Source organism: Dermacentor andersoni, chromosome 7 (genome assembly GCF_023375885.2).
Source record: "Dermacentor andersoni chromosome 7, qqDerAnde1_hic_scaffold, whole genome shotgun sequence".
NCBI lineage: Eukaryota > Metazoa > Arthropoda > Arachnida > Ixodida > Ixodidae > Dermacentor > Dermacentor andersoni.
The window spans coordinates 27,999,103-28,143,281 of record NC_092820.1 but is presented as its reverse complement, the minus strand read 5'-3'; the positions used below and the strand labels follow the sequence as shown (position 1 = coordinate 28,143,281).

Below are 144,179 nucleotides of genomic sequence, written 5' to 3'. Positions count from 1 at the left end.
TTATTTATTCTGGAGAGCAATAAGTAGCACTTGCACAGGGAAGGTTCACTTTCTAAAAACATAGTAAATAGCCTTGCCTTGTTTGCGATAGTTGGGCATAAGTCACTCATAGGTTGTGGCAAGTATTCATCGAATCCAGTCATGGCCAAAGTCAGGGAGCCAGTGTCTCTTCCGCAGAGAGAGATACTTTCCTTAACTTTAAAGTCTGGGGAAGGGCAGTACGCATTGCGAGAGTGACAGGGAAACCAGAAGACGAGTGTATTACGCAATTGTCATGCTGCCTGCTGGATCTCGACGCGGGAGGAAATGGGCAGAGAGGCAGCACTTCTTGCCCAAACCTATGGCATGGCCTAGTGTATGGCATCAAGGCAGAAGCCTTATTCCAAAAACACGTTTTTTTACCCCGCTGCACCTGTTCAATGCTGGCGCACATAGTCGTGGTCTCTGTCTCCCGTTACTTTTCAGATTGCTGCTGAAAAGTGCACCTGTATTCAGAGGATATTAACAATTAAAAGGTGTAGTCTCATCTGAGGCTACTATTTTACTGTTGCAGCACAGCATTAAAGATGTCTATCTGTGTGACTTATTTATGTCTTGCATAAGGGTGTGTTCAGATAACTTAAGCCAGCCACATATGGCGACAATTTTTAATTTTGATTTCAAAAAGTGTATTTTACCACCCTAGTGTTCAGGACAACGAAAAGAATCTTAGTTCTGCAAGAAAAAGAATTTATTTCACAAACAAATAGATGAACTTCTGGTGGAGAATGGGCAAGTCTTTAAACAGGCACTGGGAGGATGAAATCTCATTTCCATTAGTGTCTTTTTACTTCACTTCGGTGCCGCAAGTTCCACTGCGCTCTCATTCATAAAGTGATAGCTCTGCATTCAACAGAGTAAACTGTTCTTGGATGCTCTCCACATGCAAGAGATGCACTTTATTGCTTGATATCAGGAGCAGGCCCTCTAAAACCCCGTGACAATGCCCCACCATTCTTCTCTCACTGCACCCATGCACTGTTTTGCGACCCCTGCCCAGGAATGTTCCAAAAGCTCTCAATCATAAATTTTCTGTTTAGGCGATCGTCGAGCCATCATGAAGTGTTCTGGTGTCTTAAAGGAAAAGAACCTGCATCAAGCACCTACAAACACTGTATGTCACAGCAGTGGTGGCATTTATTCAGTCACACTACTTGCTTTGTAAATGCACTAGCAAACAAATATAGGAACATGTTTTTCCAGATTGCGTAATTATGTCAATACACGTAATTTTGTAAAATTAAGGAAAGCTTTTCTTTTTGAAAAAGGGTATTTAACATAGCACTAATTCAAACATGCTGAACATGGAGCACTTGTGAATTTTCAGCTCCGACAAGAGCAAATGTATTTTCCTCAAACTTGGCTCTTATCGCAACAGGCTGGAAAAAGTTTAAGGCATCTTCCTTGTACATGTGGAAGCAAAAATCTGAACTTTCGTCAATCTTTTTCAATGTTTCCTTTTTGTGATTATTTTATTCTTCATGTGGTAATCAGTTAATATTCTTAAAACTCTAGCGACAGCACTTCTTTCTTTAGGGGCTAATAAAATGCACGTTCAGCAAAATTTGCAAAAAGCACTTGTGACTGACTGGGCACTCCTGCTTTCTTTTCTACTTTATTTTGTGAAGACATTATTGTTTTTCATAAAACTATTATTATGCAAGTTTTCTCGGTTATGAGGCACAAAAAATTCATTTTAATCATCAAAATTAAGAATGCTCCTAGGACAAGTCCGGCCAAACTTGTCAACACACCCATAATCATTCTCAAGGCAAAAACAAGTCACTGTCAGGCCAATGTTCAGCTGTTTGCCTTGCCCAGCAGATATATGTGGTAATCTGTGTGTATGTTCCTGTACACTGTCCATTTGACAAACCTGTAAAAAGATATGTAATGTGCAGTTCACACAAAAGCCCATTCTGGTCTAATTCCACTGAATGAAATGCATAGCATGGTTAGAAAGAAGGAAGGAACTGTGCCACCCGGTACTGTTTAATATTTGAGTTTTGCAGTTTTTCTCTACCAGATGACAGTGAGCCCTAGACGTGATCCACGCACCTACTCAACAAGGCAGGTGTGACGTAGTTGCATGACTTGTACGACTTGCATGACTCTCCTTTAAAATGTGCAATACACTGTGCAACCTGTATGCGGCCGTACTTGTTATGCTTGGTTTGAAAAACATTGAGCAGACACAGACACACCAGAGTGGCGAGTTTAGGTCATGTGATCAGACTCCAGTGAACAATTACGGTGGCTCATGCATACAGCCATTCTTACAAAGGCAGCTTTTGCCTGTGGCAAGCAGTCACCTGTGGCTCCTTTGCTCATGTCCATATAGCTTTCAAAATGTCCCTCTTGCCACACTACCTGCTGTTTAATGGACATCTTGTCAACTACAAGGCTCCACATATTTTGATGGTCTCGCTTGCTATTCTTTGAGCAACTTAAGCGCACTTACACCCTCCTTGGAAAATCCTGCTTTTCTATTACTGCTATTGTCCAATTGCCTAAAGTTCAAGGATGTGGCAAACATGCATCAAACACTTTCCTCGTGTACCTGTATGCCTGTTCAGAGTAAAGTTTAAAGTAAGAGCAAAATATCTCGACTTAAGCAAGCAGTCTGTTGGTGTTTGTTCTCTTGTCTGCTTACCCATTCGTTGTTGCAAAAACAACTGATTTGCAGCACCAAGAATATCAAGCACAAAAACCTGCTCTCTGAATAAAATATATTGTGTGTTTTGTCTTTTCAGAACGGATTTCAGTTTAGCATTCTCTTTTTGAAAATGCCACCTTGACTGCTGCAGGCTTTTCATCTCCTTTCTTTGCTTTTGCTGCTTAGAGGCAAGTCTTGCTGCACGAGCTTGCAAGGAAGCCTTCTCAGGGGTGTCGACCTACGATGTAAAACCAAGTGAAAAAAGAAATGCTAACGTGTCAGTCAGTATGCTTTCATATCTGTGCAAATTTAAACTTCTGTTAATGCTATAAATAAGCCAGGGGACATATTGGGCTGCATTCTTCTCTCTTTCCTGTCGATATCCATGTTAATCAAACCTCCCAACTTTGGGACCTCGAAAGAAAATTCGCCAACCAAAGGTGGGGAGGGGGGCCACCGACAGTAAAATGATGAAATCACTCTTTTTTTTGGCTCACAGAAATGTGAGACTGAATGGCTGCCAGTACAGCTATTAGCCGTCTCAATGTTTGTACTGTGACCGGAGACTCCGCGTGTGCGCATGTATATTTAAGGACCGCATGCTAGGTTCCGTTACAGTGGCCCCTTTCGACTCTTGATATGCTTCACCATCATTTGTGTATTCTATCAAGTGCTGCAAAGCTGACCTAAAAGACCCGGCTGTTATGCAACACCTATTACACCTTTGTCTCACGCACATGCTCTTCAATGAATGTCTCCATCTGAAACGAATTTGGCTACTTAGGCCTACACACAAATGTTTTGAATTTAAATGGCACTTCAGCTAGCTAGCTTTCTAGTGCACAATGGCAATTATGACACGGCTGTGCTGCATGATACTCCTTCTTGCATTGGGGTCGGGGCAGATATTTGGGAAATTTGTGGCCGTGTTTGTACAACTGGAGAATTGGTTGGAATTCAGGAGTCCCCCAGGCACATTGGGAGAGTTGGCAGGTATGATGTTAATTGGTACTTCAAACTTTTCCAGCTATGACAATTCCCTACAATTATATCATAATCCTGCTTAAAAGAACACCGCACTATCCCAGTTACCACTTCATCCACATCAAAGCACAGCCCGTTTAAGCTTTTAATATTCCATGTTCATGCGGATAAATACACCACGTCTAGTTAGTATGCATTATTTGAAATAAAACTATTTTTTTTTTCATACAGATCACTGTCTTCTGTTAGTGTACTATACTGAACTAACGTAATAGTTCTGCAAAAACCCGCAAGGTGGAGAGAAGTAATTCATTAAGGGAAAAATGACACATCCACCCACTCATAGCAACTGCTACAAAGGAAACCCATACGGGTTCCTCCAAAGAAAAGCCTCGTAGTTGAAGAAAATTCGACCTGGTTCGTGACTCGGACCCGGGACCACCGCCTTTCTGAAGCAGCCACTCTACCATCTGGGCTAACCAGGCAGCTAGCAGATGGCAGGGCGAAGTCGAATTTGTTGACAACTCGATGCAAAGGCAATTTGACTTTGCCCTGCCATCAGCTAGCTGCCTGGTTAGCTCAGATGTTAGAGTGGCTGCCCCGGAAAGGCGGTGATCCCGGGTTCGAGTTCTGGACCAGGACGAGCTTTGTAGCGAATTGCCTCACAGTAAATATTCCCATGTTGCGTGCTGGCACATTGTAAGAAAATACTCAAGACTAGCATGTCATATCATAACAGGTTACACTACTTGCACTAACACAATAAATGCACTACACTAGTCATCATGTGGGCCACGCACCTCAAGGTAGCACCGTGGCTGAAAATGAGGAAGTTTGCTGGAAACACCAGTACTTTACAGTATTTTACCTATTATTAATCTCCAAAAGCATGATCGTACTATGAAAACTTCATCCTAAGTTTAGTTCTTGAAAAAGAAAAGAAAGAAAATTGAAATGCCAGTAAAACATCAGAAAGCAGTCGTGTATTTAAAACAGTTCTGTAAGCTTGTTTACATGACCTTGCCAGAATACCAACCACACTTACTCGTGCCTGCTAACTATAATTGGTAACAGCGACCTATAGATTTAGTAAGATGGACTGAACACCAGTTTTTGTGGAACTCATTTTTTAAAAATGCAATGGAAAGCTTACCGGTCAGTGTATCCAACCATACAGAGGTAATGTGGAAAATGCTGTGGAAAATTCTTGATATAAATTTTTTTTATCTGGGAACCTGTCAGAAATAGTGATAGGTGGGCATAATAGAACTTATACGCTGGCATTGGTGGAAAGCAGACAAGTGCAGCCCTAGATCTAAGGAGGAGGAGGAATAAACTATTTTAGGACAGCAGATTTCAGACCTAGGCCTCTCTACCTAGATGATGGCCTCGAGCCCCTGGACCATGGCGGCATCTTCGGCCTGCTGGATTCGCTTAAGTTGGTCTTCCGGTGCACAACTGAGCTACGCGGTCTTCCACTGCTTTCTGGTCTTGTGTATTTTATTCTGCGTGGGCATCTGAGTATAAGCCTAAACCATATGGTGTAGGTCTGCCCTTTCTTGACAGAATCTACATCAATTCGTGTTAAGGTCCGGGTAGTAGCAGTGGTAGGCCATTGGGTTTGAATATGTATCCGTTTTAAGAGGCGCCATGCCGTTGCTTGCCGTCTACTTAGCGAGGATTGTGCTGGGAGGAAATGGGCCCTTCCCAATTTATAGTGTTTATAGCTGTAAGAAAGTAATCTTTGTGTAGAGCCAATGCTCTTGCTGTTCATGTTTTCAGAAGTGTTGAAGTATTTCTACAATAATAGGTACATCCTTTTATGGTTTCCCATCCAACTGCTTTCATCATGTACAAGTGAAAGCTTTTTCATTTTATTTAATCAAGCTAACCTGAGTAGTATGCCAGTAGTGCTATTACTGTAGTGCTGCCAGCCATCTGTGGCACAGTACTCAGGGTATTCAGCTGCAAACTCCTGCTCATACAAAAACACTCACCTTCGCCACCATGCAGTGAGGAACATCACCACTCTGCCCTTCCACTCGTTGCCCTGAAGGCAGCGCCGCTTGTTAGTATGAACTTTTTATTTACTTCCTAATATGCATACAATAAAGCAGGAACATATATGTAATACAAAGGCTGCAATATTAAGCAATAAGTACGCGGCTCTTCATAACAGGTGACTTACACAGTGACCTCATGGACTAAATCTCAAGTAAAAAGCTTTCATGGCCAGTTTTTTGCAACTTTCTGTGCCAATTCAAAACTATCATTCCTACTTGAACTACAAACAGCATGCTTGATTCTATCACTATAAATGGCGGTCTTTTCATTTCCACTAACATCTTGTGACATGTTAAGTAGACGTTAGGAACTTAGGTTGAATAAGCTCATGGTCACCTTAAGCATTGGATTTATCAAAAATTACTTGCACCTTTGGTGCACAATTCTGCTGCCTTCAGTTCTGTTGTGATTCTGACCAAGCTAAAAAAATCGCAGAACAACTGCAGTGTTACTAAACCATTGTATTCTGGCTATAATACTGTAAGCTGGGTTCGCTTCATACATGACTTCTGATCACAACATTGAAACCACAGACATAACTAGAAAGTCCTGGGTATGTTTGCACAGTCTTCTTTTACAGACGAGGTGCGTTTACCTCCTAGTGTCAGCTCCCATTGAAGACCAGCAGTTAGGACACATGGACCTGTGACAGAGAAGCTGCCGGATGGATCTTGGATAGCGATGCTAGCCTGTACTTCCCTATCTTCTCTATTATCCATGGCACCCTGGTATGAAGACCATGTGTTAGCCATTTATGCTTGAACTATTTTTTCCTGAAAACAGTTAACAAAATGTTTTGCATGGAACAAAGAAGGTATGTTCACCTGCACAAGTAGTGGCTCATAGGGAAGGCTGGCACATAGGCTGGAGGGATCAAGGTAGGACATGTTGATCTGGACTGCACTATTAACTCGAAGTCTATGGCAGCCTGAAAGCAAGAGTGCTTATGCTAATTTTCTGTTTGCCCTACGACATAGAATACACTGCCTACTTAAAGTACTCGGTAAAGCTGTTGAACAAGTCCAACTTAGGAGGAATTGTAGAAGCCAGGTAACCTGGGAAAGTTGGTATGATTTCACTGAGAGGGAAAATTAATTTGCACCCATTCAAATCTGAACCACTGGAGGCACCACCACCTAAGCCAGAGAACCAGGGGTAGAGAGGCTGGCCAACACTGCTTTCATCAAAACTCGTAGTAACATGATGGGAAGACGTCTGCCAGCCAATAACCGCTTCAACCAAAACTGTGCAGCATAATGTGGACAAAGCAAGACATAAAAGCTATAGAGACAAGCCCACGATAACTATGCTCCTCCCTGTAATGTTGTTTTCCTTTTTCGACGATGCATGGCACAGTTTTACTTCAAACTCATGTTTACAAAATGGCCTGATACTGTTTTATTGTGGAGTAACTGTTTATTCTATCACATAGTCAGCAAGATCATTACAACAGTCAAGTGAAATGTTTACCTCTGCAAGCAGCAGCAAGCTTTCAGCACAAGCTTGCATGGGCTGTGAATATGCACAGAGTAAGTGTACGACATGGCTTGTTGCGTCAGGTGTGCTGTCACATTGGCCAACTGTATGAGGAAGCTGGGAGGTTCCAAGCTTGAGAGTATTAGTTATAGTAATGGAAAGAATGTCATATAGCAATAATTCATTACAATTGAACCTTGTTATATGAAACAATGATAAATGGAATTATTGCTTAAATAACAGGTGGTGAATCACCAAGAGAATGACATGTATATGAAACTTCATACATCAAACTTGTTCTGACATTAAATGGATATATTGAACTCCGCAGCATCGGACATTGGGACACATATTAAAGGCTTCACTGCAGTACATCAGCAGAACCTAGGACCTACAAACATAGGACCTACAAATTCTGCATGGGCTAAAGGGTAGAAGGCGCTGCTCTGAATGTATCTATGTAGTCAAACGCATTTTTAACAAAGTGCTCGCACCTTCAAAATCCTTCGTTACGCAGGTCACGTTGTGGAAAAGGTTGCACAGCTCACTGTTCACAATAGCTAAGCACTTTCAACAAAAGAAAATCTTTAACAAGAATTCAAGAACGACTTAACGAGATAGGCTGATAATTTTTCTCCGCACAATATCCCTGACAGCATGTTCTACTGTAGCCACCCTATGCTCCATTGAGGTTCCCAGCTTGCTATTCAACCAAATGCAGGAGCCATGCAAAGCAAAGCCCCCGATTGTCTAGTGTCACTAAGCCTCCCTTGCTGTCAAAATTTTTGGTCGCCTTCATTGACATTCGTGGCCTTTCCATGCATTCGTCAGCCGTTGATGCGTTACAACAAGTAGCATACGAGTTGAGTGAATCCTGGAGCAGGGCAACAGGACTAGTAATATCAGCACGCTCTTCAAATACGCTGCTGTTAGCACTAGCGCACAGCCTACCCTGGTGAAATCTTCACAGGGAAGTGGCGGCGCTGGTGTGGCATTCGTTTTATAAACATAAATCAGCCGCCAGGGACGCATAAGTTTCTTTGTTGTACAGGCAAATTCATTGTGATCTTCATTGTAGAGCTGTTAGACTGTAATCTAGTGCTTATGCTGATGCTACTTGCTGCATGCAGCGGTTCGTTTTCCTCACATGATAGTGTGTGACGCTGTTGTATCTCAGCTTTTGGACTTTAAAACTAGCAAGCATCTAAAACATGCTGCATAATAGACACTTTTAGTTTAGTGTACGCTATAAAATAGTGGGTCATCACTGCGCATGCGCAGAACGCTAAACGACCTATCGCGTATAGTGTACGCACTCTATTTCTCAGATTTAGCGTTAGCGTCTTTGCGTGGTTTGCGGAGTTTGCGTGAAACATGGCGGCGGCCCGGCTGCCCACTTCGAATTGAATTTGGCGTTGCTTTTGTAAAATGCACTTTGTTCTTAGCAAATGACTGTGTAAATGGCTTTCGCTTAGTCTCAGGCTGCTTCGACGACAGAGTATTCTGGATAAGCGTGTGGTGTTTTTGAGATCGCTTCTCATTTCGAACGAGTCGAAGCCTAATGAAAGAAACATTCGACATGTTAGCACCACCTATAGCTACAGTCGGGAGATAGCCGCAATGACGGCACATGGCCTCTGAGATCCGAACATCTCACAGGCCAACTAAACTAAAAAAAATGTGCGCTGCTTAGCATACGCTATACTATAGCATATAGCGTACGCCAAATTAAAACTCTCTAATGTGAGACCCATAAGTTAGCTTCATCCCAATACAGTAGTGTTACACATTCAACTACGCACTTAGCATTGTGATGAAGTATGCCAACAGTGGGAAAGGGTCAGAGACACTGGACATAGCAATGTTACGCAGTCAAGCATACCATAGCGGTGAAGCATACTGAAAGTGGAAAAAGATAATATTACATGCAGAATATCCTGTGGGATTTATCTAAATGATGCATAAGCATTTGCTACTGATCACCTACTGTTTTGTCGTCATATGCTGCTGTGTTTTATATAATTGCGAGAAATGCCACGAAAAAATCATAAAATGGAGAAGCGCAGTTGCAACACTGAAATGTTAAACTGAGACCATCATGAGTATGAAGCAGAGGCCAGTAGTAGCACTGTTCACTCCTTTTATATCATGGTGCGTATGGATGATGTTGCTGCCTCGTGGAAGATGAGCATTGGCCAATGCTTGCTGTTCTACGTGACCTAATTGAACAGTGTCAAGTTAGGTAGACGTCATACGTAGATGTGGTCGATGACGCTGCCTCCTCTCAATGCAAACCATTATCAACTGTACACCAGCCGCCGCTGCGTATGGCGCGGCTGCGCAGGCCCGATCTTACAATTCACTCGCTCATGTGGGCCTTATCTTCAAAGCAACCATCTTACGTGACGGACGGGTTTCCTCATTGGGTAAGCATAGAAACCTCTACGCATTTTGTTTTAAAGCGAAGCTTTCTTTGTCTCTTCCTTTGACTTTCCCACTCCAGCAGCTGCTGTGGGCTGCTGCTGTCACACACACCACGTCGGGGGGGGAGGGTGTTCAGTGTGTGTATATACATGACAGGCACAAGTAAAAGAGGAAAGGACATGGGAGAAACTTGTTTTCACCCCACCGCATCGAGTGTGCACAATGCCCTCTGGAGCTCCCTGGCCGTTGTCACATTAGCCACTTGACAGCTGCAATTATCCGTGACTCCCCTCAGAAGCACTGCAGAAACTGCAGTGAAGCTTACGTGTGAGGCGAGAGGGGATGCAGATAGAACTGTAGAGAGGAGACGAAGAGGGAGAAGAGGCAGTTCCCATATAAGACCGGGGCAGCGACTTGAGAAGGCAAGGAAACTCCACTACTAATCAACAGCGGTTGCAGGGTGCTTAAGTTCAAGGCACGATACAATACGTTGCTGCTATTTATGAAAAATAAATGCCATGCAAGTATGTCAAGCGGGCAACTCACACAGGGCGTGCAGAAGCAGAGCTGCATTAATTAACGTGCACCGCAGCGTCCAGGAAACACTACAGAAGTGGTTGACTGTGAAATCAACACTTCTGTGCCCGCCGCATTAGCTCTGCGGCTATGGCATTACTAGAGGTCATGGATTTGATCCCAATCGCGGGAGCCACATTTCGACGGGGGAAAATAGAAAACCCATGTGCACTTAGATTTGGGACACATTAAAGAACATCACGGTGTCACGGTGTCAAAATTAATCTGGAGTCTGCCACTATGCCGTGCTTCATAATCTGAGTGTCGTTTTGGCACGTACAGCCCCATAATCCAATTCGTTTAATACTTCTGCCATAATGTGATGTGCGATGTGAGGAAATGACAACGCTCAACCATCTCAGAGGTTATAAGATATGGTGCACAATAACGCCTCATGCAAACACCTCTCCCTTTGTGTTCTGCCTATTACGCAGACAAACAGCAGTGGTGCACGCAAGGTAACGTTTAACATCAATTCGCCAATCTCGTGTTAGCCTAAACGTTGCAAGAAATTAAGCTTTATCCGTCAACACTGCTAAATATCATCAGTCAGAGCATCCAGCATGGAAAGCTTCACTTACATCGATTCCCACAGTGTGTGGGATCTGCACAATTTTTTTCTTATTCCTCGTTTTTGTGTGCGTAGCACGAACAGGAAGATGTTCCAATGAGCTATTTTGAAAATATAATATTATATGTGCAATCTCCGATCACTGTAAAAGCACCGAGACCCCTAAGAAGTGTACAGGCAGGGATTTAGAGCTACTTCCGGCAGGGTTGTGGTGATTTGGGCCTTGCTTCGCCCATCTTGCAAGCTCCATATACGAGACTGCAACGCAGCCTTGCACATGTTCCCGACTATACATGCGCACACGTGCCGTCATCTGTCACAGTATGCGCACCGAGACATCTAATAACTCATCTGGCACCCATTCAAAGCTGGTTCTGGCGTTGCTGCAGTGATGGACCGCAATACATTACGGAAGCTCCAGTGCATAACACAACTGCATTGCGGTGAAGCTCAGTCTAGGGTATTGGCATTGAAACTTGTTTAAGAAATTGCATCTTCTCAAGCCACAACCAGCATGCGTATCCTTGCTCTTAAACTGCACAAGGGCCAGCCATGTCTACATGTCGGAATGTTAAGTCAGGTATAGTTCCAACCAGAATGCGCATATTGTTTGGCACGTCTAGAAAGTGTTCCTAAAGTCACTTCTGCCGCATTACAGTTGAGTTAAGCAGGGAAGCTTATGCAGTGTATTGCGTTGAAGCATATTTAAAAGCGAAAAATTGCAATTATGTTGCAGTGGTGATTTAAGCCCCTTGTTTGGGGGGCCATGACCGTGCCCCTCTGGAGGGCACAAAGGAGCGAGGAATCATGGTTGGAGCGTGGCACGAACCCTGGCGATGGCGAAACAGCTTTGATGACCTGCTCCACCGAAACTGCACTGCTTGTTCAGCAGGTGTTAATCAAGAAGCTGCAAAAATGAAACCTAGTAGTCTGGATATTTATTGACTACAGCAAGGCTTTTGACCGTCTGCGACACAAGATTCTATTAACAGAGTTGACTGCCAACGGTGTACACGGAATGGCATATTCTTTTGTTGTGTTCGTATCTGCTTGATTGCAGGCAATGCGTCGTCATCGGAAATAGTATTTCCTCCAACAGGGCAATATTGTTAGGTGTCCTACAGGGCAGCATTTTAGGTCACCTTCGACATTTACATTAATGACATGATGGATGGACATACGAGGGTTGATCCAGAAATAAGGTTCCCATCAATTTTAGAAAGAGACAACACTGTTTATTCTCATAGCAATTTACATTATTGGAAAGATGAAACTTACATAATCGCCATCTTTTTCTACGCATTTTTGTATACAGTGCTCCAATTTCTGTATCCCAGCGTCGTAGAAGTCTGCCGCCGACCCATTGATTAAGCGTTTCACCTCTTCGACTTCATCGCTCCGGAAGCGTTGGCCACTCAAATGTTCCTTGAGCTTGGGGAACAAGTGATAATCACTAGGCGCGAGGTCCGGACTGTACGGTGGGTGGGACGTGACAGTCGAGCCAAAGTTTGTCAAACGTTCCCGGGTTTGACGGGAGACGTCAGGTCGGGCGTTGTCGTGAAGCAGTGTAACAGTGGCTGCCAGTCGTCCTCGCCGGCGGTTCTGGATAGCTTGCCTGAGTTTTCATAGTGTTGCACAATAACTCGCAGAGTTGATTGTTGTCCCAGGTTCCATTAAATCGATCAGCAGTACTCCCTTACGATCCCAAAAAACAGTGGCCATGACTTTGCCAGCAGGAGTTTGAACTTCTTTGCGACTGGTGACTCTGGGTGACGCCACTCTTTGGATTTTTGTTTCATATCAGGATTTTTGTTTCATTTGTCTCCCATAAAAATGGAGCCCAACAATCCTTCCTTATCTTCTTAACAATTTTGAAGAAACTGGCCAGCACAGTCAAGGCGTTTCTCCTTGTAGTCTGATGTCAATAGCCGCGGCATCCATTGAGCACAACACTTATGATACTCCAATTTTTCAGTCAAAGCTCTTTCTACTGTACCGTAAGAACTCCCAGGAATCTGAGCAACAAGTTCACAGATGTTGATCCTCCTCTTCTGAAGCACTTTGCATTGGGCCATCTTGATAACCGAAACTGACGGTCTTCCACTCCGTTCATCATCGTGGACTTTCTTTCAACTGGCACTAAACTCCCTGAACCACTTTCGGACGTGTTGAACGGACATGCACGTGTCGCCATACACCTCTGTCAACTGACCATGAATATCCATGGGTGGAGTCACTTTGGCGTGCAAAAAGTGAATTACGGAACGAATCTCGTACTTGGCGGGATCAACAATGGGAACCTCCATATCGGACGGGTGCTGGGCCAAGAATGAGCGGTGCAGCGAGGCAAAGTGCGGCTGGGGGGAATAGAGAGGGGGGGAACAGCCGCGTGCATCAGTGTTGCCGAATTTCACCTCACACCTTCCAGTGTGGCTGGAGCTCTTTGGGAACCTTATTGCTCGATGAACCCTCGCAGAAAGCGAGGCAACAACCATTCTATATGCAGATGATACCAACCTCTTTGTCTCTGGTCTGGAGGCTTGCAATGTCATTCCTAAAGCGAACGCGCTCCTTTCCACTTCATTGGGATGGTCCAGCCACAACGGCCTTAAAATCATTATTTCTTTCCAGAAAAGTTGAAATTACAAATTTACCAGGCACTATTTGCGTCTCACATTAACTACTGCATGCGTGTGTGGGGCACCACTGTGAACACTAACACACACAAGCTTTTTCTTCAGAAGCGTGCACGTCAAATTATTGCCAACGTTCCATACCTCCACGCAACATCACCACTTTTTACCAAATTTAACGCTATCAAACTGCCAGATGTATATGGCCTTCCTTTACTGCATTCATATATTTTTTTCCTCTAACAAATTCTCTTCACTTGTAAAGTCACTGTCGGGACTACAGCCAGGATAGATGGATACTTTGTTTAGCGCAAAACAACAGACACAAGAAAGACGACAGGACAAGGTGCTGCGCCTTGTCCTGTGTATGTGTATATAACTCATTGTATAAGATGCATCTATTTTAACTTGGGTCAGCATCGTGAAATGCGATTGTGCATGTTTATACACTTATCCTAAATGTTCCAGCAGACAAAATAAACTGCAAGTACATTGCTGGAGAAAAAGAATGTCTCATGTTGGTCTTGCATATATAAGTTGCACTGTTGTACAATATGCTTGGACGAAAATTAAGGCGGCACCTATGGTTTGGAAAATATGGTACCTAAATATTTTAAATGCTCATGAATCAGCTACGTGAATGAAACATGATTGGAATGATAACGATAATTAGGCTTAGACATGAACCCGTAAAACAGCTTCAAGTGTCCAGTCAGTACTCTACTTGACTGAATTTAACCTTTAACTCAAAAACCCACATGACTGCATAGCCTTCAAAGCATACGTTCACAGGTGTGTCTCCTCCTTGTAAATATTGTCACGTGGTAGTGACGGTGAAGAAAAGCAGCAATACGGTGGAATACAAAACTAGCTTTTATTGGGCGAACCTGTGCCCACAAAAACAGGCTACACTTATAGCACAACAATAGCGGCGAACACGGTCGGCGATCGTCGGAAATCTGATCAGCGGGTCAGGTGCGTCGGCTTTTATACAGCAGTCATCGAATGTTCCAGACTAATCGTTGGGACCCGCACGCCTTCCACAAAGTTCTACAACATTCGAGTCACGCGATGAAATCAGATAAGACAAGGCTCGGCGACAACAGACAGCGGATAGAAGCATCGATAACTTTCTAGAAACTTCGGATACATGCAGACGCGTCCCGCGCTGTGCGATAAGATTTGTTAGGCGGCGAAACGTGGTCGCCCGATCAATATAAGTACACGTGTCAATACCCCCCTCTTAAAAAGCATCGTCCCGATGCTACAAATATAAGAGAGCGAAACACAAAAGGACGCTTATTAAACATAAGTAACAAAACAACGAAAAGTAATCAAGTCCGAAGGTCAGTTACGCGAAGTCCCAAAGTTCGTCAACGCTGGTGGTACGGCTTGAGTCGCACAACGTGGACAATTTCAGGCCGTGAGCGGCGCCGCTGTGACAGCGACATGCCGTCTGGCAAGACCTCATAGTCCAGTGCGCCAATACGTCGGATGATCTTGTACGGTCCGAAATAGCGACGCAAGAGCTTCTCGCTCAGTCCTCGTCGGCGTATAGGGGTCCAAACCCAAACACGGTCACCGGGCTGGTACACGACAAAGCGTCGTCGGAGGTTGTAATGTGGGCTGTCGGTCCTCTGCTGGTTCTTGATCCGCAGACGGGCGAGCTGTCGGGCTTCTTCGGCGCGCTGGAGATAGCTAGCGACGTCAAGATTTTCCTCGTCAGTGACGTGCGGCAGCATGGCGTCGAGCGCCGTCGTCGGATTCCTGCCGTAAACCAGCTTAAACGGCGTGATCTGTGTTGTTTCTTGCACCGCCGTGTTGTAAGCGAATGTTGCGTACGGCAGGACGGCATCCCAGGTCTTGTGTTCGACGTCGACGTACATTGCTAGCATGTCGGCGAGGGTCTTGTTCAGGCGCTCCGTGAGGCCATTCGTCTGCGGATGGTAGGCAGTCGTCCTCCTGTGACTTGTCTGGCTGTACAGCAGAATGGCTTGGGTGAGCTCTGCTGTAAAAGCCGTTCCTCTGTCGGTGATGAGGATTTCTGGGGCACCATGTCGCAGCAGGATGTTCTCGACGAAAAATTTCGCCACTTCGGCTGCGCTGCCTTTTGGTAGAGCTTTAGTTTCAGCAAAGCGGGTGAGATAGTCCGTTGCCACGACGATCCACTTATTCCCAGATGTTGACGTCGGAAACGGCGCCAACAAATCCATCCCAATCTGCTGGAATGGTCGGCGAGGAGGTTCGATCGGCTGTAGTAATCCTGCTGGCCTTGTCGGTGGTGTCTTGCGTCGTTGACAGTCTCGGCATGTCTTGACGTAACGGGCGACTTCAGCGGTCAGACGCGGCCAGTAATACCTTTCCTGTATTCGCGACAGCGTCCGGGAGAACCCGAGGTGCCCAGCGGTTGGATCGTCGTGTAGGGCGTGCAGTATTACTGGACGCAGCGCTGACGGTACAACAAGAAGGTAGCTGGCGCGGACTGGTGAGAAGTTCTTCTTCACGAGCAGGTTGTTTTGTAGCGTAAACGAAGACAACCCGCGCTTAAATGCCCTAGGGACAACGTCGGTGTTCCCTTCCAAATACTCCACGAGGCCTTTTAGCTCCGGGTCTGCTCGTTGCTGTTTAGTGAAGTCTTCCGCGCTGATTATCCCAAGGAAGGCGTCGTCGTCCTCGTCGTCTTGCGGCGGGGGATCGATGGGGGCGCGTGATAAGCAGTCGGCGTCGGAGTGTTTCCTTCCGGACTTGTATATTACCGTGACGTCATATTCTTGTAGTCTGAGGCTCCACCGCGCCAGCCGTCCTGAAGGGTCCTTTAAGTTAGCTAGCCAACACAACGCGTGGTGGTCGCTGACGACTTTGAATGGCCTGCCATAGAGGTAAGGGCGGAATTTAGCTGTAGCCCAAATGATGGCGAGGCATTCCTTTTCAGTCGTAGAATAATTGCTTTCCGCTTTTGACAGCGACCGGCTAGCATACGATATCACCCGTTCAAGTCCTTCTTTCCTCTGGACTAGGACGGCACCGACGCCTAGGCTACTGGCGTCAGTGTGGATTTCGGTATCGGCGTCCTCGTCGAAGTGTGCAAGTACCGGCGGCGACTGCATGCGTCGTTTGAGTTCTTGAAATGCCTTGGCCTGCGGCGTTTCCCATTTGAACTCGACATCACATTTGGTTAGATGTGTTAGCGGCTCCGCGATGCGTGAAAAGTCCTTGACAAAGCGCCTATAGTAGGCACACATGCCAAGGAATCTGCGCACTGCCTTCTTATCGGTGGGCTGCGGGAACTTTGCGATGGCAGCTGTCTTCTGTGGGTCGGGGCGTACTCCTGATTTGCTGATGACGTGGCCTAGGAACAAAAGCTCATCGTAAGCGAATCGACACTTTTCCGGCTTCAGAGTGAGCCCTGATGACTTGATGGCCTCTAGTACTGTTGCAAGCCGCCTCAGGTGGTCGTCGAAATTTTCGGCGAAGACGACGACGTCATCCAAGTAAACGAGACAGGTCTGCCACTTCAATCCTGCTAAAACTGTGTCCATCACGCGCTGGAACGTTGCAAGAGCCGAGCACAGTCCGAATGGCATAACCTTGAACTCGTAGAGGCCGTCTGGGGTGACGAAGGCCGTCTTTTCGCGATCTCTTTCGTCGACTTCTATTTGCCAATAGCCAGACTTGAGGTCCATTGACGAGAAGTATTTAGCGTTGCAGAGCCGATCCAGTGCGTCGTCTATCCGTGGGAGGGGGTATAGGTCCTTCTTCGTGATCTTGTTCAGACGACGATAATCGACGCAGAAACGCAGGGTTCCGTCCTTTTTTTTCACCAAGACTACAGGAGATGCCCACGGGCTTTTGGACGGCTGGATGATGTCGTCGCGCAGCATTTCGTCGACTTGGTGCCTTATAGCTTCACGTTCTCGCATCGAAACTCGGTATGGGCTCTGGCGGAGAGGTCGAGCGCCCTCTTCGGTTATAATGCGATGCTTTGCGACTGGGGTTTGTCGAATCCTTGATGACGTCGAAAAGCACTCTTTGTATCGTCGAAGTAGACTTCTGAGCTGCTGTTGCTTAATCGTGGGGAGACTTGGATTTATGTCGAAGTCTGGCTCGGGAACTACGGTCGTCGGGGTAGATGCGGCAGAATCCAAGAGGACAAACGCATTGCTCTTTTCCAGAATTTCCTCGATGTATGCGATCGTCGTGCCCTTGTTGATGTGCTTGAACTCCTGGCTGAAGTTTGTCAGCAACACTTTCGTGTGTCCTCCGTGCAGTCGAGCGATCCCTCTTGCGACGCAAATTTCACGGTCTAGCAGTAGACGTTGGTCGCCTTCGATGACGCCTTCTACGTCAGCGGGTGTTTCGGTGCCGACCGAAATAAAAATGCTGGAGCGAGGCGGGATGCTCACTTGATGTTCGAGCACACTCAAGGCGTGGTGACTACGAGGGCTCTCCGGCGGTATCGCATTATCTTCCGACAGCGTTATTGACTTCGACTTCAGGTCGATGACTGCGCCGTGTTGGTTGAGGAAGTCCATGCCGAGAATGACGTCTCGTGAACACTGTTGGAGGATAACGAAGGTGACAGGGTAAGTCCGGTCGTGGATGGTAATTCTTGCCGTGCACATTCCTGTCGGCGTAATCAGGTGTCCTCCAGCGGTCCGAATTTGAGGGCCTTCCCATGCAGTCTTAACCTTCTTCAACTGGACGGCGATGTGTCCACTCATGACTGAGTAATCAGCGCCTGTGTCGACTAAGGCGGTGACTGCGTGGCCATCTAGAAGCACGTCGAGTTCGGTGGTTCTTTGTCTTGCGTTGCAGTTGGGTCTTGGCGTCGGATCACGGCTGCGTCGTGTTGAACTGAAGCTGGTACGTCGCGTCGTCAAGTCGTCTTTCGTCGGTGTAGTCTTGGCTTCCTGACTTCCTTGGGACGGCGGCGTGTCGTTGTTATGTCGTCGAGATGGTTTCTTCGGCGTCTTCGTCGGCGGCGGAGGATCTTCGTCAGTTCGACGAAGAGCAACCGCACCTCCATCGGTTGCTGCTTTTAGTTTTCCGGACATGGGCTCGCTGACCGGCCCCGGGCTGGGCCAGTGTATGGTCGGCGCTGCGGCGAGAGGTAGCGGCCTGGTGATGGCGAACGCGACGGTCGTCGAGAGCTCCACTGAGTAGCGGCGAGGTAGTCGGCGATATCGCGAGGACGTTCACCTTGCTGCGGGCGCGGAGCGTTGACGGCGAAACCTCGCAGTCCCATCTCCCGGTATGGGCATCGGCGATAAACATGGCCGGCTTCTCCGCAGTGATAGCAGAGCGGGCGGTGGTCGGGGGCTCGCCAAATGTCCGTCTTCCTCGCGTAGGTGCGCTGGGCGACGGGTGGGCGTGCTGGCGGCGGCGGCGGCGAACGACGGAATTGCGTCGTTGCAGGGCCCTGGCGTGGTCGCGGAGGGGGACCGTGACGGCGTGCGACGGCGGCGTATGTCATCGCGTCTGGCTGCGGCTGCGGTAATTGTGGTTGCAGCTCGGGAACTCCAAGCGATCGGTGCACCTCTTCTTTCACAATGTCGGCGATCGAAACCACTTGGGGCTGCGACGAAGGCAGGACCTTGCGCAGTTCTTCACGCACAATGGCCCTGATTGTCTCCTGAAGGTCGCCGGAATCCAGTCCTTGGATGGCGTACTGCGGCGTGAGCCCCTGGCGGTTATATTGCCGGGTGCGCATCTCCAGAGTTTTCTCGATCGTCGATGCTTCTGCAGAAAACTCAGCTACGGTCTTCGGCGGGTTACGAATAAGTCCTGCGAAAAGTTCTTGTTTAACGCCCCGCATCAGGAAGCGGACTTTTTTCTCCTCTGACATTTCCGGGTCGGCGTGCCGGAAAAGGCGGGCCATCTCCTCCGTGAAGATCGTGATCGTCTCGTTTGGCAGCTGCACTCTGGTTTCTAGTAGTGCTTGGGCTCGCTCTTTTCGCACGACGCTTGTAAACGTTTGCAAGAAGCCGCTTCGGAACAGGTCCCACGTCGTTAAGGTGGCTTCTCGATTCTCGAACCAGGTCCTGGCGGCGTCTTCCAGTGCGAAATAGACATGCCGCAGCTTGTCGTCGCTGTCCCAACCGTTAAACGTAGCGACCCTCTCATACGTCTCGAGCCAGGTTTCCGGGTCCTCGAATGTTGATCCGCGGAACGTCGGAGGTTCCCTGGGCTGCTGCAGCACGATGGGGGACGCTGGGGCTGCCACTGGGGTTGCCTTGTCCACAATCTTCTTGGTCTTCTCAGGTAGAAGTCCGTGCTCCGGGGGCAGCTGTTGAAGATGGCGGCTTGCTCGATGCTCCGGGACTACGTTGGTGTTCTCTTTGCTGTCCGGGCTTGGATCACGGCTTGTCGGGGGCGTCCGGTACATGAAAGGAAAAGCACCTCCACCAGATGTCACGTGGTAGTAACGGTGAAGAAAAGCAGCAATACGGTGGAATACAAAACTAGCTTTTATTGGGCGAACCTGTGCCCACAAAAACAGGCTACACTTATAGCACAACGATAGCGGCGAACACGGTCGGCGATCGTCGGAAATCTGATCAGCGGGTCAGGTGCGTCGGCTTTTATACAGCAGTCATCGAATGTTCCAGACTAATCGTTGGGACGCGCACGCCTTCCACAAAGTTCTACAACATTCGAGTCACGCGATGAAATCAGATAAGACAAGGCTCGGCGACAACAGACAGCGGATAGAAGCATCGATAACTTTCTAGAAACTTCGGATACATGCAGACGCGTCCCGCGCTGTGCGATAAGATTTGTTAGGCGGCGAAACGTGGTCGCCCGATCAATATAAGTACACGTGTCAATATGGATGAATGACTGATAAATCAACTATATAAATAATTGCTGAAAGCTTTAATTCATTATATATATATATATATATATATATATATATATATATATATATATATATGTATATATATATATATTGACATTAATAAAATTATGTGCATCAATGCAATCAGTAACAGTGATGTTTATGTTTAAGTTAATCTGGAAATGCTACACGTTTTCGATTGCCGACCCTGTTTTGCCCTTCTATGGTGGCATGCCACTATGGAAGTGGCAATAACTTATGCTATGGAATGTAATTGGAAAATAAAGTTCTAACTGAAGAATAGAAATTGTAAATAATGGCAATATTTAGCAAAGGAAATAAAAGTTGGAAGACATTTTTGCCCTGGGTAGGATCTGAACCACAATCTTCACATGTCCAGTCCAGTGCAATGCTTTCACAATGGTTCAGTAATGTCTTTTGTTCGAACAAGGTTACTAACAGTGAAGGATGAAATTGGCAGCCTAGTTGTAAACTTGGTACACACAATAAATTTCTTCGCTTACGTACCTGATAACACTGGTGCAGACGATCCCTATGACCGTTTATCAATGACACCAAACATTGAAACACTTAAATATGTAATCTTGCCTCTTCAGCAGCTGAAGGCTGCATAGCACCATGTCCTTGCAAAGAGTTGACGTAAAAAGAACAAAAATTGCGACAGCTTGAACTATTTACTACACACCATTGCAAAAGGTTTTTGTAAGTGAATGTAACTCATTATTCAATTAAAGGAATTCTAAATAATGATATTAAAAATGTTCATCAGTGCCCATTTCACTTCCTTGCGTGCTCGGTAATATTTACTTATGTTTCAACTAATACACACTTTCTCTTTACTCTCTCAAGACAAGCTGCGAGAAGGCGTGTCCATGGATGCAGTACTGGATAATGTGCGGTCCAACGTGGATGAGACGTTCCACTGCATTAACCTGTTAAGCAAGCAGGATCCACCAAGGACAACCTTACAAAAGTGAAATTTTTGAGAGAAAAAATAAGGACCTTTTGGATGAGAGATTTTATGCTAGTCATTATGACCACACCACAACTGATTGTGTATGTGTCGATGGAACACATGGAACAGCAGGTGAGCATTACTATATAAATGCATTAATAATAAAAGCAAAAAAGAGGGAATGCTGTTTGAGAATAATTGCAATAGATATGATGAGTAGTATTCCTTCACACTTAGGACTTTTCTCTTAATTTTTCTCGCGTTTTTTATTTCATGCAGTTCTCAGTTATCAGTAAACAGAGCAAGAATGAATTCAGCGCTCTGTACACTGGTGATATTCTATTGCTACTGTCCTCATCGCTGCATGCCCTGCATATCCTGTCTGTATTGTCACCACGCAGTTATAATAGGTAACATGATACAGCTCTTATCACCGTTGTCCAGAGTGCAGAAACAGTGCATTTCACTGTGTATTAGTGCCTTCTATCAGAGGTACAGCTGTCTCGAGGCTGTTTGGCATCCTGAACTGTTTGCCAATTAGGCAAACCACTGATTACTGCTACAGTCAAAGGTGCTTTTTCTTGGGGGTGGTTTCCTGAGGACTGCGAAAATAAAACATTTAAAAAATCAGGCAGTCCAAAAAAACAATTTATGCATGCCTTTTACTGCCATTTAAAGGGACGTGCTAGTCGAAAACATAAGAATCTAGAACTATGAAACCCCAGCTGTTTGCACACTTTTTTATGGTAATTTCAAATACTATATAAGTCAGTTTTATAGCAAGTTGCATAGGTTTTGTTCTGTACAACGACAATGTGTAAAACGTAGGCATTCTTGCCCCCAATTTTTTTATCTCTACACTTCAATAATTGCAGACCAGTGATGGCACATAATCCTCCAAATCGACTGTAGAATACTGAAATATGTTACCGAAATCGTTATGCACTGTTATGTTTGTTATGTTACACTGTATAAGAAGTGTTAAATTAGTACCTGTGAAACCATTTCAAAATGTTTAGACAACCAGTAAGTGTTACTCGAGATTTTATCTTAAGTATATAAGTGATGTTGAAGATCAACCCCTCAGTGGTGGTCAAGACAGTTTAGGATTTCAAGCAGAAAGTTGTCATTCTGGAGCAGTCTAGGAGCAGAAAATTTTTTTTCTACTTCGTGTTCGAAAAGTCTTTTTGGAACACTTGGAGTAGTGCAGAAGTAATCTGTAGCCATTTGGTAGAGCTTGTTATTACTGTGCAGTCAGTAAGTGCTGCTCAAGAGTGAAGCAAGACACAAAGCCAACAGCAACCAATTAAGCTTGTCTTCCCAAGGACGGTATACCATGCACATCATGTTGCAAACATCTTTATTTGGGTAGGCAAGGAACTTAATTTTGTACCCGCCCTAGTTACTTAGTGGCTGTGGTGTTGGGCTGCTAAGCACGAGGTCGCAGGATTGAATCTCGGCCACGGCCGCTGCATTTCGATGGGGGCAAAAGGCGAAAACACCCATGTACTTAGATTTAGGTGCACGTTAAAGACCCCAGTTGGTCGAAATTTCCGGAGTCCCACACTACTGCATGCCTCATAATCAGAAAGTGGTTTTGGCACGTAAGACCCCATAATTTAATTTTTCTTAATTTTGTAAACAAACCACAACATTTATTAGGCTTCTTGGTGCTTGTGCTGTAACAGGAGAGAGTATGTATGTGTGTAAATAAAGAAATACATATCATGCCATGTTACAGTGGCCCCTTTCCACTGCTGGTATGCTTCACCACAGTACATTGCATAAGCTTCTTCCTGTAGCAAGCTATATTGCAGCAAAGTTGACGCTTGAAAACCGGCATTATACAACATTTTTGACAATGGTCGTGCCTTCCGCACTTTGAAGGCAAAGCATTTCAGCATCCGAAATTTCAGCTGTCCTTATAATTAATTGTCTCTATGGGGTACGTGGCGGTGTTGCAAAGATACCCGAATTCTCATGCATGCCCGAAAAATAGTTTGTTGGTTGTATTTCTGCTTGGTAATGAAGACGGCTAGGACAGTGCACATTAGTGACACAACAGTGGCCAAATGCTCAGATTCTTTTAAGTAGAGTGCCGTGTGCTTTTATGATTTCGGTGAAGTTAGCATCTCAATTTGCCATACACACACCTGCAAATTATCTATTTATTAAACTCACGCACACAAAATAGCACTATAATGAGAAATGCATAGTGTTTTAGCTGTTCCCTGCAGAATGTTTTCTGACAACTGCTGTGATAATGGATGGATGGATAACTTTCTTGAGGTCGGTCGGTACGCGCGATTACTATGCAGCGGGCCGCTCCCACGTCGGGACAGAGAGGCCATGCACAGCTCTGGCCTGATGGACAGCCCAGAGCTGTGCTTCAAGGTCCGAGCTGTGTAGAGCTCGGTTCCACTCACCCCTGTGGTTCCGGCGCCAGGGGGATAAGCCCAGAGCATGTGATCAAGGCTAGCTATATCCTTACAGTAGCGACTCGCATTGTGAGGGTGCGCATCAGGAAAGATTTTGTGCAGGTAGGTCAGGCATGGGTAGGTACCCGTCTGGAGCCACCTGTACGTGACTTCTTGTGCTTTATTGAGTGCTTTGTGCGGTAGCGGCACGGTTCTCTTGACTAACTTATAATGCTGGGTGAGATCGTTCTGAGTGACGAGGGGATCGCGCTCCCTTGCCCATCCTGCCGAGAGGGAGTCCGGGCTCGCACGGTGAGTTAGAGCTCGTGCGGTCTCGTGTGCTGTCTCGTTGAGGTTAGGGAGCAGCCATTGGAAGAATGGTCCCATGTGTGCCGGGAACCAGTTGACATAGTGTGGGGTGAGTTGATGAGTACCAAGTATTGTGCCGACGGTCCAGGATATGCTCCCTGTTTCGAAGGACAGAATTCTAGGAGTGCAAGGCTGATGGCCGCCTGCTTGGCCACCTTAGGACTATCAGTGCAGACCGTGCACGAGTTGATGACCATGCCATCTTTGTTGACCACCGCTGCTACATAGGCTCGTTTGCCAGGATATTTAGCTGCGTCCGTAAAGCAGCATGCTTTCCCGGAGGCGGCTGCCTGTCAGAGTGCTTTGGCTTGACCAAGTCTGTCGGTATTGTGCTCTGGGTTCATATTCCTGGGCAGAGGGGCTGCCCTGATCTTTTTCCTCTTGTCGGGTGTTAGCCCATGGCTGTTACACTCGATCTCCCGAAGCGCAACACCAATTTCTCGTAGGATCCACCTGCCCGCAAGTGTGCTGGACAGCCTGGTGATCTGTGCCCGTTCCTGTGCCTCCGCTATGTCGCTCGGCGTGTTGTACATGCTTAATGCGTCCAGTGCTTGTGTGCATGGGTAGACCCATGGCTCTCTTGGCGACCTTACGCAGGAGCGTTTCAAGCTTGTCTCTCTCCACTTTGGACCAATAGTGCATGGCCACGATGTACATGAAGTGACTGATTACAAAGGCCTGTGCAAGTCTAAGCAGGCTGTCCTCCTTGAGCCCGTGATGCCGGTTGGCTACTCGTCTCAGAAGGCGTGTGGCGTTCTCAGCCTTCGTGGCGAGCTTAGCGACTGCGATGGTGTTCGAGCCGTTCACCTCTATTGTCATGCCCAACATCTTGATGTGACCGACCACCGGAATGGGAAATCACAATATGCGCTGCTGGCGTAAAGGCTGTCCAGTAAAAACCACAAAAGCATGCAAACATGCACATGCTGCTTCTTACCATTTCACAGGCAGCCATGAGAAGGTAGAAGCGGGTGACTATATCATGTAACCCTCTCCTTGATAAAAATAGTGTATCTAGACAGTGAGACATATATGTCCCACTTTTTTGATTCATACATAATGCTTGTTTGCTTTCAAAGTTCACTTTTTAAGAACAATATTTGATCACGAATATACTCTTAATGCTTCACACACAAAACAATTTGTTACCTTGCTGTGTCCATGAAAGGGTTGTATTAAGAATAATTTTTTGGCAGCCTTGTTGACAGTTTGACAGCATCATTCAGTGAATCCTCAACAGGCACTCTGCAACACTTTTTCAAGAAGGAAAACCAACCTACTGAGTTCAACACATGCGATTTTACATTTTATCACAATCTTAATGCAGCTGGCACATCTGGGTTCAAGCTCATATAGTGCTAACTTAGGCCAGTTGGCAAATGTTGCAGCACTTCATTTGTCTCCTTATGTCCTGTGTGTTGTTATGTTTTTTATTCAAGCTCATACTTCTGAGCAGCAAGCAAAATGCAGTTGACTTCATTCCATTAATTCGACTGTGACGGGACCGACGAGACAGACTGAATTATCTGGTGGGTCAAATTTAAGAAGGTGCAGAAGAAATGCTGACACACACGACTGATTTATTTGCCATGGTTTACGTACAGATTCTAACATGCCCCAAAGTGAAACACACGCCCGCTGTCTGTGTGTCCAAATTGTAAACTAGCATAGAAAGGACAAAAGCCTCTAAAATGAAAGAGAAATCAAATGCGCACACAATTTTTATTTAAAAGAAATGGAGAAGAGTCTGATGTGTTGCACATTGCAACCAGTTTTCCAAAGTGAGCTTCGCTGCAGTACATCCGTGTTATGCGGTAAAGCATACAAAAATCGCCAAGGAAGTTTTGTTAAGCACGACACATTAGAAATGGGTAAATACCGCAATCAGACGTTTTGATCTGTGATTATTGCTTGGAGCTCCTCCAGGGCAGGCAAGAAATAGGCATTTCCTGCAGGAGATAAAGTCTGTTTAGCACATCTACTGTCCTCTAAGGTATGTCACCAAAGGGGTCGCTTATTGGGTTCACTGTAGGGGCCAGCATGCATGCCGACTGCTCAAATTGGAATTATTGGGTGAAGGCCTATTTTAGTATCAAAATAATAAAGTTTGGACCTATAGAAATGCACGTGTGCCGGCTGGGACTTTCAGCCGGGATAAAATTAATAGGAGTCTACTGTTCTGTAGCCACTGAGCACTGCAGCATGCCAATATTCTGCTATGTGTAGTAGGAGATACATTCTTGCTGCAAAGTCCACTGCCGTATGGTACAGTCGACTTCTGTTAATTCGACTCCGGGTAATTCAATCCTGGCCGGCGGTCATACATTTCTACAGTCCCGGATCTCTTATTTTGATTGTAAAATTGGCCTTCGCGGGATAGTTTGAACTTGAGCAATGACTCGCTGTTGACCCCTATGGTGAACCCAATAACGACCCCTTTAGTGGCAGCACGTCTACCCCGGCAATGCTTAGGAAACAATGTATGCATTCAACACCTGTGATCGCGTGTCGACAACTCCCATTTATGCTTGCCCTAGGAAACTTTTCAAGCAAGAACCATATATTACAACATTTAATTACGGTATTTACCCGATTCTAATGTGTGCCTCATATGTTAGCACTAGTAGAATGCAAGAATTGTACACTTTTCTTTTCAATTACAGTGGTAAGCTCCCAGCCATGATTCGGTAATGCCTGCCATATGCATTCCAACCCATTTTTATTCTTAAGTAAATTTCCTTTTCATGATCAGGGTCCCTTGCGAGCAACTGACCTAGGTAAAATTACTCCTGTACAGACTCTAAAGGCTGACTGGCGATGTGAATTCTTGAACATTGTCTTCTGCATATTAATCTTCAAACCCACTAACACTTTTTTGGTTAAGGTCCTCAATCACTAATAATTTGTCCCCACTGTTGCTGAGATATTCACCATTGATCCGCATTCCGAATGTGCTGCAACTGCAGATTTGAAATGGCCTTAATCAAAGCCAGGACAAGAATAGGAAAGACCATTGCATTGAGGAATGACCAGGAAAGGAACAGTGCCACCGCCTCTTTGAAGGAGCTTGAGCTCAAAAAGGAAAGTGTTGGCTGACGCTGAGATGCAGGTTACCCACATCCACACCAAAATAAACCCCTTAAAGCAGCGAAACGCAACACTGAGGCATGCGCAGGCTGAGAGTATGTCAGGACAGTTGAGGTTGACTTTCCAGTTGTTTGGAGAATCTCACTTGTGACAAAGTTCGGGCATAATACCAATGAGCTTGCGATCAGTTGATACAAATAGCTCTATTTGCTTTTGTATGCATTATCGGGATTGTAGCGGTCGTAGTTGTCGGGAGGACCTTGGGACGACAGGGCTAGGTGAGCAGGGTTTATTTGCAGGATTTATATTTAAAACATGATATACATCGCCAGTCTAGCGTGACTCCCACATGGAGCGCGCAAGACGACGCGTACAGCACACTAGTACATTTCGAGCATGACAACGAGCACTCAGCTCATGACGACAAGCACACCCTAGCAGCCGGCAAACGCTGCTTATAAGCACTTGTTCCCCCCGTCATCATTCGACGTTACCGTAGATGACCCGCCCTTTTGGAGGAGGGCTCACAAACACGTGTTGCACAGGTTTCAGTGCCGCACACACACAGGTGTAAAGGTCCGGAGCCGACGTCAGAGGGCTTCGTAGAACTCTGCTCCGTCAAGGGTGGCACTGCCGAGTACCACATTCCTGAGCTGACCCCGCGCCACGTGGCTGCCGGTTATCCGCAGTTCTCTGAAGTGCACCCCGTCTGGTTGGATTGGAACACGTGCAGCGGGCTGAAATAGCTGGCACGTTGCCACCCCGTACGGCCATTCCTAACAGCATCTCTTTTTATTCGCATTTTAATATGTTCGACTCTATTTGCCGTGAGCTAGACCACTTTTTTTACAGCAAAGCTGTCTATGGCTAGGATCTGGCGGATCGCATCCGCGCATAGACCAACAATTTTTCATACGGTGGGCCGATCCCGAAGATAGTGCAATATCAGGCGGACCCGAGGCAGAAGTGAAGCAGGCATTAAGCACTCCCCATATGTGGGCTGATCCCGAAGGTCGTGAAATGCCAGTCCAACCTGCGGCGGAGATGAAGCAGGCTTTAAGCACTCCCTACACACGGGCCAATCCCATAGGTAGTGCAATACCAGGCCGACCCGCGGCGGAGGTGCAGTTCACCATTAAGGGGCCCACATACACAGCTTCGCTGGTCATCCTTCACAGAGTAAAAAGGCACCAAGTTTTTTTCGATATTTTAGTAGCTGTGCTTTTTACAAACCCCTCTTTTCAGTTTTCTATATTGAATAAAATAAACACTACTCCTTACTGTTCAAACTGGATTGTTGTTTTTATTTTTTTAACATGCTTACCAGAGAGTGACAGCATCAGGTGACATGGTGTTAGCCCATCTTGACATAAAACAAAGTTCTGTGAAACTTGGCGAAAACCTGAAAAAATCAGGGAATCAGAGCAAACGGGGATGGTCGATATTCTAGTAGACATTAAGAGGAAAAAATGAAGCTGGGAAGGCCATATAATGCATAGGGTAGATAACCAGTGGACCATTAGAGTCGCAGAATGGGTGCCAAGGGAAGGGAAGTTCTATCAAGGATGAAATTTGAAAGCACAAGTTCGCATCAGCTAGTGCAAGATAATTGGAGATTGCAGGGAGGCGCCTTCATCCTGCATTGAACTTTAAAATAGGATGATGAATGCGTGCAACTCTTTAAAAAGAAATTTGGGCCGGAAATAGCTTGCACACTTTACCAAGACACGAAACCAAATTTGTATGCTTTGCCACTAACACGGATGTATTCCAGCGAAGCTAACTTATGAAAAGCGGCCACCATTGTGCAATCATCTATTTCATTGTTGGAACACCTTGCGAAACGTAGCATGATGTGTTGGAAGGAGCCCTGTAACTTTTTTTCTTTATAGCCGGCTATATGATGCACATGCTGAATTTTTTCTAATTAATTCTAGGTGATATCCAAATTAAGCAGTAATTTTATGCAGTATTAAAACGTACCTTAGTGTAACAGTACAATGAGAGATGTAATCAAAAATTTGTATGTATGCACATTTGAGTGCGCATGCTGTTAGATATGGGACGTTTTCCTGAGCCTACTTCGAGTTCACCAGACCACATCGAATCGCGCCACACCTAATTAAGGAGCGCAGAAGCACATCTACCACATTCCCGAGGCGCGGCATGTCCAAACCCACTGCTTGACTCTTCCTGAAAGTGTTGCGGGAGCCTGGCACGGTTCCAGGTAATGTAGGTCCCGAGCAAAGCTGCTTTGCAGCTCTGAAAGGGCGCTCGAAGACAACCAGTCTCCCCCCATCCGCCTATTGTGACGGTGCTTGCAAGCCGCGAGGCAACGATGGCCATAATGCACCGTGAAGCCCTGGGAGCAATCGCCCCCGCCCACCTTTGTGACGGCAGTTGCAGACCAGGAAGGCAATACCGCAGACAAGTAGTCCCTCCGACAACTGGAGCCCAAGGAGCGACCCTCTGAGCCGAATGTGACTTGCACTTGCACGGGCACCTACCATTGGCCGAAAATGACGCCACCTGAGTGGGCTCGCTGATTGGCCGAACGTTACGTGACTTCGAGACACCGAAGGGGTTAAAAGCCAGAGATTGGGAGCACCAGAGCATTCCTTCATTCATTTCTTTCGAGCTTCTTGTCACGGGCCGCAGCGTCCGAGTTGCTGCCGGCCCGTAATGACTTTATGACTTAATTTCTTTGTACTCTCACTGTAAATAATGTAAATAAACCTCCAGTTTTCATCTCAAAGTTCTCCTCAACCTCGGCAAGGTCCAAAATCTGGGGGACAGCAACTGGAATTGTCCTCCAGATCCAACAATGCATGCGTGCTGTCATCCTTGAGTGCGCACAGACGTGAAACTGGTGCACTGGTCTCAGTGCAGCTTGGTAGCTCATAGTTTGTGAGGGGATTCGTAATGGCAATGCTCCACCACGTCACAATGCAGCAGTCAACACTGAAGAGAAGAAATGCTAATCTTACCGACACTGCACATGCTCAACAAGCCAATGAGAGTGCTGACACGTGATCTTGAAGCTCGCCAGATCCATCACCTTAATTTGCGCGTCGTACATGACAGCATAATCAACATTTAATCATCAATTTATTTCAACTACCATGTACGTCGATGTTGCTTCTGTAGTGTTGATACTTTGTTGACACCCGCCCCCCTTTTTTTCTTCAAGGATACCTCTGACAGTGAAAAATAACATTGTGAATGTCCACATCAACAGGAACTGGCATAAGATGCAACCATTTGCGACCTTTTTAACAGAAGCTTGTATTGCCTCACTGGTCTCGGTGTTACTGCACGAAAAAACCCAAGCTGCGGAAAAATAGAAATTGCTTATCAGGCTGCGGATTCGAACCACCGATCTCCGGGTTGGGAGACCACCACGCTAACCGATTCGGCCACTGCCAGTTCATCAAACACTGCCTTTAAGGAGGGTAAGTAGAAGCCGCGCAAGGCATGAGCCAATCACGGGCGTACCCTTCCTCCAGAGGAGGGAAAGGGTGTGTTCGCTCACCTGACACCTGCAGTTTCCCACACCAGTTCAGGCCCAGCAGTCAGATGGGGAGGCCGCGTTTGGTCTGTTCTGCCGAAGAGCAGGCTGCGTTGAAGGAATGGCAGTGGGAACAGGCAGTGTTTGATGGATGCCACTAGGAACTCGCTCGAAAAAGAGGTCGACAATGACGTGCCGACCTCGCCGTGAGGCGTTACAAAGTGCCGCAGATCCCAAGCTTCGCTTGCACCCCGCTTCACAGCAGTGGAAGGGCAGTAACTTTTTTGGCCTCCGTCCTTCAGTCATAGTCCAAGCATGCTCTTGCTAAATAGAATCATTCTTGGCAACTAAAAGTTAGTGTTTAAGTGCAATTAAAGCTCGTCCATGGAACAGTTTCCAGGAGTTCAGAATTTCACAATAAGTAGAATACCATTTTGTTGGCAAGTACTATGGCAGAGGTAGTGACCTATAGGTAGATACTGAAAGAGCCAGTATTCAGTAAAAACTTATAAATGTAAACAAATTTGGCCTAGTCTAGTTTAGAGTAATTGGCAAAGATACCTGTTTTTGCAGACTTATTCTAAGTGAAGGTTTAGCGCTACAGGACTGTGTGCCCGTTTCATTCCAACTACATCTGCCCAACTGATGCCATTATAGATTAACATTACTGAATATATTCTGCAATCACATTATTTATTCATGAATAAAACTTGCGCAGGTAACATGTATGTACCGTCAAAAAGAGTAGATTTGAGAGAGATTATACAGCTAGCAACGTACTGCAAAAGTAAAAGGTCACAAAGCGAATTTGTTCTCGTGAAAAAAGTATAACATTATTTGCAATGTTGTTAGAACTTCAAAAATAAATTTTTTGTTGTAAGGCACAACTAGTAAACAACTATAGTAAGAATTTCATTTAAAGTTGGAGGAATGGTACAACTCTTTGCATTCTGGGGAGTTAAGAAGAGTGGAATTAAGAGATCTCAACTCTGTCAAGTAGGAATGAAATGGAGGGCCCTGCCCCATTCTGCAACTTTACTGTGGACCAGTGTACGCCAACATGGCAACTAAGAAAAAAATTGGGTATTTCATGGTGCGTGTAGATCCATAGACTTTTGTTCCCAACGGTATCTTTTGATGACATGCTCAGGCTTTTTTTTTTTAGTCACTTGTTGCACTTTTATGCGATAAAATCTACTTGAACCTCTCTCTTGTGGTTGCAAGATCCGCAGGCGAGCTCGTTCCCTCAATCGGCTGCCACCACCCAGTCCCTACTCAGCACATAACCATATCTTGTGAACATTATATACATCTTTTTTTTTCACCTCCTAGCATTTTGGGCGATTTCCTGAGTGATGAAAACAAGCAATACATAAAATCAGCAACATCTATCATTACGACAGATTCATAACAATAGTGCTGCCACTACATTGTTTTAGCTTTCTATACTAAATAAACTCACTGGGTCTGCGCTCGGTGTGGGCAGGGGTAGCTTGAACACGCAAGTTTTTGGTAACATTCATAACAAAGCAAACAAGCTTTCAGGACTATAAACCTTTGAGTCGCATCAGCTACGTGGGAGCAAAATATACATTAAAAAAACTGGAAAAAAAGGCACCCTGTTATATGCCACTAATCCTTTCCTAAAAAGCTGCAAGAATTTTAGGCTGTTTTGATAGAATTATAGCATGGCACAAAGCTGATGGTGCTGTGCATTTGGTCACCGCAAGCAGCTGTACATTGTTAACCTCTCTGGTCAATCATGCCTGCTGCAGAAGCATCCCTAGTATGTCTACAAATTTCAAGATACTTGATTTAGTGCGGTATCACTCTTTGTTGGCATTTTTATCAGACTGACGCAGAAGTGGGAGCACTGTACACTGTTCACATTTTCTTTGAGCGCAAAAGATAAGTATGCGTTGCATTCACCACTAATAGAACATATTTAATGCTGTTCTTAAGTTTACAGCCTTACAGCACATGACAAAGGTATTCATGACAAATCTGTGCATGTCATACAGACAGCTGAAATTTCAAATGAAACACCACTTTCCTCCCTCTAGAGAAAGTGCCACACCCAGCCAGAGTCAAGGCAACACAAACAAACAGTGCGACGCAAAACACAGTCTTAAAAGTGTCGCTCACCATGACGCATTACTTCAGTAAATCGCCCAATTCAGAATGCGCAATGCCACGGTGGAAAATGTGCCACGCAACAAAACTGGATAAGAAAAAAAAAAATGGGTGGTGCTAGTCACGTGAACCCGATGTGGTTCTTCGGCTCAAGTATGTGACAAGGCAAGGAAGGAACGTCGCTTGCGGATGCTACTCCAGGCAGAGGGAGAGAGTGTCTCTGTTGGCAGTCATGCTCACCTCATGGTGGTATGGTAAGAGGGCATTCAATTTCTTCTGTCTCCTCTAATAATAAACCAGTTTAAAAGATTATTTCGGTAAAGCAATGCGAGAAGTCTGAAGTCATTACTCAAAACATTCATTGTGGATATGAAGTCCAATGCATGTGGAACTGTCAAAAGTGGTACACTCATATTCTTCTCATCTACTTTCAAGAAATTTCACTCTAAATTGACCTAGACCTCTGCATTGTCACAGACAGCAGGAAGCAACCTTGAAGTCTGTTGAATTCCTCATTAATGCATGAAAATCCAGGATGCAGCAGCAAAGTAACAGTCTACTACACATAACTCCATCTCTCCATCTTCACCTCTGCGTTCAGGCAATGAAATGCAGTTTTTACCATAGCGAACATGAGATGTTCACTTGTTGGAGATGCAGCTCTTAGCCTGCCTACGTGACTGTGATATTTAAAAAGGATGCCAGTTATTTAAAACTATGTTATTATTAAAAAAAATAACATCTTTCATGTTCGTAACATGCCAGGAGGCAATAATCACCTTGAAAAGTAATTATGTCCCATGGCTGTATTCGGGTCTCAAGAAGCTTTAAATTGCAGTGTAAACTAAAACTTGCTAGGGGGCCTGATCAAAGGCCCTAAAAAAACAGGCCAAACAGGGGGCTAAATGTTTCTTCAATAGAATAGAAAGTTTGCGATGGAAAGTTATCACCAAATATAAATGAAAATATATTACTTCAGACTTACCACCAGACTTTCACAATTCGAGTCTTGTTCTCCAAGATGCATTGCCATTCCGATTTGTCCAGCTAGCGAGAAATGCAGTTCGTATTGCCTCCGCCAATGTGTTGCAAATGCACATGTGATGAACTCTACAAAATGAGAGCAGCATTGAAGAGAAACTGAGTAGCTGAAAGTGCACGCACTGTTGCTTCTACGCACAATATGGAACTAAACAGCAGGGGTAAATTTCATTAAAAGAAATTTCGTTCGTATTGAAACATAAGTTGACTCTGAATATAAGACAACCCCTTACTTCAAGTCATCGCATTACAGTCGCCTTTATAATGGAAAACTACGTTTTATAAAAAATTGGCACTGAAAGCACCATGCCCCGCTTTGTTTTTGTGTACCATGCAGAAATTCTAGATTCTAAGCTTTTGTTTTAAATGTAACGAAACTCGTCAAATTTGGTGCAGTGGTTGCCGCGAAAAACGAATACTCCGTTTACATGTATTTAGATCGGAACACCCGAGCTAAAGCTTCCTCTTAAACGCGCCCGCCACGTGGATATGGTGTCTAGAAGCCTATTTAGACGTCATAACGCGGAGGCATTGCCGAGCCCAAACCGACGGAGCAGTACGGGATCCACATTTTGTCTGCTGGAGGCACCGCCAAATTATACTAAACAAACAAACGTTGCGTACACTTAGTACACGCGCAAATTTCCTCTTTATAGCGACAAGGTAGGGGACTGTGGCTTGCACTGGCAGCCGGCTTTACCTATGCGCCGCCAGTCTGGTTCCTCAGACGTGTAACGATTGCGACAGTGTACGCGGCGGAAGAAGCACCTGGGACTTCTGCAAGACCAGACAAAACCTTGCCTCTGTGCATTATCTAACTCCTTCTCATTACCGTTAAACAAAACTCGAGAACGCAGTCAAGAATTTCGCATTGAGCTGAGAGTACGCTGCACAAGGTCTACTGAAAGACGGAACTTTTAACGACAGCTTGTAGGCTAACTTCAAGATGTATCGATAAGTAACGGTTCAATAACTGTAGAATAAAGACGTCCACTTGCCTGTCTGTTCACGCGAATACCGCAAGCTCTTTTCAGAAGCACGAGACGGGCGCTGTAAAGCATCGAGACAGTTCATTCGGCGAAATTAACCGCTTGCATTTCCAATGCAGCGAAAAATCAAGTGAACGCTTAGTGTGTATTAACGATGTTGACGATGCAGTCGGCCATTTTGGGAAGTTTTAGGCATGGATCGGCTTGGCTATAGATGCGCACAATCTTTGGAAGCGACTTTTTTGTTGTTGTTGCCAGACGAACTAAACTTTTTTTTACTAAAAATCGCTGTGTTAAACTTTTTTTTTTTACAGAGAAGATATGTTTATCGTAAAGGTATGGTGGCTAGCATACACTCTTAAGCATAATTACACCCTTTTGTCACAACGATAATCGTCATCTGTCTTGTCCGTATTTCCTGTCTTTAACGCGGCGAGCCCGGTACTTTCCAGTAACGAACGGCATGCGCGTTATCGGAATGACATGGCATTCCCGACTGGAAAGTAGCGGGCGCGGCGCTTTGAAGAAAGGAAACGCAAGCAAGGCAGATGACGATTATCGTTGTGTGGCAGAGGTACGCTCCAAAGGGTTATCTCTGCCACACAACAATAATCGTCACTCTTACACTCTACACTCTTAGAAAAATTTACACCCTTTGGGGCGTAACTTGTCCCACAACAATAATTGTCATCTGTCTTACCCGCGTTTCCTTTCTTTAACGCTGCGAGCCCGGTACTTCCCAGTCACGAACGGCATGCGCGCTATCAGTGTGACGCAGCATTCTCGACAGGAAAGTAGCGAACGCCGAGTTTCAAGAAAGGAAACGCAAGCAAGGCAGATGACGATTATTGTTGTGGGACAAATATACACCCCAAAGGGTGCAACCGTTTTAAGAGTGTAAAAACAGTTGCACCCTTTGGGGTATATATTTGCCACACAACGATAATCGTTATTTGTTTTGTACGCATTTCCTTTCTTTAACGCGGCGAGCCCGGTACTTTCCAGTAACGAACAGCATGCACGTTATCAGCATGACATAGCATTCCCAACAGGAAAGTAACGAGCGCAGCGTTTTCAAGGAAATGCGGGCAAGACAGATGACAATTATGTTGTGGCAAATATACACTCCAAAGGGTGTAAACTTTTCTTAGAGCTTACACTCTCAGGCAAAGTTACACCCTTTGGAGTGTAGGACACACTTTCGATCGGGATAGAATTTCTCAGTCGTGAATGGCTCCTTTGAGGCATCTGCGGGAGGGAAGCCATCGGGGTAGTGAATTTCGATGCGGATGGGACTTGATCGAGATCGAAAGTGGCCGTGTGACACAGGTCTACTCTCTTAAAAAACGTTTACACCCTTTGGAGCTTATCTTGTCCCATAACGATAATCGTCGTCTGCATTGCTTGCGTTTCCTCCCTTGAAAACTCTGCGGTTTCCTGTCGAGAATGCTTTGTCAGGCTTATAAAGCGCATCCGTTCGTGACTAGGAAGTACCGAGCTCTCAGTGTTAAAGAAAGGAAATACGGGCGACACAGATGATGATTATTGTTTGGGGTCAAAATACAACCGAAAGGGTGTATATAAGAGTGTAGCAGTTCCATGCACTTCAGCATAGAAACAGAGTCTACTGAAATAGAGAATTGTCATTAGGCATATTGTGCAAAAAAGAAAGAAAAAGAAATACAGTAAAACCTAGTTTATAGACATGTACAATAACAGTGCTTGACTATCAAAACTATTTCATACTCCACCGCATTTGTAATGAACTGTTCTCCTGCGTCCGTTAAGCATGTCACCACCATCCAGCATCATAAAGATGTGCTCTTCCGATAAATATGCCTTTCTATAAAATGGAGTCTTATAAAAAGTCATACAATCTTGGCAGTTCATTGAATAACCAACTATGTTAAGAATAACTGTAGAAAGCTTAAGTGAAAATATTGCAAAAAGATTTGCTCATATGCTTGTTGGTATATAAAGGAAATGCAATAACACGGGTCCAGAGAAAAAAAATTGAAATGCCGGCAGTGCTTACAAAAAACATGAGCAGAGCTAAAAATTCTCAAGATTCATAGCTACCCTGGCTCCTTCTGATTTTAATTTTTGTCAGCTTGTTTTGTACCATCAGCATGGTAACTGCAGGCCCTCACAGTTAGCATCTGGTGATTTGCAAGACTATTTTGCTTGTGTAAAGGCAAGGTTCCATTTAAGCTTGTTCCAACACATTAAGTATTCCTCTCTTGCAGGCACGAACCCAGGTGGTGGGAGCCCTGCCCGCCCCCTCCCCGCCACCACTCCTCACACATTCCTAAAGCATCGCCAAATGAATTTTGATATTTGACAGCTATTGAGCTGCCATTTTGCTGCCTTTTTCACTCCTTTTGGATGATGGTAGTTATCGGCATTTCTTGGGGTGTGAAGGCCAGTTTTCTCATAGATTCGGTGCCTGCGCGATGAATTCAAGATGCCTTTAGTTTTCACCATCTATTCAACAGTCACGTGCATCGCTGTTGCTTCGTTAGTTCAACCTTCTTTGTTCAGACTGATACATGGACCAGGAAAGGGATTCGTTTCTTAGTCAGCTGGTCTGTATGCTCGTGGAACGAGTTGCAGTCAGAGAAAACACCAATTGCCATTCACTTTTCCCTTTGCTTCATTATTTCCTCGCGTGGCGGCTCGCCGCAACGCTGGCGAGCTGAAACAATATGCCCGCGATATGGGTTAGATAAAGTGGAAAACAAAATAATGCGAAACAGCGTCAATCATGAAACCCTGCAATAACCCTTAAACCCATAAGCAATATGACTCATGCGTAACCTCATCTGGTTTTTCCCTAATTGTACAGCACTTTTCGTGCAAAATTGGCAACTGGAAACAAGAGTCACAAGGAGCTGAGAAATTAAACAATCTACTAAGGGAGAGAGCCAAGGCAACAGCCAAAGAGGAAAATAAAGCAAAAATTAACAAATTTAACCGTTTATGAAAATAATTATGGATAAACATCTTTTTATTTAAAAAAGAAGTAGAGTAAACGCCACCAGAAGTAGGGAACAATTCCGTGTGTCTTGAATGACGCTTCTACAGTTACCAGTCAAACCGCCTGATGTTGCCACTTCTCTGCTGTGCTTATGTGGGCTTTTTTCTAACCTTTCACGGTGGGTGCAGCATGTCTAGAACCCCAGTGTCCTGCGCTCTATACGGTTGCACGGGACTGGCGGCCACGCATCGTTACACAACTTCCCGAATAACAATAACAGTCAGTTCTGGCACTTGGTAGAGCAGTAAGCGAGGGATCTAAAAGAAATGTGATTGTTCCGCAAATATATATTTCTCTATAATTCTTCTAGAGGTAATTCAAAAAACGCAACTATAGTCGGATGCAACCTAAGTATGCAGCGAAGCTTCGCCCATGGCCTCATAACTGCCAGCCACTGTTCCTCTGTGAGGCTGCAAATAATTCATACTTCAAACTTTTCCTGTTAGGCAAATAAGGCAGTAACCACAAAAATAAAATTATTAGCGCGTAATTTTATACATTTTCCCTCGCCTATTAAAGTATAATGGCGAAAGTCGAATTCTTTATTGAACTGAAAATTATAAAATGCTTGCTTTGCTGCAACTATTTGTTTTCAAGTTTCAGTGCAGTTGGCAGTGAAGTTTCATGAGTAAAACGGGTTCAGCGGTGAAATGAACTGTACCGCAGACTTTTGAAGAGTGAAATGCTCAGACTCCATACACTTTGTCCGTGTCTGTTGCACACGTCATTGCTTCCGCCAATGAAAAGGCTCTTCAAGAACAGCAGGCTCTCCGGATCTATCAAGCACAACGCATTGTTGAAAAGGCCACATGACGTTGATTTTGTTTGCTTTTGTGATTGGCTGGCTAAGTAACACAACCCCGCGTGGTTCATGTGCCATGGTTGCTAGGTATTCTACTACAGAAATCTTTAATTTACATTTTCACTTGTTTACTTGTTCTTGGCAGTGTTCTTCCTGTGGTTCTTTCCAGCGTGAGTCCATTTGATGTGGTTCCTTGTTTGCCATGTAAAGTAGAAGTGCATTTCACAGGCCTACCTGTGAGGTGCACCTTAATTTCATTTCTCTTTTCGGGTTTATGTGTCTTTATGGTGAATGGTGGGCATTATTCATATTTGTATAATAAAGGTACCCCCCCCCTAATTTGCATAGGAAAGAGACCTATGGTTGCCCCCCCCCCCCCTTGAAAAAAATTACTGGCTACACGCCTGCTCTGTTGCCATTGATGAAATGACGCAGAGGAATGCATAGAGCAAACTTTAGAGTCGGAAGGCTCGCATTGATGTCACAGGTTGTCCTTTCCCATTATGCACCATTAAAAGCACTCATTGGGGTTAAAACAATGTTTGACTAGTTGCTAACATATTTCATAGTTTCCTTCCAGCACAGACCCTCACTCCAGAATGCTGCGGTCACACTGAACATCAATTTCCAAGTTTCAGTGCGCTTCCTGAACCGCTCCCTCTGCCAGATCCATCCACAGTAATTTTGGGTAGTTATTCCCGTAAAACTTCCGGGTCCCTTGCCTTGGCACTGAACCTCAGTACACTGTAGCTACTAGTATAGATGAGAAAATTATGCCGTATAAACAGAATAAAAGGCAATTTCCTAAACATGCAAAAGCATGCAAGTTCCTTTAACGCGCAAAAAGCATGGATAGCAGGCATATTTCTAATTTAGTGTGTTCACTGTGTGAAAGCTTACATTTACATATATGGAAGCATAGAAAGAATGTTTCAAAGCATTAATTACATCCTTGAGCTTAATAATTGACATAAAAATTTCCATATAATTTGGGCAATCTAATCTTGCATATAAAACCAATTCATTCAGTTTTGCAGACACTAAGTGGCCTCACAAGTTTCACTATGTCTTTTGGAAGAACGACACAGGAACATAATTTCTGCTGCAAAATGTTTTCCAGTAAAACATCTAATTGGGAAGAAAAGCATTCTAAAAAAAAAATACAGGGTTTTCAACTTACCTATCTCAAATGAAATATGCAGTAATTTTTGCCAGTCTGTCTTTTACAGTTCTTTTAACAAAGGAATTATTGCCATGTGATGCTTTGTGCACTACACACAAAATACAGCGAATGACAATGTCATTCATGCTTAAAATAAAAAAGAACATTGCTTCCCAAGTGTTGCTAGCGGCTACTTCCTAATATGGGTTGTAGGCACTTAAAGTTCAACATTATCAAGTGGAAATGAGAGTCAAGAAAGGCAAATAAGGAGGTTAAAGTGAAAACACTGTATTAGGCACACCTGCAACTAATAGAGAAGAAAACTCAACTAACAACCCCATGAAGGTACTAGCAGAAGTGAAAAAGTATGGAAAAAAAATAAACGAAACACTAAATCGGAAGTCAGTCGATACACAAACAGATACGTTGAACATTGATGGCACTCTTGTAGATGGCACGGAACTTGCGGACCGTTTTAACAGCTTTTTTGTTAAAGTAGGATGCATAGATCACAACATTCATGATACAATGCATGCCGCTTCATTAAAAGAATCTTTATTCCTAAAGCCTACTAGCATCCCTGAGGTGATTACAACATTTTCATCCTTGAAAAATAGCCATAGTCGAGACCTAGATTTAGAAATTAGGCCAATTAAGTGCGTCATAGACTTACTTGCACCTGCAGTAATGCACATTTTTAATATTTCCCTGTCAACCAGAGTTTTCCCGCGTAATATGCAGGTAGTGAGAGTAATAGTTCACAAAGGAGGTGACAAAAATAATATGGGCAATTATCGGCCAGTATCTATACTTCCTGTGCTATCAAAGGGACTCGAAAAAATTGTTAACTTTCGTATTGATAATTTTAAGCAAAAGATAGCCTGCTAACCGACTGTCAACACGGGTTTAAGAAAAAGCGGTCTACGGAAACTGCTTTAAGCATACAGAAGGAGCTTATTCTAGAGAACACTGAAAAAAAAAATTTCTGACTTTAGGGTTATGCTTAGACTTCAGCAAAGCCTTTGATAGGGTCAACCAGAAATTGTTGCTGATAAAGCTCGAAAAATATGGCTTCCGAGGAATAACAATTGAACTTATCTGATCTTATTTAGAAAGCCGACATCAGTTTGTTGAAATTAATGAGAACAGATCGCAGATAAAACCTTTGACAGCGGGTGTGCCCCAAGTTAGCATTCTTGGCCCGCTACTTTTCCTGTATTACATTAATGATATTGTACAAGTGAGCGATATGTGTAAATTTGTCGCGTATGCAGATGATCGCTCTGTTTTCTTTATAGGTAAAGATTTAAAAGAAATAACGCCTATAGCAAGCTCCGTTTGTTATGGACTTCGAGCATGGTCTAATTAAGGCAAACGGCCTCATCCACAATGAAACCAAAACAAAATGCGTTATTTTTCATGCTCCGGGAAGTTCTACTACATTGCCAGATAACATTGTATGGGGTACGTATAAAATTACCATTACGTCATCCATAAAAACCGTAGGCGTAATATTTACAGTGCATATGTCTTGGAATGAACAAGTTAGTCATGTTTGCTCAAAGGTACGAAAAGTTGTTGGTGTGTTAAATTGCAATAGAAGTGCATTACCTTTTAAAGTTAAGCGTCTCATTTATCATGCTCTTTTCCATTCACACCTTAGTTACTGTTCACTTATATGGGGTAACACTACAGCGCAAAATATTCAAATGCTGGAAATACTTCGAAAGAAAGCAATTCGGGCGATAGCGAACGTTTCTTTTTTTCGAGCATATGCAAGAGCTTTTCCAACAAAACAGAATAATCAGAGCCCGTGACATATATAAATTCAAAACATTACTAAGCTATAGAAATGCTATGCTGGGAAAGCTCGATTCATTCCTAGCCCTGGCAACTCTACAACAGACTAGAAGTGCATATTCATATCGTCACCAGGCACCACACACATACTAATTATGGCTGCCAGTGCCTTAAACATACACTACCTTCTCTACTTAACTATTTTAACCAACAACATGTTGATGTGTTATCTCTAAACAAAACTAAAATATTGGATTTGTTCTTATAGATGTGTATTGTTAACTGCTCTAACAGTTCCGCAGAACTTATCATATACTCTCGTGTTTTTACGTTCACACTTGTAACTATTATTCCTAGAATCCAGGTTTCCGCTGCAGTGATTGTGCCCGGACTACGTGGCAGGGTTCTGCGTTGTAAACTGGATGCTGCAAAGGGCGTCTTCGCATTTGTTAAAATTCAAGGATGTGACGACGCCCTGGGCTATGTTGCCGAGATGTCTGTTGTGAAAGCAGCAGCCTATATGCAGATATTTTTTTTTACATAGATGCATATATATATTTGCAAGTATGTATAATAATTTCTAAACAAAAGAACATTTCCTGATGGTAACTTGTGTTTATTGTACAGTTCTGTGAAATTTGTTATATTTATATATGTATGTGTGTGTATGTATATAGAAGGGTTGAAATCTGGGCCAGTTGGTACATACTTGAACGAAAAAACCAGTCAAAAGCACAAAGGACAAGAGGAGTGTTGTCTTTTCATGCTATGTGATTAGCGATGATGCAGTTGCGCATGCTCTGCTGGCCTTGCTGGGACTACACCGATTCTAATAAACCTCAGTTGATAGTCCAGTCGTTGTGGTGTGAACCTCTCCTCTTGTCCTTTGTGTTTTTGACTGTTTTTTTCGTTCATGTATGTATATATGTATATATATGTATACATACATTGCTTTTGCATTCTTATGATATATGCGACTGAGTCTGTGTTAAATAATAATATGCAAGATAACAGATTATATATGTATACTGGGAGTCATTTGACACAACTGTATTATAACTAGTTTCTATGTAATAACATGATAATTTCTATATGTATTTGTGTTTAGAAATACTCTTATATCCACAATTTATGCGTGATTGTATTGCTACACCAGCCGCTTTCGTGCCTGTCTGGGAGACCGGAGCTTTGTCAAGCCGAAGAGATTTCGGCTTTTTTCCGGCTCTCCCTTTTTCACCTTGTATCCAGTGGTGAAAATAAAAATCATGTAGCAGAATATGGTCACAGAACTGAAATGCCACTGTACTGAATTTTGTTAAACTGAAAGGCATTTGAATTGGGTTGAATGGTGTTTCGATGGGGGATATAAAAAAGTTTGTACAGCTGAATAATTTGTTTAAGTGACGTTCAAGTGGTAGTTTACTGTATATTGGTTTTCTTGGATAAAAAATTTAGTTGGAAACAGTGCCTTGTATGTCCTCGTTTTTTCTGAAACATTGCTCGATGAACAAGAGGCGCAAAAAGACGCCTTTCTATTTTGTCTCTTCCGACCTAACTGGCATTTGGCGAATATCTCTTGCGTGCGGGAGAAAGTAAGGAGGGGGGGATGGTGTATATTGGAAAAAATTTGGCAGTGTCTGGCTCCTCCTGGGGTGGTGTTAAAGGTGTGTATGAACCACTGCTTAGATAAATGGAACTCGGTACCTTTTTCTCAGTACAAACATTTGTGAATGTTCACTTCTTATTCCAGCAGTTTAAAAATGTCTGGATAGGCCCTATATCACAATATGTCCCAAGCCTCCTATTTTTTTTCTTTATTTAAGAGGACTTGAAAGCTTTCGAACTTCAATGTTAATGAAAAGAATGTTACAACTTTCAATAGCAAGGAATCACTATTATCAAGACTCCACAAAATGATGCAAAAAGAGCTGTTCTGCCATGAACAATTTTCAATATTTTAATTCTGAGAAGCAGTTATTAAGTTTTGAGGAGAAAGTTTGTTGAATGTATGTTCCAGCTTGTAAACCGCGCACAAACTATTTGAGGGCAGTAAGAAGATTTTCTATTGTTTAATATCAAGAGTTGACGAACAGCCACAGTTCAGCGATGTCATGTGTTTTTTCATTTTGAAGAGCAAAAATTATCTCAGCATATCTGAGCTATCAACACTACAATAGTTCATGACGTTAGCCATTCATCAAGTGGGGGATCAAGTTTACAATTTTTATCCTGTGAACGTTTAGTTGGTCTAATAGGGCGATGGTTCATCTCAATACCCCCATTCACCAGAGGGCTACAGGATTGGGACACCACCTGTGCATATGTAGGAATAAAATTAAGGCACTGACTATGTGGGCAATAAAGCTATGAAGGGATGGTCAGAACATAGGCAGTAAGCTTTATCATGGTACCACACCTATTAGTGCTGCTGCTGCCTTGCCCTCTGAAGAGGGGCAATACAGTGGTGATAGTCTTGTAGACAGTGCCATCGACATCATGATGATAGAAAAGTCTGAAATGGCATCATTGTGTACATTATTCACATAGCCCAGTGGGTCACTGGACAAACTACGACTGTCTCCCAAACAGAAGATAAATCAGTCCATGCTTGCATGGAGGAAAAATTGCACAAGCTTAGCAGGAGTCAATGGGATTAACAAGATTCCACTGTAACTGGAATGAGAAAATACTGCGTTATAATTGACTTACAGTGCAGTGTTAAGCACGACAGCAGCACTGCATTAAAGCATCAATGTTCTAATTGATTTTCCTCAAACATGTTATGGTACGACTCTTAGTGACTAAGCAGCATTTGTATAAAGGCACCAAGCTGGTTTGCTTCAAGAAGTGACTTCTGATCTATACTTTGAGAAAAAAAAATGTTGCACTTATTGCTGGTTCATTGGCATGCATCTTACTCAGTAACAGAAACTTAGCAAGTGGACCTACTTGGCTTGGACCTTCAGGGTGACAGATAGATGGGCATTGACATGTACAGTCAAAGACATAAGAAAATGCCTGGGACCTCCAAAATCGTACGTAATACTGGTCACTTCGTTGTAAAGATTGTACACCATACTGCCGCTAACAATGGAGCAGGCTGGACATGTTAAAGAAGAGAGAACCCTTATTCTATGAATTAAGGGACACTTAGTGAAATAGGTCACTATTTTTGTTTATAGTTTGTGTGGCTGAATGTGCGACTAACATGTCACTAACATTGCTCAAGTTTAATGTTATTGATGCATGCGCAGCAGGAGTTGAACGATGATGACTCACCTTCCCTTTCTTCTTTTACTCTCTTTATGCCCATTGCGAATTGTATATATTTGTGCATGCTTCAATAAAGGCGTTGTCGGCAGTCAGCGCTCGTTCTGTGTCCTTCCTTGTCCGTGTTTTTTGGCGCTCTTTTAAATATGAAACATCTTTAGTGGCTTTCTTGATGACCGACGCCGGAATTCTATGGCAGACATCCGTTATCCTTGCCTTAACTAATCTGACCTCCATCTCAATTACGTAAGCACGATCATTCGCATAAATAACCCCAAAGAAAGAAATCGAGTGGAGAGAGGTCAGATGACCTAGCGGGCCAATTAACAGGCCCGTGCCTTCCAATCTATTGCGCACTGAATGTCGCATCCAGCCAGTTTCGTGCTTGGCTGCTGCTGTGTGCGGGCACCCCATCTTGCTGGTACCACAGAAGCGGAAGAGGTGACAGCGGGACTTCACAGAGAAACTCATCCACCACTCCTTCAAGGATTTTGTTGATGTAACACTGTCCAGGGAGTATGTGATCGAAGAAAATGGGACCGATTATAGCACAAGCATAAATTCCGAACCACAATTTGGGCGACTACTGGTACTGGTGCCTATTGCACTTCACACATCATGGATTGGAGTCCCTCCACTAGTGTGCATTATGCAAATGTACCTAGGCGTTTCGGCGAAAATTGGCTTCATCTGTGCGCATGATGTTGCTGGTGGTGGTGGTGATAACTTTATTGCACACAGGAGAGTTGCGGACACGCAGGTCCTTGGGCCCCCGCACGGCCCCACTGCACTCAAACGTTCATGTCCCGGAGGCTCATGACGCTGGCAGCCCGGCCTGTGGCGATGGCTTGCTTGGCCGGGTCCTCGGAGCGCAGTAGGGTCTCCCAAGCCTCCCAAGTAGTAAGGTGCTCCAGGCCCCGCGGGGGAGGATCCGCCGGGCAGAGGAAAAGAATGTGATCGAGAGTGGCTTTGGGGTGGTGGCAGAGGGTACAGGAGGGGTCGGTGTGCACGTGGCGATAGCGCGAGCGTATATAAGGGGAGGGTAAGGTGCGTGTTTGGAGCCCAAAAAGTATGGTGACTCATGGGCTTTTGTGAGAAATATAAACGATTATATGGGACCCTATCTTCCAAGCATTGTTGCTGGTTAAGGTGGGATGGGTGAAAGGCTGTCATTTAGAATTCTCCAAACTGACGACTTGGAAATTGGTACCTGGGCGGCCATGTCCCGCATGCTAGCATGAGGGTTGGAGGCCATAAATGCTAGAACATCCCTGCGAAGGCTAGGACTCAAAGATGGAGTCCTCCGCCGGTTTGTTGAAGCTGCCGGTTTGTCTCGGGTTTTCACAATTTCTGATGATAGTCGATGCATTTGGTCTACCGCCACACTTCCATGAGTGATACACATATTTGCAGTCTTTTTCTTGTTGCCATTTGCAGATGCCAAGGCAAGGATCGTGCTTACCGGGTGCTCATTAGAGAAACACATGGCAAATGGGATGGAACAAAACGCAACTTTAAATCTTTGCACTGACGTCAATTCACTTTTGTGGTGACAGGTTCTGTAGCAAAAAAAAAAAAAAGCATCCGTGCACTTTATCTACGCTAAGACAACAGCTATCACAACTTTTTTCCAGGTAACACCAAACGAGACGTGTTACTTCGGCAGGGATGCGGCAGATAAGGCATTAGGTCGATCACAATGTTTTTCTTTATTTCCTTTATTTCATCCTGGATAACTCAGAGGGAGCATGTTCGAGTGCGCTGCTTTATGATGCGGGTGGGAGCACAGTCACGTGGTATTCTCCATATTTGATGATATGTGGTGTTTAATGGCGCAAGGGCCAGGTGTGGCCAAAGAGCGCCATGACAAGTGTTAATGTTGATGTACTATGGAAGATGTGACTTGGCTGTAAAGTGGCCTAAAAATAGTCGCTGTAAAGTGCGTAAAATCTACGTGCTGTAAAATTATGGCGATGATTAATGACAAGTACTATGAACATTAAAATCCATCGTAGAAGGATGATGCAAATTATAAAATATATAAGATGGTAAAATTACTTGGAGCACTGCTGCCTCGCCAGAGCCCTTGAACCACAAGGGCCTAGAGGCATGTGCTATTCAAAGTAATTATCATAGCGCCATCCTCTGAAGAGAGGAGACGCTACGAACATGTGGGGCTAAAAACATGAAACACAACATCTTTCAGATAACTTAGAACTGCGACGGTGTCAAATAGCGGTTCTGGGCCGAGTAACATTACTGGATGAAGGGGGATCTGCTGCTGGTATGCTATGGGAAAATGTTTCTTTCTTTCATATTCGGCTTTCCGACACTCCAGAAGGACGTGGAGGACGGTGAGCCTCTCCCCGCATCTACCGCAGGTTGGAGGCTCGTTTCCGGTGAGTAAATAGTTATGTGTGCCAAATGTGTGTCCTATTCTTAGACGACAGAATAGGACATCTGTCCGGCGTGATTTTGTTACGGAAGGCCAGAATCCTAACTGTGGCTTTATCCCGTGGAGCTTATTATTTGTTTCCGCGTCCCATAGGCGTTGCCACTGGTTCCGTAGTTTCCTCCGTAAGAAGGGCTTCAGGTCTGTGACAGGAACTGCAGCGGTGTGATTAGCAGAATGTGATGCAACTGACGTGGCCATCTGGTCCGCCAGAACGTTACCTTCGATGCCCCTATGACCTGGCACCCAGCATATGATGACATGCTGATTACCTATATACGCTTTACACAGAGCAGAATAGAGTTCGTTAATTACCGGATTTTTGTGGTTAGAGAATGCCATCAGGGCCTTCACAACACTAAGGGAATCCGTATATATGACTGCTTTCTGGAGTTTTGATTTTCTGATATGCTTCACAGCCGACAATAGTGCGTAGGCCTCAGCCGTAAAGATACTAGTTTCCGCATGTAGTACATCGGTTTCCGAGAAGGATGGCCCGACGGCTGCGTAGGACACCCCGTCGTGTGACTTCGATGCGTCTGTGTAGAACTCCGCGCATGAGTGTTTGTGCTGGAGTTCCCGGAAATGCATTTGGATTTCAATGTCTGAAGCGTGTTTCGTAACTTGCATGAAAGATATATCGCATTGTATGAGCTGCCACTCCCAAGGAGGTAGCAGCTTGGCTGGAGGCATTAGGCAGAGCTCGAGGAGTGGGACATGCATTTGATCACTAAGCTCCCTCACACGTAGCGAGAAAGGCTGTCTTACTGAGGGACGATTATGAAAGAGTGTAGCATATGTCATATCGTTAACGGTATTGAAACATGGATGTTGAGGGTTAGAGTGGACTTTTAGGAAATAACTTTGGCTGATGTATGTTCTTTGAAAATGGAGTGACCACTCATTTGATTCTACATACAGACTTTCAATGGGACTTGTCCTAAAAGCGCCCGTGGCTAAGCGGATACCTAGATGGTGAATAGGGTCTAGCATTTTTAGCGCACTTGGGGCGGCAGAGTGATAAATCACGGCACCATAGTCTAGTCGTGATCGAATAAGGCTTTTATAGAGGTTCATTAAGCACTTTCTGTCGCTGCCCCATGCTGTGTGGGATAACACTTTAAGTAAGTTCATTGTTCTTAAGCATTTGACCTTGAGGTACTTTATGTGTGGAATGAAAGTTAATTTCGAATCAAGTATGATGCCTAAGAACTTGTGTTCTTTGTTCACAGGAATTCGCTGACCATACATTTCGATACTGGGTTCTGCAATGAGTCCTCTCTTTCTTGTGAAAAGCACACAAGAACTTTTGTTGGGGTTGACTTTAAATCCGTTTTCTTCTGCCCATTTGGACACTTTGTTCAAGCCCTGTTGAACTTGCCTCTCACATACTGTAAGGTTGCAGGATTTGAATCCTATCTGTATGTCGTCTACGTAAACAGAATAAAAAATGGCTGGCGGTAACGAGGCACGAAGGGTGTTCATTTTCACGATGAAGAGCGTGCAGCTAAGTACACCTCCTTGAGGTACACCAGTTTCCTGTATAAAAGGTCGCGACAATACATTGCCGACTTTCACGCGAAATGTACGGTTGGACAAATAGCTTTCTATTAAGACGAGCATATTGCCACGGATGCCAATTCCCGACAAGTCTCTCAATATTCCATAGCGCCACGTAGTGTCGTACGCCTTCTCCATATCGAGGAATACGGATAGGAAATATTGTTTATGTAGAAAGGCGTCGCGAATGTTCCCCTCAATGCGCACAAGGTGATCGGTTGTGGACCGCCCTTCTCTGAAGCCACACTGAAAGGGATCGAGGATATTGTTGAGTTCAAGGTAATGTACAAGTCTGCGGTTAACCATTTTTTCAAACAGCTTACAAAGACAATTTGTAAGAGCTATCGGACGGTAACTTGCCGCCAAGGAAGGGTCCTTGCCCTGTTTAAGAACAGGGACCACAATCGCTTCTTTCCATGTGGATGGGAGGTTTCCCGCAGCCCAAATAGCGTTGAAAAGCGTGAGTAGTGTAAGTTTGGTGTCAGCGTGTAAGTTTCTGATCATTTCGTACATGACCCTATCAGGTCCCGGCGCAGAGCCCCTGCATGTGGTCAAGGCAGCTCTCAACTCAGCAATATTGAAAGGCCGGTTATAAGGTTCATTCTGCCTGGATTTTCGTATTATGGGCTTACATTCTTCTATTTGTTTGTATTTCAAAAATGATTGCGCATAATGGTTTGAACTCGACACGCTCTCGAAGTGTTCCCCAAGTGAATCTGCCTGATCTTTTATTGTTTCACCTTGTGTGTTTACCAAAGGAAGTGAATATGTTTGGCGCCCTTTTATCCTATCAACCCGGTTCCAGACTTTGGCCTCATCTGTATACGAGTTGATACCGGATAAAAACGTCTGCCAACTCTCTCTCCTAGCCTGTCGGCGTGTTCGCCTGCCTTGCGATTTCACTTTCTTAAAGTTAAACAGATTCTCCGCAGTGGGAGAGGCGCGTAGCAATCCCCACGCTTTGTTTTGTTTCTTACGAGCGACCCTACAGTCCTCGTTCCACCACGGGACACGCCGTTTGCATGCCAAGCCATTTACTTGTGATATACATTTTGTTGCGGCATCTATTAAGAAGGCTGTAAAGTATTCCACGGCAGCATCAATTCCTAACGAGGACATCTCATCCCATGAAATATTACTGAGAGTTCGGAATTTCTCCCAGTCAGCTGTATCAATCTTCCACTTGGGAGCCTGTGGTGGATATTCGTTTTCTTTAGGTGTTCTTAATAGTATGGGGAAGTGGTCGCTTCCGTAAGGATTGTTTATAACTTCCCATGCGAGTTCAGGAAAAATAGAAGGAGAAACTATGCTGAGATCAATTGAAGAAAAGGTTTTGTTGGCAAGACAGTAATATGTGGGTGCCTTCTTATTAAGCAGACACGCACCGGAAGAAAAAAGGAGCTGTTCAACGAGACGACCTCGCGCATCGATACGAGAGTCGCCCCATAGGGAGTTGTGCGCATTGAAATCGCCAAGAACAACATAAGGTTCTGGCAATTGATCTATAAAGGATTGGAATTCATGTTTCGTTAATTTGTAATGTGGGGGTATATAAAGAGAGCTAATGGTGATGAGTTTGTTTAGGAGAACAGCTCGAACCGCCACTGCTTCGAGAGGCGTTTGTAGCTGTAAAAGTTGACACGCAATGCTCTTATGGATAACAATGGCGACACCGCCGGATGATGCGATAGCATCATCGCGATCTTTGCGAAAAGTTATGTACTGTCGGAGAAAATTTGTGTGTTTAGATTTTAAATGTGTTTCCTGTAAACACAGCACTTTTGGATTGTGTTGGTGGATCAGTTCTTGTACATCATCAAGGTTTCTAAGGAGACCTCTGACGTTCCATTGTATGATTTGTGTATCCATATTTAATGTAAATTAGTGCTGTGTGTACGGAAACGGAAAGATGCCTTAGATTACAGAGCCCTTTCGAGGCCCTGTAATTGGTGTTTTGTTCTTTTTGAAGCGTTCGAGTGATTCTCGACGCTCCTTAGGCGCCTGGTGCGCCTTGAGGATAGGTGTGGTGTCCATTGCCTCTTGTGAGGCGCCGGACACGTGCTCTTGCGAGCGGGAAGTTTTCAGAGGGAGTCCCGCCTTGGAGGGCAGGACCCCTGCGCCCACCAGCCCGGAGGTCGATGGGGCTCCCAGAGGGATTTGGCTGCGCTGGCCGTTGCCAGCGCTGGAAGGGGCCTCGGAGGCTGGGGCACCCTCGACTGCGTCCACCTTCGGGGTCGATGGCCCCGTCTGCTGGGTAGACGGAGCAGCGCTAGCTGCAACCGCCGCGGGGGCAGATGGCGTAACTGCCGACTCACTGCCTGTGGGTCGGACAGCCGCCGGAGGCCGTTGTGACGCTGCCCCCTGACGCGCCACTTCGGCAAAGCTTTTATTAGGCAGGTATGCTACCCGCCTGCGTGCCTCCTTGAATGAGATATTTTCTTTTACTTTGATCGTTACGATTTCTTTTTCTTTCTTCCAGGAGGGGCACGACCGCGAGTATGCGGCGTGCTCCCCGTCACAATTTACACAGTGGAGAGCGTTATCACAAGCATCAGAGGTGTGTTCTTGAGCACTGCATTTTGCACATGTTTGGCGGCCTCGGCAGCTCTGCGAGCTGTGACCGAAGCGCTGGCATTTAAAACATCGGAGTGGATTTGGCACGTACGGCCTGACACGGAGCTTGATGTACCCGGCCTCGATTGATTCGGGCAAGATACTTGATCCAAAAGTAATTATTAGGTGCTTCGTCTGAATCTCTTTTCCATCCCGCCTCATCTTAATTCTTCTGACATTGATCACATTTTGTTCGCTGAAGCCCTCCAGTAGTTCCGCTTCAGTCAGCTCAAGCAAATCATCATCTGACACAACACCACGGGTGGTGTTCATTGTACGGTGTGGGGTTACTGTTATGGGGGTCTCGCCAAATGACACTAGTTGCGGTAGTTTCTCATATTGTTTTACATCGCGGAGCTCCAAGAGGAGGTCGCCGCTTGACATCCTCGACACCTTGTAACCTGGACCAAAAACATCAGTCAGGGATTTTGAGACAAGGAATGGTGAAATGTTTCGGACTACTTTGTTTGGCTTTTCAGAATGAATAACGTGAAAGCGGGGAAAGTTCTGGGTTTGGCGTCCAAAAAACTTGAAGACATCTTCGGTGCGCCCTCGTTTCTGAGGGCGATCAGCAAGGGAGGGGAAAGAAGTTTCCATGGAAGAAATGTATATATTCGGCAACAGCGCCGACCGCCCACCACGGAGCCCAACGAGGGGACGCGGCAGAGCTTGCACGCAAGTCTGCACGACGCCAGTCGTACGCCGTCACTATAACCGAATATGGTGTACCCAAGGTTGGATAGCCACACAGGGTTAACCCTTGCCGCCAGGAGAAAAGAAGTAAACAGAAGAGAGAAGGAGACAGGAAAGGTCAAAAAGTGAGAGATAAAGACGAAGATTCGAGGAGGGAGAGACAGGAAAAGGCGACTGCCGATGTCCTCCAGGTGGGTCAGTCTGGAGGTGCCGTCTATGTGAAGCCGAGGCCGAAGAGGTGTGTTGCCTCCGCCGGGGGGCCTTAAAGGTCCAAACACCCAGCATCGGCTCAACCCCCAGGATCCCCTTTTCCCCAGACACGGCTAAGCCGCGCACGGCTACACGCGGGAGGGTCCAACCCTCGTGTGCTCGGGTACGTGGTGTCGCAACGCACCAAACGCCTGCTTTCGCAGACGCCCCTGCGGGGGTTCTCCATATTTCGCAGGGTTTATTTATCTATCATAAAAAAAAAAAAAAAAAAAAAAAAAAAAAAAAAAAAATTAGTACGGAATTAGTACGTCGCTGAAAATATCGCAGTTAGATGTCTCTTGGCTGTGCCTTCAGATGCCTCATTGATAATTTGATAATTAGGATAGTACATCTTGACTTAGATAATTAATTACAATGATCAAATTAAATCTCTATAACAAAAAAATTACTGGCAGCTACTGCAATGTACTGTAAACAATATGCACTAGGTTTTCTTCGAGTAATGCATTGCTCTTTTTAAATCTTAGTGCATTATAATTAATTGGGACACTCTGTATATATTTACGTTTGAATGTAAGTGACGATGTTCCGATCCATAATAAATCTTGTAAATTATTAGAAATGTTCTTTTTTTCACGAGTTGTTGACATTGCTTACTGTAAAGAGAAGCAATACCGAGACACACAACGTTTATGTGCATTTCACACGCCGTTGATAAAAGAGTCTGCAGAAGGGGTCACTGAAGTCTATAGGTTTTATTCATGATCAAAATACCACTCAAAACAATTTGAAGCGTCGTGAGCCTACAACAACATATTCATTCTCTAGGCACAGGCTATCCATACCGTTAGAAATAATTCTTAATTGGCTACCTCCATCTCTTTCAAAAATATTATAAACTTTGTCCTGTGTGTATATTTAAATATATTGTATATGTGCATGATGTTTACAGTGGAAATTTAAAATAATGTTAAAGTAAGAAAGTACGGGTGAGGCAGCCACCGCGAGTGCTTCTGATGGGCGCGTCCCCCTATTGTCACGACTTGAAGAAATAAAGTGACCCGCCGTGATTGCTTTGTGGCTATGGTGTTGGGCTGCTAAGCTCGAGCTCGCCACATCCAATCCCGGCCACGGCGGCCGCATTTCGATGGGGGCGAAATGTGAAAACACCAATGTACTTAGATTTAAGTACATGTTAAAGAGCCCCCCCGTGGTCCAAGTTTTCGGAGTCCCCCACTAAGGGGTGCCTCACAATGAGATCGTGGTTTCGGCACATAAAACTGCATAATTAAATTTCTTTTGCAGGAATAATCGAAAATATGAATTAAAAACCGTTCAAGTCTGCGCCAACAAGGATGCAGTAAGCTATTAGCCTCAGTAAAATTTTAAGGGAAAAGGTCGAGGAAAGTGAAAAGAAACCTCAAATGATGTGGGTGACAAAGCACTGGTATTGGCACTTTAGGTGTGTGTGGGGGGAAGGGGGAGGGAGGCTTTGGCTTCGCCTGGTGTGGGGGGGCTCAGCCACCCCCCCCCTGGAAATCTCCGGAGGGGGCTCGGGCCCCGGAGCCCCCCACATAGTCGCCACCTATGCTGCTATGTTAACATGGATGGTATTATATGTACATTTCTCAAGTGAATAAATTAAACAAAGTACAAGTAGTTCATTTTCATGGTAAGCAACATTGAAGGAATCAATTTTGTGTCCTTCTATTTTAAGGTGAGAGCCTTTAGATGCCTATGCTTCAAGGTCCCATAGTGAGGTACAGAAAATATCATGTGACCCAAGGAAGGCCAGAAGCGAACGAAAACATGTCCAGCCATGTATAAGACATGATTAATGATTATCAAAGTTATCACTATGTGGTACGTGTTTTCAAGTTCCTGTGATGATGTCAAAGGTTATTTCAGATGCACTGCTTCATCACTATCATTATATACAGTTCTTTCTTATGTGAATGCACAGCTTGTAGAAGACAGGTAGGTAGAACCATAACACAGAATGGACCGTTTGTTTTATAATGAGTGGGACATTGCACCAAACTGTTAGCCCATGACGGTGAGGTGCTCATTGTTACCAACCTTCCAGTGAAAAAAATATACTTTCGAAGAACTCCCAAGAAAAGAAATGTATACATATTGTTTTATGATGGCCCTTTAGAGTGCGCTTTATGCCTGAGAGAGTGATTGTTGCAAGTTTACAGAGATGCTGAGTGCATAACTGAATCATAGTGTCCGTAATTATGTATGTTGATGCTAGTTTTTCATGATAGATACACAATGGAACAAAACTGCTTAATAGCTAGTGCTGTGGGTAGCTGAACAGTGAAATGCACATTATTGCAGGGACCTGAACTTTAATAAAAGTGGTGACAATAGTAGTCAAAGTTTTCTTATTATTTGTACTAATGCAATGTGAAGATGGGGATCACGATCCTGGCAACGAAAAATGAAAATCAATGATGACAGCAGTCGTTGTCAGCTTAAAGAACTGGGTGGACAGACAGACATGGGAAACCAGCACTTAAGTGGTGTCGGAGCAAAGCTGGAACTTATGGCTGAGCCAAGTAACTTATAAAGGCCGTAGCGCACACGATAGCTGCGCGCAGGTATGGTATACTAGAAATGATCAAGCAGTATCTGCCACATGGTGTTAGCGCATGCTGCCTGCACTAATAGAGATCTCCGACCAAGCTCCTACATCTATACGAATACACAGCCATAAAATGCATGCCGAGATGCAGGATCCGTCCAGTAAAGGAAACAAATTTGCCAGTGGCTTAATATGACATTGACCGACACCTACAGAAGTCGCTTAATCGTTTAAATAATTAGGTGAGAATGACTTGGTTCGACAGGCAAAGTTCTGACTGGTGTTTTGTATAAGTCGCGGGTCGCTTTTTAACTCGCGACGATAGATTGGACTTTTTACAAGCACTGCTCCAAGAGGGCACATGCTACGAGAGGCCTCAGGAGGGGACCTGAGGTTATAATAAAGCAGGCGGCGCAGGATCCCCAGGGCACCCAAGGGGTAGTGGGGAGGTCAAAGCTGGAAGCACGGTGGCCCGTAGATTGGAGTGGCGGAGGCCTAAGCGTGCCGGACTTAAAATAAATATTATTACGTCCAGCCGCCAACTTGTGACGCTAAGACTTCTGCAACAGCAGTCAGAAGTTTGCCGTTTGACATACTAAGGCAGCAGCGGAAGCGGACGAAGACACAGAAACGTGAAAAAGTGACCCCACGCTACAAGTTAGTAGTATTTTAAAGTTTAAATTATGGCAATTGAATAACGCGCAACTGAGCCCTCTCCAAGCGTTCGACGCATGGAAAAATTCGCGAGGACGGTAGGATACCAGTGTGACAGGGGCACAAGTAAGGAACGAAAACGCACACACAGGGCAAACTGTGAAGATGCTATATATTTTGCTATATATGTAATACATGCTATATCTATCAAGTGACTAGTGCCATGCACTAATCTTCAAAGGTCGCAATGCTTTCGCAATGAAATTGTTGACAGTGTGCGCTGTGTGTGCGTATCTTGTGTTGCGGCGCACTGCTCATCGCGATCACACCCGATCCTGATCAAATTTCGCGGTCGTGATTGCCTCCTTTGGACAAAATGAGCGAGAGACCCAATCGCAGTCGAGAATTTCAATCCGGATCGGTGCCGATCGCGATCAGAAGTATACGTGTGACACTGGTAGTGACAGGGCAACGCCATATCATACTCGCCTTCACGGGAGACCACTGACCAAACGACAACAATCGTTCGCGCCAGTGCACTGCGCCAGCAACACCCAAGGAGACGCACGAGGAAAACTTGTAGACGACGCACCGCCCGCGCAGCTTAGTCAAGGAAGGAGACATTGATGTGAAGGATCGCCAGCCGACACACGGCAAAATGCCGGCACGCCTAGGGACAAACGCATATAGAACGAGCAAAGAAACTGCTCCTCCGTGGTACCTAGGCACAGGGAGAAACTTCAGGCGCAAAACGCCCCCAGATTTTCTCTCTCGCACCCACTGAAACGACTGGCCAATCCCGTGGACTGGCGATTCCTCAAATGACCGTCTCGTGCGTCGGCGCGCCTGGCTACGCAGCTACGGCGTGGAGCGTTCAACTCTCAGTGAAGCAGATTTATATCGTGCAAGAATGTGGTTCTTCCTTCCTTTTTGCACTGATTTAACAGCTATAATAATATAACAATTACGTTTATAAATATCGAAGCATCTTGAAACGCTGTCAGTAACAAAGTACGAAGCGGCACCTGCCGAGGCGTCTGTGAGTGAGCCCAGTGAGCGCGCGCTGTCGCGCGTCTTTGTGGATGCAAACCACCATTACTCGCGAGGCGCGGCAGGCGCTAGGCGCGCGGACGCGAGCTAGCGCGCGTCCGCAAGCGAACGTGTGGTCTCGGCTTAAGAGTTACAAAATACGCGCCAGAGCTTGAAGTACGAATGCATTTCCATGATCTCCAATTGAAGTACTGTTGTCCCGAATTTTACACCGACGCGTCAAAATCGCATGTCGGTGTGTCTTACGCGGCTGTTGGACCCTCTTTCTCTGAAGCAGGTGTACTGAACCCCTATACAAGCATTTTTACCGCAGAAGCCTACGCAGTACTGTCTGCGGTAAAACACATAAAGAAATTAAACCTAGAGAAAGCGATCATATTCACGGACTCGTTAAGTGTTGTAAAAGCACTAACGTTCTTAATAAAGCACAAAAATAATATTGTCATGGAGCTTTACACTCTCGTGTGCAATATTTATTCGTCTCGTAGACATGTGAAAATATGCTGAGTCCCTTGTCATAGATGCATCGAAGGTAATGTGTTGGCTGACCAAATGGCCACATCAATTACACCTCAGGCTGGTAATTCCACCGCTGCTATTCCTGCCACAGACCTCAGGCCTTTTTTGCGTACGAAACTGCGAAGCTACTGGGAACGCATGTGGGACAACGAAACAATAAATAAGCTGCATTTGATTAAGCCAACGATAGGTTTCTGGCCCCCCGTTACAAAAACAAGACGGACTGATGTCCTATTCTGTAGACTCAGAATAGGACACATTTATAATACCCGCAATTTTCTGCTTACTGGCAACGAACCTCCTACCTGTGGTAGATGTGGTGAAAGGCTCACCGTCCTCCACGTCCTCGTGGAGTGTCGGGAAGCTGAAAGAGAAAGAAGAAAACATTTTCCTGTAGCATACCAGTATTGTATCCCTCTCCATCCCGGTATGTTTCTTGGCAAGGAACCCCTTTTTACCACCAAAGCTGTCCTAGGTTTCTTGAGCGATGTGGTTCTGGATGTTAATAGCCCAATAGTATCGTAGCACATCCTCTTTCTAGAGGATGCTGCTATGATAGTAGTTCTGGACAGCACACACCTTCAGGTCCTTGTGCTTCAAGGACTCTGTTAGGGTAGTAGCGCTTCTTGAAAATGTTTTATCGAAATGACCAATTTTAGCACGATGTAATTCTTTTACAATACTTCTTTCGCGTCCTTGGCACGCTTCATAATCATAGTCATAGTTTTATTACATTTAGCTTTCACACATTTGGCAGTGACCGTCTTTTAGGTCTCTTTACAGCCGTGTAAAATTCATTGCTTGTAATTTATCGCTTCACTTTGATTTCATTACCATGGCGCATTATCCTTGCGCCATAAAGCACCACACATCATCATCATCACATCATTCCACTTCCCTTACACAAACGATCAATAAGATAACGATCACGGGCATCTCTCCAGCTGATCCGAAGATCACCCGGATATATTCTGTCGATGAATGCGGAAATTAAATTAAGATGAAGAAATATAGGCGAATATCCGTTTTAGCTGTTCTCTCAAAACATTTAATGTGTATTGTACGAGAGGTTTGCATTTTTTTTTTTTTTGACAAGAGAGAGAGAAAAACTTTATTGATGCTATCAAGGGGTTTAGCGGTGAGCCGTCTTGCGCTTGCTGCCTGGCTCTTCAGCACGGGTGTGCCCCTATTCCAGGGCTCCACTGAGCCTGGCCACTTCGCACGCGTGCTGCACCATTGCCCTTTGGGCAGTGAGCTCGCTGCTGGTGAGCAGGCCCTCCCATTGCTCCGCACTCGGGTTTTTATGTTTATGGAATGTGTAGTTATGCTTACATTCCCATGTTATGTGGTAGAGAGTTGGTATTTCTCCGCACCATGGGCAGGAGTTTCTGTATTGTGTCGGGTACATTTTACTTAGTATGTGTAGATTATAGAAAGTTCCGGTTTGTAGCCAAGAACAACATTATCCGTCATGAGTGACTTGCATGGTTTCAGAAAAACAGATTCACTGAGTTAGCACTGTTAAACACTAAAGACACAGAGTGCTAAACAACTTCGAGTAGTGATTTCTAACAGTGGGGCTTTTTTATTGGCTTAAGAAAATCGTTAGACCCTCTAAATCACAATGTTTTGACATATAGCTAAGTTACCTCACTATGGGGTGTGCGACACAGCCCTTGACCTAATTGAAGATTGCTTTACTAACAGAAGCCGATACGTTAAAATTGACAAATTAGCACCCGCAGCAAAATATCCTGAGTACGGCGTGCCGCAAGGTTGTGTTTCTGGCACTGTGTCATTCATAATTTATATTAATGACTTTTGCAACACCCCTAAAATTGTTACGTATGCAATGACACAAATATAAATTTGTTGTGGCAACAAACTTACTGATATTGAACATGAACATGATGTGCCTGCTTACCAACTTAGAAACATGGGCGCGATATCGTTAATCTATTCCACGCTTCTTATTCTGTTTCTGCAATAAGCCCTCCACGAGTGCTTTGCATATTGTAGGGCCACCCCCACTTCGCTTGTCTGCGATGTGACGGGAGGAGAAGAACAAACGTTTTTCATGTGAGATCACGAGTGCACACTGCTTATGCATGATTAGGCAGAACGAAAAAAAAATTATTTGCGATTGTACGCCTTTTTCACCATAAGCCTTCCGCAATTGGTCAAAGGTTGTCGGGCTGCGCCCACCTGGCCTGTCCTCCAGGTGTCGCGCATGCATTAAAATGCAATAATATACCGAGAAAAAAAAACTGATTTTATTGCGGAATAGCCGGACATGACCTCGTCAAAATGCATAGAAGATGGCTGCATACCGATCGCTCTAACACTGGCTGCCCGCAGCTGCAGGGTAGAATGGATTTATTTGGGTATTATAAAAATATTGTCTGACAGTATAACGTTGTCCAGCCCTTTCAGAACCCACGCGAAATCGCTATGCCACATTTCCTTCGCTGAGGATGCGTTTTAGCTGAATTTTTACTCTTCCTTGCACGCCACCACAATTTTTTACTAGGCACCGAAAGTTGACCAAAAAGAAGTGGGTGAATCGCAGACGCGGGCACCACCCTTTTCATCAGATTATCTGATTTCACGGCGGTAGCTCGGCCCCGCAGCTTTTCATGCTTTTCGCTTCTGGTCAGCCAGTTAGACAAGAAAAGCCTGTCAAGTACGGCAGTTCTCTTCACCTTAAAATAAACAACTCATCATCATCATCATCAGCCTGGTTACGTTTACTGCAGAACAAAGGCCTCTCCCATACCTTTCCAACAACCCCGGTCCAGTACTAATTGTGGCCATGAGTCCCTGCAAACTTCTTAATCTCATCGGCCTACCTAACTTTCTGCCGCCCCCTGCTAAGCTTCCCTTCCCTTGGAATTCAGTCCGTAACCCTTAATGACCATAGGTTATCTTCCCTCCTCATTACGTGTCCTGCCCATGCCCATTTCTTTTTCTTGATTTCAACTAAGATGTCATTACTCGTGTTCGTTCCCTCACCCAGTCTGCTCTTTTCTTATCCTTTAACGTTACACGCATCATTCTTCTTTCCATAGCTCATTGCGTTGTCCTTAATTTAACTAGAACCCTTTTCGTAAGCCTCCAGGTTTCTGCCCCGTAGGTGAGTACTGGTAACACACAGCTATTCTACACTTTTCTCTTGAGGGATAATGGTACCCTGCTGTTCATGATCTGAGAATGCCTGCCAAACGCACCCCAGCCCATTCTTATTCTTCTGATTATTTCCTTCTCATGATCCGGATCCGCCGTCACTACCTGCCCTAAGTAGATGTATTCCCTCACCACTTCCAGTGCCTCGCTACCTATTGCAAATTGCTGTTCTCTTCCGAGACTGTTAAACATTACTTTAGTTTTCTGCAGATTAATTTTTAGACCCACTCTTCTGCTTTGCCTCTCCAGCTCAGTGAGCATGCATTGCAATTGGTCCTCTGAGTTACTAAGCAAGGCAATATCATCAGCGAATCGCAAGTTAATAAGGTATTCTCCATTAACCTTTATCCCCAATTCTCTCCAATCCAGTTTTCTGAATACCTCATGTAAACACGCTGTGAATAGCATTGGAGAGATCGTATCTCTCTGCCTGACGCCTTTCTTTATTGGGATTTTGTTGCTTTACTTATGGAGAACTACGGTGGCTGTGGAGCCGCTATAGATATCTTTCAGTATTTTTACATACGGCTCGTCTACACCCTGATTCCGTAATGCCTCCATGACTGCTGATGTTTCTATAGAATCAAACGCTTTCTCGTAATCAATGAAAGCTAGATATAAGGGTTGTTTATATTCCGCACATTTCTCTATCGCCTGATTGATAGGGTGAATATGGTCTATTGTTGAGTAGCCTTTACGGAATCCTACCTGGTCCTTTGGTTGACGGAAGTCTAAGGTGTTCCTGATTCTATTTGCGATTACCTTAGTAAATAGTTTGTAGGCAACTGACAGTAAGCAGAATGGTCTATAATTTTTCAAGTTTTTGGCGTCCCGTTCTTATGGATTAGGATTGTGTTAGCGTTCTTCCAAGATTTCAGTACGCTCGAGGTCATGAGGCATTGCGTATACAAGGTGGCCAGTTTCTCTAGAACAATCTGCCCACCATCCTTCAACAAGTCTGCTGTTACCTGATCCTCCCCAGCTGCCTTCCCCCTTTGCATAGCTCCCAGGGCTTTCTTTACTTCTTCCATCGTTACCTGTGGGATTTCGAATTCCTCTAGACTATTCTATCTTCCATTATCGTCGTGGGTGCCACTGGTACTGTATAAATCTGTATAGAACTCCTCAGCCACTTGAACTATCTCATTCTTATTAATAATGATATTGCCGGCATTTTCTCTTAACGCATACATCTGATTCTTGCATATTTCAAGTTTTTTCTTGACTGATTTTAGACTTCCTCCGTCCTTGAGAGTTTGTTCAATTATATCCATATTAAGCTTCCTTATGTCAGGTGTCTTACGCTTGTCGATTAACTTCACAAGTTCTGCTAGTTCTTTTCTAGCCGTAGGGTTAGAGGCTTTCATACATTGGCGTTTCTTGGTCATATCTTTCGTCTCCTGCGATAGCTTACTGGTATCCTGTCTAACAGAGTTACCACCGACTTCTATTGCACACTCCTTAATGATGCCCACAAGATTGTCGTTCATTGCTTCAACACTAAGGTCCTCTTCTTGAGTTAAAGCCGAATACCTGTTCTGTAGCTTGATCTGGAATTCCTCTATTTCCCCTCTTACCGCTGACTCATTGATCGGCTTCTTATGTACCAGTTTCTTCCGTTCCCTCCTCATTTCTAATTCGAGTTCTTACCATCCTATGGTCACTGCAGCGAACCTTGCTGAGCACGTCCACATTTTGTATGATACCAGGGTTAGCGCAGAGTATGAAGTCTATTTCATTTCTAGTCTCGCCGTTCGGGCTCCTCCACGTCCACTTTCGGCTATCCCGCTTGCGTAAGAAGGTATTCATTATCCGCATATTATTCTGTTCCGCAAACTCTACTAATAACTCTCCCCTGCTATTCCTAGTGCCTATGCTATTTTCCCCCACTGCCTTGTCTCCAGCCTGCTTCTTGCCTAGCTTGGCATTGAAGTCGCCCATCAGTATAGTGTATTTTGTTTTCACTCTACCCATCGCTGATTCCACGTCTTCATAGAAGCTTTCGACTTCCTGGTCATCATGACTGTATGTACGGGCGTAGACCTGTACATCCTTCATTTTGTACCTCTTATTAAGTTTCACAACAAGACCTGCTACCCTCTCGTTATTGCTATAATAATAATAATGCCTTTATTGCCAATAATCAAATCAGTACATTCATACAGGCCTGCCAAAGCCTTTGAAGGCTTGAGCGGCAGCGCCTGGCAGGCAGAAAAACCATACACGGTACATTAATAGACCAGTTATAAGCAGCGAACTCAAGTATAGAACACCAAAAAAGGTTATTAGAATATATACAGTGTCTATGAAAAGATTTTTCATTGAGCATAATGAAACACAGAAGTACAGCATTGCGTCTGAACAAGATAACCATATACCAGACTGACCATCATGGTGCAAAGGATTGCGCAATCACATGCACGAACACAAGCAATAATGGTAAAAAAAACGGAACAAGTACGCCTTTACGAACAGATACGCCTTAGCAGGCTCTTTAACTTATGTTTCGTTATTGCACAGAAGGTGCTGTGCGGTAATTTATTGAAGTAGGTGGGCACATAATGGGCCCGAGCTCTAGTGCCGTACCTTGTGGAACAACCTGGCCTCCAAAAGGGGATCCCTGGGCCTTAAGCATCGGGAAGATGTGTACGGAAATAGGAATGGGCTGGACCAGAAGTGTCTTAAAACAACTGTTTGCATTAAAAGATTGCTGAAATTCGGCATCGAAAGTACTTTGAAACGGTCTGTGTCAGCATTCAGGCTCAGATCATAAGATATGTTTTTTAAGAGGGAGTGCAGTATCGCATTTATTCTGTTGTGCCAGCGGACAGCACAATGCCCGGAAATTGTTATTCCATACCGGAGTAGACTGTAGCCTAAAGCATGTGTTATAGTTTTCCTTACTGATAAGTGCATCTAGTATCTTATATTGAACAGTAGACAGGACACGGCGCGCAGTTTTTTACAAACGTAAGCAAGGTGACTGTTCCAACAAAGGTCGCTGTCAAGATATAAACCAAGATATTTTACAACAGATGAGTACTCTAATGGTCTACAAGAACAAGCTGAACAATTTGAAGAATGCAAAACAAGAGGATAGTCAAGGGGTACCTTCCTTAAAGGATTATGGAAGCAGATTAATTGCGTCTTGGATACATTTATAGTAATTAGGTTGTTTTGAAACCAATCCACAGCTTTTGTGGCAGCAGACTGTAAAGAAGCAATCGTATCATAGTAGCTGTGGGCAGAAGTTACGATCATCGTATCATCGGCGTATTGATAAAGAGAAACGGGTATCACGCTAGAGAGGTCATTTAGAAAAATATTAAATAATAACGGTCTGGGTATAGATCCCTGCGGAACTCCAGCATTAATAATGGAGAATGCACTATGAACTTGCCCAACTGAGACGACCTGACGCCTACCCCGAAGGAAATTCGCTAACAACGACCAGAAAGCACCCCGAAATCCTAACAAGAAAAGCTTATTTAACAGCAGACCATGATGAAGACTGTCAAAAGCCTTGCTACAACCAAGAAGGAGCGCACAAGCAACTTTATTATTATTGAAAGCTATGTTTAACTGATCGGATAAATCTTTTAGAAGGGTTTGAGTGCTTTTGCCGGGCCGGAAACCATACTGACTAGGCGACAAAATGCTGTGGGCGTCCAGAAAGCTTGGCATTGTTAACAATACGTGTTTTTCAAGTATTTGAGCGATAGAACGCAGAATTGAAATCGGGCGATCATTTTCAATTTTATTACGCGCACCGTTTTTATAAAGAGGTATAACTATTGCTGTTTTCAGTTTTACAGGAATTTCACCACATGAAATTATGCGATTAAGTAGTGCTAGCAAAACCTCTTGGAGGTAATCATATGTTCTGCGCAACTCATTAATGGAAATGCCGTCAATTCCAGGAGATGTATTACATTTTAAATTGAATATAATCAATCTTAGCTCTTCCTGAGAAATTGAAGGCAGATATGCCGATTCACTAATACTGTGACTTAAAGTGCACAAATCTACCTGTATGTTTGTGTTTCTCATTACACGAGAGCAGTGTTTATTAAACTCATCAGAAATGTTCTGTCTGCCGCTGGATAAACTGGAAGGAAAATAATTCATTATATCATCTCGCGTATTAGTGCCTCTAAAGCTGTTAATTAACGAAGATGTTTTCTTAGTACTGTAACCAGCGGCTTTAAATTTGTCTCGAAGATGTATTCGCTTTGCGGAGCGGATCATGGCAGTAACTTTATTTCTGAGCTACTTAAATTGGGCCCGTAGGTCTGCACAATTCGGGGTACGCTTGCATTGGGCCCACAGTAAATCTTTTTCTTTTATTGCAGTGAGTATGTCAGACGACATCCACTTGTTATCCACGTTACGTTGTTTGATATGTATTGTTCGGGTAGCACTTTCTTTTAAGTTTTTGAACACTTCTACTAGTTTATCATATATGGTAGCAGGAGACTCTACTGCTAAAAAAAGATTTCCAGTCATATTGAGCCACCAGATTATCAAATATTTTCGGATCAAGCATTGACATTAGTTTCTTGGAATCTGAGGGTGCTGTCGCAGTATCTGGATAACTCATTGAGCCGCAAACGAAATAATGGTCAGCAAGTTTAATTTCTACAATAGCGGACTTTATGGCTAGATTTTGAGCGCGAACGATAACGTGATCAATGCAGGACACAGCGAGCTTACCAGCCAAAAATTCCTCACGAGTCGCTTGATAAATGACGCATTCCAAGCCCTATTTGGAAAGGCTATCGAGGTAATCTGCGACCAAGCCTACAGTAGGGCGCAAAAGGTCAATATTGATATCACGTATGATACACGCGTGCTCTTCGAGCGATAAGGTTCGGATAAGAAAAGCCGCGCATTAAAACTAGGTGGTCGGTAAACCGATAACAGAATCACCGAAAAAACAGGTGTGCTCAAGCGCAGCGATATCACTTCAGCTTGGGAAAAGGAAGAAGTTAACTGTGAAGCTACCCATCTGTTACTTAAAAAAACTGCGATGCCTCCTCCTTTTCTGCTTGGACACGTGTACGAGAAGGCTTGGAAGCCCGGCAATGAATACTGTGGAATGCTCTCGGAAGAAATATTAATTTCAATAAGCACAAAAGCATCTAACGTTAGGCGAGATGATAAAATGATGAGATAAAACTGATTCCAATGTTTCCGAAGGCTGCGAATGTTCACATGCGCAACGTTGAAACTGCTGGTGGAGACATCAGAAAAACAAAACTATATACATCGGCAAAGTCAGTGCATTTCATACTCTCTATGCCAGCCATGTCAAGGCAATCCTATCCAAATCCGAGAATTTTTCAACTCGAATGAAAGGTTCGAAAGGTATAGAATTCCTATATGTTCTCCAGTCCTCCATAAAGAAAGCAACAACATCCCAACAAAGAAAGGCGTCAGGTAGGGAGATACGATCTCTCCAATGCTATTCACAGCGTGTTTACGGGAGGTATTCAGAGACCTGGATTGGGAAGAACTGGGGATAAAAGTTAATGAAGGATACCTTAGTAACTTGCGATTCGCTGATGATATTGCCTTGCTTAGTAACTCAGGAGACCAACTGCAATGCATGCTCACTGACCTTGAGAGGCAAAGCCGAAGGGTGGGTCTAAAAATTAATCTGCAGAAAACTAAAGTAATGTTTAACAGTCTCGGAAGAGAACAGCAGTTTACGATAGGTAGCGAAGCACTGGAAGTGGTAAGAGAATACATCTACTTAGGACAGGTAGTTACTGCGGATCCGGATCATGAGACGGAACTAATCAAAAGAATAAGAATGGGCTGGGGTGCGTTTGGCAGGCATTCTCAGATCATGAACAGCAGGTTGCCATTATCCCTCAAGAGAAAAGTGTATAATAGCTGTGTCTTACCAGTACTCACCTACGGGGCAGAAACCTGGAGGCTTACGAAACGTGTTCTATTCAAATTGAGGACGACGCAACGAGCTATGGAAAGAAGAATGATGGGTGTAACGTTAAGTACAAGAAAAGAGAAGATTGGGTGAGGCAACAAACGCGAGTTAATGACATCTTAGTTGAAATTAAAGAGAAATGGGCATGGGCAGGACATGTAATAAGGAGGGAAGATAACCGATGGTCATTAAGGGTTACGTACTGGATTCCAAGGGAAGGGAAGCGTAGCAGGGGGCGGCAGAAAGTCAGGTGGGCGGATGAGATTAAGAAGTTTGCAGGGACGACATGGCCACAATTAGTACATGACCGGGGTTGTTGGAGAAGTATGGGAGAGGCCTTTGCCCTGCAGTGGGCGTAACCAGGCTGATGATGATGATATTCTTATTAATCAGGAATCCGACTTCTAGTTCTCGTCTCTCCGCTAAGCCACGGTAGCACAGGACGTGCCCGCTTTTTAGCACTGTATATGCTTCTTTTGGCCTCCTAACTTCACTGAGCCCTATTATATCTCATTTACTGCCCTCTCATTCCTGCAATAGCACTGCTAGACTCGCCTCACTAAATAATGTTCTAGCGTTAAACGTTGCCAGGTTCATATTCTAATGGCGGCCGGTCCGCCATTGTGAGGCCCTATAAAAATGAGCCCCTATAAACAAAAGTGAGCCCTTATAAACGAGGACAGCGTTTAATTGGTCTGTTCAAACAACGGTGCAAGTCACCGCCAGATGTTTGCATCGGCGGTTACGTGTTCAGTAGTTAGTAACTCCGAAAGTCCAACTTGAAGAATTTTCGTTCGCTTTCTTTATTTATTATTTCTTTTAACAGATAACTTTATAGTTACGCCCCAAGTGGCTATCTATCGTATTTTTTATTTTAAAAAATGCAGCAGATTGAACGTGCCTTGTTCGAATCTACATACAGCGAGGATTGCGAGGTCGTCTTCCCGCGCACTTTCTCATCTGGCTCAAGGATTGCCAGGACGAGGAGGCACTCTGCAATGCATTTCACCTTTGAATGCAATCTGCGTTATGGCGGTTGAAAGATGCAAGCTGGCTTTCATTGCCATTTGTTTCGGATACCCGACTTCCCCTTGGAGGCACAGATGCGACCGCCCACGCAGTTGCCAGGTGCCGCAACGCATCTACAACGTGAGCCCACCTCCTCCGGTACGCTCCGTCCCCTCTCATCGCGGTTCTACGCGTCGCGCTCCCCTCGGCCTATCGACCCGCGACCAACGACTCACAAGCCCGCTTCTCCCCTCTACCTTCCAGTGTGCGGACGAAGTAGTGCGAGCCATCGCTCCCAGATGGCGCCGCAGTCCCGCAGCCGGAGGGGGTGGACGCTTGGCGAAGTGGGTGGATGCGGGTGGACGACTTGCGCGAACTATCCCCTCCGGTGCAGATCGTGGTGTGCACGGTGCCGGAGGTGCCTGTATGTCACAGTCACGTACAAAGAGCCGTAATGGCTGCTAATGAGGCAATAGGGAAAATGAGCCGAGAGAAAGGCTTCGAGGTGGTCGAAGTAAACAGGGAAGTGAGAAGGTGTGGTGGTTTTAAACGAGACGGGATGCACTTCAATTACAGGCTGGTACAAGAAGTGGGCTGGCGAATTGGTGGTCGCGCTGTTGCTTCTTTAGGGGCCCGCGGGCGCTCAGGAGGCCGGAGTAGATAGTAATGAAGACGGTCCTCTAGGGGTACCCCAGAAGAACATCGCCGTCGATAGCAAGAAAAGCAGGAATGCAAGAAAGAGAGCTCGCCATGCAATAGTCTACATAAACATGCAGGGCGGCAGAAGAAGGGAAAAGTGGGCAGAGATTGAGGAGCAGTTAAATAGAGAACAAATAGGGGTGTATGCGGTTTCAGAAACGCACCTTAGAGACTCAGAAGAGCCGCCAGTTATTGAGAATTATGTTTGGGAAGGGTGCAAAAGAACTAAGTCAGAAAGAAAGGGAGGAGGAGTCGGAATGCTCATCCCTCAGGGAGACAAATGGAAAAGAGTAAATTCATAATGTCAAGAGCATCTTTGGTTATCAGGTACAATGAGTGGGGAAGAAACTTGGCTGGGCGTTACGTATTTGTGGACCGGAAGAAATTGCACAGAGAAGAATAAAGAGATAGTGGAAGACATGTACTTCTAAACGAGGTTCTTAGTTTCTTTCCAAATCCTAATTGTTGCGCCTTCCGTGCTGTTCACGTCAACATTCGCAGTATTAGAAAACATTGGGACCATTTTCAGGCCTTAATTACTCCTTTGAACTCCTATTTCGATGTGATCGTGCTTACCGAGATTAACATTCCGTCCGCCTGCTTCAATCAGTATCAGATTATTGGATACCAAGTTTTTTCATACACTAGGCCAATTAAAAGGGGAGGAGGCGTGGCAGTTTTCATCCGGGACACATGGGCGACAACTGAGCTGACTTTCTCGTTTTCCCAAGCTGAAATTGTGGCAGTGCGTCTTTGCGCACCTTCCTTGTCACTAATTCTGCTTGCGGTTTATCGCCCACCGTGTTGCAGCGGTCGTATATTCCTGGATGAACTTGATGTTGCCCTGGCCTCGATGTCGTCAATGGACCATGTTTGCCTAATTGGGGTTGTCAACATAGATACGCTACGCCCTTAATTCAGCAACGACAGTTGGCAATTATTTGGACGTCATTTCCAAATGGGGCTTGCAAAACACGATCTGTGAACCTACACGCGAAGAATTCCTTGCTGGTCATCTTGTCACATCTTGCATAGATCATATAAATATACGTGCACATAACTTAAGTGTCAAATCTGCCGTTATTACAACGAAACTCGCTGATCATTACATGGTCTGCTGCTCTCTAACAGATGACACTACCAACTTGGTCGCTCCAAACGAAATCAAACAAATCTCAATTGTTGACCCCTTGGCTTTCGAAAAACTTGTAATGAATCAGGACTGGCATAACTTTTTGATGACTGTTCCTCCAGGCGACGCCTATCACAACTTTGTAACACTGTTCACCGATTTCCGGCTTGCAGCTACACGGGTCTGTAAAATAAAACAACGTAAATTGGACCAAAAATGGATGTCGACAGAAATACTCGCGGCAATACAGGCGAAAGACTTGTTATGGGTTCAAACAAAGAGAAGTCCTAATTGTACTGTTTTGCGGCTTCGGTTCAAAGAGCTTCGAAATAAGGTCAATGCTATGATACGTCTTGCAAAACGTAATGACTTACGAGCGAAATTCACGGACGCTCGTTCTGACCGCAGGAAAACATGGTCCCTAATTAACAATCTTAGAGGTGGTGATGTAAACGCTAATCGCCATGTTGATCTGATGTCTCGTTTTTCTTCAAATGGTACTGCCACCGCTAATGATTTTAACTCATTTTTTTTCAAAAGTGTCTGGTGTAGCGAGACCTCATCCAGATATTTGCACATTGCAGACTAGTATTTCAGAATCCGCCCTTCTTCCCATGTTTTCGGAACATGACCTCAAATCAATCCTTTTCAGTCTAAAACCAAATAAGTCTCCAGGAATTGATGGTATTTCAATATTAGAGCTGCGCAGAACTTTCGAAGCAATAAAAGATGTGCTACTACTCATTTTAAACAATATTATTACCACTGGTATCATTCCCGATAATCTGAAAAATGCGCTGGTCATTCCTCTATTTAAAAGTGGCTCACGTAACAATATCGAAAACTACCGGCCTATTTCAATCCTTTCATGCATTGGGCAGATATTGGAAAAACATCTGCTCACGACAATGAGCAGCTTTTTAAGCAATCATGGCGTGTCATCTCCTAGCCAGTATGGTTTTGTGCCGAATCGGGGTACGCAGTTGCTGCTTGAAGATTTTTCCGATACACTAAACTCTGCGTTTGAACACGATCACATTGCTTGTGCATTGTTTCTAGACGTCCGCAAAGCGTTTGACAGCGTCTGCCATAGTATACTGCTAACCAAACTTTCTTTGCTAGGCTTTCGGGGTGCGTTTTTGCGGCTTCTGAAAAACTTCTTATCTCATAGGCACCAACTTGTGTCTATTGGAAAATTTCGTAGTAACCTGACCGAAATTAAAGCTGGCGTCCCCCAAGGTTCAATTTTAAGTCCGTTATTATTTAATTTATATTTTAACGATTTATCTAATGTTGTGAACGTCAAATTATATCAGTATGCTGATGACACTGTCCTTGTTTCACACGCTCGAAGTTACACTGACGCCATCTCTTCTTTACAAATGGCAACAACAAAAGTGATGGACTGGTTTCAGAATAATGTAGTCCATATCAATGCGTCCAAAACTCAACTAATCTGTTTCCACAACCCTGTCAAGCAAGTTACCCTATCGTCCCCATTATATTTGCACACATCACATTGCAATCCCTGTTCGTGTGCTCCAGTGCAATACCCTTGTTCAATTAAATACCTTGGTGTGTTTTTTGACAGTGATTTATCCTGGAACTCTCATTTCGCATATATTTGTCAAAAACTTCGCGCAGTGTCTTGTGTTTTGTATAATACAAAATTTTACATGCCATTGTCTGTCCGAAAGCTTGTAGCACATGCCTTATGCTACAGTGTGATCCGGTACGGGATATCTACATATGGTCATGGCGCTCAACATTTGGTAAACCGGGTCAACTCCGTCCTTCGTGGCATTCTGAAGCATGTTGCTTATGATGTCTCCCCCAAATCTGATGTGTTCAAAACTTTGTCCTTACCTGATTTCAATTCTTTGCTGCTAGAAACTGTTATCTTAAAGCATTTTTGGATAAGTCAGTATAAAATTCCTTATGTGCCTGTTCGTTCCCTGAGACCAAAGAATCCTTACGTTACACCCCGCTGTAAGAAGAGATATGGTCGAAGACTCCGTAACTATTATGTCCCAGCAATGTTTAATTTACTCCCTCAAAGCATACAAGATGTGAAAACGAAATATGGTCTTAGAAAGGCTCTTAGACACTTTAATGCGTGATGGGAAGCCTGTCATTTGTGTTTTCTTGCTCACTGTTGTCTAATGTGTTTCTGATGGCTCTGTCGCTGTCTGCCAGGCACTGCCGTTCAAGCCCACTGTGGCTTTGGCAGGCCCGATTTCTTCCACTGTAATGATTCTCAAGTCATCAATAAAGTATTATTATTATAAGCGCTGATATTAAGGGTTTCGGGAATGGTGCTCAAATCGTCCTATTAGGTGACATGAATGCCCACATACAGGATTTAGATGGCTATACCGACAATAACGGGAAGTCAATGCTAGACCTTTGTGAGCAACATAACCTTTTTATCGTGAATACGGGGCCTAAGTGTGAAGGGCAGATCACGTGGGAAGTGAGAAACCGGCACTCAACCATTGATTACTGTCTGATGACACAAGGAATTCATGATAAGGTGAGAGAAATGGTTATTGATGAGGAAGGGCATAGCAGCATGGGGAGTGACCATAAACGCATCATTTTAAAAATGGGATATGTAGTTGGGAAAGAGAGAAAGGAGAGCAAAATGGCCAGTCCAAGTTTGAACGCTGAACAAATAGCAAATATAGTCACTGGAGTCGAGGAAGAAACTGGCAAATGGCTAAGTAATGAGTGGGAATATTGTGAGCTTCCAAGTGTAATAACGACAGAAATAGGGAAAGAGAAACAACATGTTCGTTGGAAAGGAACAAAGAAACCGAAAAGCTGGTGGAACAGGGAGATACGAGAAGCGATCGCAGAACGACAAAAAGCATCTCGAGAGCACAGGCAGGCAAAGAAGGCGCAGTTGCCGCAGGATGAAGTAACCAGTAAATGGGAAATATACCGGGAGAAAAAGTCTATGGGTCAAATACTGGTGCAAGCAAAATTAAAAGGTGAAAATGAACGTTGGTTGTCAGAAATACGTGATAAAAAGAAGGCCACACTTAGAATATTAGAATATTTTGGAACCACATAAAATTGATGAAAACAGACTGGAAGGAGAAGCGGCAATAAATTACATCCGAAAAATAACAGCCAAATCTTTCCAAGGTAATGACGAGGTTGTATTTGAAGAAAAAAAAGCATGAAAGAGACCCAAGTGGGAAAGGAGCTCGTGCTGACAAATTTCAACTGGAAGAAAGCGGAAGAGAAAATCCTAAGCGCACAGCCACAGAGCTAGACGAGGTTCCCGTTAGGCTGATAAATGAAGTAGGACCAAGAAGTAAGGCAGCTCTGGTAAAAGCAGTGGAAAAAGCTTTAAAAGATAGACGAATACCAGACAGTTGGCGACAAAGTAGAATGAATTTAATTTATAAAGGCTGGGGGGAGCCAGATATATATCACTCGTATAGACCGTTGACCATTACATCGGTAATATACAGGCTAGCAATGCAGGCAATCAAATTAAAGCTGCAAGCATGGGCAGATAATAATGGCATTTTGGGAGAACTTGACAATGGCTTCAGAATACGTAGGTGTATGGATGATAACTTATTTGTTCTTACTCAGTGTATTGAAATATCAAGAGTAGAAAGCAGACCGTTATATGTGGCCTTTTTAGACATTACAGAAGCGTATGACAACGTAGACCGCAACATTTTGTGGGATATTTTGGAAGAGAAAGGCCTAGGTGACGATTGCCAGCTGCTTTGGAGATAAATTTACGTAGAAAATACCGTTTGCGTTGAACGGGAAGGGATGAGGAGCGAGGAGAAAGTTGATATCAACAAGGAATTGAGCAGGGGTGCCCTTTATCCCTACTGCTGTTGATGGGGTACATGGTGAGGATAAAGAGGGCGCTAGAATGAAGTAATATCGAGTTTAATCTTTCATACAGCAGGCAGGCAGAGTAGTAGAGCAGCAGGTTTCAGGTTTGTTTTATGCTGACGACATTGTGTTGCTAGATAACCACCAAAGTGATTTGCAACGTCTGGCCAATATCTGTGGAGAGGAAGGCAAGAATTTAGGTTTGAAAGTCAGTGTTAGAAAATCAGGTGTTATGGTATCCAATGAAAACAGTGAACAGGCAGTGGTAATACAGGGCCAGGAAATACCTCGGGTAATAAAATTAAATACCTTGGTATATGGATTAACTAAGGCAATAGATATATGCAAACACAGGAAACAACAATAACAGTGAAGGGGAAGAGAAATGCAGCCACAACGAAGCACGGAGCGCTATGGGGATACAATATGTACGAGGTGCTCCGGGGTATGTGGAGAGGTGTAATGGTTCCAGGACCCACTTTTGGAAAAGGGTAGTTTGCTTGAAATCAGGGGTACAATCAGTATTCGATGGGAACCAAAAGGTCAGTGGGACGCCTCGCATTGTTCACTCACGGGAAGACTAGAAATTTATTTATTTATTTCAATACCCTCAAGGCCCATGCGGGCATTACATAGGGGGGGATTCTTATAATATACAACACTACTATACAACTTATACAACTACAATATACAACTTATAATTATACAACACAGGTTATAAACGGCTGAAGACAGAAATAAGCAAGTTAGGAAGCCAGGTACAAGTTATTAAGAGAAAAAAAATGGCTAGGAGCAGGATCTGGAAAATTGCACATGTAGCAAATTCCACAAAGAAAAAAAATCAGCACCTTCAGAAGTCGCAAAACATGGCATCTAACATTCACGGAACGATACGGCCGGCACGAAAAAAAAAGAAAGGAAAAAACAAAGACGCACATCATTTTACGTTGGAATTTTCTAAGTATGACCAGAGAGCTGTTTGAAATGATGATGTTTCAACGATAGCCGCAATGCTAGAAGGAAGCGAATTCCACTCTTCGATAGGCAGGACCAAAGGTGAGTATTTGAATCGTTCTGTTCGAGCGAAAATGGGTTTAGTCTTCTTCATATGATCTACACGAGCCGATGTGTGCGGCGCCGGGAGAAGATGTGAACTTGCGAATGGTGTGTTATTGTGGTAGAGAGTGTGGAAAAAGGATAAACGGCTGAATTTTCTGCGCATGGCCAGAGGCGGGAGATGGAGCGATATTTTCAGTGATGTTACACTTTGATGCCGAGAGTAACGGGAAAGGATGAATCGTGCCGCCTTGTTTTATATAGATTCCAACATGTTAATATAAGATAGGTATAATGAGGGTTCCAGATCACTGACGCGTATTCTATCACAGGCCTGATTAGCATGTTGAATGCGTGAAGTTTTGTATCCTGGTTGGCTTGGTGTAGTCGGTGTTTAAGAAGACCAAGTTTTGTTAAGGCTTTGGTAGTAATCAGTTCAATATGAGTGCTCCAGGATAAATTAGAGGTAAGATTTACACCGAGGTATTTTACCGACGCTGCAGTTTCAATGATAGTATTATTAACTGTGTAGGTGTTAGGAGTTGTCTTAGCAGCGGAAGAAAACTTGAGATGTTTAGTTTTGTCTGCGTTAATAACCATTTGCCACCTGGCGCACCAATGAGTTAGTTCATCAAGGTCAGTCTGGAGAGCAATGATGTCGCAAGGGCTCGATATTGCTCGGTAAATTACGCAGTCGTCTGCAAATAGCCATATTGTTGATGTTATGTTCGGCGTGATGTCATTAATATACATTAAGAAAAGCAGTGGACGCAGCACCGAACCCTGGGGTACTCCTGAAGCAACACCTGTACGTCTTGATAAGAAGCTCCCTAACTTAACTGATTGAAACCGGTTTGTTAGAAATGCGTTGATCCACTGCGTAGTACGTTGGTCCAGCTGCAGGTTGCGTATCTTTATCATCAGGCGGTTATGAGGCACGCGATCAAAGGCTTTAGAGAAATCAATAAAGATGGAGTCAATGTAGAAGGAAGAGTCGATTGCTTTATGAAGGTCCGTTATTAACTTAAATAACTGCGTCTGACACGATAAATGCTTACGGAAGCCATGTTGGTTGTTATGAAGCAAGTTGTTCTGGTTAATATGAGTCATAATGTTAGTGTATAATATGTGTTCGAGTACCTTGCAACATATCGATGTTAGTGAAATTGGCCTGTAATAATTAGGAACGGATCTGTCACCAGATTTAAATACCGGCATTACATAAGCGGATCTCCAATCTTCTGGCACACATGTCGTATCGAGTGACTGTTGGAAAATGAGAGATAGCAGGAAAGCTGTGTGTTGGCCGGTAATTTTTAAGAGTTTTGCGTTGATACCATCGGGTCCTGGGCTAGTGTGGTGAGGTAGGCGTTCAATTGCACGAGCCACGCCAAGCGCAGATATGTGAATGGGTGAAAATGGAATCTGTATATCGGCCTCAGGAAACAGCAGTGGATTGTAAATGGGCAATTCGTTCGTAAAAACTTGTGAGAAGTGGCTATTAAATTGTTCTGCACACTGTTCGATAGGTAGAGTGCTGCCGTGGGCGTCCAAAATAACAGGAACCGTACTAGCGGGTTTAGGATTAACAGTGTTCCAGAATTTCTTAGGGTTGGTTTTTATCAAACTAGGAAGTGTAAAATTAAAATATTTGTTTTTGGCTTCAGAAATTAGTTGTTCAGCTATTTTGGAAATGCTTTTATAGGTTTCCCAGTCTGTAGCTTCCTTTGTTCGAACTGCTTTACTAAATGCTCTTTTTTTTTCCTATTTAGTGCCCTGTTGACATCTGTAGTGAACCAAGGATCGTTGGTACGCCTACTTATCATTAGTTTTGGCACGCAGGAATCTTCAATTTCTTTTAGTTTGTCACGAAAGAACTTCCAATTTTCATTAGTCGTACGGTTATGAAAATTGGCCTGAAACCTATTTGTGAAGGTTTCCAGCAACAGGTTCATTTTTTCAACATCCGCATGTGCGTAGTTGTAGATAAGCTTCCTGGTTGTTGTTTTGTCGGTCCGTGGAAGTAGAAGAGAACAGTGCACAACTTTGTGGTGCACTGTTCCCAGTGATTGATGAATCTGTACAGGGTTATATGGGCTGGACTAGTTTTGAAGTGAGGGACGCTCACAGTAAGATTGATTATGAAGAACGACTGAGGAATATGGAAGAAAGTGAATGGGCGCGGAGAGGATTTATGTATTCGTACAGGAAAAAAAACATTGATTCACAGTGGAGGAAAGGAACTAGGAAGCTTACCAGCAAGTATGCGGCCTGTAAGGTGGGCAACACAGCAACAAAGAAGGGCAAGCGGAAAGTCAGAGAGGCTGAAATAACCTTATGGGCGGTGACAATGAAAAAGACACCTGCAATGTGTAGCTACTCATGAGGAAAACAACGAAATCAGGAAAGAAACAATTTATGATAACTCAAAGGGAAGCTTATTACTTTTCAAAGCGAGAGTTTGATGCCTTAGAACGCGCAGTCGTTCTTGTTTCCTAGTAAAATGGTGCAACCCACTCTGGGGGATTGGATATGGGTCGGGTGGTGAATAAAACCGTGCTTTCTTAAATAAATAAGGTGAGATGAAATAAGTGTCTTGCAAATGAAACTTAAAAACCCTAATGTTAGATATATGAATAACCAATGATCTAAGTATTTCCTAAAATAGAAATATGTGAGCATAGTAGGTACTAAGAAGAATTCTAGCATGCAATTCTTTTTCTCTCATGCAGAAAGATGCACAGGGCTTTGCAAACGTACCTGTGGCTTCAACCTAGTATGGTAGCCCCAAAGGAAAAAAATTACAAGAGTAAAATTCAAGCCACGCATTCGGAAGCGTTCTCAAAATCTTTTTCGTTGTATAATGAAATGGCGGCATGTAAAAAAGAAGTGTTGCAGAGATTCACTCTGATAAGATCTTTGTGACCCACCGCACCGGCCCGTTCTGAAGGGGACGGGGCGGTGGGTCCGTCTGTATCCATCCATCCATCCATCCATCCATCCATCCATCCATCCATCCATCCATCCATTCATTCATTCATTCATTCATTCATTCATTCATTCATTCATTCATTCATCCATCCGTCCATCCATCCATCCATCCATCCGTCCATCCATCCATCCGGTTAGTGTGTACCAAGGAGGTTAAAGAAAAACTGCTGTAGTGGAAGTCACCCATACCGGCATATGGGCTCGAGTGAAGCCGGCGGCGGCTATCTTTCGAGGGACAAGAAGCGGCCTGCCAAGAGCTTCGCAGCGCTGTTCGCCCACTTTCTCTGCAGTTTTTAATTGCTCGACGGATTTTGAAGTTCTAATGCAACATTGTGGGCTATGAGGCTAGCTATGTTGGAGGTCTACGGATCGCGAATATCCTGGTACTGGGGCATTTTCGCAATATATAGGCATGGATATGCAGTTGCCGCAAAGTGGAAAATGTTCCCGCAATTAGCGTTTGTTCACGTTCTTTAATGCACTTTAGAAATTGACCAATCACGAAGGCTGTCAGATCAAAACAGCAGTTAAAAACTAAAAATGTAGCACGAGGAATAGCAGTACTTGCAATAAACATAAGTATTCATTATTATCTTCATTATTATCAGGTGTTGCTGGTGCTTTAGCATCCTCATTGCATCGATTGTCTCGGAACAATGGTAGCGGTCATTTTATTTGAGCCTGAAATATAAAATTTTTCTTTATTCGAGAGCAAGCCAATGCTAATCTGCAACGTTATTTAAAGGAACACTAAAGTGAAAAATGATTTCTTCTGCATCAGTAAATTGCCGTTCTACAACACCAAAAAACACCACTCTTACAACGATAAGACGTTTGGTACTCCAGAAAAAGTGCAAGAACGAAATACGGGTGGCGACACCTACTTAAATTCCCGCACCTAGGGGCTGTGACGTCTTGCATTTTGATGGCATCTTCTAGGGCCAACTCATTATATATAGCGGTACAGATTGACTACATTGTATTCTAAAGGAACCAAATATTAAACATGGCAAGTTTCGGGAACCTTTATCTAGCCAACGCGGCCCAAATGCGAAAACATACTTTAAAATCCCTGACGTCACGCTGACGTTCCGGTGCTGGGGTTTCGGCGCGGAATTCAAATATTGATACGTGGACCCTCATGTTGTCATCTAATAATCAAAGTATATTTTTTTAATGACTGCCTGCAGGGTTCTCAAACAATGCTTTATTAGTTTAAATTGATTTATTGTTTCGCTTTAGTGTCCCTTTAAATGAGAAGGAGAGCGCTAACATGCCAACTGCTGGTACGTCAACTTTCCTAAAAAAGCCGAGTGCGCTCGCACACATTGGGATCCGCAAAGCACCGTGCACGGCAAGATACGACGACCCGAAACACATAAGAGGTGGCGACTGGCGTGCTTTTGCCCCTCGCAAGATGGCGACGCGGCGGCTTCACTTGACAAGCGCTCCCTCCACTTCAGCAGTTCTTTAACCTCCTTGGTTTGTACTGACTCAGTGCATGCAGGCACAGATGATGATTTCGTGGAGCTGATGAGGGAGATATATCGAGACAACTGAGTACAAGTTCTGGGAACGTACCATTGAAGTTTGGGCGTGTTGGTTATTCAGTCGAAAAAAGGCCACAGCGCAAGAAAGACAGGGGCAAGAGAGAGCGACACGCACACTGTATGGAAAGGCCGAAAAAATAAGTGGTGGAAATTCACCAACGATTGAAGCAAGGATGCCCTCTGTCTCCTTTGCGCACGCTTTATGTTAGGGGCATAGAAAGACGACTGGAAAACAGTGAATTAGGGAATGATTTAGCATACATTCGTAATGGACAAATGGTGCAACAGAAACTCTCAGGACTGATGTATGCGGACGACATGGTGCTACTAGCAGACAAAGCAAGAGGTTTACAGACACTTACGAATACCTGTGGCAACGCAGCGACAAATCTAGGTCTAGGTAGTCAAGCAATATAATTACCTCGGCCTAGAAATAAACGATGGGACGACTTACTCAAGCACCCACGAAGGTATTATAAAAATAAAGGGAAGTGAAACGCAGCGATAATCAAACAGAACATTTTGAGACCTCAATGAATATGAGGTGGGGGGTGTAATCTGGAGAGCAGTAATGGTGCCAGTGCTAACGCTCGCAAATGTCAGTCTGCACTTAAAATCGCATATCTTGTCGGGGATAGAATTTAACAGAAGATTGGTAGGCCTGTTGGCTTTGGCAGCCCACGTAAAATCACAAATGACGCGATGCAAGGTGACATACGCTGGGCATCTCGTGAAGTCAGAGAAGCTCACAGCACAAGTAGTTTTTAAGAAAGATTGAGGAGCAAGGATCAAGTAAGGGGGCGGTTAAAGTACGTAAGTACCTGCACCTGAAAAACGTGGACACAGAATAGAGGAAGAGGACAAGAAAGTTGGCAAGCAGTCTACAGGGTAAATGAACGTGTAAATATACAACCAGTAGTCATCAGAAAGAAAGTGAAAGAAACGGAGACAGTGAATTGGATGCACAGAATGGAAACAAAAAGACCGTGTAGATTTACAAGAATCGAAAGAAAGAAATTAGAAGGGAAAATATGTGGGATAACACAAAGGGCAGTGACTTGCTGTTTCACGCTCGTGCTGCTTGCCTAAGAACGAAAGAATACGGTAATGTAATGGAATGGCACATCGTAACGGAATGCGAAGGTATTCTTCCAGTGAGACCCACAGATAACACACAGCTACCAGAAGCGCTTGGATTTAAATTGGACTGAAGCATCAACCGGTCAGCAGCCGAATTAAGCAAGAGACATTTAGTGTATTGGTGTAAAAAAAAGCAGGGAAGATATTGATACGACCGGATCCGTTACACGCATACGTAGCGCTACACGATATAGATGGAGAAGTTTTCAGGAATAGAAATATTATTAATGATATGTGTAAGAAAATGTTAGAATGAAAAACATGTATAGCATACCTGAGTAACAGAAGCAGGCTAGGTGATTATTTATCACCGTGCTTCAAAGGGGGTACATGTAAAGCATCGTCATTACGGAGTGTGACGTCTTCAGTGAGAAAGCATGAGCAGCAGCAAGCGGGCGGCAGCCACGGTCAGAAAGAGAGGCGCAGGGAAGTTCGCAAAGAAAGCTTAGCTTTAAGATGTCTATGGACTACAAAGCGTGCGACTACGTGATGTTGGGCGACAGAACGAAAGTGCGGTTTAGAGAAACTTTCGGTTGTGTTTTTCAACGATTAATTTCATGTTCATTTCGTGTTTTTCAATCGATGCATTTCCTCGAACTCTGCAAACATGTTTACTCTCTTATTAAGTCACTGCTATAGTTCCCAAAGAGCTGTATCCCTGGCTGTTTTTTTCTCCACCTTCACATAAAGCCGTCGATGACTATAAATACTGGCTTTCAAGCTTTCCCACTGCTAATTGAAAATCGTCACATAACTCTCTATTCTTCATTAGCACTGGGCATTGCCCCGTAGTCTTGCAGAACTTCTAATTTACATATCTTATTAAGGTCTATTAATGACTGCTACAGATTTGTTATGCTGTAGAAGTCATCCACAATCCTCCTGTTATGTGAAAGGCATCTGTAGTACAGGACGGGCCTATCAGCCAGCCCTGTGTATGCCTCATTAGCTCTATGATTCTTGCTAAGCTACTCTCACTCTAGAAGGTTCGGGTGTTGAACGTTGCGAGGTCCAGGTTCCACGAGCGGCCTGTTTGTATTCGTATGCTCTCCGAGCCTTCTATTGGATAGCAGGTCTGACCGCCGTCTTTTTTCAGCCGTTCTACAGCTGCATACAGAGGACTGACAGTCGTGGGTTGATTGCCAGGTTCGTGAAGGTTGTAGTGGCACAATACTGACACCACGGAGGCCAATTATTGTTGTGACGAGCAAATGGCGCAGTCGCAATTATTCATATGACATCAATATGCACACCACGGGCTCATCTTAGAGTCGCTAAAACCACAGTTCGGAAAAATTGTGATCAGCATTTACTCTGTCGCACCGACTGATGCAGGAACTTGCTGCATGCACTTGTATTTGAGAGTGAGCAGCGAAAGTGATTGCTGCGTCGAAGGCACCTTTCAAGCATCTGCTATGCACAGTTGTATTGTGGGACGGAACAACACTGTTTATATAAAATCCAGTGGCTCTTCTGTTCAGCTTGTATTACTTATATATTTATTTACACCTCACAGGTCCCGAAGAGCATCGGGTGAGGGGGACATATCAATAGAAATACAGTACAGAAATAATAAACCAGATTAACGGTACAACAGAGGCGGTGCAAGGCAAATACACAAAAGGTATACAATGCTCTTTCGTTAAGGGCGTAAAAAGAACGTATTAACACGAAGAATAAAAGAGCATTATAAACGCGAATATGGCAAAAAGCGATAAGGAAGTACAAGTGAAACAGTAGTATGAAACTGAATTAGAGCTAGTGAAAGAGTAGTACAAAAGGAAACAACATTTAGTACAATACTAAAGCGATAAATGCAGGCAAAAGTGGTTTCTGAACTCTACAGGTGAGAAAAGAAATTAAGTTGTCAGGAAGCAGCAGAAGCTTGATGTGGGCGAGTTGGTTTTGCATACTTGGTGAAAAGAGCGCTACGAAGACGCGGACTAAAAGAACAACATGTACGACGGACAAGGCGCTACTTCCAACTAAATGTTTTTTTGAAGAAACAGGACTTTAAATAGATGCAACCAAATAGAGCTTCCTACGGCAAAATGACCTCGTCGCGGTACAGGCGGACAAGGAGGATGGCTTCGTTATCCTTTCCAAGGGCGCCTATGGAGAGAGGGCCATCAGCTCGATTGAGAAGAATTTCAAGGCCGTGGATTTCAACCACAAAAAGCAAAACGCCAATGCGATCAAGCTGCTTGAAAACTTCAACCTGGATGCTCTTCGGAAGGCGACCAACAAGGCTGAGGTAGGCGTCTTGGAAGTTTTTTTCTCCGGCAAGACCCACAAACCTGATTGCCCCTTTAGGGCTATTGTCTCTGAGAAGAAGACTTGGCAGATGCAAGTAGGGCACTTCCTGAAGCGCTATTTATGCCAGTTACCCCTGGATGACCCATTCCTTGTGCGGAGCTCTAGAGAAGTCGTGCTGACTTTAGAACAAGGAACTTGGAGCAATGTGTACGCGTTTTCGCTGGACGTTGAAGACCTGTTTTATGCGATTCCCCATGACGGAGTGCTCAGTGCCATTAGGAACAAAATCGAAGACTTTGTTGAAGTTAGGTTCAGTTGTACAACTGGAGTGAACAGTGGCCAGTTTTTAGAACTGTTAAGCTTTTATCTTCATTCCACTGTCGCTAGTTTCGAAAACCAACACTATGTACAACGCAAGGGCATTTGCATTGGATCGTCGCTCGCTCCCATTCTTTCAGACATCTTTCTCAGCGCCTTTGACAAGTGTGTAAACAGCATGCTGATTCAGTCATGTGCTCCTTCCATAATGAGGTACGTCGATGACTACCTCGTGGTTGTTAACGACGTTCCGGGGTCTAGGCTAGATGACACAGTAGAATCGATAATTAACACATTTAGAAATGCATCGAAGGCTCTAAACTTCACGTGCGAAAGGCCTTGTAATAACAGCATTCGCTTCCTGGACCCCATTCTCACTCTGATGAACACGCATGTCTGTTTCGAATACCAGCCGAGGTTGAACAAGCAGCTAATTTCATACGACACTGCGCACTCCAAGCTAGTAAAACGAGGAGTTGCAATGACTTGTCTAAAAGAAGCGCTAAACAAATCTTGCAACCACAAAATAGAAATCAGTTTCAATAACCAAGTTTCAAGGCTACGCCTAGCCGGTTTCCCTTCACTCGTGATCTCTAGCGTTTGCGATAAGCTTCTTCAAAAGATCAAACAGGCAAGAGAGGGCACTAACACAAGAAAGCCATTTGATAGGAAGAGATTACATGTGATTCCTTATTGGCACAGGGTGTCCCACAACCTCAAGAAGGTGGCACAAAGGCACAGTATCAATCTTCTCTTCAGTGCACCATGTAAGCTGGCCAAGATAAGCCCTATGATGACAAAAGCAAAACCTGAACCATGCTCTAAGAAACATGCAGCGCAGTACACTGCTTGCAAAAGTAATGTCGTATATGAGATACCCCTAAGTTGTCAACAGGTTTATATCAGTCAAACCGGACGGTGTTTTAATGAAAGGGCGCGTGAGCACAATTGGGTCGTAAATAACAATGCGGGGGGCCATCTGGCAGAACACTGTAAACGTCACAATTGCCGTCCGTATCTTCGCGACACCAGGTTTCTGGCACGGTCTAGAGATAGACTAGAACGGGAGATATTAGAAGCTTTTTACATTGCAAAGGCCGAGGGCACGTGAATTAGTTGCCCTTCAGTGACGCTTACCGAAAAAGAGATAGCTTTTCTAATGAGATAGGGAGGTTCTGATGTCACGATGGGCCTTTCTCGGTTGCATCTATTTAAAGTCCTGTTTCTTCAAAAAAACATTTAGTTGGAAGTAGCGCCTTGTCCGTCGTACATGTTGTTCTTTTAGTCCGCGTCTTCGTAGCGCTCTTTTCATCAAGTTGTCAGGAAGGTCATTCCAGAGCTGAACTGCTTTAGGCAATGCAGATGAATTGAATGATCGAGTTTTTCCATATATGCGGTTAAAGGAGAGATGATTATGGAAGTGCCGTGAAGATCGTGGAGGCGATTCCAGAGGAAAAATTAAGTGCGGGTGTGAATATGATTACAAAGTAAACACAAAACTGAAATAGAACGAGGATTTTCATATATGTGCATATCAGTAGGGTTTTTAAGATGGGAGACACTGGCGAGGGGAGTATAATTGTTAGAAATAAACCAGGCAGGTCTGTTTTGAATGGACTCAAGGACTTCAATGAGGTATTCTTTATGGGAAGACCAAATATATGAGACGAATTCCAACTACGGACGAATAAATGTACTAGTTTCCGAACGGAACCAGGAGAGTTTCGTAGGTTTCGGCCTATGAAACCTAATGCCTTCGATGCTCTGTTGCAGATAGTGGGAATGTGACAAAAAGATAAAATATTTGGTGTGAACTCAAGATTTGGTCTCCCTCCCAAGTACTGACCGAAACAACATCCACTAATGAGGAATAGGCAGTGGGAGGCATGGCTTGCGGACGAGGGTCGGGAGAGCCAGTTGGCTCTTCTGGACCAAGCCCAGCGAGCCGCTCGTGCCAGTGGGGCCCTGGAATAGGGGCTCCAACCATCGTGCCTTATTTTATTTACATTGAATAGAGTTTTACTCTCTCTCTCAAGATTTGGGTCAGGTGATTGGCAATCGCAGATGCTTTTCTATCTCAAGTACGGTCGTAAAAGGAAGGTTTACCTGTGAGCGCTTATATAAACACATGCAGTTAGTGAAAGCGTTTTGGTCGGCTTCCATTGCATTGAATTAGATGACGTTTGTAATATTAAAAGAAACTGTCTGCAAGGTCTAGAATCTCATTTGCGGCCATCAAGCTTTATACAAGGATTATCGCAGGATGCAAATATTAAGAAGACAGAAGTGTCGAGCTTAAACTCTGTAGCACCCACTGGAAGCGCCAAGCTGTCGATGTTGATTTCACTTCCGCCGATCGCGGGCAGAGGGTTCTTCCCTGACGATTGCCGCCTTCAGAATGAGTAGGCGGTTGCCGAGTCAAGCAATTAGGGGCGCTAGTTTCTTCAGACCCTTCTTGGGGAAACTGGGCCAGTGGTGCGCGGGGCACGTAGTCGCGCGGTATTTTTCGTATTGAGCGCGCTACGACTTCAGGGAAGAAAAATGAGATGGGATAAAGCGCGCTGTGAACGACTGAAATGAATGCTTTAGAATGCAATAGCTGCTTTTGTATAGCAATTCACGCCCTAATTAAAAAAAATGAAACTTGTTTCAGTCAGGTACCCAATCCCAAAAAATTGTCCTGATGTTGGAAGAAAACACATGACCGTGCATAACCTACATTGCATGCCTTTTTTTAACACCTTCGCTAATGTGAACTGGCACACCCCGCATAGGAGGATGCTCTTGCCCCACTACAAGTAGTGAGGCGTGTCCGCGTCGGCTCCCGCTTTATGGGCAGTTTTGACCGGATTTTTCTCTCTTTGGTGCCTAATTCTGTCCTAAACGGATCCGCGAAGTTACACGCTACACCGGGATATAGGACTTTTTTCAGCGAGTGGACTGTGCTTGATTTTACAGCCTTTCTCGTCTAGACTACGCCGCCGGAGGTGTTAACCTTTACCGCCGAACCCGCCGTGCTCGTGGGCCGCGCAGGTTCCCCGGCCGCCTGACGCTTTTGTCATGATGGAATACGCTATGGAAGGCGAAGATATTGCTCCGGAAGACGTTTCGGAGAATGCTGGCTTGAAAATTGACACCCAGACGAATTCTACTAGCAAGCCAAGGCCATCATACGGCGGCAACGCTGTTAGCCCTAACGGCGGGCCGGGACCCTAGAACGGCAAAGTGAGTCCGAACTCGCTTGCTAGCGTCAAGAACGGTATCATCCTTCGTGGTAAAATGCCTCCGCTGCCGAAAAATGATATCAAGATTATCGTCAGGATTACGGGAGGTCTGAATATTGCTAAAATTGGTGCGGCCGTGGTGGCTGATGCAATCACGGCTGCTGCTTGCATAGACGAGGCAAAGCGAGAAGCGGACACGATCTGCCCCAATTATCAGCAGAATATTGTGGTGGCTAGCACGCGGGAAGAAGAAAATGCTGCGAAGTACGCGAGGATCAAGGATTTATGCATTGCTTGGCACATGCATGAAGCTGCGGCATATCGTGCGGCGCCACATGAAACGTGCAAGGGAATCATAAGAAATGTTCCTCTCAGCGAGGCACCCGAAGCGCTAAGTCGCAAGATTGTTAACCCACGTAATCCCCTGGCCCTGGCGGCAAAACGCATCAAGGAGTCGGGTACGGTCATCATCGCCTTCGATGGATACAAGGTGCCCAACTACGTTCGTTATGGCAACGCGCTGGTTAGTGCACGCTTAACCGCAAGCAGATTGATGTTTGTTATGCTTGTGGATAGCTGGGGCATCGCGCTGACGTCTGCCCCTCGCCGGAAGAAGTGGTTTGCAGGGGCTGCGGTTCAACCAATCTTGGTGAGGCCCACCGGTGTATGCCCAAGTGTGAACTGTGTGGGGTAGAGCATAATACGGCTGCCAAGGAGTGCCAGCAGCGGTTCCGTGCCCCATATGTGGTCCGGCGCCGTCGTTTTGAGCGGGCTATGGCGGACATCAAGGCGAAGGATGAAGAGAAGGGAGGCTTCAGGTACGACGAAAGCCAGTTCCCGACTTTGGGGAAGACGCTGGAGACTGGGCAAGGACCAGATCGTGGGCGTCGACGTTCAAGATCAAGATCAAGGAGATCAGGTAGAGCATCTCGCAGCCGCTCCGGTGGCCGGTCTGGGAGCAGATCGGCGTCTAAGGTGCGCTTCGGACTGGACGGACAGTTGGGAACTGAGACTGCGCGTGGCCCCAATGGGATTGCGGTACAGGGTGTGCCCAAGAGTGGTGTGTTGCAGGGTCTACAAGGCAAGGGCCCCAGTGGAGCGGCCAGTGGTACTACCTGGGCGGAGCGCAGAAGTGCTCGAACGGAGATGCCTAGTTTGGTAAGGCCAGAGCATAGCAAGAATGAGGCGAGATTCAAGAGGCTAGAACAGGAAAACGCAGAGCTGAGAGAAATGGTGAGGTTGCTTAGGGCAGAAATCTCGACCTTTAAGGGTGTGGCAGGACCTGCACCGGCCGAGAGGGCAATGCCTGAGCCCATAGAGAGCATGGATTTTGCTGATGTAGGTGAGGCTAGTGGGTCGCGCCCCTCAAAGAGGAAGGCGATGACTCATGAGGCAGAGCCCGCGTCGAGGAAGCTGAGATCTGAGGTGAAGGAGATGCTGTCGAGTGTTGTAGATAGTGTTAAGCAGGTCAACGATGGCCTGGCGCAGCTGAATACGCGCCTCAGAGTCGCTCGGCTCGATCGATGTAAGGTTCAAGGAGCTGCAATGTAGAATAGAGGTGTTCGAAAACAAATCCAGTCTGAGTGCCTTTCCCCTTCTTAGGTCGGGATCTCAGTCGGCTGCTTCCTCGACAGGGAAGTCGCAGGTTCAGCAAGATGGCTCGCAGCAACTGCTTCAACATGGCGCGACAAAATGAGGCTTTTTGTCGGGCGCCTCTACAGCAGTATATTCGCGCGTGTAAGGGTAGGCCGCAGGCAATTCTACTGCAGGAGACAATGACGGAAGAAGTTTATTTGACGGGCTATCGAACCGTCTTCGGCGGATCCAAAGCTCGGGGGACCTGCATTCTGTTGGATAGCAAACGGACGCAGGTGGTCCATGATCTTAAGATACCTTTCAGTTCCCTGGGATATGTCATGATTGAGGTGATTCCTAACCGGGTGAACAAGAAAAGCGTGTTTATTCTGAACGTGTATAGTGCACCGAGGGACAGGGTACAGAGATTCAAGCTGCTTCTGCAGAAGGCTTCTAAGCTTGCCGGGGATCATTCGCTGATCGTGGCTGGGGATTTTAATGCTTCGTATCACGTGTGGGGTTACAAGCATGACACAGTTAAAGGGAGAGACCTTTGGCAGGACGCTGCGGAGTTTGACCTTACGCTGGTCACTGACCCTGCCTTTCCGACACGCAGAGGGACGTCGACGCGTAGGGATACTACCCCTGACCTCTGCTTTGTAAAGAACGCGGCCAAGCCTAGTTGGTGCAACCTTGCCGAAGACCTAGGTAGTGATCATTGTATTAACCAAATCGCTTTTGAGATTGAGGGTAGGCGCCCTAGGGCGTTAACGTTTATAGACTGGGATAAGTTTCGGATGATCCGGGAGGAGAGAGGAGAAAGGGGGAAGCAATTCGAAGGCCTGTACCAGCCGTCCCTTGAGGATTGGGTCACCCAGGTGAGGGAGGATGTAAAGGCGGCTACGAAGGAGATCACTACGGATTTGGAGGTGGATAGTGTTGATAGCAGGCTGGCACATCTGATTGAAGCCAAGCGGTCTATGCTAGCTAGGTGGAAGGGGCAGCGGCTTAATCGCAGATTGCGTACAAAGATTTCCGAGCTGAATAAGCTGATTGAGGAGCACTGTAAGCTTTTGTATAGGCAACAGTGGGATGAGTTATGCAACTCGGTGGACGAGCAGGTGCGCAACGGGAGGTCGTGTGGCTTGCTGAAGCATTTGCTGAACGACTCCAATACGAGAGTTAGTCAGGGGCACGTCCTTGTTAGAGCTTTACACGAAGCAGTGGGGTCTGCCTGGGAGGAAGAGCTGGTTGAAAAGCTGGCCAACAAATACCTTCCTGTTGTGGACCCGGATGCTCTTCTGACGGAGCAGGCCTACACGGGAGAGGACAACTTTTCCCTAGATTAGGACTTTTCTGTGGAAGAGATACGCACGGTTTTGCATAACCTCAACAGCAAGTCGGCTCCCGGACCGGACGGCATTTCGAACAAGCTTTTGAAGAATCTGGACGATATGTCAATCAAGTACCTTACCGGGGAGGTTAACGCTGTGTGGAGAGACGGGGTGGTTCCGGAGCAGTGGAAGACAGCTCTCACGGTGCTGATTTCCAAGGCTGGCAAAGTCCCGAGCATTGATAACTTAAGGCCTATTTCGCTCACTTCGTGTGTAGGCAAGGTAGCCGAGCATGCGGTGCTTAATCGGCTTACAAGGTACCTTGAGGAGAACCAGGTCTACCCCCACACTATGATTGGTTTTCGGGCCGGGCTGTCGACTCAAGACGCAATGAAGCTCATCAAGCATCAGGTCATTGATATTCTTAAGTCCAGTTCGGATCTTGGCCTCGGCGCGCGCTTTCATGACTATGTCAGGTCCTTCCTGTCAGGCAGGAAGGCTACCTTGAGGGTTGCGGAGCTGGAGTCAAAAGAAGCTCCTGGAGATTGAGGGGATTAAGCACACGATGTATGCAGATGACGTGACTATATGGTGTCCCGGTGGTAGTGACGGCTATATCGAAAGTGTTCTGCAGGAGGCAGTAGATGTAATTGAGAATTATTTGGACCCGACGGGGTTAAGGTGCTCCCCCTCCAAGTCGGAGCGGTTTCTGTACAGACCCACTAGAAGGGGACCCAAGCCAAGGGGATGGATCCCCGTGGACCAGCCGAGCATCCAGCTTCGTACAAGAAATGGTGATCTCATACCTAGGGTAGATAAGATCAGGGTTCTGGGGATGATGATTGAGTCGAACGGCGCCAACACGCTGACGATCCAGAAGATCATTGCCAAGACAGAAAAAGCGGTACGCCTAGTGAAGAGGGTGGCCAACAGGCAGACGGGGTTCAAGGAGGATAGTCTGATTAGACTTATGCACGCATGCTTATTGTGTCACTTTACTTATGTGGCGGCCATGCACAAGTGGAAACCATCGGAGAAGGAGAAGCTTGACACGCAGACTAGGAAGATCACGAAGAAAGTTTTGGGAGTGCCAATGTGCACCAGCACCGACCGACTTCTCCAGCTGGGAATTCATAATACCTTGGATGAGATAGTTGAGGCTCAGGAGAGGACACCGATGGTGCGTCTCTCTACGAATAGCGCGGGTTGGTAGATTCCGAGAGAGTTAGGTGTTCCTCAGGAGAAGATTTCGCAGCTTCACGTCGGTATTCCCTTGAAGGTCCGTAAGCGGTATCACGTCAAGCCTGTTCCCAGGAACATGCATCCGGAGCGAAATGTGGGTAGTGGAAAGGCCAGGGGGGCTTGCCTGCTGAGACTCATTCGTGATGAGAATCAGAAGGTTGGCTTCGTCGATGCTTCTTTTAACGAGGAGAGGAAGGTGTTTACCAGAGTTGTCGTGGACAATGAGGGCAGTGTCGTTAACGCTGCTACCGTTCGGACTGATAGGCCAGAGGTCGCGAAGCAAGCGGCTATTGTGCTCGCCCTGGTTGACAGGCGCAGGCCTTTTGTATATTTTTCAATTCAATTCAAGTTTATTTGCATCTATACATGTACAGATGATATAGCGATTCAAAGTCGGCCGTTAGGGCTTTTGAGAAGGGCTTGGTGGCTAAGGTTGCTTTTAAAATTATGCAGACATGTGAGATCTCTAAACACTGATTGTGTTGGTTCCCTGCTCACCTTGGGATGATTGAGGGAGCCCCTCCGAATCTCAATGAGACCGCTCATGAGGCAGCGCGAGATCTTGCCCTCCACTCTGCCCCGCGCCACGGCGTGACGTTACTCCCCGAGAACAGAGGCTCCCCTTCCACATTCAATGAAATCACGAAGGATTACCTTCTTAATCGCAGGGTTTACGGTTTGCCGCATCCTAAACTAAATAGGGCCCAGGCACTTACATGGCGCTTACTGCAGACTGGTACTTATCCTTGCCCACGGAGACTGAACATGTTTTATCCGGAGACGTATACAGAGCCTTATTGCCAAGATTGTGATGCTTTAGCCAAGCTCGAACACATGCTCTGGTCTTGCAAAAGAATTCAAGACTTGGCGATCAAGAATGCGTCTAGGTGGGAGGCTGCACTTCGCAGCCCGGACCTGGATGAACAATTCTGGGCTATTCAAGCAGGCTCACGACGTGGCCGTGAGGCTTGGCCTTTCGGTCCCGACGTGGGAACGGACCGCTTAGTGGTTAATTATCACTACTTTCAAGACCAAATAAAGTTTTCCATCCATCCATCCATTTACCCTGCATAGGATCAAGGTATCGTAAAATGTTAGCTTCATATGCATTGTACTTCTCGTCAGAAAGCACAATATCACCTTATTTTTTCATTTATCTACCCTAAAGGGCCAGCATGGACATTACATTTGATATACAATTGATATACAAAGGTATTAGGCAACGTGCATGTAAGTCGAATATCCTTATAAGAAGTCGTACGTCCTATGCAACTTTACACCACTCCTCATTCGACAATATCATACGCAAATAATTCTTACATTATACAAGCAATAATCTTACATCCTCTCACATCTGAAGAAATGCAGGAAGAAATGTTATTGTTTCTAATTTCCGAATGTTTCATTAAGTGCTTGTCTGAATATAATATGGTCAGATATTCCGGCTATATTACTTGGGAGATGATTCCATTCCGAAATGACTAAGCGCAGACATGAAAACTGCAATAGTTTAGTGCGTGCAAATGGTTGTTCGATCCTAAATTCGTTATCAATTCGTGGGAATTTCCTTTTGGCTGGTAAAATGTGTGCCTGAGAAAAGATATTTGGGTGATAAAAAAAGCTGATGGAAGAAAGTTAACCGAGATATCTTTCTAGTCTGCAATGGGATGAGTCCTATGTTTTATTTTATATTCGCATTCTCATGCGATTAGCATTCTCAGGACACTTGCCGAACTTTTCCATATCTATACATTTATCTATGTCGGTTACGAAAATTTGGGTGATGAGTATTTGCCCCTGGATAGGCACCGTTTTTCAATCAACCACTTTTACGCCATATTGAGTAATTGAATATGTGCCGCTACTCATTGAAAAAATAATACTTCTTGAGGACTTCTCCATTTCTGAACGGAATCGAACACGCATCAATACCTATTCACGCACGCGCAACACGCGGACTTCGTAACGGCGCCGCTAGATGGCGCAGCGTGTTCATAGGGAAGAGCGAGATTGGAGCCCGGCATCAGCCCACGCCTCAACCACGAAGGGCATCACCAACGGCTGACAATGAAGTGTGTCGTCGCTACACGCTGCTTGTTTTCTGCACATGCGTTCTACGCTACACATCGCTTCGATGCGAACCGCATTAACGTCGACAGTCATTTAAGGTTGGTTCATGCCGGATTTTAAACATGTAATATCTGCCCCTATGTCACTTTATAAACCAAGAACAGCAGTAAAGCAAGAACAGATGCCTGAGGCACGCATGAATTAACGGAATCTCTTTCGAATTTCGGCCCATCATCCCAACGTATTGCATGCAAAACTTTAGGCAATTCTTCCTGCAATGCCGCAGATTCTCGGAGTTCGTTCATCATATGTTACGACCTAGCCGTCCAATTCCTTGCTTATGCGCTTGTAGTGGGTACTTGCCATATTAGAGGCCAACCATCACCTTTTTGTAAGACGCGTGGCCATCGCTGACCCTTCCATCTTGCTACGGCGCAGGTATGTTTACCGCTATTTGCCACTTGAAGCGTTCAGTTGGCGTAGAAGTGAAAGCTGTTTGCTGGAAGAGATACATAGTGGAAGCATTCTATGTAAGGCGTTATGGATCCGGGCTTCAATGAACGACGGGTCTTTAGGTAGAAGTGCTTGAAGAGTATCATGCAGCACAGAAGACACCAAAGAGCTAAAGCTGGATCTAGTCGCGGTGCTAACAGGAAGGTCAGGATACTAGGACATTTGCCTATATAGATGCGCCGAGTTGCTCACATGCAGTTCGAGGTAGCTCGGAGTCTCGATGTCTTGTTTCCAAGCCACACTACAAGCATAACGATAGGTGCGAAATTGAGAAAAAACGAGCCTTAGTTAAAAAAATTTTTCCAGTCTTCTGCTGGGGCGTTTCTCCTACCCCACATGCAGTAAGAAAATAGTAAAGTCAGTCTCTCATGGCTTCAATAGAGAAATAACGCATCAGAAAACGGGGCAAAATACTTGCAATGAGACACTCACAGCGCTGCTTTTAGGAACGTTATGTGGCGCTGTGTGTGCCTTTTTATGTTGTATACGTATGACGCATCAGGAGAAGACGTCAACCCATCTCGTCGCCCGAAAGCGTTCTGACGGCCGTGCCATGCTTATGCGCACGCCACGGGACGGCAGGACAGGACTCTCCGTACGCATTGCGGAGCGAAGAGTCCAGTCCAACTGCGGCTGCGGGAAACGCACATTTAGTTTCCTCGTCTTGTAATGACGGCTGATGTGTGCGCCTATTCAATCTGCCGACCGAGCGCGTTACAGACTGATAACACCATGGGAAAATGATCGACCCAGTGTTCATAGCAGAGATGAGTGGTGAGAGCAACCTTCAGCTGGTGATTAAGTCGCACGACCGTGCCGTTCGCTGATGGATGATAAGCCGTGGTGCGGGAGTGCTTAGTGCCAAGGTGACGACTCACGGATCTGTATAATGCGGAGCGAAATTGGTGTCAGTCGTCACGGTGTCAGAACAACCGAAACGTGGGATCCAGGTGGAGACGAATGCATGATCGTCTGGGAAGTGGCGTCCGCATTTGGTACAACTTCATGCCAACGTGTAAAACGATCCACCATCGCGAGGAGATGTCTGCAATAGTGCGACGTGGAAAGAGGACCAAAGTTACCGGCGTGCACGAGATCGAAATGTAGGGCGGTAGAAAAGCCTAAAGTGGGTATTTTCGGTCGCGCGTCACTTCGGCGTTCTGGCATGGCACGTGAGTGCGGGTGTATTGACAGATATTCACGTTCATGTGCAGCCAGACATAACGCCCAGTGATGAGGCGATTTGTGTCTATGGCTCATGATTATAGGAGATGCCGTGTAGAGAATCAAACACGGAGCGTCAACAGGTGACAAGAATTATTAGGCACCGACGTGTCGCGCCACAGCAAACCTGGCGCGCATCGCTACTGTGCCAGCTGAAGACGGAGGGAGCGAGGACTGCCACGGCAGCGCTTAAAGCATAGGGGCTTTAAGCTGTGTTGTCGCTAAGGCATCACGGTCGACGGGGTGCGCGGAAGACCCGATGGAGTGCACACGAGGAAGGACATAAGCTGCTTAGTTGTCGGTGGCCTTGACGTAACAGCGGTCGGTCGTGAACTCCGAGATGTACGCCAAGTGACGTAGCTCCTGAGAGACATACTTGAATGAGCTGGTGTAGATAACACATAAAAGCTCGGGATCCGTAAGGCTGTGAAACGTCAGATCGTCTAGAAGATGTCAGAAATGTACAATGGCGACGTGAATGACGTGAAGCTCACGGCTGAAAACGCTGTAACGAGTCTTTTAGTAGGCTGAAGCTTCCGTGAGAACCCGAATTAGCGCCACTCGGAGTCAACTTCTTGCTGGAACACTGCACCTATTACACATCGGAAGCATCCACCGTGACAAATGTCCCCTCGGGAGTGGATTAGCAGCATGGCGTCCACCACAGCTTGTTTTGCTGCAGAAAAGGCGGCCTGGGCTTCTGACGACCACAAAATTTCGGTGTACTTACTGTCACTCTTGCAGTCAAGCTCACTGAATAGTGTCAGGAGTTCGGCACAGTGCGGGATGAAGCACCATGAGAAATTTAGGAATCCCAATAGCTCAAGGAGTTTTCTAATGCTAGGGGGTGACAGAAATTCCTGGACGGCCTGGAAATTCTTGTATTTATTTACTCATCCTGCAGACTAAGATGGTGGCCCATGCAGGAAGGGCACTATGCAGTGACAAGGTAGTGACAGTGCAAAAATTATCGAATATTACGATACTCCCTCATGCAAAGTTTGGACGCAGCTTCGTACGTGTTTTCATTTCGCAATGTATTGGCTGGTGCGGACAATCTGCCTCGTGCGGCACGTTGCAAACAGAACGACGTGTAGCGCGACGACCTCGGTAATCAGTAGATCGTGAGAGGAAGCGCATGGGTGACTCGTGGGTGCAATTTACCGCAGCCTTTGTTTCCATATAGAGCCGGTCTTGCGCGGTACTACGATTTCCTTCTCACGCTTTCGCCATACCCTCCTCCTCCGCTTTCGCCTCATGGTTCCGATGCACCCTCGTCCTCCGCTTTCCTCCACTTCACGTTATGACCTTAAAGACCCCCGTTTAGGGAGTATTACTTAAGTGGTGGACTAAGAAAAAGGTACAAAGAACATGCATCCCTTATAAAAATTGCCAGCACATATTTTAGACCGCCTTTAGACTGTTAATACTAGAACCTACCAACAGTTAATAGAAATCATTCCAGCGGTCTTTAGACTTCCTAACACCTCCCTAGTAACCCCGTAGAAAGAATTCGCCACCACCATTAATTTGAATCATGTTAATAAGCTGTCTGTGAACTTCCTACTTTTTCTTGGAAACACTTGGAAACACTACTTTCTTGGAAAATTTTTTTCTTGGAAGCATATTTACACACTACCTGTAGACATCCCATTAACAATTTGCTAACGCTTTCTTTAGACACCCTAGTTAGAGTGTGCCTACAATTGGACACCTAAATCAAATAGAAGCATGTTTAAGGAGATTGTGAACATCCTACCAGCATTCTATAAACAGTCTTTTAGGCCTTATTATGACTTTGTCAATATTTAAAACCACCTAACAACATTTTGCCATTAGGCATTGTAGAAACGTCCACAATCGGTTACAGTATTTGAATGAAAACATGATGAACGCGCTGATCAACTTACACTGATCTGCAAATTTCTAGCTTTAAATCGCCCAGTATGCCACTCTAAAATGCTCAAAGCCGCAACTATTCTATTTCATTTTTGGGCCCCATTAGCGTCGGGCGCCTTATGGATGTTTATGCCATCTTACTGGAGTTTTGATAAATTATACGCTCTTGACGCGCTGTGCAGATGAAGCCACAGGGTTCGAAAGGAACTACTGCAAATAAATGCCTGACGAATTGGAAACATTGCTAAGATTGCATCAGACATTTATTACATTCAATCAGTAAAACTGGTGTACAGCAGAAATGAGACTAGTTATGCGAAGCTGCTACAGCATTCTGGGCGTTAGCTGCAGCTACACTTTAGCCATAATGAATATGGTTCTTTTTTGTGAGCTTGCTGCTGTGAGATTCTGGGTGTCGTACGCTGAAAGAAAAAGGAAGTGAGTAGCAGGTAGCTGTGCATTAACTCTCCGATACTCAGATGTGGGCTTTAAACAAGACAAAAAACAACCATACATAATGATTTAAGTTCGCTGGCGTGAAATTATAAGCTTAATATTTTACCGCTTCTCATCCTGTACACCGTGAGTAGGGAAGAGCAAAGAATAAGTTCATTGTCGCATATTATTTACCACACATTAAGCCATCGCGACCACCGTGAAAACAGTTTTTGTATGCTTCGTGTTTATAGGAACTTCAGGCGAACTGCATGACACGGCGTAGTTAAAGTATGTAAGAAAATCGTTTCTAAACATTTCAAGTCATTGCAGTTCGCGCTTGTAAGAACCTGCTAAAATGCGGCATAGGCAAGTGAAATCAAACAATCTGTTTATGAAAAATGATAAAGAAGCGTATACCTTTTATTATACTTTGGAGACAGAACTTCGACGCAGTGCTTTTTTGAGCAACAGCTGTTTGCGACTGGTGCAGTGTGCAGTTTAAAACACGGACAGTGCCAATATTAAATCACTATCACTTCACACAACTCTGAGTCGCAGCTGGCAGAGAAGTTGCAACGAAGAAAACACCATGGGCTTCGCAAGCACAGTGCTGTGGGCCTATAGCACAAAACTATCCTAATATGTTTTTATTGCCGACGCAAGCATCGGGCGGTCACCCGTTGTCTGAACGGACCAATAAAACGCATTCTTGTTCATAGGAGATCACTTTTGTTTGCTTGAAAAACGAATAGCATTGCCTGCACTGAGCGGCTTGTCTTATCTAATTGGCTGACAAGAGGCGAGAAGCACGCTCAAGTGGAAAAGAATTCGATGGGGCCGAGCCACTGCACTGAATATCGATAACCAGATGAAGAAGGTGGTGCCTGCGTCTGCGATTGGTCCGCTTTCCCTTACTTAGCTGGCGGTGGCTGGTCGAAAAGCGGGGCGGCATGCAGCGGAAGCTTAAGAATGACACTAAAACGGATTCTCAGCAAAAAGGAGTTGGCAGAACGCGGTCGTAAACGTTCCGAAAGTGCTCGAAAACGTTACACTGCCATGCGAAACGTTTTATTACACGCAAAAAAACCCATGCTCTCCGGCAGGTGGTAGTTGCCAGTTCCTCAGTGATCGGCGGCAGCCATCTTTTATTCCTTTAGGAACGGGGCATCCTGCGGCTATTCAGAATAACGTTCAGTTTTGTTCGTCATATTATTGCACCTTTAACGCGCACACGTCACTTTGACGCGGTGAGTTTTTTGCGGTTTTGTGACGTCGCGTGGCAGGCAGGTGAAGCCGATCCAGGCCTAAAGCTTTTCACCAATAGCCGAGGGCTAACGGTGAAACGGCGTCGAATCAGAAATAACTATTTTTCATTTGTTCGGTCATATCATGCATAATCAGTGTGTACATGTCATATCAGATGGGAAGCATTCGCGGTTTTCCTGACGTCGCGTGAGAGACAGGTGAAGTGGGGGTGGCCCGCAAAAAGTTTTTACCAATCGCGGAGGGATGATTGCAGAATTGGAATAGAAAAGTTTGGAATAGTTTTACGTTATACCGCCCCTGGTTGACTGTTTCACTCACAAATTACGCTTGCACGTCTGCTTGGAAAGTACGAGGTCTGTTAGAAAAGTATCCGACCTTATTTGTTTTTGCGAACAACTGATGGATATGAAAGAAGCACGCTTGCGTCAGCGGGCCTTGAACCTTCGTGCGCATGCGCGAACTCTTTCCCGCCTGCCGATTGCGTCAGTCGCTGGGATGCAGCGTTTGAGTGAGGTATTGCGCAGTGCTCTCGTCGGTTTTTTATTGCAAGGAAAATGGCAGAGCGACTGGAGCAGCGCTACTGCATCAAATTGTGTTAGAAACTGGGCGACAGCCAAGTGGAAACCATTCGGAAGATTCAGACGGCTTTCGGTGACGATGCTATAAGCAGCAGACAGATTTAGGAGTGGTACAACCGGTTTAAAGACGGCCGCACATCGGTGGAGAGCGAGCCACGCTCCGGTCGGCCATCGACGTGCCGAAATGACCAGGACATTCCCGAAGTGAACGCTGTGCTGAAGCGGGACCATCGTGTGACTATCCGAGTTATTGCGGAAGAGGTGGGCATCAGCACTTTTTCTGCACATTCTATTATGACCGAAGATTTGGCCATGAAGAGAGCTGCGGCGAAATTCATGCCGAAGCAGCTCACCGTGGAGCAAAAGCAACTTCGTGTTGAAGTCTCACAGGATATGCCGAATCCCACAAACAGTGACCCCGACTTTATGAACGCCATTACCACTGGTGACAAGTCTTGGGTGTACGGGTACCACCCGGAAACCAGATCCCAGTCGTCACAGTGGAAGCATTCCACGTACCAAAACCAGAGAAGGCCCGCCAAGTGCGCAGCAACGTCAAAGTGATGCGGAATGCTTCCATTGCCTCCCGCGGTGAGGTACACCACCAGTACGCACCACAGGGTCAAACAATCACCAAAGAGTACTACAGGAATGTCCTCCGTCGCCTACCTGATGCTGTGCGGCTCAAGAGACCGGAGTTGTGGTCAACAGGAAATATGCGTATCCATCACGACAATGCTCCTGCCCATTCCTCGCACTTGATTCAGATTTTTTTGGCGAAAAACCAGACTCCTGTAGTTCAACAGGCTCCTTAATCTCCTGATATGGCCCCTGCGACTTCTGGCTGTTTTCCAAAATCAAGAGGCGATTGAAAGGAGCGTGATTTCAGACAAGAGATGACATTATGGCTGCAAAGACAGCCGAGCTAAACTCCATTCCGAAAGAGGCCTTCTCGGGATGCTTCCAACAATGCCAGCCCCGCTGGAAGAAGTGTGTGGAGTACCAAGGAGACTTCTTTGAGGGTGATTAGGTTTCCAACGCTCCAGTTATGTCAGTTTTTTTCTTCGGCCAAAGGTCGGATACTTTTCTAACAGACCTCGTGTGTGTATGATTCTGCCACAAGCATAAACAGCCGCAAAAGTAGCTAAATTGCTGCTGCAATACACGACCAAACACTTACATTGCCCCAACCATTGCACGCCGGCGTCGCACAGGAACTGATATTGATGACGATAGTCTCCTTCTTTGCCTCGACTCGGACAACTTGCAACTTTGTGTGCATGCGCGAGAGAGGCGTGTGAAATTCTTTCCATTCACCCACTTCGCCTTGACCACCACCGATCTAAAACCCCTCTTTACGCGGAACAATGCACAGCCTCCTACCTTGCCAGGGTTGAATGACACCCACACATTCCCTCTCGGTGAAAGGTGTGGCGGGCCTTTGTGTGCGCATCGCTTTCTCGGGGGACTGCACTTACAAGGAGTGATGTACCCTATGTCCGAGGTTGAAAAAGAACCTGACAAGACAGCCGACTAATTTTGTTATGCCGTTCGTTAGGGGCTTTATATATCACCCGCCGTGGTGGCCCAGTGGTTATGGTGATGGGCTGCTGAGCACGTGACCGCGGGATCGAATCACGGCCACGGCGGCCACATTTCGATGGGGGCGAAATGAGGAAACACCCGTGTATTGATTTAGGTGTACGTTACAGAACCCACGTGGTCAAAGTTTCCAGAGGAGAATGCCTGACAGTTTGGCAGGCATTCTCAAATCATGAACAGCAGGTTGCCACTATCCCTCAAGAGAAAAGTATATCACAGCTGTGTCTTACCAGTACTCACGTATGGGGCAGAAACCTGGAGGCTTGCGAAAAGTGTTCTGCTTAAATTGAGGACGACACAAAGAGCTATGGAAAGAAGAATGATGGGTGTAATGTTAAGGGATAAGAAAAGAGCAGATTGGGTGAGGGAACAAACACGAGTTAATAACATCTTAGTTGAAATCAGGAAAAAGAAATGGACACGGGCAGGACATGTAATGAGGAGGGAAGATAACCGATGGTCATTAAGGGTTACGGACTGGATTCCAAGGGAAGGGAAGCGTAGCAGGGGGCGGCAGAAAGTTAGGTGGGCGGATGACATTAAGAAGTTTGCAGGGACAACATGGCCGCAATTAGTACATGACCCGGGTGGTTCGAGAAGTATGGGAGAGGCCTTTGCCCTGCAGTGGGCGTAACCAGGCTGATGATGATGATGATGTCATATGTGTAGCTAGAATGAATGAACCCAGTGGCACAAGTTTGCACGGATTCTAATTCGTTAAGTTGTGAGGATTGGACAACGTGGACAAAACGTATAAGACAACAAACGAGGTGTTATGGGCAAAATAACACGCCAAAATTACACTGATGGTGAACGCGCACCGAACGCGGCTAGGAAACTGAGCTCCTCCCTGCGCAACATGCCACACAAGGTTGCCGGAATGCGTGAAGGCCACAAAGTATACCGGGTGCGGACTCCAGATGGGCACCGCATATTCTAGTCCAGCTGTGATTTTAGGTTTATACACGAGAAGTTTTATGTTCCCTGGGGCAGAACGCTAATGACGCTTTCAAAAACCGACAAATCTGTTTGCTGATACTATCAACTTGGGGACATGTGCACGCCAGGAAAGATGGCAGGATAAGGTGACGCTAAGGCATTTATAGGACTGGACTTTTTCAGCTGTAGAGTTAGAGATAACGTACCAAAAAAAGCAAATAATCGATTATGCTGGAGCTGAAATGTAACGAGTTTGCATGTAATGGGACTGAGCTTCATTAGCTAAAGGTCCCACCACTCCTGTACACGGTTAATGTTAATTTAGGGGGTAGCATGACCAGAAAGGTTATTAATTGTGCGATAGATGACACAAACTTCGGCAAACATATGGATATGAGAATATGCAGGAATAGGCAGATCGTTTATGTATATTGGGAACAGACAGGGTGTGAGGACAGACCCTTGGCGGAGGCCCGATGTTACTGAGAGGGAGCTAGAACGGTTATTTTTGTTAGAGACGAAGTGAGAACGGTTAGTAAGAAATTCTGAAATCCTTCCCAGTATGTGAGAATCCAGTTTCAACTGGGTAAGTTTTAGTAACAGGCGTGTGTGTGGTACTTTGTCGAATACTTTAGCGAAGCCCATAAATATTCAATCAGGCTGAAGGTTACGGTTAAGGTTAGAATAGGCTCATGTACAAATATTGCCAGTTGAGTTTCACAAGGTAAGGATTTGCGAAACCATGCTGGAAATTATGAAATAAATTCTTAGTGCCCAGGCAATATATTATGTGGCAGTATATGATATGATGTGATTTTGCATAGGACGCTCGCTATAGTGAAATTGAGTGGTAGTTTAGGGCGCATTGTTTATTGCCTGATTTGTGGACCCAAGTGACCTTTCTCACTTTCCAGTCGTCTGGTAAAATTTCTGTTTCAAGCGACAAGGAGAACAGCTTTGAGAAATACACACAAATAATTTGTGTAGTGTTTTTTAACAGATTGGAGTTAATTTTATCTGTGCCAGCCGATGATGAAAGTTATTATTGATTCTATCGATGAGGAATGGAATACCAGCAACACTGACTATCAATGGGGCCCTCATTGGCAATGTTTTAGTGGGTGGCGTAGGAAATCCTAAATCACCTTTCTTATTAAATACGGGTGAGATCGTGATGTTAAACATTTCAGCACAATGAGCGTCTCTCACCTCCTTGCGTTATTGTTCATAAGTGTGATGTCGTGTGGATGTCGCGCGTTTATGATTTCCCAGAATTTCGTAGGGTTAACTTCAGAATTTTAGGTGTCACTGGGATAAAATTTCTCTGTAGCATTTGGATATGCAGTATAATACGTCTCTTCTGCAGTATAGCACCTATTCTATGCGCAAGCAGTTCTATTGGGTTTCGCAGTACGGAAGAGGCTTCTTTTTGTTTTCTTTTGTTTTTAAGGTTTTTCAAAACCATGTCTTGTTTTTATTGGCAAGGAAGTTCATCTCGGAGATGAATTTATTATTCAGCTAAAATATTTTCTCCTTAAAGATTAGCCAGTTGCCATTAAGGCTTCGGAAATTGAGAATGGGTGCAAACGCAGGAAAAAATTTAGTAGTTCGTTATTAAATGTGCCGTAATCGGCCTTATTGTACAAATGAATTGTTTTGCTGAAGGTGTTGCGCGTTTTGGGGATGAAATTAAATGTAGTATGAATTGCCTTGTCATCACTGATTTTACGTAAGTATGCGATATATTTTAAGGTTTCAGGGTTATTTGTAAGTATCAGGCCTAAAATGTCCGCATATTCATTAGTCATGCGTGCTGATTCGATGATTGAGCTCAGGTTAAATTTCAGGCAAACATCGACAAATTATTTTGCTTCAGTATTTCCTGTGATTGGCGATGTTTGATTCAGCCACTCAATGATAGGGAAATTAAAATCTCCATAGAGGGGAATATGTGCGGCGGGGTGTTTATTAGTAAGCCGAGAGAATATTTCATAACGTGCACGGGCGAAATTTGGGTCCGTACGAGGGGGGCCTGTAGCATACGCCAAGTATTACTCTTTCCGGTGGGGCACGGCAAATTACCCATAGTGATCGAAGTTGTGAAGTAATGTTGATAAGAGAGCATGATAGCTCTTTGTTAGTCGCGATGACTACGCCCCCGCCACGTGTGTTTCCGCGTTCATGACGAAAAACGATAGTTTGCCAAGTGAGCCAGGGCCTCTGTATCTGAAATGTCTTCAGTAAGCCATGCTTCAGTCTCTATCAGTATACTACTGTCAGATGACTGTAATAGCTTAGACAGGAGCACGCGCTTAGGAAGAAAACTACGTATGTTAGTATAATGTACAGAAAACAAAAGGTTTGAATTCCTGCGGTGCTGTCAGAGACGCATCGCTGAGATCCAATGTGCTAACTCGCATTGAATCGCATTGAGAATGGTACAGATTTGCTCCTAGCAAAGGTAACTAGCTGCTTCCGTGCAGTTCGAACAGGATGGGCGAAATGTTCGCCAATGCTAAAGTTTCTATTTCTTAGTTTCCGGCCGTTTGAACGAATATATTCTTCACTTTAGAAGGATGAAAGTTTCACCATTATGGGTGGTTTGCGGTTTGTGGTGTGCCGCCTTAGGCAGTGCGCACGCTCTGTATCTGATGGTTCAATTGGAAGACCAAGGCGTTCAGGGCAGTGGTGAATTATTTGTTCGAATTTAGTGCATGTTTGCTTCGGGAAACCGTAAAATATTACATTGTTACGCAGGCAAAGGTTCTCGAGGTCGTCAAGACGCTCTCCTAGGTCACACATACAGTAGGTTAACTGAACGGTCTTAGTGTTTATGGTGTCAACTTCTGTTGGAAGGTTAGAAGATTTTGACGAAGATTTTCTACATATGCAATGCGCGCACTAAGATTAGTGATAGTTATGTTTGTGGTCGGTAGCTGGGTTTGAAGACCTTGCACCTCCGATATTAGCGCAGAGTGGCCGGCGGACAACCTTTTCAACTTATCGAGAACAATTTGTCAGGAGCAGGGTTTGTCTCTACATCCGCTGATAGCAGTAGCAAGGTACGTGTGACATTAACATATTCATTAACAAGTAAATAGCAGCACTGTGGGCGCGGCAGCTGCGCCAAACAGTAATCACTTGATTTTTTAGTAGGCGTATAATACGAACTACCAATCTTCATGATCCTAAAGAATGGGTTAACGGCCTGTGTGGTGGTACAGCCGCGAAGCCCACAGTGTGCGCGGGATGCTGGTTGCTGCTTTATAGGCGACACAGAAGATGTTTACGATGGGGATAGGGTAGCTGGATTTGTCACGACGATCCACAGTGGGAGGGGAGGCGCTGCCGAACGTCCTGAAGCATGGAGGACAGGGAGGGGGCAAACAGAAATTTCGCCTTCATTGGTAGCAGCAGGTCGCTTCCCGGAGTGGCAGGCGACGCTGCCAGTACGGCAGACCTGAGCAGCTCGGCGATGATACGGCTGAAAATGTGCATGATCAGGATGAATGGGTTAGCGGCCTGTGCAGTGGCACAGACGCGAAGCCCACCTCGCGCTCTGATCGTTCTTGCCGTCTTCCATTCCCCGCTGTTCTCCACGTTTCCTCTTTAATTCTTCGCTATGCCTGTTCACTCGATTACGCCGAGGACGCCGACCCACGAACGGCCGCCTAAAGCTGTAAGCGCATGGCGCGCTTTTCGCTCGATAAAACGCGGCTTGCGGCGAAAGCCATCGCCACTGCGGCGCTTCAGAACCCTCATGAGAACGGCGTGTGCGCGCCGGCCGCGCCGCGTTTGCCGGGTGTTCCGCTCAGCTGGGGTATGGTATACTGGAACGGGGCAGTGTGTCGTCCATACAGCAAAACAATGGGAGAGCCGGGGAAGCTTCTGCGATGACGCTAAAAGCAGGGCGCTGCGACTGATTGGCGTGCCTGGCGCTAGAAATTTAAACAGGTTGTGCAAAGCTTTCTGCATTTATAAACTAAAACCCTCTCAAAACAATTGAAATTATTATAATTCACAAAAAATAAATACTAGGGGTGTGCGAATGTTGAAGTTTTCGAATACGAATCAAATACGAATAGGGGAGAAAACTGGCTTCGAATATCGAATCGAATATAGTGTGCGATATTAATTCGCTGCAAAACGAGGTAGCAATAGCTTTATTAGCCTTTTACAAAATAATATCGCATTTTACAAGGCTGCTGAGAGTTAAAAAATACTCATTACAGATAATGCGCTCACGTAATGACAGGTACTGCTCTGAGTCAGGTAATGCACTTGTTAAAGATTATCATGAAGGAAAATGAACTGCTGAACATGTTCAGAAAGTAAACACCCTGTATGTACTGTGACAACACTTCCAACAGTAGAAAAGACTTTCACTTGGAACTGAGGTGGCAGGGATGGCCGAGTACTTCTGGGCGAGTGTACTTAAAAGCGGGTACTTCAAGGCGCCAATGGACTACCACCACTCACAGATCGTTTCCCCTTTTGAGAAGAGGCTTTTCCGCAGCCTGTAACTTCCCTCTCAGAGGCAGAGGCCAAATGTGTCTTCTCCTTGTTCATCACTAGACCGTCAAAAATTTTCCATACAGTGGATGCCACCAGTGGACACGAACTCGACGCTGGCACGGCAGTGTCCTCACTGGGTTCTACGCCAGCTGGGTAGAGCTTCATTGTTACAATGTCTTTCAGCCAGATAATCGGACTAGATGCCTTATGAACCATGGCCTCAAAGCACGGATCAAGAAGCATGGCCAGGCTGGCAACTTCGTCAAATTCGCACTCAGCAAAATTAGCGTTGATACATTTTGCGGGAATGTTCGTAAACGCTGAGTTGTATTTGCAACTTTCGAGGCAACGCAGCATTCCAAAAATAATCGGAATTTGACATGACAAGGAGGGGTACTGTCCAGCGCTTAAGATCAGAGTGGCAGCAAATAAGGGCTTCAATGCCTCCACAAACTCCACCGCATCTCTCTACCCTGCAGAGCTAGAGGTATCTATTCTCGTGTCAGAAGTGGTGAGCTCAAGTCTACTGGACTCTGAGTTCAAGGAGCCTTGAGAGCATGAGGTACTGACTGTTCCATGTTGTGTAAACGTTCTGCGCAACATGGAGCACGTCTTTGCTCAGCTACCTCTGCAGATTGCTCAGTCTTTTCTGCGCAGGAGGGCTATGCTTGTAGTGTCCTACAATCGTTTTCGCCTCTTGCAGAGTCTGTTGTATGCTGGAGTACACAACATTTCATTCCTGATCACAAGGTGCAGAGTGTGCGCAAAGCAGGTTCACTGGAGTCAAGGCAGTCTCCTGGCAGCCGCTCAGATATTGCGGCCGTTGTTCGTTATCACGATATACTTCACACAGTCGATTGGTATCTCCATGTCAGTGCATAGCTGCTCCAATGACGCAGCTATGTTCTCCGGCATATGTCACATGTTCAAATTGAACTTGTCCATGTCGAACTTCACCGTAAGAAAATGACGCGTGAAGCTTACAAAAGCATCGTTGGAACACGACGTCCAGGTATCGCTCGTGAAAGCGAGTGCTTGTTCCGTGTTCAAGTGCTTTTCGCAGCTCGTGTCGTACCTTTGCTCTTGTGTCGTCGTACAGGCGCGGGACGAGCACACGCAACAATTTCGTTCGAGATGGCAGACTGCAGCATGGTACCGCTGCTTTCATCAGTGCTTTGAACTGATGTGGCAGAAATGGTGAAGAAATGAATTGCTGCCACATTCTGGTGAAGTGCGTTTTCTTTCTTTTGAGACAATGACTGCTGTCTCTGCTGAAGTATACCATCCAGTGTCAGTTAATTCTTGAACGGAGCGTTTGCGGTGGTCCCTTTTTTGTACTCTTCTATCAACAAAGGTTCTTGTCTGATGTGATTTTGAAGAGTAGTGTTTGATCCCGTTGGCGTTTGAAGAGCATGTTCGCACGACTTGCACCGAGCTGTCGACGGCGACAGTTTTGTGTGGTACCGCCAAAGACGACTTCTTCCGGCTTTCTTGCTCGCTCGGTGGCTCGTCATCTGCAGTTCATTTCATTTTCATTTCATTTATTTTACCCTCAAGGTACATAGTACATTATAGAGGGGAGGGGCTAAGAGAATACAAAGTATACATCGGTAAAAGTAACTCAAACAAAAAAATAAAAAGATAAATAAATAACAGCAGTAATAACATGATGCGATTCTTGGAGAACACGCTTGATCGAGGGTTGTAGCAGCACTCAGGTAGGTGCAAATAGCGCAGTTGTGAAGTTAGCGTGGTTTGCGTTTGTCTCACATAGCAGCAGCGCAGCAGGTAGCAAAGAGTCGGCGATTATATTACAAAAGCGGGAACACAAGGTGGGAGTTGTCGATGGTGATGCAACGTTCTCCTCGGACATATATTATTTTTCTTTTTTATTTCTAAACATCTAAGAATTGTCCTGGTAACACCTTTTGAAGACTTATTTTATCCCGTATAGTTACAGAGCCCTAAAACATCGTTATGAAATAGCCACAGAATAAAGCTTGGTAAAAAAGAAACCGCAACGGATAGTGTCTCACGGGCGTGATGCAGATAGACTGAAACAGAGCATACAAATAATGAGCCGGTGATGCTAAGTTCTCAGTGAATAAACATGTTCTTAGAAAGATGCGCAGCAAGCTTATAATTCGTTACCTGCTGTATTATTCGGTCTGTCCGAATATTCGCCGTTTCTACCGATATTCGGCCCTCCTCGAATATTCGGGAATTTCCGAATATTGCCGCCAGCATTGCAAGAAGAAAAAAGACGACCGACATATCCCAACTGCGTAGCCGCCACACCGCGAGCGTCAAGCAAAGCACCGCAAGGCAACGCTCGGCCGGTGCTGACAGGCCGGTGGCTCGTGCGCGAGAATCGGACGATTGGCACGCGACAGGAGGCGACAAAGAGGAGGAGGACGTTCGAAGGAGCGAAGCTCGAGGGACGCTTTTGTTGTTGTTGAGTGCTCAGTCGATTTTTGTTGACGGGCACAGGTTCGCCCAGCATAAATCAGTTTTCGGAGAAACGGCTGTTGTAACTGTTGGTTACATATCTGGTGGAGGTGCGGGGTATGATTCCAAGCCCCACACACGCCAGGGAAGGTAGCCCGAATCGCCGAAGTTTGGAGCCAACAGAATTAACGCCTGTCCACCAACGCACGAGTCGCCGCATACGAGGTGAGGCCCCCGAGTTTGCTCCTCTCGCCGATTCACCAAGGGCAGCGGCGGCAGCCAGCCGAGGTACCAGTGCGATGGCTACTCAAGTAACCCCTTCTCACGTTGTCGTTGACTCACCCCGGACGCCAGAATCCTTCCACGGAGACACATTCGAGGATGCCGAGGACTGGCTCGAAAACTTTGAGCGTGTCGCCAGGTGTAACGGTTGGGACGAGACAAAGAAACTCCGGTATGTGTACTTCGCGCTGGAGGAATCCGCACGCACGAGGTTTCAAAACCACGAAGCGTCGTTATCATCGTGGAACGACTTCCGACGAGAGCTGCTAGCTACGTACCCGAGCACGGACCGCAGAGAGGGGGCAGAAGCCGCTCTTCAGGCGAGGAACCAGCGGAATAATGAAAGTGTGACCATGTACATTGAAGACATGACCCACCTCTTCCGCCGAGCCGACCCAAACATGGCTGAGGACAAGAAATTGCGGCACCTAATGCGCGGTGTGAAACAGGAACTCTTTGCCGGCCTGGTTCGTTATCCGCCCCGCTCTGTAGCCGAATTTCGATCAGTGGCGGCGACGATGGAGAAGACGCTGCAGCAGCGTGCGCGGCAGTACAACGGAGATGTATGCGTCGCATCATTTGACGTTGGGTCAGGAGCCCTCCCCAACAACATGGATATCCTACGCGAAATGGTGAGGTCCGTCGTAAGGGAAGAGCTGCAGAAACTGCAGCTGGCCCACAGCCCTCCTACGGTGTCCTCACTTGCTGATGTCATACGCGAAGAAGTCCGGCAAGTAATTTCTGAGCCAGACCCTAAGGTACGGCCCCACGCACAGCCAGAGCGTCAGCCGCGGATATCGTACGCCCAAGCTTTACGTCAGGACCTAGGACGCGTAGACTTTGGACGAACGGCCACAATACCCCAGGTACTTCCTCGCAATGTGCAGCCCATGCCAGAAGGAAGCCCACGTAAAAGCGATGTATGGCGCACTGCAGACCGGCGTCCCCTCTGCTACCACTGTGGAGAGGCTGGTCACCTATACCGGGAATGCCAGTATCGCCGAGTAGGACTGCGTGGCTTCTCTGTGAATGCGCCTTGCCCTCGAAACGGTGAGCGTCCTTATGAGATTGAGGCATATTTATCTACGCGCCAAACTGTTCGGAACCCCCAGCCACATGAACCTCGATCAGCAGCGCCTATGCGTTATAGGTCGCCCAGTCCGCGTCCCGCTTCCATTTCACCGAGGCGTCGCTCCCAAAGTCCGCGACGGGAAAACTAGAGCCAGCGACCTGTGGAGGCAAGGCCGCTGACGCTCGGAACACCGAAGGCCCTCCATCGCCAATCCGACAAGACGACGGCAGTGACGAAACGACGGACAAGTGCAGTGATGACACCGTTACTTCCGAGTTGCGCGTCATCATCGACGACTTCGAAGTGACTGCGTTGGTAGACACTGGTGCGGACTATTCAGTTATTAGCAGTGTACTCGCCAGAAAATTGAAAAAGGTATTGACCCATTGGACCGGATCTCCAATACGTACAGCGGGGGGACACTTAGTCGACCCCGTAGGAATGTGCACAGCAAGAATCGGAATTAGAGGCTTTACATATGTCTGCAGCTTTATTGCTATCCCTGAGTGTTCCCGTGATCTGATACTGGGCATGGACTTTTTGCGAACGAATGGCGCAATTATCGACTTGCAAGAATCACGCGTGTTGTTTTCCACAGAAAATGCTGTTACCATTTCTGATACAGAACAGCCACATATCTCCTCTCTCCGTATTGTGAATGAAGACGTGACGGTGCCGGCACGGTGCAGTATGACTGTCGTTGTAAGGAGCGACATGTTTCGTGACTATGAGGGACTTGCAGACGGAAATATCGGGCTGCTACTAGAAAAGCAAATATGCGTGGCAAGAGGCCTAGTTCACCTGCGTAACGGGTATGCGGACGTCCTTTTGACTAACTTTGCCAATGAGGCACAACAAGTGGCGAAGGGAACAGCCATAGCGTCTCTTCATGACTATACACAATTTGCGGATGTGTCGACCCTCGATGCAGCATCACCAGCTTCTGCCACCGTAGACAGTGTCCTTACCTCTGTCGACATTGACCGAGAGCTGTCGTCACTACAAAGAGATGAGATTGTGAACTTGGTCACAGAGTTTGCAGAATGCTTTTCGACTTCATCGAAAGTCCGTCGTACTTCCATCGCAAAACACCGCATTGTGGTCGAAGAACCTGCAAGACCAGTTCGCCAACACCCGTACCGAGTAGCTCCAAAGGAAAGAGAAGCGATAAGAAGTCAAGTACAGGAAATGCTCAAGGACGATGTAATACAGCCATCCAATAGTCCGTGGGCATCTCCGGTAGTCCTAGTCAAAATGAAGGATAACACCCTACGATTTTGTGTTGACTACAGGAAACTCAACCTCGTCACGAAGCGGGATGTTTATCCACTCCCTCGCATCGACGACACCTTGGACAAACTACGCAATGCTTACTTCTTCTCTTCTCTGGATCTCAAAAGCGGATACTGGCAGATAGAAGTGGACGAGCGAGATCGCGAAAAAACGGCATTTGTGACACCGGATGGTTTATACGAGCTTAAGGTGCTTCCATTTGGTCTGTGTTCTGCGCCAGCCACATTCCAGCGGATGATGGACACTGTTCTCTCCGGACTGAAATGGCAGTCATGCCTCGTCTACCTTGATGATGTGGTGGTCTTCTCCACTACATTCGAGCAGCACGTGCAGCGACTGAGAGCAGTTCTGGATGCTATTCGCACGGCGGGATTGACCATAAAACCCGAAAAATGCCACTTCGGCTTTCGCGAGCTCCGCTTTCTCGGACGCATTGTCAGTGCTGAAGGCGTCCGCCCCGATCCTGAGAAGATCACTGCAGTAGAAATGTTTCCGAAGCCAAGAGACAAAAAAGCTATTAGACGTTTCCTGGGACTGTGTGCCTACTACAGGCGTTTCGTAGAAAATTTTTCTAAGATTGCCGAACCACTCACGCGACTGACAAAAGAAGATGTCCCTTTTGTGTGGGAGAAAGAACAAGAAGACGCCTTCTCTGAACTACGACGGCGTTTGCAGAGTCCTCCTATACTCGCCCATTTTGATGAAAATGCCGAAACGGACATCCACACCGACGCGAGTAACGTCGGTCTCGATGCCATACTTATTCAGTGACAGAATGGAGGAGAAAAAGTCATTGCATACGCAAGCCGTACCTTATCGAAAGCCGAGACAAATTACTCAGCTACAGAAAAGGAATGCCTGGCGGTTATATGGGCCATCAGTAAGTTCCGGCCATACTTATATGGAAGACCGTTTCGAGCCATAAGCGACCATCACTCATTGTGCTGGCTGGCGAACCTTAAGGACCCTTCTGGAAGACTCGCTAGATGGAGTTTGCGTCTACAGGAGTATGACATCATTGTCGTTTACAAGTCCGGTCTCAAGCACAATGATGCTGACTGCTTATCACGCGCACCAATCGAAGCTACGTCACCTGAATACGAGCAAGATTTCCCATTTCTTGGGGCTGTGAACACGACGGAAATGGCTCATCATCAGCGTACTGATCCGGAATTACTCCTGCTCATCGAGTACCTGGAGGGTCGACAAGTGAAAGTGCCTCGAGTTTTCGTTCGCGGATTGTGTTCGTATGTCCTCCGGAACAACGTCCTCTACAAACGAAACTTCGAGCACAGTGGTGAGACGTTTCTACTTCTCGTACCATCATCTCAGCGAGCTGAAATCTAGAAGCTTGCCATGATGACCCTGCAGCTGGCCACTTAGGCGTTAGTAGGACTCTGGCGAGAATCCGCCAGAAATATTACTGGCCGAAGTTAATGAATTCAGTGCAGCACTATGTCAAATCGTAGGTCAAACCAGCAGGTTTTCTGCAACCGATACAGCCACCAACAGCGCCATTTGAACAAATAGGACTGGATTTACTTGGACCATTTCCCGTTTCAACCTCAGGAAAGCGGTGGATTGTGGTAGCAACCGATTATCTAACCCGGTATGCTGAGACCTCTTCTCTTACAAAAGGAACCGCCATTGAAGTGGCTCAGTTTTTTGTCACACACATAGTTTTACGACATGGCGCACCTAAGGTACTCATAACTGACAAAGGAACAGCTTTTGTGGCCCGTTTGATGCAGTCTGTTATGAAACTAACACATACTGCTCATAGAAAAACCACAGCGTATCATCCACAAACAAACGGCCTGACTGAACGGCTCAATAGAACGCTCGCTGACATGATCTCAATGTACGTGGAGGTCGAGCATCGGACATGGTACAGTATTCTACCATATGCCACCTTTGCGTATAATACTGCAGTACAAGAAACGGCACATTTCACGCCATTTGAACTTGTTTACGGTCGGACAGTAACAACGACACTAGACGCTATGTTACCTGTAGACAACAGCACCGAAGACGACCCTGACGTTAGCGAGTACATAGAAAGGGCAGAAGAAGCACGGCAGTTGGCAAGGCACCGTATCATACAACAGCAATACGTCGACGCAAACCGGTACAACCTAGGGCGAAGAGAGGTACAGTACAACCCCGGAGACAAAGTGTGGGTATGGACGCCTATACGTACGCCCGGTCTTTCGGAGAAGTTACTGCGCCGTTACTTTGGCCCCTACAAAGTACTTCGCCAGTTAAGGCCCTTAAACTACGAGGTAACTCCTGAAGGCCAAGTCTGCTCCACACGACGCAGGACTCGCACAGAGGTCGTACACGTAGTACGAATGAAGCCATACCAGGAAAGACATTGATTAACAGAAGTTGCACATACGATCAAGCCTAGCACCGGCCATCCTCTGACCACTGTCCTTCTAAAGCAGTTGGCCTCTCTAGGCCTTTCCTACGCATCGGGACGATGCTTCTTCGGAGGGGGCTAATGCCGCCAGCATAGCATGAAGAAAAAAGACGACCGACATATCCCAACTGCGTAGCCGCCACACCGCGAGCGTCAAGCAAAGCACCGCAAGGCAACGCTCGGCCGGTGCTGACAGGCCGGTGGCTCGTGCGCGAGAATCGGACGATTGGCACGCGACAGGAGGCGACAAAGAGGAGGAGGACGTTCGAAGGAGCGAAGCTCGAGGGACGCTTTTGTTGTTGTTGAGTGCTCAGTCGATTTTTGTTGACGGGCACAGGTTCGCCCAGCATAAATCAGTTTTCGGAGAAACGGCTGTTGTAACTGTTGGTTACAATATGCATTTCTCGAATCAAATACGCTTTGAATAAGGAAAATATCAGATTCGTATTCTAAATTTCCAATGTTCACACACCCCTAATAAATACTACAAACTGTTAGGATACATCAATAACGCCGTCTAAGCTTGCATGTGTACAACAACAGATCGTGCAGTGTTCCTGATCGTCTGCTCAGGGTTTCGGTTGTAGAAGACAAACACTCGTCTACGCGTTCCGTACGGTAAGCACACACACGTTTTTAGTATTTCGAAATATACGAAGAAGCCTGGAAGGATCACCTCCACTGTGCCAGGTCTATTGCATTGAATTCCTTTCATGTTGCATCAGCCTCCACCACACACACACACACACACACACACACACACACACACACACACACACACACACACACACACACACACACACACACACACACACACACACACACACACACACACACACACACACACACACACACACACACACACACACACACACACACACACACACACACACACACACACACACACACACACACACACACACACACACACACACACACACACACACACACACACACACACACACACACACACACACACACACACACACACACACACACACACACACACACACACACACACACACACACACACACACACACACACACACACACACACACACACACACACACACACACACACACACACACACACACACACACACACACACACACACACACACACACACACACACACACACACACACACACACACACACACACACACACACACACACACACACACACACACACACACACACACACACACACACACACACACACACACACACACACACACACACACACACACACACACACACACACACACACACACACACACACACACCAGCGGCCGTGTTGCACCACAGACCGGGGTGGAAGTCTTTTGTTCGGAAATTTTGTGGCGGATGGACGTATTTTTCGAGGGCCTCGTTGCGGTGACGAAATAAGTTTTTTGAGCATGCTTTGAGCTTGTTTCTCTTTTTGATTTGTTGATATTTTTAGCCTTTGAAAAATAATCGGGTAGTTTTTTTCTCTCTCTTGTTGTTCGCGTGGGCGAGTGTGTTTCATATATATTTGGTTTTGCAGGATAGTCAGAGTGTCCTTTCGCGCCACGTGCGTCAACGCGTGCAACCGGGTATGACCCTATGTCTTTATAGTCTTTAAATAGTAGCTAGGATGTGGCAAGACTTACAGCTATTAGTGGTTTTACTGTGTGTACTTTGGTATCGGGAATATTGGTTTGGTGGGAAAAGGAGAGCGTGGCCGGGTGGTTGAACACGTGGAAAACGTGTCATACCTTAAGTCTGTGCGGCATTGATTGCTTTTAAAACATTGGTGACAATCACTTTGCAGCATTTTAAGGATTTAGGTTGTGTGAGTATCGCTTTTTGCTAGAAGGCACATGCTCCGAAAGCTTCGGTATTTGCATCATAAAAAGCCGTGCAATATATGGAAAAAAAGACGGGAAAGCGTGCAGTGAGCGGGGGGTCCCTTAATGCATACGAGGGGACGAATGAGAATGGAGAGGGGATCGAGTCAATCGGCAGACACGGTGATGTCGATGCTAGGCTGAAGGAAACGGAGGCTTTCCAGTATGAGCTTGTCAAACAGGACGAAGAGCTCAAGAATGAGCTAAATAAGGAGCATGATGCACGGAAGGTAGTAGAAAAAAGACATGGCAGCAGAGGAAAAGCTGAACAGGGCCGCCATTGTGAACGAGAATGCTCGAGACAAGGGAACGCAGTTTCCCGACGTAACAGGAGACGGAGTGTCAGCAAAGCACGTGAAATCTATGCAACGTGGGGAGGAGGCAACTGGAAACAGCGGCAGCTACCTTGAGGCTGCCACACAAAAGAAGCAGCAGCGCAGGGGTCAATGCCCCTTGTCAAGTCCGAATCACGCGGAAATGGACAAAGGGAAACAGGAAGAGAAAGGAGAGAGTGAAATGGTGATTATCGCCGGTGACTCGAACCTGGCTAGGTGCTTAGAAGCAATTCTGGAGAGGGTGAAAGGCGATAAAAGAGTGGCGGTAGAGATATTCTCTGGGCGGATACTGGGTTCTGTAATGGAGCGAGCAAAAGCAAAGCTCGCGGAAAATGCCCACGTGCGCAACCGTGTTATAGTAGCAGGTGGGCTAAATGACCTCATAAACAGGAAAGCGACAACTAGCCCAGCGCTTGGCGAAGGGGGTGGGCGGCTTGCGCGAGCTGTCCCCTCAGGTGCAGATCGTGGTGTGCACGGTGTCGGAGGTGCCTGTACGTGACAGTCACATACAAAGAGCCGTAGTGGCTGCTAATGAGGCGATATGGAAAATGAGCCTAGAGAAAGGCTTCGACGTTGTCGAAGTAAATAGGGAAGTGAGAAGGTGTGGTGGTTTTTTATGGGACGGGATCCACTTTAATTACAGGCTTGCACAAGAAGTGGCTGGCGACTTGCTGGTCGCGCTGCTGCTTTTTTAGGCGGCCCACGGTCACTCAGGAGGCCAGAGTTGGTAGTAATGAAGAAGGGTCCCAAGGGAACCTCAGTATAGTATCGCCATGAAAAACAGAAAAAGGAGGAAAGCAAGAAAGAGAGCTCGCCATGCAATGCGCTACATAAACTTAATGTGCGGCAGAAGGAAGGAAAAGTGGGCAGAGATTGGGAGAGACTGAGGAGCAGTAAAATAGAGAACAAATAGGGGTGTCTGCTGTTACAGAAACGCACATTCATTTGGGAAAGGTGCAACAGAACTAAGTCTGAAAGGAAGGGAGGGGGAGTCAGAATGCTCATCCATCAGGAAGCCAAATGGAAAAGAGTAAATTCAAAATATCAAGAGCATCTTTCGTAATCAGGTAGAATGAGTGCGAAGAAAACTTGGACGGGCGTTACGTAATTGTGGACCGCAAATAATTGCACAGAGAAGGATAAAGAGTTAGTGGAATGCATAAGCACTGATATTGAGGGTTTCGGGAATGGTGCTCAAATTATTCTATTTGGTGACATAAATGCCCACATACAGGATTTAGATGGCTATACCGACAGCAACGGAAAGTCAAAGCCAGTCCTTTGTGAGCAACATCACCCCGTTATCGTGAATACAGGGCCTAAGTGTAAAGGGCAGATCCCGTGGAAAGTGGGAAACCGGCAATCGACCGTTGGTTACTGTCTGATGACAGAAGGAATTCATGATAAGTTGAGAGAAATGGTTATTGATGAGGAAGGGCATAGTAGCATAGGGAGGACCATAAACGCATCATTTTAAAAATGGGATATGTAGTTGGGAAGAGAGCAAGGAGAGCAAAATGGCCAGTCCAAATTTGAACGCTGAACAAATAGCAAATATAGTCACTAGAGTTGAGAAAGAACTTGGCAAATGGCCAAGTAATGAGCGGGAATATGGTTAGTTTCTAAGTGTAATAACGACAGAAATGCGGAAAGAGAAACAACATGTCCGTTGGAAAGGAAAAAGGAAACCGAAAAGCTGGTGGAACAAGGACATACGAGAAGCGATCGCCGAACGACAGAAAGCATCTCGAGAGCACAGGCAGGCAAAGAAGGCGCAGTTGCCGCAGGATGAAGCAACCAGTAAATGGGAAATATACCGAGAGGAAGTCTATGGTTCAAATACTGGTGCAAGCAAAATTAAAAGGTGAAAGTGAACGTTGGTTGTCAGAAATACGTTAGAAAAAGAAGGCCACACCTAGAATATTTTGGAACCACATAAAATTATTAGGCAGGAAGTCAACAACAATACAACACTTCCTAGACAAAGATGAAAACAGACTGGAAGGAGAAGCGGCAATAAATTACATCTGAAAAGTAACAGCCGAATCTTTGCAAGGCAATGACGAGGTTGGATTTGAAGAAAAAAAGAGCATGAAAGAGGCCCAAGTGTAAAAGGAGCTGGTGCTGACAAATTTAAATTGGAAGAAAGCAGAAGAGAAAATCCCTAAACGCACAGCTACAGGGCTAGACGAGGTTCCCGTTAGGCTGATTAATGAACCAGGACCAAAAAGTAAGGACGCTCTGGTGCAAGCAGTGGAAAAAATTTTAAAAGATAGGCGAATACCAGACAGTTGGCGACAAAGTAGAATGAATTTAATTTATATAGGTAAGGGGGAGAAAGACAGAATTCACTCGTATAGACCCTTGACCATTACATCGGTAAATACAGGCTAGCAATGCAGGCAATCATATTAAAGCTTCAAACATGGGCAGAGAATAATGGCATTTTGGGAGAGCTTCAGAATGGCTTCAGAATAGGTAGGCGTTTGGATGACAACTTGTTTGTTCTTACTCAGTGTATTGAAATATCAAAAGCAGAAAGCAGACCGTTCTATGTGGCCTTTTTAGACATTAAAGGAGCCTACGACAACGTAGACCGCAACATTTTGTGGGATATTCTGGAAGGGAAAGGCTTAGGTGAGGATTATCTAAAGCTTTTGTGAGAGAGCTCACGAAACCTAGAAAATACCTATTCTATTCTATTCTATTTACCTAGAAAATACCGGTTTGCGTTGAATGGGAAGAGACGAGGAGCGAGGAGAAAGTTCATATGAAGAAGGGACTGAGGCAGGGGTGCCCTTTGTCGGCACTGCTATGTGTGATGCCCATGGTGAGCATGGAGAGGGCGCTAGAGAAAAGTAATATCGGGTTTAATCTTTGTTGCGGACAGGTGGGTAAAGTATTAGAGCAGCAACTTCCAGGTTCATTTTATGCGGAGGAGATTGTGTTGCTAGCTAACAAGGAAAGTGATTTGCAGCGTCTGGCTGATATCTGTGGACACGACGGCAACAATTTAGGCATGGAATTTAGTGTTAGAAAATCGGTTATGGTATTCAATGAAAACAGTGAACAGACAGTGGCAATACAGGGCCAGGAAATTCCTCGGGTAAGAGAATATAAATACCTTGGTATATAGATAAACGAAGGCAACAGATATATGGTCACACAGGAAAAAAACAATAACAGTAAAAGGGAAGAGAAGTGCAGCCATAATGAAGCACAGAGCGCTGTGGGGATACAATAGGTACGAGGTTATGCGTGGTATGTAGAAACGTGTCATGGTTCCAGGACATATGTTTGGTAATGCGGTTGTTTGCTTGAAATCATGTGCTTGCTGCGGAAAAGTTAGGGAAACGACGGAGGATGTTTTATTAGAATGTGAAGACGTCTACCCAGCGGTCGATTTAGGCGCCACTGGCCTCCTTGAAGCCCTTGGGTTCAGTGGGAGCAGTGGTAAAGCAAACATATCCGTAGTAGGCATTAGTAAGAGGCGGTGGGAGGATTGGTGGAAGGAAAGTAGGGAAACGACAAAAGACGGCGACGTACAAAAGCACACTTCGCAATAGGGGATCAGAAAATTTGGGCGTGGTAGATCATAGGGTCTTTTTTTTCTTTTTTCTTTGTTTAATCTAGGTAGAACATTAGGCAGTATAATAGAAAGAGCTTGGTGGCGCAACCCACCGCCCCGTTCCAAAGGGGCCGCTCATAGAATCCATCCATCCATCCATGTGCAGCTACCATGGAAATGATGGGAAGTATATGGATTTGTCTCATCTTCGTACATGTGAATTCAGACGTTCTTGTGACTTTCGTTATAACGCTTTATCTACCTTCTTTGTCCTAAATTTGAAAGCAAGCTATGCTCTTGTGAGGGCAGAATACTCTGCGAACTCGCGCAATCGAAATTAATTGCAGCGGCTCAACCTGTCGAGGTTGTCAAATTGAAACGTCAACACGCGGCTTGGCCGCAAGAAATTTATAAGGGCGGTCTGTGCCGCTTGTCGAAGCATGCGTGCGAGGCGTAATGGTTTGTATGTTGGGCTTCTGTACTATAGGTGCTATACTCGAATCTTGCCGTCGGACAATTATATTAATGTTTATTTTGTTATTTCTCACACAGTAACTTGATCAATACGACAAATTTACAAACTCGTGGAGCCGTCATAAGACAGAAAGACGAAGTTTAGGCAAATTCATGTACTTCCCATAACCTCCATGCTGGCAGAACTGTCCCGATTGTAGCTCCCGTAGACACTAAGGCGATAGCTCTCTTTAGTAATTATTGTGTGAAACTCTGTGCTTTCGACAGGCAATGGGGGACTCAAGATGGCGGATAATTGCAGCCGTGCAGCCGCCATACGTGTCGAGAATAGAGCCCCTTTTCATGCCAAGATGCGCGGAGCGCAGAACTAGCTGATGGCGTTGAGGGAACTAATGCGTGACGTATGGTGACTTGCCACTCGCGCTGCACACTCTGGTGGACGTGGGCGTGACAACGCGATGAGGCGTGTTTCTCTCTCCATCCAACAGCAAGACGCGGTGGCTACGCGATTTCCGTGGGCGCGTTTGCCGAAATGACGGTCGTGTCCCATCGCCGTGCCTCAATCGCGCCAGAAGTCGGTCCATTCGCGTATCGTGTCGCGACGAATGCGTGACATGACGCACCGGGTGCTCGACAGAGTACATCTGTTTATTGCGTGACGAACTCGTATATACACAGAAAGGTCAAGGTGTGCATGCGCATCACCAGCCCTTCGCATCTATGGCGTGAGATGTGATACAAAATACCTTTGCAGCTTAAGAGCTGCGCTCTAAAATGGCTCTGCGTTGAGCCACGGCAACATTTCTCCCCCCTTTGTATCCTAGAGGCCATTTGCCTTCATTGCCCTGAAGCCGCAGGAGAAAGAGGCTTGATGCGGGAGAGTGGGGATGTGCCGCCTTGAGAAGAGCTTCAGTTTGGCCTAGTTGGTGTTTGCTACATATCATATCGACCCCAAGTAAAGACGGGAACAGCAGAAGAAAAGACTCTCTTCCGCTGTCCCCGCCATTATTTGCGGTGAATATGATGTGCAGCCTTGAGTATATCACCTATGTACTCGCAATTTCAAGTCTTACTTGTTAATTTTAAGTAACTATTCTCTGTTATGTGCCTATGCGCCCTTATAGATGCACCAGCTCAAAACGTGTGGCAAATACGTCTTGGCTTCTTGCCGAACATGTCCGTGCGCCGATCGCAGGTAGCTGCATAGTGTAGCACAGAGTGGTCACGCATGTGCTGGCCAGCATGGTACAGAGGCTTCCGATCACACTGAGCGAGAAGAAACCATGCAGCTATTATTACCGCCAGATCTGTCATACCCAAGGTGATAGGCGCGTGCCCCATTCAACATTTTTCATTGAAACGTCGGTCGGAGCATCCCGCGCTTCTGTCGAGTAGTGTAGACCTTCACTCTGGCGCCTCATACCACGTGCCGAATGCGCCTTCAGCGCACGCCAGAAAAGACATGGCGTTTCTCGCGCCCGTTGCACCTGGCGTTCGCATCAGATGGTTCGCAGCGCCACGTGATCATCTCTCCGACTGCAGTTGTGCGACAGTGGGCCCAAAGTCCCGCTATGAAGTGGGTAACAAAAATCCCCATTTACGTATTGTTATGTGCTTGACAAATTGAGACCTTAAACAGCCATCAAACCATTGATGTTAAATGTCAGAATAAATAGAAAACAAGAGTGAAAAGACATGTACGATAGCAGGAAACATATACCACTTCGAAAAGCTGTAACACGACTCCGAATTCATCCTGTGAGATCAGGCTCCAAATACTGAAAAACTTCCTTATTGCTGTTACATATGCGCAACCGCAAATGCCACCTCGAAGCTGTGAAGCCTGCTGCGGTCGCGAACTATACTCGGGGCCTCGTATAGGGCAGCACTAGGCGAGGGCCTAGTGCTGCTCAACTAAACTAATGAGCCATGTTGCTCGATTGATTTAACGTGTTTAACGACTTAAGGTAACGCCATTTCATGCGGCGCGCTGTAGTGAAGAGCCCCGGATTATTTCTCACCACCCAGGACTCACTACCTCGACTGTGCCAGCAGAACTTCCGGGGAACATTGCGCCATGGCAGCTATCGCAGCACCGGAGCGACCGCAGGAACATCATCATCGTGGACCTCAAGAGCCGCTTCATGACGGTAACTTGCTCACCTGTTGTCCTTCATGCGCCTAGCGAGCGTGAACGCCAGGCCTTCGTATATGCTAGTAATAGGAGACCTGCTTTGAGCTCCCAGTGACCGTAACCAGTAAACGCACGCATGTACTGCGACAGCCAGTTAACTTGAGTGTTTGCATGCGCCCTGATGTTCATAATTTCTTGGAGGTTTAACTAGGAGGGAATGGTCCACGCGCCACAGCTTATTTTAGTAAGACTTTTGAGAACATTAGAAACAGAGTTGCAGACTAAAGCGGAAAGCGAATAGGCATGCGCGAACAATTCTTGCAATTTATTCCGCCACGAACGCGTGAAAAATTGTTGCATCTGGCCATCAACAATTTCATGAGGCGCTACGTCGTTGTGGCGTGCGAACAGCCATTTGATTTTTAAGGCCGGCGGGGATAAGAACTGCGCCGACGTGTTAATGAAACGTTATGCAAAGCGTAGCATCGTTCTTGACTGCGGTAATCAAATTCGCCTAATACAAGAACGGCTGATCGTGAAATACCAGCGCGTATAAAGAACGTATAGAAGAGACACACAGCGCTGACGTCGAACTGGCCTTTATTTCGCAGAGGGCGCACACTTATAGTCGAGCCAGCAAAAACCTAAACAGTGTACACCTTGCGCAGAAACAACTTTTCTGTACAACCTGCAAGATATTTAGCTGGGCCGCGCACGGGTGGATTTTTCTGAGTCACAGGTGCCTTACGACGGAAAGAGAATTTGTGCGAGGGGAGTTGTTAAGCTCGCGCCCACAAAGCAGCTGCTTAACATCGACGGCCTCGCGAATTCTCTCCGTCACCGAAGGACACAAAACTGCGCGCTTTCGCGGCCGAGCCAGAGGTTTGAACGGCTTTACACCACAACCGGGCAAAGGATTTGGGGTGGATGAGCCGCGCGGCCCCTCAGTGCACCATTGACATCACTCCGCAGCAGCACACGTCGCGTCCCTTGGCCGGAATTGCTTGTTTGCCGTTAATGGGTTTCTTCTGATCTTCCTTGTTCGCTTTGATGTTCTAACTATTGAGGAGAATCTGATTCATCATTTGTTCATTTCAAACCAAATAAGTAATTTATGCTATGCTTTTCTTGGTTTCATTGTAGCTTCGCATTGTGGTGACCAACAGGCCCCTCAGTTCCCATGTTTCATTCATGAAGTGATGAAGACACATAGCTGTTCCTATATTGTGTCCTGTTTAGTTAGGTAATGTCACCAACTACATGAACGGGCTACAATTGTGGTCTATTTATCGACTGCGTCGCTCATAACGCATGCCGAAATACAAACCAAAAATCAAGTGGATGCACAGTGTGAGACGTATACGTAGCAATGTCCCAGGGACGAAGGCGATGCATGATTCTTGTCGAGGTAAGAACGGCGATGGCAGGTTTTTGCACAGAAATGTGCGACACGCGTAAAGCAACATTTAGGGATTCAGTGTCTTGTGTCACAATGGGACACACCGATTCTGGACGATTAGCCCTAAACGGGCACACACCAAGTGGCACAAACTGAGTGGTGAAATCAAAGAAAATATAGTGAATCGAAGCGTCTAACAAATACAGTTCGCCATTAAGTTTCCAGATCGGTGTGTTCTAGAGACGCCTGTGAGGCTACAGTATTTCTGCGGGAAGTTATTTGTGTTTGTACCGCAAAACAGAGACGTCCGCTATTGGTCACATTTCATCGGCTATATCAGCCCTTTCGCTGGTACTTTCATTCCGTGCCCACATAACATTTGTGTATATTTCTACAAATGAGTTCTCCGACCTGGCGGTCGACCCATCGGCACACATCAGTCACGCAGCCACGCGAAAACCGCGAAAGTAGGCAAAAAAAACTTCGCTTTATAAGCAAATGGACCGCGTTGAGGAAAAAAAAAAAGCACGGGTGGCTCCTAGAAAAATCTTCAAACTCCTTTAGGGGTTCGTTCACCCTGAGGACGGCGCGAAATTCAATTAAGCGGCGGCGAATTGCACTTAAAATCCCCGTGCTCATTGGTTCTAGATAAATTTGATTTGCGCTGCCACCACCGGAATACTTCGCTGCGGACCAATAAGAGCGCGAGGCAGATGCTGAGTCCTCCTTCGCGGAACTCTGCAAGTGGCGCCTACTGCGTTCGAACTCGGCATGTCGCATCTACTCGCAGTCATCTCAAGAGACTACGTCGAGTGCCTCGACGACGGAGTTGTTATTAGAGGCTATGAAAAATTACCCCGTTCTGTAAGAAAGCACCACTCCAAGCAGAAGTATACAGTGATGCGAAAGGCGTAAACGCAAGTTTAACTGACGCGAAAAATAACAGCGCACTAACTCAAAAAGAGAAACAAACGAACAAACACAAAAGAACAGTAGGAAGGCAAGGTCTCCAGCCGAGTGTGTTATAGTATACTCGGAAGATTGCGCCAGCATATCAAAATATTGCCCTCGCTCCTTGTTTTCGTGGTAGCTGGCAAGCTGGCAGCAGCTCTGGCGATACACATGGCGGGCAATTGGAACGATGCGGAATTTCGGTGGCGGAAGATTCCACGCCACTGTTGACTCCGACTGTCCCAGTAAGAATAAGCCATAAAACTTCGTAACGTCTTAACTCAACACCGTGTTTTGGCACGTAGTTCTGACGTCTCGTCAGAACCTGTTACAGAACTCGTAAGAGCACAAACGTGAAGTTTGATCAGTCAGGAACATGCGCAAGGTGGTGCCCCGCGAGAAACGTGGTCTCTCAGTCGCTCACGAATTTTTTTATTAATTTCCTAGCCAAAGACGTCCTTACGATAACGTAAGGGTGCAACCGAAGTGGCAGCGCATTTAACATACGACGTCGTATGAGAGCGAGGAGGACGCAAAGCTAGAACTAAATGACAATGAACGAAAGAAGCGCGGTCAAGTGATGGAATGGTTGCAGATCCATGCCATAGATTTTAATACAACAGTTACTACAGAAAACTCTGACGCTAGTGTCTATGGAAGCTGCAAGTGGGGTGGTTCGGCTAGCATGGAAACGATGGGTAGTACATGGATCTGCCTGAACTTCGTCCTTGTGGCTTCAAACGGCTTCATGACTTTATGAACGCGTCACATTCAACAACGTACTGTGTAATAAATAATTAGAGAAACAGTAATGAAGCAGCCCAACAAAAGAAAATTTTGCGGCATGTCTCCGCGTTGCTTCCTGCGCCATAATTATTTCATCTAGTGTTACTGTCTTAATTTCGCATTACTGTCATCTCTTTTGATGTTGTTATAGTTAGGTCTCTATATTTGTCTCTCCGTGTTGTTAATTTTTTTTTGTGTTATTGTTTTGTTAGTCGAGTTCGTTGCAACATCTCTATTTTCCTTTGTTTTACTAATGTTCGCTGTCTGCGAGGCGCTGCCACTCAAGCCCTTGGTAAGGCTTTGGTAAGCCTGATTTTGGTGTACGAGAATTGATATGATTAAAAGAATTGATTGATTGATTTATTTATTTATTTATTTATTTATTTATTGATTGATTGATTGATTGATTGATTGATTGATTGATTGATTGATTGATTGATTGATTGATTGATTGATTGATTGACGGGCGGATTCGAAGACAGGACCTCAAGCCCAGAAGCCCGATAATGAAACCATTACGCCATAGACGCATAAATCGACAAGCGGCCATGGAACACACTAATGAACTCACTAAGCACGAGCTGGTGGGCGAGTTGGTTATGCATGATTACAACGAAGGCGCCAAATAAAAAAAAAAAAACAACGGACGAAGGAAGGCGACACGACACAACCACGTAGGCGCACTAACAACTGAGCGTTTTATTCCTTGACACAGGAATAAATACCTGCTGTCAAGGATCAAAAGAACAAGAAGAAACGGGGCCGTCATCTGCATCGCACAAGGAAACCACACGACAGAACGACACACTACAGTGCCACTCCCAAGATACGCCAGTTCCTTTGTCGAAAGGGAAACTGAGGCCTCATTGATGCAATCATAACCACGCTTTTTGATCTCGAGCGCTTCCAATATCTCCCTTGTAAGTTGATCATCAGCTCTGTTCAAAACACAGGTTCTATCAAAATCTGGAATGCACTTGTGAGCCTTACAATGCGCACTTATGTGACCGGAGAGCTGGTTTTCCATCTTATATCAATGCTCATGCAATCTATCATTCAGGCATCTGCCCGTTTGGCCTACATATGATGAACCACACGACAAGGGAACCGAATAAACTACTTTCTTTACACATCCTGCGTGCTTCTGCCCATGTTTTTTTGCGCACACCTGTTTATTTTCCCGATGACCTGCGTTCACCTTGGCACACATCAAACCAAGACGTTTCGGAGTGGAAAATAAAACCCGAACACCAGCTTGTTTGCCTACTTTTTTCAGACTGTGAGATATGCCGTGAACATATGGAATGATAGCACACCTGGTTTCAGAAGGGCCTGTTCGACTCTGGTTTACAACGTTAGACTCCTTGAGCTGCCTGACCATTTTTTCTGCAACAGATGTGATCACGTGGTGAGGATAACTTGCCCCTTTGAGGCGGCTGACCTGACAATGAAAACTGCTTTGCAGCCGATGCAAACATGACTTGTTAAGAGCGTTGGTTGGACATGATTGAATGATGCCTCTTTTTATTACTTTTGAGTGAGCTGAATGGTAGGAGAGGATGGGTTTGTTAGCCCTTGACTTGAACTGCCAGCACACAAGAGACGATGAGAAAGTAATCTCCAAATCTAAAAATCTTAAAAAGATACCGGCCGGAAATTCGTGAGTCAGGGTTAGAGGGTTCAAGGCTGTTTGATACTCTGACAACACTAATAATGACTAGGTCTCCAATTCTAGACTTTCACACTCTAAGAACACTAAAAAATCATCCACAAATCTAAAGATCTGCATCACATTTGTCCCCGATAAGCACTGCTTTAACAGGTTGTCTTTTGAAGCTAAAAAGATGTCGCTTAAAACAGGGGCTATACACGAACCTATACACACACCCTCTTTCTGTAGAAAGACGTTGTCATTCCATTTTAGGTGCGTGGACTTCAGGTACACGCACAGCAGTTCCAAAAAGGAACCTACTGCTATGCCAGAGGCGTTCTGGAAAGCAACTGCTTCAAATTTATCGATACACTCAGTGACGCATTCCATCAATTTATTTTGCAGTATCGGGTAATACAAGTCTCTTATGTCGACAGAGAAGGCGGATAGCATTTTGTCTTCATTCCGTGCGATATATTTTACGACGCTTTCAGAATTATTCACGCAAAACGGGTCGTCAATCGGTAGTCTACTAAAATTTTGCTGGAGAAACAAGGAGACCTGCTTTTGCGATGACCCATTTTCTGAGATTATGACCCGGAAGGGGCAATTAGATTTATGCGTTTTTGTCGTGAAGAATACATCAAGGCTCAACTTTTTCTCTCATTCTATTGTGGTCATCAGTTTCGCTAAATTCAGGTTCTTACACAGCTTTTGGACGTTGCTTTTTACTTTTGCAAGAGACACTTTTTCGCACTTCTTAAAAACCCCTGAGATTGCTTCTGAAGCTTTTGATTCAAACAATCCTTTCGGCATTACAACAAAGCCACCTTCCTTATCGGAGGTTAAAAGAGACAGGGATTGTCCTTTCAAATAACTAACTGTTATACCTACAGGAATCTTTCGAACAGATGTCTTACAACGTGCGACCAAATCCATGCCTTCCGAAGTGCACCTTTGCTGTTCTTCCGTTGTGGCTCGCCTGGAAACTTAATTGACCATTGCAATTAGCTAGGAACCTTCCCCGGTCGTACGGCGAACTTGGGCCCTTAGCTAAGCACGCGGCGTACGGAGTCCGGGACGGCAGCGTCAACCAGGATGATCACATGACTTTCTGCAGCTGGTGATTTCTTCGGTACCTGTGCTCGAAGGCTCAAAAGCATCAGCTGCCACGTGTACTCAGTGGTGGCGTTGATGATCCAGTTCCATTCCCACCACAGTCGTCGACCACTGTGCGGATTTGCGGCAAGCAGAATAGTTGCCCGAATGTACTCCGTGTGCAACCGTGCTTGTCTTTGTTTTGATCCTTGACAGCAGGCATTTATTCCTGTGTCAAGAGATAAAACGCTCAGTTGTTAGTGCGCCTACGTGGTTGTCTCGTGTCTCCTTCCTTCGTCCGTTGTTTTATTTGGCGCCTTCGTTGTAATCACACTAATGAATTTCTCTCGTGCAAACGAGCGCGTGAAGACGCTTGGCGTGTTTCGATTTGGCCACCTCGACAGGCTGAACTTTTGCAATTAGTAGAGATTGTGTGTGTTCGCAGAGTCTTCTGTACTTAAAAAAGTACAGATTGCTCATAAGTTTAGGATAATGAAGGCAGATAAAGCGTAATAAACGGAGCCACAAGAACATCTGAAGCCGCAAGTACGAAGATCAGACAAATGCATGTACTATCGATCCTTACCACGGTGGCCAAATGATCGCAGCGCCCGAGTTCTGTCAGGTAATTATTGCAGTAAACCCTGGGCATCGTGTATCTGTAGTCGAGGTTATATTTTTACAGCAAATCCATGCACACCACTTTTCGACAGCTTCTGGGCGTCTGCTGCAGCGCCGACAAGCCCAGCCACGCTCGCCTGTTCACCGCATCGCCGTCGAAATAATTACAGTGGAAGGGTCACGCATTTTTTCACCTTTCTGTGCGAGAAAGGAGTGATGGGCGCTTGGTGACATATTTGGTCCAGAAAAAGACGCTCAGATGGAGCAATAGCCGGTCATGTCTGCCAGACTGATCCCGCCTGTAATGACATCATCATCACCACTACCATATTACAAAACCAATAAATGTCTTCATTTCTATTCTAATTACGCAAAGGGAAAGGAAGAAAAACAAGGCTGCAAAATAAATAGTACACATGGGCTCCAGGGCAAGGCCGCCAGCACCCGTACGTTCATGGGTATGATACGTGATCGCGCTGCACACGGTTGCAGGTGCCCTTCAAATGCCGCACATATGCTAAATATCAGGAACCTTTTCAGCCCGTACCGTCTATAAGGTGGTGGTCGACGATGTCGTAGAACGCTAATCGAAGATCAAACGCACATTCCCTTTGCATAGGATCCCTGTCCAGGGCAACTAGATCTATAAAAGCAGTCCTAAAAAAGACCTCATTGCTACCGGCACTCGCATAATTATGACAGAAAACATAAATACGTAACATCCTCACATGCAAGTTACACCACCCATGACACTTTCACGTCATATGAGCGTTCATAACGTCTGCTTGGCTTTTCCTTAGCTGAAAAACACGATGATGCCTCGCACCAAGGGAAGAGTCTGTTTGGCCGGTTTAGGCGGCTGGCATTCTAACGGATTCGAAATGGACAAAGGCGCGGACACATTAATTTTGGAGCGCGGTAGAATATAATGAGCTGGTGGAGCCAACGCCTCGACCCCCTAACTACGGTGTCTGTCATAGCGCAAGGGGCACCTCATAGAAGTCAAGGATATCAGTCAACGTCACCATGAAGACCAGCGCCAACGTTTCCATAAATTTATCACTTTCATTAAAACACACGTTCTAGGGCACGTCAGAATACTGCGCAGCACCATATGCGAAGCAGTTAACGGTTCGACATTCTAGCTCGTTTCGGATCAAATCGGTTCAAGTCGTCGATCTCGCTACACTGACGCACAATTTTCGAAGCCGTCACTGTACATATATTAGGAGGACAAGGTGGGGGTGGTGGTATCCAAGCGGAGACGCACAACGTTCTGTAAAGGCGGTACGAAGGAAATTGCGGCTCAAGAGGGAGTTTGTTAAAATTCCGGATAAATTTTGGATGCTGTGAAACGTCATTAGCCGTTTTTTAACTCCACTGCAGGACGAAGACCTCTCCCATCGATCTCTAGTTACCCCTGACCTGCGCTAGCTGGTTACAAGTTGTGCCAGCAAATTTCCTAATTACATCTACCCAACTAAGTTTTTGGCATCCTCGAAAGCGCTTCCTTTTCTCTAGAACACACTCTGTATATGTAATGAACCATTCATCATGTGCCTTATGAATTGCGTGGCCTGCCTGGCTCTTAACGCTACGCCTAAAATTTTTTGTTCCACCGCTTGTTGGCGCGCTCCTTAGGTTGTTCTCAATCTTCTTTGTTAAGCACCACGTTTATGCCCCATATGTAGAATGCCCCACTGGTAGAATGTAGTGATTGTATTCTTTATTTTCAACGAGAGCGTCGAGCTCCCAGTCATGATTTAGTAGTGCCGCCCGCATGCTCTCCGAGCCATTTTCATCGTAAAGGTACTGTATGTTGCGTGAGTTGATAGCTATTCATTATGATGCTACAGCGCACACAGAACGAACGAGGACACAATGCTAATGTAGCACACAAACGCTGAATCACAACTCAGTCTATTGTTGGAAAAAGAAGATTCCACACACACACACACACACACACACACACACGCACACACACACACACACACACACACGCGCACACACACACACACACACACACGCACACACGCACAGACACACACACGCACACACGCACAGACACACACACAGACACACACACACAGACACACACACACACACGCACACACACACACACAGACACACACACACACACACACACACACACACACACACACACACACACACACACACACTATGGGAAAGGCGCGGACCCTCAGGTCACGCCAGCAGGGCCCAGCTCTGGCCGGCCGCGCCCAAAAGCGCCTAGCCGAGCATCGAACCACCGCGCTCGCGCTCCCGAGTCACTTTGTCTTCCACTTTTTGACTGCTGGCTCAAATTCTGGAGTTCCCATAATGCCACTCCCTCTGAGAAGTGATGGTGACACTCGCCCGCGGCGGCTTGCCGCGACGGCACATCACCCACTAGCGGCGGGCAAACCTTGCAGACTGCTGCACCCAACGAGGATCGGCGGAGCAGGCACCAAGGTCTTCCAGGAACCCGAAGCCCTAAACCTGGCTGGCTTCCCCGACGTACGCTTCGTGAAGATGCGGCAGACCAGGTGGTGGAGCCTCCAATTTGTCGAGGTCTTGCAGGAACCAGAAGGCCCTAAACCATTACCGGAGTCGCAGCTGGTCCCGTCTTCCTCCTCGACACCGTTCTGACAAGTGCATGCAGCAGGTCGCCGGAAGTAGCAGCCGCCCGCTCGTTGCCATTCCACCACACAGAGACCACACGGCACCGCGCCACGCAGTTAACAGGAGAGAAAGATCGCAGATAATGATGATCGTTGCTCGAATGGTGCCGTTTCCAGTACCGTTGCCAACTGACCTCTAGCGCCCACGAGCTTCTCATCATAGCCGTCGTTAAGCTCCATTTTTTAGGAATCGTCGTCATCGTCGTCTTCGCTGCCGCTGCCGTAGGCCGGCACCGAGGAACCGCTGCTAGAGTTCCAGACTTCGCCCTTCTCGGGCTCGGACGAGGACGACGCGCCACTGCCCGCACCAGCAGGGCACAGTCCTGGTCGGCCGCGCCCAAGAGTGCCCAGCTGAGCCTCGAACCACCGCTCGGGCTCCCGAGTCACTTTGTCCTCCAATTTTTACCTGCTGGCTCCGATGTCGGAGTTCCCATAATGCATACCGTGGATGTGCGGGCCAAATTTCTCCACGGACAATACAACAGCCAGGCAGTCCTGTTCGGTGTTTTTGTACTTCTTTTCCGCAGATCTCGAAACGCGGCTTGCGTGTGCGACGAATTTCTCGCGAGAAGCGCGGTCACGCTGGAGCAGCACGGCGCCAATTCCTTGGCCGCTAGCGTAAGTGTGCAGTAGAGTGGGTGCCTTTCCATCAAAATGAGAAAGGAGGGGTATTGAGGTTAAGGCGCGCTTAAATTCCTGAAAAGCGGCTTCGCACCGATCGCATCACTGGAAGGAACTAGCATTGGAAAGAAGTCCATGAAGGGGCGCCGCAATAGTGGCGAAGTCCTGGATAAAACATCGGAAGTACGAGGCGAGAACAAGGAAGCTACGCATTTCTTGCGAAGTGGGCGTAGAAACTTGATCACTGCGGAAATTTTATCAGGATCAGGTTGAACGCCGTATTTGTTTATAAGATGGCCCAGGACTTTAATCTCTGTCCTAGCGAGGCGGAAATTCTTGGTGTTTAGTTGAAGACCAGCAGTTGCAAGGTAAGTGAGCACTTCGTCAAGACGCTGCAAATGCTCACGGAAGGTCGACAAGAAAGACGGCAATGTCGTCAAAATAACATAGACAGGTTTTCTACTTTAGTCCACGTAGAACAGTGTCAGTCTTTGAAACGTGGCGGGAGCATTGCATAAGCGAAAAGGCATTATGTAGAACTAGTAAAGACCATAAGGAGTAGAAAAGAGGTCTTTTCTTTGTCAGCTTCATTCATTGGAATCTGCCAATAGCCCGAACGAAGATCTAGGCTGGAGAAGTATTGCGCCCCTTGAAAGAATCAAGTGCGTCATCGATACGCGGCGTTGGATAGAAGTCCTTGCTCGTTATCCTATTGAGAGCGCTGTAATGCGCACAAAAAAGTACCGCTCCGTCTTTCATTTGTAATAAAATGACGGGTGAAGACCAAGAACTTGCAGAGGCGCGTATGATGGGCTTTTCCAGCTTGTCGGCGTTCTTCTCGATGATTTGGCGCTTGGCTAAGGAGACGCGTTAGCGACGAAGGGACATAATAGTTTGGCTATCAATGTCGATGCGGTGGGACGCGATGGAAGCCTGTACGACTAACGAGGAATTGGCGTCAAAGGATGCCTGGTGCTTCGTTAGCAAATCTAGCAATGCCTGAATCTGCCAAGAGGTAAGTTCAGGGCTTATTGCGGAAGCAAGGGCGGATGGAGTAGCAGATCTGTCCAACCGAGGGGCAGGTTGAGAAGCATCGAGGGGAAAAACTGGGAGTGGTTGAGTGTCCACGTAGCAAGTGACAGTGGTCCCTCGAGGTAGAAGAATATCATAAAAGGCCAACGAACACCGACGCCAAGGACATCAGAGGGGAAATTACTTGTGCTTTATAAATTAAATAAACAAGCGATAAATTAATGGAAATGAAAGTGGATGAAAAACAACTAGCTGCTGGTGGGGAACGATCCTACAACCTTCGCATTTCGCGTGCGATGCTCTGCCAATTGAGCTACAGCGGCGCTGTTTTCCCATCTACTTTTTGTGTATTTATGTTTCCTTGTAGAATCCTGGTACTGTTAGGCAGCGCCACCACTCAGAAACCGTGGCGGGGGATGCGGAACATCCTTTCTGCCGCAGGCGTCACGAGAACGTGATCTTTTTGGGCGGAGGCAACCGGTCACTAAACCCACACATGCTACCTGAAGGCATCAGTGTAGCCCGATTCGAGACTCTCTTTATGTAATGGAGGAGAAGAAAGGGGGTTAACCGTGGGACCCGATTTTTATTATTCATGCCGTAAGAAGCCAACGAAGACTGACGCCAAGGACAACATAGGGAAAATTACGCGTACTTAATAAACGAAATAAAGAAGCGATAAATTAATGGAAATGAAAGTGGTGGAAAAAACAACTTGCCTCAGGTGGAGAACGATCCCACAACCTTCGCATTTCGCGTGCGATGCTCTACCAATTGAGCTACCGCGGTGCCGTTTCCCCATCCACTGAGGTAGAAGAATAGTCTCTTGGGTTGTATTCAGAGCGGTGATGGATGTACAACGACCTTTGAAACACACCAGAATTGAAGCGAATACAACCCCACGGAAAAGACAACGGCCGTATAGAGTGAGAAACACACCGTTATCGGTGATGGCGGCGGAAGAGAGCGTAATATAGTTGCTCATGGTGGGAAGGACCCCAGAATTGGCAGCTGTGAAGAAAGGCAATCGTGCCTCGTCGACATCAATAGAATGGTCGGTCTTGGTCATTTGTACGACGCGTTGACGGCAGGAAATTAAAGCCGTCGCCGATGAGAGAAAGTCCCACCCTAAAATGAGTACGTAAGCGCACGGGAATAAAATCACAAACTGAATGTGGTGATGAATATCATCAATGATGACGAGTGCAGTACATTGTGAGGAGAGTCGAATAATTGCGCAATCACCTCCACGCAGAGATGGTCCAATGCAAGGCGTTTTCACTTTTTTCACACGAGAGCACAAGTCCGCACGCATAACATAAATAGTAGCTCCCGTGTCCACCAAAGCCAATAACCACACACCTTCCAAAGATACCGATAACACGTTTGACGGGCGCTCGGGAGAAATTAGAAAAGTTTGTGAACTTGCTAGTTTTCCTTCCAAAAAACTTCACTGCTTAGTTTTTCGTGCGCTGGACAGCGAGGTGAGAAGCCGGGCGATGCGGGGAAACGGAGAGTAGGAATGGCGATGGGGAGCGGCGTCTCGAGGTACGTGAACTAGGGCGCATGTTGCAGAAACCGGCCAGAGATGGAGATCGGTGAGAGAACGGATTATCAAAAAGTCAGTTGTATGATCTAGGAGGAGAATACGCATCGCGCTCAAAGGCAGCGTAGCGTCGTTGTCCGTCTTTTTCGCGGTGTCTGTAAAACCGGTAGATGTGCCCACGCATGCCGCAGTAGTTGCATGTCGGGCACGACTTATGCCAGACAGGGAATGCAGGGGGATTAAGCACTTGCGTAAGTAAAGGTGCTAGCTGACCTTGAACCGCGACAGGTGACGGGACACAAGGATATACGGGTGGCATTGCAGCAATGTGGGCGTACCAAGGCGGTGACAGGAAACGAGAAGTGGCTGCATGATTGGCGCTGTTCGGCGAGGCCAACTCCTCTTTAATGATGCCGCTTAGGCCGGTAGCAGCAGGATGAATGTCAGCGCTTGAGGAAGGTGACAAATCGTGAGCTTGCCGTCATTCGCCGATGAGAGCTCGAATAAGAGCTCGCAGTTGAACACTGCTAGTCAGGGGTTGTCGGACGAGTCGAGATGCGAATGGATTGATTGCAAGGAATCGAATGCTGACACACAGAAATGACGTCGTCTACACTCGTGGGATTTTGCGCCGCAAGGGCGTGGAATGCAATAGATTCGATGCCTTGGATAAGGTGGCGGACATGGTCAGTTTCCAGCATGACATTGTCGACGCGACGGCAAAGCGCGAGAACATCCTCAATGTGTGACGTGTAGGGCTCGCCGTAATGCTGGACGCGCTCAGAGAGCTTCTTCGCAACTTCAGAGTGGACCGTAGGCGTGCCAAAATTACGCTGAAGCTTCTCTTTAAAATGCGATCAATCACGCAAATCACGCTAGTGATTCTTAGACCAAGTCATGGCGACCTCAGTGACGTAGAAGGCAACGTTCCGTAATTTAGGAGCAGCGTCCCGGTGGTTAAAGGAGTTTACTCGATCGTATTTGTCCAGCCAGTCTTAGACGTCATTGCCACGCAAGCCAGCGAGCACCTCAGGATCGCGCTGACGGCTGCCTACAGACCGGGAGGGTGGGGTGGCTGGCATCTGAACGGGGCCGGTGAATGCTGCTGGCTCGTCCTCGGATGTGCCGGTGGGCACCTGGTGTAAGCGGCGACCCGAACGCAGCTCCAGGAGAGGAATGTGGAGAGGTCAAAGTGATCTTAAAGCAGCTCCATCACTTGAGAAGCAATGGTCTTAATCGATGCTTTTATTCCAAAAGCATGAGCTAGGGCGCCGACATTGAAGATGCCAAGCGATGCTGATGGTTACGTACAGATAAAGATGACGTCTATAATATAAATGCTCACTATATATACAGGGTGTCCCAGCTAACTTGCACCAAGATTGTGAAAAAACCTATGCGGTATTCAGAACGACAATCGCGTAGATGTTGTCAGCGTTTATCGGAACTTACAGTACCATTTCTCGCGCGTCCTTCTTTGAGTAATTAGCCGAGATTAATTAACACAGTCACTTCCAACGAGATAGACTTAGCGTGGCCGTTCTTTTTCGGGAAGAACGAAAGCCCGCGGAGTTTAAAATATACCACGTGACAGCGCGCTCGGTGCGACCGAATGCGCCACGATTACATCGCTCTCAACCGTGTTTTGTAAAAGACATCGCTCGCTTCACGCCTTTCGCGCTGCCCACGACGGAGCTTCGCGTTCTGCTTGGTTCCGTGATAAACGCCAGTGGGTTCGGTGGACACTTGAAATACAGCGCGGCTCCGGTTTCTGCGGCGATAATTGCACTCTCGCGCTAGCAGATTGCATGCGGAGGAAAAATGACAAGCTCATGAGTTCGAATTTGGAAGCAAGACCCCAACAAGCAAACACGCATTATAACAAGCTTGATAACGTCGTGTGAATTCCGCTGGTTGCACAAAAGGAAGAATTGTAAACTGACAGGGAAGATTGCTTTTTGGCTTCCTGTCCATTCCTTGTCGGGAGAGAATTTGTAATTTCATATTACTTACGTGCCTTTTCCACGTCGAACAAAAGTTTAACACAGATGGCTCTTTTCATTGATAACGGTTGTAGAGATTTATTCACTGTGATGTCTGTCTAAAGCATTTGTTCAAACAAGTCGCCCTCTGCCACAATGCAGTATTGGCACCTTTTCATAACGTTCGATGTAGCTATTTGGATGACGCAAGGCGATACCTCGCTACAGGCCTCAGCAATCTCTGCCTTTAGCGCTTTTGGTGTAGCTCTAGGTTTGAGGTACACTCGGTCTTTCACATATGTCCCCACAAGAGGTCAAGAGGTGTCAAGTACGATGACCATGCAGGCCATGCCACTGGTCCATGCCGCCCGACCCACTGGCGTTTGAAGGCTTCGTCAAGCCAGGCTCGGGCAAGGCTGCTGCTGTGAGCCGGTGCACCATCGTACTGATACCAAGTTCGCTTTTAAAAACCCAAGAGGAAGATCACAGCGAAAATCTTCGACTGGGCCTTCCAAGGTGTCGTTCACGTACCGCTGAGCAGTGAGCACGTGGTCAACATATATGGGGTCAATTATTCTCCCGTCGAAGATACCACACCAGGCACTCAATGACCATTGGTACTGGTGTCTGGTTTGCGCCACCTACATCGGGTTCGTATCGCTCCGGTAATGTGCATTATGGATGTTGACTTGAGAATTTCTGGAGAAAGTTGCCTCATTTGTCCAGAGCACTTTGTCAACAAAATCGAGTATTTTGTCACTGCTCACAAGGATCCAATTTGAGAAATCAAGCCGCCATTGAAAGTCTCTTTCTTGCAGCTTTTGATGCAGTTGGAGGTGATACGGATGCATTTCAGCGTCCCTAAGAACTCTTGACACTGAAGACTTTGAAATGCGGACCTCACAACTCACATCATGCACGGTGGAATAAGGGTTTACAGTCATGCAGTAAAAAAAAAAAGAAAACAATACTCGACTATAGTAGAGCAAACTTCAGGGCCATCAATAACGAGTTACATACGTTTCTTGACACATTCCTAATTAAGTTTGATGATCGTTCTGTGCAAACTAATGGGGACCTGTTTGCTCAAAAAGTAAATGAACTAATGAACAAATACGTTCCCAGCCGTATCTTAACTTCTAACCCAGAAGCCGCCTGGTATAACACTCGCATTAAACGACTTTCTAACCGTGAAAAGCGTATCTAGCGCTCAGCTAGGTTGTCCTCGAGTGCTCCTTGTTGGACGACATACAAGGCGGCTTCTAAGGAATATATTCAAGCATTAGAACTCGCTAAACGTACTTTTCTTTCTGTTACTCTTCCATCTATTCTTAAAACTAGCATTAAAAATTTTTGGAAAATAATAAACCTGTTTCTGATAACTTAATCTTATTAAACGATTCTACTGGGCAGCCTGTTCCCAAGAATGGTGCTGCAACTCACCTTAACGAAGCCTTTCTCAAGAATTTTTCGGGAACTCTAAATAGACAACTTCCCGAGTTACGTAACTATGATTATCCAGTCATGTTTCCAGTAATAGTTCATACATCTGGTCTTGCTAAACTTATTGACAAACTCGACTACAATTCTACTCCTGGCTTTGGCTCAATTAACACTAAGTTCCTAAAAAAGAATTCCGCATACAGTTCTATTATACTAACCAAACTTTTTTAACAATCGCTCAACACCAGCACTTTACCTTATCAGTGGAAGGTCGGGAAGGTGGCTCCGCTTCACAAATCTGGTAACAAAAACATAGCAACCAACTATCGCCCCATCTCACTTACCAGCACGTGCTGCAGACTGCTAGAACACATTATAACCACAAACCTCGTCGACTTTCTTGAAGATAACACATTTTTTTCACCTGCACAACATGGCTTTAGTAAATCATACTCATGCGAGACTCAACTCGTATCCTTCACTCGTCAATTGCATCGAGTTCTTGATCGTTCATCATGCGCCGACTGCATATTTCTAGACTTCTCAAAAGCATTCGACAAAGTCTGTCACAAACTTCTAGTCCACAAACTAAGCCATTTGAATATTGATGCTAATCTCTTAAAATGGATCGAATGTTTTCTGGTTCATCGCTCACAATACGTTAGTGCTAACGGCTGCAATTCACCGGTGTGCTCTGTTGCTTCCGGAGTGCCCCAAGGATCGGTTCTCGGCTCTTCGTTGTTCTTAATATATATTAACGACCTTCCTTCACAAATAACTTCTAACATTATCTCTTCGCGGATGATTGTGTTATCTTTAGAGAAATAACTACAGATTGTGATACTAACCGTCTTCAATCGGACCTTGATATAATATCTAACTGGTGCAGTTTATGGCTAATGGAAATAAATGTTAACAAGTGTAAAGCTATGCATGTATCTAGGACACATACCGTCTCTCAGGTGTACTATTTAAATTGTCTGCCTTTAGAATAAGTAACTTCTTACAAGTACTTAGGAATTCATATTACATACGACCTTACCTGGGCAATTCACATTACTAATATTGTGAGCAATGCTAACAGCGCTCTTGGTTACTTAAGGCGAAACTTATTTAAGGCTCCACACTCCTTCAAATTATTGCTTGATAAAACACTAATACGCCGGAAATTAGAATACGCTACATCAGTCTGGGACTCTAATAACCTAAACCTAATTAACACATTAGAATTAGTTGAGAATAGCGCTGCTCGTTTTATTCTTTCGAATTATAACAAAACTGCCAGTGTAAGAGCCATGAAAAGTAGCCTTTCTCGTCCATCTCTTGCAGCTCGACGTAAAGTCCCCCGTTTATCATTATTTCACAAACTTTTCCGCACACAACACTACGTGATGTATTCATCCATACTCCACACTACGTATCTCGTCGCATCGATCATTCTTACAAGGTTCACATCCCCTCTTGCAGCACAAATACATTTTTCCAGTCATTTGTACCTCGGACATCACTAGAATGGAACCACCTTCCAGCAACCATTGTGTCCTCCAATGATAATCTCTTGTTTCATGATGCCTTAACCAACGTTACTTGCTAGAATGCTGTTTAATATGCTTGTATATCTCGTACCTTTTTTGTACTACCTTTTGTAACTGCTCATTGTATTCCTACTAAATTATTTGTCAGATTGTACTTTTATGTTGTATATTTTTCTTTCGCAAGACTTACCGTTTGAATTTACTTGTAACCCACTCCCCTCTTTAAAGCCTTCACAGGCCTTGAGGGTATAATAAATGAAATGAAATGAAAGCCAAAATGTCTCCTTCAGCCTCTTCACTGATGGTCCCGTTTCTGTGCCGCGCCTTCATGAAGCTACCTGTTTCTTTCAGCGTCAAGTAAGTCCTCATAATTGTGTTCGCGCCAGGTCTTCCCCCCACATTGCCAATTTCTGTATACCTTTGCAGCTTTCCTCTTGTCGCTCTGTGCCGCTACGAAGGCTAAGACCATGTTCGCCTTCTGTTCGCTTGAGTATGGCATGCTTTAGGCACTGCAAACAAATTGTGCGGAACGGGTGCACGGCACGACAGTAATAGACAATCGAGCTTACATGCATCTAGCTGCTGGCACAGCTTGGAAGAAAAGCGGCGTTGTAACAATTGATGCTCTCTCTCGCACATGTTTCATATGCATGATGCATGTTTTTGTGTGTATTTTTCTATTCCACATCGACTTCAACGCTAGAAAAAAATTGCTCTTCTCGTCATAGCGGAATAAACGGCTGATGACGACGCGTTCTTCGGCGACAGGCGCGAGCGGCTGCTGACGAAGCGCTTTTTCTGAGCGCCATCACCAGCCGCTGCCGGTAGTGTTAGAGTCGAGCAAAGGTTCAAGCCCTTTATCGTAAGCGAAGGGAAGGCGATGTTTTTACAAATCTTTCGTGAGACCGCTGTGATCGCGGCGCATTCAGGCGCACAAAGCGTGCTGTCGCGTGGTATTTTTTAAACTCCGCGGGCTTTCATTTTTCTCGAATAAAAATGGCCACGCTAAGTCAATCTCGTTGGAAGTACCTCGGCTGGGCAATATTTGTGAAGCTCCACAGCTTCGCTATTGACCCCTGAACGTTTCAAGCTATATTTAAGAAGTCAGTCAGTCAGTCAGTCAGTCAGTCAGTCAGTCAGTCAGTCAGTCAGTCAGTTTTTATTTGCAGGAAAATCACATCATCCTGCGGGTGGCAGAGACTAAAGGCAAGATTGCCTGACGAGGTCTCTGCCCCCGTAACAAGTGAATTAGTTTATCTCGGCTAATTACTAAAAGAAACAGGAAAAAATAGTGCTGTAGGTTTAGATAAACGCTAACAACATCCACGCGATGTCTGTTGTGAAGAACGCATACGTTTGTCAAAATCTTGGTCCAAGTTAGCTGGGACACCCTACATACATACATACATACATACATACATACATACATACATACATACACACACATATATATATATATATATATATATATATATATATATATATATATATATATATATATATATAATCCCAGACTAACTGGGAGCATGTGCAAAAGACCATTTCGAATCAAAATAAAAGATATAAAAATATCAATAAGACACTGCAGAGCTTCTACATATACAAAGAAAGGTCACTTGGCGCCCAAAAAAGGCGAATTCCTTGCCAGTTAGTATTACTGATGGCTCACTTCCGCACATATCTGCACACTTTTTTGATATGGAAGGCTCCAGTTATTTCGCGTGTTTGTTTGTATGAGCAAACAAAATCATAGTATCTCAAAGGAGACGTCTACAGTGACAGTTTCTGGGGTGGTTGGCTAAGTACGAGTTGTTATCTTTGTCAAGTGATAGTCGATGCTTATTTAGACCGGTATTAATACACCGGCCGGTCTGGCCTATGTAAGCATGACCGGAAGGTAATAGAAACATGTACAGTACGCATATTTTACATATTACGATCTTGTTGTTTTCTTCTAAAGGACAAACACACTTTTTCTTGTTCGTTTTGTCAAACTCTTTGGCCAGCGGTTGGCCAGCGCTGAAGTACGCGTGTGTGTTGCTATTACAGGCACGCCCTTTTTCGGTCGACCACAGCTCTGGTCTTTGCAGGGGCGAGCACTGCGCGCTTGCCGATCTTGCGAACTGTTCAGCTTTGTAAACACGTCTTCACAGCGCAGCTCTTAGGCACCCGTTCCTGCGTTGAGCGTCGGCGTGCATCGGCGTTGTTGTATCTAGTAACCGGGCGAACGGGCACAGGGAGAGATGAAAGCGAACGCGGAGCGCAGCGGGAGTGGAAAGAAGAGCGCGCGAGGAAGAAACCGGAGGAGGAACGTAGGGGAGACAGTCTGCGCATGCGCTGAGTTTATGCATACGCCGAGGTATTTATAATGCTTGACTATTGGTATGACTTGCTGTTGAATTGACACCACGTCATTACTCGTCTCTTCATAAAAGATTATAATTCCCGATTTATTTGTGCTAAATTTAAGGTATGGATTTGTCACTGCGTTGTCACACATATTTGCAAGCGCGTGTAAATATATTGCATTTTCCGATACTGGCACTATGTCCTACGCATTCTTCAGTCCAGGGACCTTCTGTTGCCCTATTTGCCAATTACGCAAGTATTATAAATATAAACCCTAATTCACTGCTTTGCAGTCGCCTTTCTATGCCTTTAAAGCGCGAAAAACAATGGAGACAGATGGCATCCTTGCTTCCGTTTTTGGTGAATTCACACCACTTCATTACCGTTTCGACCTTCCCGTACAACTTGTACTCGCCTGTCGCTGCATGTTTCTCTGAGCAGCTCCGCTAAATCGTCCTCTGTGCCTTCGTGCTTAAGAATATCCTACAACAATTCCCTGCCTACGTTGTCATAGGCTCCTTTAACATCTAGAAATGCTACCGATTAAGGTCTATTCCGAGCTACTGAAATATCTGTGCACTGAATTACTACAAACATATTATCCTCTAAGCGCCTGCCCGGCCTCAACCAATTATGCAGTTCCGCCAGTACATCATCTTTTCCCACCCACTTCGACAATTGCAATTTTCTGGCTTGAACTGCCGTAATATATATCACCGACGTTACTGTAACTGGCCTGTATGAGCTCCTCCTTTCCTTATCACTTTTGCCTTTATAGATAAGGCTGATCTTGCTTTCACACCATCCAACCGGAATTTTCTTCGTTCTAATCACTTGATCTACGGCATTCGTCACCGGTGCCTAACTCTTTGGACCGAGGTTCTTGAATAGTTACATCGGGATTTCATCGGGTCCTTCTGCCGTGTTATTATGGATATCTTTTTCAGATTTTTTTCCAATAAACACTTTCTATAGTAAATTTTGATCTCAGTATCTTTTGTTGTTGCCGGATCCGTTTGTGTCTGAAATACGCTTTCTTTCGTGCTGAAGTTATCCCTAATAATGTGTGTGATGTACCACAGCGCATTGTGTCCTCCGTAGATGTTACCTTCTTCATCCCCAATAGCTGTTTTCGAATTTTTAGTTGGAACTGCGAGTGCTCTTATACGGTTCCAGAAGCTTTCGGGGGCGCCTTTGTCTGTTTTGCAAGTGTTATGCACTCACCGGTCACTTTTCTTTTGCACTAATTCACTCGCCTCGCTTTTTTTCTCGATATTTGCTTCGCCTAATTAGCACCCCTTGTTACCCCCAAACCGGCCTACGCGTAAGTGTAGTGTCACATCAACTTGCTTACACCACAGCTGCCACAATACAGGCGCCACGTCCCTAGAGGCGGAGGAGGCTGCCATAGCCCTGGCCTTCTTAACCACCGTTGCCTGGGTTATCCTTAGCGGTTCCAAATCTGCAGTCCGCAACTACTCCAAAGGCCGATTTCATGAACTGGCACGGAAAATTTTCAATCGTCAAACCCCTCTCAGACCAATTAAGCTCATCTGGGTGCCCGCGCACGCGGGCCAGGCAACGAGATGGCCCATTCTGTCGTTCGAGTAACCGTCAACCGAGCCACGCCATCCGATGACCTGGATAACACCAGAGACCAATTGGTAGAATATCGTGAGATCACCTTCCACTACCGCGAAATGCGGTTGAGATATCCTCCCTCACATAAATCCTTAATAAAATTCCAGCGAACTACCTAGCGCCAGCTTCAGACGCAAACCTTCCTCTCTCCAGCTTTTCTCGCCTTGGTCCATCTAGGCATACATGGACAGGAAGGTAGGCTCTGCGGCGCGCCTAGAGCCAACTTCCATTACATAATGTTCGTATGCCTTGAGCTCCAGTCACCCTCTGAATGGCAACTCACCGACGTCGAGCGACGCGAAACCGCGGTGTCTAGCTCCAACATAGCCGACCAAACATGGCTGGTGGACTTGGCTCTGAGGGTCGCCGAGGCCCACAGACTCCCGACCACCATACGCACTCCTGAGCCCCCCTCACAAGTAATATTTTAAAATGGCTCAAGTAATACAATTTTTACCATCACCACCTGAGAGGCTCTAGTCGAAAATTCAAGAGGCTATGAGCGATTGTTTAGGGTAAGTGGTTCAGGTTTCAAGCGCACATAACCGCTTGTAAGATGCTTTGCGATAGTTTCGGTTTGAAAGCAGTATGCCTCTTGAGAATGCCATCCGGGCGCATATCCGAAGGTGTTAAAAACCAGAAGATGTGACTTGGTGAATAGAGGGGGAACGTTGAAGTTGGCTTGTTGTAACGTCTGGACGATGAAGGTGATTGTGTAATTTTACAGTCCTGAATAAACACACGGCCACGGCCGCCACACAGGCGCTTCACAAGTGCGCCTTGGCGAACATTGCGGCTGGTGTTGCCAGGTCACGGTGCATTCTGAATATTTCCAATGCGTGCTTTTGTCTGATGACGAGCTACCATGTACGTAGGCTGAATCTTTGTGATGGCGCCCGATGCGTGAACATTACCGCGAGTCTTCGCTTCCCTTGTGTGCGTCGGCGACTCCGTCTTTGCGCGAGGGTCAAAGTATAGAGGTGGTATTGATCATGCCATGTCCAGCTCGTCCAGCTAGCTTGGGTCTGATCGCCGCTAACGTGGTTATTAAAGCGTGGCTAGGTGAACGCTGAAAATCACTCGACAGTTCTTTCTCATCGCAGTACTTACGGTTGCCTGTTTCTGGATCTGAAATTTCATTTCCCTTGTTCATAGTCACGTCGTATATTGGGAAATTGTGGCGTTACTTCAGTGGGGAAAATACAGCCGCTCTGGCGCAGCACGCGTCCGTCGTTCAAGGATAAACCCGCGACTGCTGATCCTTTCTCTTCAGATGCCAATGTGGCGCTAGACCACAAGGACGGCACCTGTACGGAGGCCATTTCCGGACAACATGTGCCCGACGGCTGCCGCAGTGCCGTGCCCCGAGAGAACAAGGCGTCAAGGAAGCGCCAATCTGGCAAGTAGATGCTTGCGCACCACAGCGGGATAAGATAGTCATTTTAAAGTGTAATGGCAAAGTCCAACGTTGCATTATTTAGTAAACGGCACAACCGCCGACGACCATACTCTTGTATGATTGTTGAATCGAGCGTAAATAGCCTAGAGCAATACCGATTTACTCTCTCTTTGTCCCCGTGAGAACAGAACGATGCCGATGATTAAATATCACCTACGTCAATGCTCTCGATAAACTATATGTAGGCTTCGGTTACAGCGCTGCTGTTGTTTCCAGACTGTTTACGAAATGTCGGGGAGCCGCTATTCACAGATCCAAGTACACACATAATATTTTTTAATCGACCATTTCTTAGATAGACTGGTCACCTTAATAAGAGCACGGTATAGCTTCCGAAGGTGGTGTGTGCCATTGTGCATGGCAAGGTAGAGAGAAAAACTCACCGACAAACTTAAAACGCGCCGTGTGCATGTTAAAAAATTTTCATTTGACCTGCAGTGTACTTCAAGTTGCGTAAGTACTTCAAGTAAAGCAAGCTGCAAGGTAGACGGCTGGGTGTCTGCTCTCGTTATCAGTATGTTGTCATGTATCGAGTTCGCTTCTGTTACTATATTTGAGAAAGCTTTTTTCAGGCTTACTTATCGAGTGGCGAATTAAGTGATTGGCCATATGTGCTAAACATGAAATATTTATGTTTTTATTTCTAATGTGAATGCACCACAAGTCGCGGCAGCCTTTAACCAATTTTCTTGTTCTGTATTTATAAATGATGATAGTAGAACGC

At 45.7% G+C, this 144,179-nt stretch overlaps 2 long non-coding RNA genes across 4 annotated transcripts; one reads left to right on the top strand and one right to left on the bottom strand.

Moving 5' to 3' along the window:
* Nucleotides 1–9,743: 9,743 nt before the first annotated feature.
* LOC129385939 (uncharacterized) lies at nucleotides 9,744–33,858 on the bottom strand. Of its 3 annotated transcripts, none has more exons than XR_011895372.1 (3): nucleotides 33,737–33,858; nucleotides 28,435–28,512; nucleotides 9,744–9,997 (listed from the first exon to the last, which is right to left on the bottom strand). It is a non-coding gene; the product is annotated as an uncharacterized lncRNA (long non-coding RNA). The 3 variants fall into 3 exon arrangements; XR_008613419.2 differs by lacking the exon at nucleotides 9,744–9,997 and adding an exon at nucleotides 27,661–28,143; XR_008613418.2 differs by lacking the exon at nucleotides 9,744–9,997 and having other exon boundaries at nucleotides 28,394–28,512.
* Nucleotides 33,859–92,176: 58,318 nt separating this feature from the next.
* On the top strand, nucleotides 92,177–143,390 carry LOC140219235 (uncharacterized). The gene is made up of 3 exons (XR_011895371.1): nucleotides 92,177–92,226; nucleotides 120,555–120,676; nucleotides 143,270–143,390. It is a non-coding gene; the product is annotated as an uncharacterized lncRNA (long non-coding RNA).
* Nucleotides 143,391–144,179: the final 789 nt, after the last annotated feature.